Source organism: Archocentrus centrarchus, chromosome 21 (assembly GCF_007364275.1).
Source record: "Archocentrus centrarchus isolate MPI-CPG fArcCen1 chromosome 21, fArcCen1, whole genome shotgun sequence".
Classification (NCBI taxonomy): Eukaryota; Metazoa; Chordata; class Actinopteri; order Cichliformes; family Cichlidae; genus Archocentrus; species Archocentrus centrarchus.
Window position 1 is genome coordinate 25,224,816 of NC_044366.1, and position 144,179 is coordinate 25,368,994.

At 40.2% G+C, this 144,179-nt stretch overlaps 3 protein-coding genes across 6 annotated transcripts in view; 1 reads left to right on the plus strand and 2 right to left on the minus strand.

The window, feature by feature from the left end:
* Window positions 1-2,598: 2,598 nt before the first annotated feature.
* tmtc4 (transmembrane O-mannosyltransferase targeting cadherins 4) lies at window positions 2,599-12,616 on the minus strand. The gene is made up of 18 exons (XM_030758892.1): window positions 12,197-12,616; window positions 11,889-12,090; window positions 11,686-11,801; window positions 9,330-9,546; window positions 8,311-8,398; window positions 8,029-8,129; window positions 7,712-7,804; window positions 7,354-7,515; window positions 6,865-7,067; window positions 6,397-6,571; window positions 5,903-6,034; window positions 5,694-5,773; window positions 5,493-5,600; window positions 5,254-5,395; window positions 4,708-4,822; window positions 3,285-3,397; window positions 3,080-3,149; window positions 2,599-2,856 (listed from the first exon to the last, which is right to left on the minus strand). Exons 2-18 carry the CDS (start codon window positions 12,048-12,050, stop codon window positions 2,708-2,710), a joined length of 2,226 nt encoding a protein of 741 aa, XP_030614752.1. The 5' UTR covers window positions 12,051-12,090; window positions 12,197-12,616; the 3' UTR covers window positions 2,599-2,707.
* Window positions 12,617-40,040: 27,424 nt separating this feature from the next.
* nalcn (sodium leak channel, non-selective) lies at window positions 40,041-117,435 on the minus strand. 3 transcript variants are annotated; one of them, XM_030757974.1, is made up of 46 exons: window positions 117,341-117,435; window positions 109,843-109,954; window positions 109,584-109,645; window positions 108,718-108,858; window positions 108,427-108,609; window positions 106,313-106,396; window positions 106,013-106,152; window positions 105,785-105,910; window positions 103,330-103,481; window positions 102,053-102,195; window positions 101,663-101,767; window positions 89,401-89,487; window positions 77,886-78,017; window positions 76,278-76,445; window positions 72,065-72,256; window positions 70,638-70,775; window positions 70,032-70,106; window positions 55,889-56,025; window positions 54,996-55,137; window positions 54,681-54,754; window positions 52,997-53,098; window positions 52,837-52,906; window positions 52,565-52,656; window positions 52,301-52,423; window positions 52,054-52,110; window positions 51,356-51,476; window positions 51,145-51,276; window positions 50,703-50,870; window positions 49,353-49,457; window positions 48,790-48,896; window positions 48,575-48,695; window positions 48,364-48,462; window positions 47,935-48,028; window positions 45,458-45,564; window positions 45,221-45,298; window positions 44,997-45,116; window positions 44,841-44,909; window positions 44,606-44,754; window positions 44,380-44,473; window positions 43,943-44,075; window positions 43,258-43,373; window positions 42,229-42,386; window positions 41,708-41,858; window positions 41,450-41,599; window positions 41,196-41,313; window positions 40,733-40,875 (listed from the first exon to the last, which is right to left on the minus strand). In XM_030757974.1, the coding sequence occupies exons 3-46, from the start codon at window positions 109,623-109,625 to the stop codon at window positions 40,733-40,735; spliced, it is 5,238 nt and encodes a 1,745-aa protein (XP_030613834.1). In that variant the 5' UTR covers window positions 109,626-109,645; window positions 109,843-109,954; window positions 117,341-117,435. The 3 variants fall into 3 exon arrangements, with proteins under 3 accessions (XP_030613832.1, XP_030613834.1, XP_030613835.1); XM_030757975.1 differs by having other exon boundaries at window positions 109,584-109,954; XM_030757972.1 differs by lacking the exons at window positions 109,584-109,645; window positions 109,843-109,954 and having other exon boundaries at window positions 40,041-40,875; window positions 117,341-117,404.
* Window positions 117,436-120,040: 2,605 nt separating this feature from the next.
* itgbl1 (integrin, beta-like 1) overlaps window positions 120,041-144,179 on the plus strand; it is a 64,313-nt gene continuing 40,174 nt past the window's right edge. For both annotated transcript variants that reach the window (XR_004021658.1, XM_030757593.1), the window contains exons 1-2: window positions 120,041-120,320; window positions 123,496-123,698. Coding sequence is in view for 1 of the 2 variants with exons in the window: in XM_030757593.1 (XP_030613453.1) it covers window positions 120,229-120,320; window positions 123,496-123,698 (295 nt within the window). In the remaining variant the exon portion in view is untranslated. The remainder of the gene's footprint in view (window positions 120,321-123,495; window positions 123,699-144,179) is intronic.

Genomic DNA, 144,179 nt, shown 5'->3' on the forward strand with positions numbered 1-144,179 from the left:
ATGATCTAGATGAAGCGGACAGGGTGGGTCCCTCTCCAGGATGCGGATGGGGTGTCAGACAAGCTGCTCCTCTAATACAGACTGCCATTCTAATGACCACTCAGTCAGCCTAACCTCTGACCCCTACTGTTATAAGAAACAGAGGGAGGGGCCGGCTGGGGTGGTGGGAAGGATGTAGCTCAAATGCGCAGTATTTACATCAATTAGACAGGCAAGTTGGAGGTACCCATCAGAGCCCATTAGGATTGTTGTGGTTAGGGGGAGTGCAAGGGAGGGACAGCGAGGGCCCTACAGAGGCCCAGCGGACACATCGCAGGACTGCCCTTGATCACATCCTGTCACATTGATGAGAACTCTCTCAAAGCCACTCTTACAGCTATAGAGCATGTTTGTGACCGTGTGTGTGTGTGTGTGTGTGTGTGCTGCCTTCCCCACGTACATGTTAGATGAAGTCCAGTATTTCAGATAGTAGAATCAAAGGACCTTCTTTTTTTACAATCAGGATGACCATCACATGTATTCCCATCACTGCTTTATTTAATATCGCAGCATATAATTTTGATAAGCCCTCCCTTTTTTTATTTTGTTGGGGGGGGAAGGGGTCTCATCAGATGCAAAATAGCACACCTGCTGTTCCAAAACACCCTCACTGGGTTCAAATTAGTGCTCCCCTGCTTCCATTTTTTCTTCTTCTGTTGAATATGTTGCTGCAACAAAGGAGCGACAATAAGTTGTTTTGTTTTTTTCATAAGTTTTCTGGCAATCAAAACAAAATGCCTCATCGAATTTGGTATTACAGATTTTTGAGTGGTTTAGGCTCTGAACAATCGGACGTGATTCTGCCTAATCCATTGATTGTAATGATCAAAAGTCATCAGTGTGATTAATGGAACACAATAAAGAACCCCACCTGGGAGATGATTTCATTATATCATTGTGATGGAGCATCCAAGCAGTTAAAAGGTGTACAGTGAAAACCCGCAGAACAAGGAGAAGACTTCATAAGGCTGTAGTATCCCATCTTTTATTAATGTCACTCCCTAGGACAGCAGGTTTTTGTCAGTCAGAATGGATAATGAAGATGTTGGCGGGGCCGGTGAATCCATCCCTTTAATACTCACATATTTTATGATAATGAAAGGTATTCAAAGAATGATTATGATAAAAGTGGGCTCCCCCACTGGTGTGCCAGCACAGCTGTGCAGCTAGACAGTCAGCTGCAGGCACTGAATGAAAGGATCACACACAAAGTAAAGAAAGGGTCCATAAGTACATAAAGCGAACGGCTGATGGTTGTGTGGCCAATTGTACATCGGCGGCACTGCATGTTACATTGCATGATGAAAAATAATACGAGGGAAAAGCTTTCAGTGTTGAATGTCACTATCCAAATGTTTTTTGATCTCCTTGTGTCTGCATTCGCTCCATAGCATGAAGTCTTTTCACTGCACTGACCTTTACGAGTCTCGTTGAAATGCGTTTCATCCAGAACTAAACAATACTTTGAGCGTATGGACTGCTTTTTGTTGCACTTCCAGATATGTCTACCTAAACAAAAACAGAAGTGAGTAACAAAGTCATTTCCTCACGTGACATCGGTTGCATATTTAAGAGCTCATATATACAGAGGATATTGATGGTCCTGTGTGCTGTGGCCTCATCCCCTCATGTTATCAGTAACATCTTCCAAGCATCAAAGCATCAACTGCTGTATTGTACTTTATGTGTAAACAAACTTAGCAGCCCCTAAAGCAAAGCCATACCACCCCACCGCAGCTTCAAAAGTTTCCTGCGAGCTGTAGGAAGCAGGTGAAAAAATAGAAGTGGGTTGAACTCTGACCCTGGGTGCACACTTGTTGACTGATGTTTCACACTGGGGTTGCCTTTTCCCTCTGCAGCACTCTTCAAGAGAAGCAGGCCTATGAGTGAGTATGTGTGTGTGCGTGCACGCATACACCCCCGGGGAGATCATCTCCGTCTCCCTTTGAAGGTTCTGTGCTATAGAGCTGTTTTCATACAGCACCGGCCATGAGTTTCCTGTCTCGGCTGACCCCTCATCTTCTTCTGGATACTTGAGAAAAACGTCCCAGCAGAAACACCTTTCTCCCATTAACTGCAGAGGTGACAGGAGCAGTAGGGAGGCGGGGGGGGGCCTCATAGGGCGATCCCACTCAGAAACAAAGAGATGGGCATTAACAAACACTTACAGTATGGCCACATGCAGACTAGCATTCATGCTCAAAACTAAATCAGCTTTTGAGTGTAGGGATGTTGGGAACTCCTGAAAAAGGGCCAACCCAAATAAATGTAACAACAGATCCTCTGCATGTGCATGGTGCTCTGTCCAGCTGACACAACATAGGGTCAGAGATGAAAAGAGAATGGGGTTCAACATGGATCAGGTCCACATGGCCCTCAAATGGGGCAACAAAACAGCACGGCGTAGGAGACAATGTAGCCAGCACAGGCATGCAACACTCCTAAACAAGCCACAGATGATATATATATATATATATATATATATATATATATATATATATATATATTTTTTTTTTTTTTTTAAAGAACAGAACTAAAGCTTGATAAACAGATTTTGGTCTTTATTTCCAAATGTTTCAAAGCCAAAATTAGAGTGAACTCAAATAATATCAAGTGAAACAATGGAAAAAATTTGTTCTTCAGTAGGCAGGAGTCAAAGTGGGTTCCCTCAGGGTGTGTTGCGTTTAAGTTGGTCCAGTTTGCGTCGCAGCATGTTGTAGTTGTCTCTGGTCCCAGGAGCCTCAGGGTCCAACTTTAGAGAAAGCTCATAGTGTTTCTTTGCCAGATCCAGCTTCCCCCAGCGATGATACAACACAGCTGAGGAAGGAACAAAAAAAATAAATAAATAAAAGCAGAAAAAGAAAGCTGCTTTAAGCTGAGAAGCTGCAGTGATTCTAATTCTATTCATTTAGCTCATTCAATGCAGGTAGACTCCACAATATTACTTCTGCTAGCAAGCATAAATATTCTTTTTGCTTCTGAGTGCTTGGAAGCTCTCGGCAACACTGTAACATATGTGACACAACCAAAATCGTCTTACCTAAATTTCCATGGCAACTAGCAGCATTTGGGTTGATCCGGAGGGCGTGAAGAAAGAAGCCCTCTGACTCCTGAGATAAAACAAAGGGAGGAGGGGAAAAAAAAAAAAAAAAACATTCTGAATTGTCTTTACTAGTCCAAGTCCTATATGAGAGCAGACAGTACTGTAAAGCATAAAATCTTTACAATGCATACTGTTTACTGACCTTATATTTTTGTAATTTCCCCAGGACATTAGCCAATGAAAACATGATGGTGTGGTCGTTGGGGAGGACTCTCAGAGCCTCTCGGCCGATCAGCTCTGCTTGACCCAAGTTACCTCACAGACAGAACAGAAAATTACCACTATAGTCAGACAATAAAATCAAAGTACAACCTATGGCTTTGGGCACATGCTCAAATGTATTTAGTGTAATCTACACAGCAAGGCAGGCAACATTTCTGCAACAAAGCTTGTTAACAGTTCAAATCATGAGGATTCAGTAAAAGATGCTGTCCTACATTAGTGTGTTTCAGACTGTTAAAAACACAAATTCAAAGATACAGCTAATACACAGAGAGTCTGACTGTGTGCGCTTTATTTGTCAGCAGTATCTAGAGCAGAGTTTTTCTCTCTCCACACATGGAGGATTGGTTTAGTCTCCTAATTAAGGATGAACACAAGGCCCACTGGGTTATTGATCTCTGTCACAGATCCGTCTGATGTCTGGCCAGAAATGGAGAGAGACAGACAGACAGAGAAACAGAGGGCAAAACAATGGCAGTCATGTCCTGAGTCATGGCCCGTGCCCTTCAGACAGCTCGGCAACACGCGACTACATGCGCGGCTGTGTGGGTCTGCCTAAATTTACACTGATTCGGTCTTTTGTTTGTGTAATGATCAAAACAAAGAAGGAGGGGCCAAGACCAAAGAGAAAACAATATTCCCAGTTCCTCACTTTTTCAAAATGACACCTATTGTTCTTCTTTTATCTCTCTCTCTCTTTTTTTTTTTTTTTTTTGTTTGGAGTGGAGCTGGGGAGATGGGTAGAATTATTTCTGTCAGATTTGGGGAACAAATGCGGTGGGGGAACCTCTGAGGGGGCGCTGTTCTGGCTGTGCTTGCCCACGTTTGATCAGGAACATACTGGGCCCTGATTGGACAGTTCCAGTACCCTCCTGGGAGACTCCGCCCCCACGGGAGCAGCTTCTGACAAAACGGCTCGAGCGTTTGGAAATCAGAGCATTCTCCACACGGCAGGGAAGACTGCCTTCAAAACTCACAACACAAAGCTTTAATACATAAATTTCAAGCATTGCTGATTCCTGCTCTTCCGGTCTAATCTTGTTGGCCATTTAGATTTCCTGCCTTCCCAAAATAACAACACTTTGTTTCTTGGCTGTGAATCCTGTAACAAAGTGCAGCCACAAAAGAGTTTTTTTTTTTTTTTAAAGTAAAGTGACTCATATTCAGCTAAATTCACAAAAGGGTGAATGTTATTAGTTATTGGTTTTAACAACAACAAACACTTCTTATAAAAGCATCACATAAAACATTAAAATAACTGTACTCTAGTGTTTGGTGAAGTTTGTGTATTAAAACATGGACGTGTGTGTCTGTGTGTGTGAGCATGTGCACTTTTCCACTACCAGTGTTGTCCAGCAGAATGACCATGTTGTTCCAAGCCAGGCTGTGGTCTGGCTTTAACACAGTCGCGTTCCTCCACGCATTTAGGGCATCCAGGTGTCTGTTCTGGTCAGCATACTGTCATGAAATAAGAGGCACAGAAAATTATTTTGAATTCAAGGCATGTTTCTATTTTTTTTTTGGCCTCGGCATGCATGTAACTAGATCTGGATGATGTGCGACACTGGTTTGTGTGGTGTGTCATGTGGGACGCCTCACAACATGTTATAATTTTTTGGGGCTCTTGTCAATAATTTCCTCCCTCAGGCTGACCAATATAAACATGCCAAAGGAACAATCTTGACAATATATAAATGAAACTGAAATGGATGAAGAAGAGAAAGTGTTTGGTTGCAACTGTGCGTTTGCTTTCTGCTTCATGTAGGAGTGTAGTCTGTCTTGTCTCTGTTTTTTGATAATAGCTTACTCTCACTCAGCGACAATGATAATGAGCAAAGATATTGCGCAGTCTGAGCCGGCACACGATTAGTAACATCCTGGACCCTCACCAAGCGTCCCAGATTATAGTAGCAGTCTGGGTATTTTCTCCGGAAGCGGATGGCGTTCCAGTAACTCTTCTCTGCTTCCTCAAACTTCTGCAAGCTGTTCTGAACTATACCCAGATTCATCCAAGCTGCAGCAAAATCAGGTCTGCACAGATTTAAAAAGAAAACAAAGTGCTCAACAGGGAGTTGAAATCTGTTAAAAGACCTGTTGTTGGTTTATACTTTGATGTTAGACAACACACTGAATGGAAACAGCTTTAGACAATAGCTGCTCTGCTTCCACGAGTTCATTTTTCTCCTTCAGGATATTCCCCAGGTTGTTCATTGCATGGACATACGTAGGATGTAGCCTGAAAGCCATAAACAGCATACGACAAACAAGTCAATATCTGGTTCCTGTGTTAGAAATGCATTAGCCTGTCATTGCTTGTAAGGACACATACCTGACTGCCTCTCTGTAATATGTAATAGCAGCAGTAGTGTACCCTCTGTCAGCCAGGTTCTTACCCACATTATAATGCACCTGAGGAAACAATCATCAACACTTAGAGCATTAGGATGTGTGTATGCAAATAATCTATATTCAAAATGTGCACTAGAATAATTTACTGGCACAAACTGAAGAGGGGAAACACAAATAACTGATTTTTACCTTGGCGTTGAGTGGACAGACAGAAAGGGCGCTGGTGAAGAGGCTTTGTTCTGAACGCCACTGGTGGCTGCGGAGAGCACAGCGCACTACATGCACACAGAGCAGCGCAAGCACCATGACGCACAGCAACTTCTGTACAAAGAAAAAAGGAGCCATTAAACAGCCAAGTACTGTAAAACATTACAATATTAAGCTTGAAGTCAAATGATGTGTGACACAGAATTAATAGGCTACAAAATGTATTTCTGTAGCACATGGACACCACCTGCTGTCATCATCCCTTTATAGATAAGTCATTAGACATTTCTCATATCTGTACCTTCCCTCTATCAGGAGTTACTGAATTATCAAAGCTGGTTTTGAAAACAGATTTTGAGTTTAAAAATCAAGACCATGCAACCTGATGACTTTATAAAATGAATCTTTACTGGAAACTGTTCAAGTTGTGGTGTCCTTTGATTTAATGCAATCTTTTTATTATCGTTTAGGCCTACCCTGTATTTGGACCAACGGCAGAAGCAGTGTCCTAAAGAGTATGCCAGCAGCAGGCAGTAGCCGGCTGAAGACAAGTAGAGAACTCTCTCAGCAATGACAAAGCCCACCCTAAAAAAAATGTTGCTCGCAGGCAGAAAAGGGACCACCAGTAGCACCAGACCCAGGGTCAAAGTCCTGGTAAGGAAAACAGAATATACACAAGTACACGACTCTCAATAAAAGGCATTTGACAATGTATGAAGATGAGATTTAGTATTGCACCCAAAAGCCATAACCCCCAGAAAATGTCGGCTGGATGCAGTCTGCACTAAATCAAGCATGAAGTCCGCTAACAGCAATCGAGATGTGGTGCTCTGGTCACGCTGCAGTGGGTACAGTCTTATAGTCACAATCGAGTGTACGTCTTTAGAGGCCAACATGTACTTCGTTTCATCTACAGCAAATCTGAGATGGCTTTCCTCACTTACCTCCTCCTCTGGCTGTCCTGTGAGCATAAGGCTTGGCTTATCAAGCCGACCAGGATGCACCAGAGCAGCAGCAGCCACACCATCCTCCAATCAGTGGCTGACTTAATGAGAGGCACACAGCCCATGGACCAATCAAAACACAGCCACCAGGGACACAGCAGCAGCCAGGCATTAAGGGAGTAGTAGTAATTATAGTTCACTATCTGCCAATCAAAAACGGAAGCGAAGAGAGCAGGGACAAAATCAGCGGAGAAAAAAAAAAAGTATTTAAATTCAAAAGCAAACACAGTGTTTAAAAATCATGAAAATTACTTGGGACAAACATAATATTAGATACTGAATTAAACTAAATTGATGAAAGAATTGAATGTATGCTTCAATAAAGCCAATTCATAATTACATAGATCAATAAGAATCATTTAAAGATGAAATTGTCTGTAATTATAATGCATGAATAAATATTGTGAAATAGACTCAAATCTTTCTTACCCTGAGGATTACATTTTCTGCAAAAGAAGCTGGGTTGTCTACTTCAGTGAAAGCTGGTGGTCCAGTTCCCATGATCCTCCAGCGTGCATAGAGCATCAGGAGTCCTCCAAGACCCATTAGAGCCAGTCGTGTAAGCAATCCCATTCGCAACAACTCACTCACCTGTCAGAAAAATATTACCATTTGTCACTTACAATTAAAAATCTATAGCTCGTTAGTTACTTTCAGGCACTGTGTAATGGCTAATGTACTGAATTTCTTTATATAGACAATGCATGTAATGTGACATAAATCATACAAAGGAGTGTATAATTTATGACAGAAAAGCAGGGGGAGGGTTGTACAAAATCTAACTCACATCAAATGATTTCTTCCTAAGGAGTAGCCTCTGGCTGAGTTCATACACATTAACATTACAGATCAGGAGGACATCAAAGGCAGCATTCACACCCTGAAGGAAAATGCATAGAAAAAGAAGGAGAAATGGCATTTAAATGCATATAGGTCAGCAACAAAATGAATTAACTCATTTCATATACGTAAAAAAATACGAGACTTATTTTTATGCAAGCACATATTACAATAGGATGGCGAGATCGAGCCTATTCCGGTTAGTAATACTGGACAGAATGAAATCATCACTTCTAAAAATGACCTTACAGAAAGACTTCATACCAAGACAGTGATGCCTTGTTCTTTACAGAGCATTGCTGCAGCACACAGCAAGAGGCTGACCACAAACCACTGGAGAGAAAACCTGTCATCTCTGTCACTCCCTGAGAACACACAGCCAAAACCAAGCTGGTTAGAGACAGGAAAGGATTGAAATGTGTGTGTTCAGACAGATGCATCGAATGCGGATCGATAATGTTTTGATGCTAGCGACATATGGAAAGGGCGTTGTACAGTATAGAATTACTGTGTACCTAAAGAGTAATACTCGTGTTAGATACGTACCTTTGTTAAAAGCTTTGCAGTAGGTGAGGAAAGAGAGCTGGAAGAAGAGTGCGCATAAAAGGTCTGCTCGGCCCACTATGCCAGCGACCTTATAGAGATATAGAGAGAAAACGGAGAGAAATTCCAAGACATTAAAAGACGTGATACATAAGACAGGAAGAACCAATTTAACTATGAAATGCACTTTAAGAAACATTATCTTGTAAACCACTTTATAAATGATTTCATTTTGCTACACATGCACCGTAACATATTCAGTTTTGCGCAGTGCATCCAGTTACAAAAGGAAGCTTATTAAAAGAGCTCAAAAGAAACTCTCATTACCAGTGTGGCATGTTGGTGTGTGTGTTCTATACAGTGTGTGTGTGTAAAGTATGATTGGCATCCTGTGGTCGCCTGCTTTGATACATACAGCAGGCCCAAGCAGACAGACTGCCTCCCTCCCTCCCCCCCCAGGTCTTACCAAGTCCTTGCCCTGCATGATTAAAGGGAAATGGACAGGGAATTGCTGCTTTCCAGCAAAAAACACATAAGGGCAGGTCAATAAGCATCCCAACATGGCTAATAGTCAGGTCGTGTTACTGCACACACCTTGACCTGCATTCCCAGCTGAGATGGGCATTTGTTCTTGGCATGGAACTACTGGATGCTCTGGATTCATGTGTCATGATGCCATATTGTTGTAGAGAATTCACGTTTTTGGCAAAGGTTTATTTGTGGCCCAAAATCAAAACTATCTTATTGAGGTGCACAGCTCCATAGCAGTAACAACCCAACCAAGTCCAAATAAAAACCTGGAGCTGACTTAAGAACTTCTACATCAGGATGGAGAAAAAAAACAAAAAACTGATGTAAATCTTACTATGATGATTGTAGCATATGTATGTATATATGTTGGTATGAAGTTAGCTGTAGAACTATACAGGAAATCACTGATGATGTTACTGCTTACCGAAACATTTCACTGACTGTATACTTATAAGATTGTGCATATAAATAAACACTTGAACTCTACTTACACTTTCGGTGTGAACTGGGTGTGCAGCAAAGAAGATGGCGGCAAGCAGAGAGGTCTTGGGAGCATGGTTCAGTATCCTGCCCTTCTCATCATAGGCCAGTCCACCAATAAGTACAGCAAACACATCAATCATAAGTGCAGATATGACAGCATGGAGGATGATGTTCAGCACATGGAAGCCAACAGGGTGAAGGCCTCCCACTACGAGGTAGTTCAACCTACAACAGCGAGACAAGAGAAAAACCTAATGCTGAATGCAGCAGGTGAAGGAAAGTATATCCGTGAGGAGGGGGGAAGCTGTTATAAAGCTGTAATATGTCCCATTGGCGTCATCATGTTACATAATTATTAACTGCAGTGTTATATACAGAGAATACAGCCAAGAATCTTGATATACGAAAGCAAGGGTGAGAGAAAAAGCTGTGACCCCCAATCAGCCTGTTTCCACTGGTTTCACAAGGTGATGTAATCAATTTACAACAGCTACAAACTGCAAGTGATGAACACATCAAAATCAAACTGATATAGCAGCAGTGTTACTGTTTGTTGTGTTTCCCCTGTGGTGAATTTTAAGTAGCTGATGGCAATGTTTGACTAGAGAAGGCTGCTACTTGAGTCTGCTGTTATCCAGCAGCCTCAAGAAGCAGTATTTGCTGTTTTTTTTAAAGAATGGAGTTGTTTTGAGTTTACCAACCATCTCTGAACTGTGCCCTGCAGTTTTTAGGGGCTGAAGTACCTTTTTCCCCACCCTGAAAACATCCTTGAAAGAGATACTACAGAGAGAGTTCCTGCTGTCAGAACATGCACAGAGGTAATGACTGACCTAAAATATTGTGCAAGTTCCTGCAGTAAGAAGTAACCTACAGAAGCAGTATGAAGCAGTCAAGTCCTTACTGTGGAAAAGTGCTGACAGGAACTATGTAGAGGTGTTCAACAATTAACAGAGCAGCAAGTATTTTAAAAGTGAAGTTTTAACATTAGCGGCTGCAATCACATGCACATATTTAGAATTCTGACTGAGCTCATTTGGATTGAAGGTTTCAGGTCATCTGTGCACATGGGATGTGATCTAATGTGGTTTGGTATTTAGATGCACTGCCACATTAAATCAATCCAGTGCAACATGTAAAAATGGTGAATGTCATGCATTTTTCTTTCTCAACAGCCGTGTTAACTTTTTGTCACGTTTAATCAGCTAAATAAATATATACTCACCAGGCACTTTACTAGGTACTGTTCAACATAATAATACAAATATATAATCAGCCAATCACATGACAGTAAGTCAATGCAATGTAGACGTGTTCAAGATGTCCTGCTGAAGTATTTCAGAAACTGCTTATCTACTGGGATTTTCCCACAGAACCACCTCTAGGGTTTACAGAGAATGGTCTAAAGAAAAAGAAAATATCTAGTGCGTGGCACTTCTCTGGCCAAAAAAAGTCTTGTTGATGCCAGGGGAGAATGGCCAGACTGCTTCAATCTGAGAGCAAGGCTGATGAGTCTTGATTTCTACTGCCACATTCGGATGGTAGGGTCAGAATTTGGTGTAAACAACATGAAGGCATGGACCTATCCTGCTTTGCATGAACAGTTCAGGCTGGTAGTGGTGGTGCAATGGTGTGGGTAAGGTATTTTCTTAATCCTTAGCACCAACTGAGCATCATTTAAGCACCACAGTCTACATGAGTATGGCTGCTGACCATGTTCATCCCTTTATGACCACAGTGTACCCAGCTTCTCAAGGCTGCTTCCAGCAGGATAATACACCATGTCAGAAAGCTCAAATCAACTCAAATTGTATTCTTAAACATGAGCATTGTCATTTGAGTACAGTGAATGAGTTCACTGTATTCAAATGGCCTCCACAGTCAACTGATGGTGGGATGTGGGATGCGGTGGAACAGGAGATGAGCATCATGGAATTGCAGGCGACAAATCTGCAACAACTGTGTGATGCTGTCATGTTAATATGGGCCAAAATCTCTGAGGAATGTTTCAAGCACCTTGTTGAATCTGTGTCATGAAGACTTAAGGTAGTTCCAAAGGCAAAAGGTGGCTCAGACTAGGGCTAGCAAAGTGTACCTAATAAAGTGGCAGATGAGAACGTATAGGTATTTTCAGTGCAGTAACGTTTTTAATTCTTTTAGAAGTCACAATTAAAACAAACTTGACGCAGAGAATCAGTTCAGCTTACTGAAAGCATTCTTTGTAAAGAAATTCATAACACTTCATAAGGAGACATGCAGAGAGAGTGGCTTATGCACAAAACTGGCTTATGAAAAGTTTTGAAGCACACCTTCACAACCAAAATGTAAATCATTGTGGACGTCCACACCTTGACAAGGACTCCTTACCTAAATGTAAGGACAGTGAGAGGTCGGTAGGATTTGTGGCTAGAGTTGCTACTCAGGTTGGTTCCCCAGAAGTCATTGGTCCAGATGTTGCTTAGGGATGTTGTTGGTCGCAAGTCCTGCAACCACAAACACAAAGAGAGTGACAGTTTTTGCAAGTGCAAGTCTGCAAGTGGAATGAAGCTGTTGATGAATGAAAAACTTGCCTTGTTGTTAACAATTGCTTCAGAATCATCAAATACAAACTCTCCGTCATAACTGTTAATGAAGCACAGGAGTGCCACCAGGGCAACAGTGACCTTGGCCTGAACTGGAGCAAGCTTTGGTAGGGGTATATGGTGATCCCAGTACACTTCAGTCAATGCCATAGTGCACTGCTGGCTCTTTGGTCAGTCTGTTTCATTATCCCTGAAGAGAAGAGATGGGTGCAGGAAGTCGTATCGCGTCAGGCAGTAAATACTGATAACTGCGTAATTAACACAGCAAAGTCTTTGTACAAAAGTTGGATACACACCTTGTCGTCTTAGTCCATTTTTTGAGAGGTCACGGTGCTTTGTGCTCCCTCCATGCTAGCTTGTCTGCCAGATAGCTAACGGGTAAACGTTGCCTCACTCAGAGACACAACAATCGCACCTGCAAACAAACAGGTACGACAATGTGGAGATACGACAATGACGCTGTTACGGAAACATCACAGTGTAACCGGGAAGGTTGCTTCAGTTTAGCAAGCTAGCTGTGTCTTGTGACATGCTAAAATGTCTACAGCTCCGAAACAAATTACAATCGCAGAGTAGTATGGTATTACTCGTTAAGTATTTTGAATATTACGCTGAACAGTAAAGTTTCTGAACCACACAGCACAGTCCTGGCAGGGTACGGACAGCGAACTCGAGGCTGTAAACAAACGTACACGCCAGGGTAAACTACTTCCTATTTAGCGTCACAGTCACGTGTTCAGTTTCAACCAATACCTGTTGCTAAAAGAATGAGGCGAGCGTGCAGAGTTATGTACCAGAAGTAGAAAGCGCTCTAAAGACATTAAACGTACCTTAACATGTTCCAATAATATCCGACACAGGAGTCTAACAGTGAATGTAGGTCAACGTTTGTAATTAAAGTGCTCCGTCTTACTGGAAAAACTTACATTTTATTTTGAAGTGTCTCACACTGGTGGCTTTGGAGATTTTTTTTTTTTTTTTTTTTTTTGGCTTAAGACGATACTTTATTTCCCCCACAGTTTGTGAATGTAAATTAGCCTTAAAGAAAGAAAGACTGAAGAAAAGTACTCTGCGCAGTTATCCATCATCCATTTTTCCTACGTATCCAATTCAGGGTTGTAGTCTATCTAAGCTGTCACAGGGTTAGAGGCAGGGTACAGCTTGAACAGGTTGCCAATCTGTCGCAGGTCTCTGCCCAGTTATACCAGAATTCAATTCAATTCAATTTTATTTATATAGCACCAAATCACAGCAATAGTTGCATACAATTGTATACAATACAATACAATAACACAGAGAAAACCCCAACAACCAGCCCTAAGCTTTATCAAAAAGTCAAGTTTTAAGCTTAATCTTAAAAAGAGAGGTGTCTGCCTCCCAAATTCAAACTGGAAACTAGTTCCACAGAAGAGGGACCTGAAAGCTGAAGGCTCTGCCTCCCATTCTACTTTTAAATATGTAAGCCAGCAGTCTGAGAGCGAAGTGCTCTACTGGGTTGATATGGTACTATGAGGTCTTTAAGATAAGATGGGACCTGTGTATGCAAGACCTTGTATATAAGAAGGATTTTAAATTAAATTCTGGATTTAACAGGGAGCCAATGAGGAGAAGCCAACATGGGAGAAATCTGCTCTCTCTTTCTAGTCCCCATCAGTACTCTTGCTGCAGCATTTTGAATCATCTGAAGGCTTTTCATGGACTTTTAGGACAGCCCAATAGTAATAAATTACAATAGTCCAGCCTAGAAGTAATAAATGCATGAAATGGCTTTTCAGCAGCACTCTGAGACAAGATGTTTCTAATTTTAGAGATATTGCACAAATGCAAGCAAGCAGTTCTACATATTTGCTTAATATGTGCATTGAAGGACATATCCTGGTCAAAAATGACTCCAAGATTCCTCACAGTGTTACTGGAGGCCAAGGTAATGCCATCCAGAGTAAGTACACGGTTAAATACCACGTTTCTAAGAATTGTAGGGCTGAGTACAGTAACCTCAGTTTTATCTCAATTTAGAAGCAGGAAATTAGAGGTAGTTCAGTAACTAATTGGTGTGTGTCATCTGGTTTCATGGATCAATAAAGATAGGTATCATCTGCATAGCAATAAGAAATATACACTGTGCCTTCTAATAATACTGCCTCAGGGAAGCATGTATTATGTAAATAGAATTGGTCCTAGCACAAAACCCTGTGGAACTTCATAATTAACTTTAGTGTGTGAAGAAGACTCCCCATTTACATGAACAAACTGGAGTCTAGTAGATAGATATGATTCAAACCACTGCAGCACAGTATCTTTAATACCTACGGCATGTTTCAATATCTGTAATAAAATATTTTGGCCAGCATTAATTGGCTTTACTATATTAGGAGCAGCCCATTTGCTGGTGTCTGTGACCCTAAAGGAAGAGCACTTTACAGCTCAAGATTTCCAGAGGTGAAGTTCACAGTTGTACCTTTTTCTCCATTAATAGCTTTTGTTAGAAGTGTTGCAAAAGGCTGCTTTGCAGTTGATAAAGAATTTGAATTTTCTGGTGTGTTTACATATATTTGGGTTCTGAGATACACTGGGACACTTAAAAGGTAGTGGAAAACAATGTTGATGCAATGTCAAATTTCACCATATAAGCTATGATTGCTGTAAAAAATACTGATTCAAAGGAGAATTTTCATATTTTAATTTAGTAACCTGGTAACCTGGTTTAGTAACCATAATCCAAATTCTTTTTCTTTTCTTTTCTTTTTCTGCTGTCCTACAGTTCAGGCTATATTTTGGCCTGTAGACCATAGACTGGCTTGCTTTCTAATGTGGACACTGCATTGAGGAGAACAGACTGGCTCCACACAGTGAAGCATCTCATTAATTGGATTATGAATAAAGTATCCATGATCAGCTCTTCCACTCTAGCTCAGGTGTCATGTAGCCATGAAACCAAACCCTTTCCAGGTTCATACAAAAGGGGCTTTAGCTGGAATTTGTCTTTAATAATGAAGCACTGTCTTGGTAATTGGAGAGACCTGGTTTAATTTAAGTTTTATGTAAAACATTACCAATCACACATGTTACATTAGGATAAGTACATATGAATAATAGAATTTTTGATGCTGGCTTTTTGTTGCAATGACATGTCTGAGAAGAGAACAGCACAATTTTTAATGGTATTAGCAATTCATGTTCTTTTTTTCTGTGACAAGTCAATTTTTTTTTTTGCTCTGCAAAGGTCTGTTAATTTTGTCTTTTTCTTCAACTATGACTATTTTTTCTTTCTTTTTCGAATGTATCTTTGTTCCTCCTTTGACATTCTTATTCAGTTTAGCAACTCCCGCTGGTTCAGCCTTTGACACAATGTAATAATCCAGTCATTGATTGTCAATCCTTGTTTCAGTTTTGCAGAGCAGCTGAAACGTCAGATCAGAGACCAGTGCAAAACAGTGGCAGCATTTCAGTTTTGCATGTAAAAGGCAAAGAAAAGTTACAATCTGTCATGTGTCTGCAATTTAGTAACTTGTTTACTACCTTAAGTTGTGAATTTGTGAAAGCATTAGACTGCAAACTGATACGGAGGTTTGTTACAGTATGACTAAAAGGGAGGGCAATTTGTTTTTGGTTATTTGGTCATGCAAATGATACAGTGGCTTCAATTATAGGAAGGAGGAGTAATCATTCCTGCATGTAATGTGTTTTTTAATCAAAGCATTATGCATGTGTTTGTGGTTTCATGTTGAGATAAGTATTTATTGTAAAGTATAAAGGAAGATAGTCAGGCTTTTTTGTTTTTTACTTAAATTAGTAAAAAACAAAAAATGGCATCATATACACACATCATCTCAAAATAGTGACGTTTTTTAGCAAAGGCAAGGAGACTGCAAAGCATACAAAATCACCTAGTGTCACTTGGAGCTTGCTGGTTGGTTGCTTTCAATATGTTTTTGGGCACAGAAAATGTAATTTCTTTCCCCTTGAATTAGCAAGCTCATATTGAGCAAAGATATATAAGTAACATAATCCATTATATATACTAGCATACACAATATGAAACACAGTATATCATATGTAAGTTTCACCAAGTCACAGTTTTTAATAGGTATAGGTTTTGTATATTTTTCATCTCAAACACCAGTCATAAAATTATACTGTCAATGTTTTCATGTGAAGATAAGTGTATGTAAGAATTTAGAGGTGCTGAGTTTGTGGAGAGGGTGAGCTTTGGGATTTTGTGCTCCATTTCACCCGTCATTGCTTAGAGAAGGCAAAGCATCTCCCTAATGGCTAGAGTCAGGGGCCCACGGAGATGAGAGGGGAGAAAGATTGTCAAGGGCACATTCTTAGACCTTTAAAATGGGTCTCAAGGATAGTTAGAGAATCAGACACTTATTCAGCAAGAAAGGGCACATAATTAAAGCTATGCTTCAAAACATAGCCCCTGGTACCGTCCCAGGCATTTTTATGGGTTGTACCAGTTGGATTAAGCCTCAAGGTTTGAAGGTTACATTAACACCGAGGGAGAAATCACAGCTTACATTAACCATATCTGTTATGTTTTTTGTCAACTTTTTCACATCTATTTTTAATGTTTTAAACTTCAAAATGATTGCTTTCTTGTCTCACCAGGAACGTGGATACTTTGGCAGAAGCATTTAATACCCTCCAAATCCTCTAATTACCTCTACATGCAAAATGCATGAAGTATGGATTTCATCTCCTGGCTCTTCACCCATGTCAATCTGTTGGAATTCATGTTATTAGCATCACTTTCAGAAATGGCAATGGTAGGGGGCGGAGGAGATAATGAGGGGGATGTCCCAGTACCACCAATGGATGATCTAGTGGCCCAAATGCAAGAAGACAGGGCTGCCAGTGGAGCCCCTGTCAGGGAGCGTCTAGTGTTTTTGTGATCACGCAGAAGGGGACAGACATTGATTGTGTGCAGTCTGACACAGAATCACAGCAGAGAGGAAAGGTCAGGGTCAAATGCCGTGAAAGTAAATAAATTGACTAAGCAGCACGCAACGTTCTTAGACGAACAATGTAGCCTGCATGTGTTTTTCATCATTAACTATTAATGTTAGTTGGCACCGTTTTCTTCTCTCTGATCACAGTGGGTGACATACAGTGATAGTCTCTAAAGTCTTGTTTATTAAGGAGATGTTTACTAATGACAGACACAGTTTAGATATGTAAGAAGAACATGCGCTATTATGGTAAAAATAGATGCAACTACTTTTGTTGAAAAATATATGTTCTTGTAGAAAAATACATCTTGAGCTTGTATGTGGTTTTCCCTGTAGACCTCAGACATCAAATATTTATCGGTTTCAGACAATAATAATAATACATAGTTTAAAATTTTTACTTTTATTTGTTGTAATTCACCAAAGAATGCCGCGTTTCAAGTTGGCAATAAGTACCCTAAGGCATGTAGGACAGTTTGTTTGTTCAAGTTTAATCTATAAAAATCTTTTTTTGTTTTTAGACTAATTTTTATGTAGTGTAGTGCAGGCTCCCCTCACAGTAGTAGGTGTGTAAGGTTGATGCTTTTCCTTTAATTTGTCATCCATCTGTAAATGAGAAACATGTCACACTGCAAAACATATGAGGCACAAAGCAAAACACCACGTTGGGTGTAGAAAAATTTGCGTGTCAGTAGTGAAGCACAGTACAAGTAGAATTTTCAGGTATCTGTATGTAACACAGATTCTAGGTCTGACCAACAGTCTCGCCCATGGGCAAGAGATGACATCCAGTGAGAATTTTAAAATATAATTAGACAAATCAAATCAAAGGGAAACAGTTCTGGCTACAGTATTTGGTGCATAAAAGTTAAGGAAGAAAACAGTGCAGTGCACCACTTGCAGAAGGGACAAAATACACAGTCAGTGGCACAGAGGGAGTATACAACCTAGCTACTAGACTGGCAAACCCCCCAGTATCAGCAAGCCAACTCTGCCTTCAGGCTGATACAGTCGGCCATGGCCTACAAAGAGAAATGAGGAAAAATAACAGTAGTGTTTGCGGTGTGGAGTAGAGTCTAAGTAGACTAAATTATAAGCATAATCAAATACACCTACCTTCAATGAACCCAACCCAAGTACAGCCATTGGCTCACAGCAATTATGAAAAACACACAAAACCACTCTGTAATATAAATAAATAAATTCCCACAGTAAATATGGAGGTCAGTTAGTGTGCAGGTGATACCAGTCAAACATGTCACATGTATTTTACTTGAGTATTTATTTTACTGACAACTTTTTACTTTTACGCACTACATTTTAAACCAAACTTCTCTACTTTCTTCTCTTTAGATTTTCAAAACAGGTTTGTTATTTTAGGTTTAAGACATTTTCATTTTTGTTATCATTTTCCATTACTGCACGGTTTAAAACATCAAACTGATTCGAACCTAAAAGGAGAGAATAACAATAACACATTCAAGACAATCCTACTGGTGTATCCATCAACAGATCTTATCACACACAAAGATAATTTGTAGCACTATACTCAGGGGTTAAAGGGTTTTTGGTGTAGATATCCATAAATTGTGGTTACAGTACTTCAGCATCTAACTAGCCCAACAGAAGAGAAGCAAAGATAAAGGGACTTTATTTTAAGTGGCAGGTAATTTGGAATGTTTCTAACAGTTCAACAAATATCAGCAAACACACAAACTGTTTCAGTGCAGTTTGTCTTATAATATTCCTGCTAGCTAAGAGTACAGCTGGTGTAGAGAATGATCAGATAAAGTTTGTATTCCCTTGTATTAATATTATTTTATTATAATATTAATATGACATGAATAAAGACATTGATTCAGTACTTCAACTTTTACCAGAGTGTCTGTACTTAAGTGACGAATGTGTGTACTTTTGCCACCTCTGCTGAACAGGTACTTCACGCCCACGTGGCATACCTCACTCTCCACACTCAACTTCGTGTGTGACTTTAAATGTGACAATTTATTTAAAGGCATTTGAACATAATTACAGCAGTAAACAACTATGTACTATGCAACGGTGGTGTCACACTTCTTCTGTGTGCCTTATTTTGAGCTTGACTTTTCTAGATTATGCCTTGGTAGACGTGCAATTAGTGCATGTTATTCACTGCCTTTGTGTTGGCCCTCCCTGTGTTAATGGAAATGAAATTAACAGTTTCTTTTTTTTTCTCCAAAGATTTATGCCCTGACAAAGCTGGCATGGTCAGAATTTGCCATAAACAGCAATCTGTCTGGTGTAAATGGATGGGCATTACGAAGCCAGTCAGTCATGATTTAAATCCCTGTAGGAGTATTATTGTTGACCACGTGCATCCCTTTATGGTCACATTTTACCCATCTTGTAAAGACTGCTTATAGCATGATAATCTACCGTATCCCAAATAGAAGTTATCTTAAACTGGTTTTGTGTAGTGTACTATAGTGGTCTCCCCCAGGCACCGGATCTGAATCCAATAGAACACCTTTGTGATGTGGTGTGGAAAAGGATTCACAGCATCAATGTGCACCTGACAAGTTTGCAGAAATTACGTGATGCAATCATATCAACATGGAACAGAATAGAGCTTTTTCACAGCAGACTTTTTGACTTGTCGGAGCAAGAAAAGCACAGGTGAAATAAATTTCATTAACAACGGCTCAGTTTCTTTAAGTGCCCCGGTAAGCCATGACAGAGAGCCAGCACGCACAGCTGGAATTCTCATAAGCTGAATGCAGCCATCATTAAGACACCTGTGCTTTTCCTGCTATAACATGTCAAAATGTCTGCTGTGACAAAGGTCTGACTTAAAGGAGTGCTTCCAACGTCTCGTGGAATACATGCTTCAAAGACCTGAGACTGTTTTCAGAGCAAAGGAAGGCCCTATCACATATTAATTCCTGCAGTTCCCGCAGTGAACGTGTAATCCAGAAAGTCCTGAAGCTAATTTTAAATATTCTACAAGGATACAAACAGGTGAGAGGTTAAAAAAAAAAAAAAGGTATGAACAAAGCAAGAAACCCTGCCACAACTTGGGCCATAGTTCTGCTTTGCTCATTTCTTGTTACTTTTAAATATATGCATCTTCCAGAAAACTTAATTCTAATCACCAATGTGTGGAAAAATACATAAAAGGAATATTGCTTTTGCCCACACACAGGCAGCAGGGCCATACAAAGGCAATGTCGACATAACATTAAGTGTGAATGCAACTTGTTAGTTTACTGAAGTAATGATGGGATATAATGACCCTCCTTAAGGAACAAAAGATGTTGTAGCCACTAATGCAGTTTTGCTGTAGCTATTCAAGCAGCAACCTCTTGAATACCCCTTATTATTTCCTCTCCCTACAGCATTAAATAGCATGTCTGATACAAAATACAGATTTGACCTGTATAACCTGAATAACAGCTGTTACTGAAACTGGTTAGGGGCATGGCTGATGGACAGGTGTCCCGACACAGGCAGCTGTCTGCAAGTCTTCACATCTGATCCGTGGAGCCACTGAACTGGAGCTCTTTTGCTCTTTGAGGGCCTTTTGGGGCATTTTCAATCAAATTTTATGACAAATTTAGTATGATGTACAGGCTGTGCAAGGATTTTATGCTTCTGTTCTGGTTAGTGAAATTCTAGCATTTTATTTACTTGATATTTAAAACAGTTAGAAGTTAGGATATGTATTTTTTGTGCATTGCATTATTACAGTTTATAAATAAAGTTTGAAGAAGAGTGGGCCACAATTCCTCCACGGTAATGTGAAAGACATGTAATACAGAAAACAATTACTTCAAGTCGGTTCTGGGTGTGGTGCATTCCAATGTTACGCCTTATTGTAATCACATTATGTTTTTCAGAAACAGAGTAATGCAGCACCTTACTGTACTAAATTCAGTAATCACATTACAGTTACAATTATGTTGTCACTTTCATTAGGAAGGTTCTTCTGTTAGCTGCACAACAGGTGGTCAGAAATAGGAAGAAAAGCATCTGACACAATGAACTGATTTCAGTTTGTTAGCTGGGTGGTAATGCAAATTTTGCACATTTTGAAATCCTATCTTTGAGGAGTGGAGATAAGGGCATCACTGTTATTTTTATTGCATGAAAGTATAAAGGGCACAATGGTGAAGTGCAAACAGTGTCCAGGACAGAAGCAACTGCATCATACTGCAACCACAACTTTGGTTTGTTGCAACCAAACCATCTGCACAGGCAACATGCTAACACCAAGCAAGCGAAGAATCTGGAGTGGTGTTAAAGCTGAGTACAGTATGAGAGAGTGTGAGAGCTGTACTACAAAACTGAACACACCTGTTCCCTATGCACACCTGAGACCTAGTAACACTAACGAGTCACATGACATTTTTGGAGGGGAAATGACAAGCAGTGCTCAATTTGGATTTTTATGGGTGTAGTCTCTTAGGGATGTACTCACTTTTGTAGCCGCTGGTTTAGACATTAATGGCTGTATATTGAGTTATTTTGAGGGAGGAATAAATTTACACTATTATATAAGCTGCACACAGACTACTTTTCATTGTGTCAAAGTGTCATTTTGTCAGTGTTGTCCCATGAAAAGATATACTTAAATATCTGCAGAAATGTGAGGGGTGTACTCACTTTTGTGACACACTGTAAGCTCTACATATTTCTGCAGCAGAATCCCTGTGGGGTGGATTTCAACTTTACATTTTGTTGTTGATTTTGTGTTCATACATAAGCACTAAATATGTATGTCCTCACTTATGTGTTGGTGTGTGGGACTGTACCCTTGGGTTTATATTGTTCACTGATAATTATGTGAAAATGCATTTCATGTCATATGTTACGCAGTCATTAATGTATCAAGTAGTGTAAAAAATACTTTGAGTTACACAAATTTAGTATAATGAATTAAGTAACATACTGCCTTACTTTTAAGAAATTTGCAATACATTGCTTTTTTTTTTGAGCAACAATCCCAACACTGCTTCGCATTAGTTCAACTTGTTGCTGCAGGAAGTGGTTCTACAAGCTACATGCTCAGGTGTACTTAGTTTTTCTAACACTGATTCTGCATTGTGACTTGGTTTTTGTTAAATAAATAAGGATAGCTTGTAATATGTCATGTGTTGCTATTCATCTGAGGTTGTAGTTACATAATGTTAAGACCTGGTAAGGACTGAAAATTATGTCCTGATATGTAAAACAGAGGGTGTACTTTCTTTTTACCATGACTGTATAATAATGAAGTCTGTCCTAGTGACTCCTTGTTGACTTTAAAGGTAAAGAGTGGAGTCATATTTCAAACTAAACTACTTACACGTAGCTTCTTTTAGTTTGAACCAAATCAGTAATAAGAAATGTATTCTTTACTCTGCTGTTAAAGACTTAGTTATCTCTTCGTTTTTAATAGATGCAACAATCATTTATTTTCTACATCCTCCCCCTATTAAAGTCACTGGACTCCAAAGCGTTCTTGAAAAACATTACTATTTTTGTCTAAGTATCAGAGGTGCAGCAGAAATCTACAACAAAGGTGAGTGAGATTTAATTGACTTAAAACTGTGTACTGAGTCATCACTTGTCACACGCCCTGTCTGAACCTCTTTAAAAGGCGCTCCTCACTCATTATTTTGATACAGCTGTAAGCCTCACCTTTTCTGATCAAACGTTTCTTAATATCACAATCCCCAAACTTATCCTTAAAGACAGCGCTGTATCGTTATATGTGTTTCATCTCCTCAAAAAACTTCTTGTAAGCGACTATTGATGCGATGGAGTTGAACTGCCTCCTTTTGAAATGCTCCCCTCAAAGGTGCTGAATCCAAATCTCTACACAATTGAGCTGAGCCACGGGGACTTTGCGTGGAAAATCAAACACTGTTTCAAGCACTTCCAAGCTCTTCATCAGTGGCTGCTGATGTTCAAGGCTCTTCTAAACCTCCCCCTGCCAAACCGCATGTAAGAACTGCTAATTTGTTCACCTTTTGTCACTCACTTAGATATGCAGCACACAAATCCTGCACACACATGCACGTGCAAAATCGCATAAAGCACAGTATTTCAATAGATAGCCAACTTTTTTTTTTTAACCTGCCATTCTTTTACATCCCTGAGTGTTTTTCAGCTCTGACTACTCAGTTTTGCATGTGTTTCGGCACAATTAAGAACCTTAGACAGATAATATATGCTCTCATAATAAAAATGAATAATTGCTAACAAAACCACTTTTTTTTTTCCTCTTAGCGTGCCCCAAGTTTGTAGTGTAGCAACTGGAGTCAAGTGTGGGATGAGTTTATGCAAAAGTATCTGAAACGGGGCGTGATGTTAGTAAGCGTTGCAGGGTGGCAGTTATTGGGTTATGGATGTGCGCTACAGTTGAGTGGAAAACAGCTGGACTCTGTCAGATGCAGCCAGAGAACTCCCTGAGAAAAATTCTCGAAAGCAACACGTACAGCATCTATCTATCGACCGTAAGCGCAGCTACCTCCAGTCAAAGCCCCGTAGAATGACATTAACTCTATTGGAAGAGAACCATCTACACTTTAATTAGGTGCGAAAGCTAACAGTAATTTTATTCTTGTCAAAGTGCTTTGGCCTGCATGAGGAGAGTCCCTTCATAGAGGACGGTGATGGAGAATAGCTTGCATTAATGAGGGGAAACACAGCAGGCGGGAGCAAGAAAGTATCACTTAAAGAGCTAAGATGGCGGCTAATATCCATTGCCTACAGAAAAAAGGATGAGATGACACCTTACAATAATGCATAAGTGCAAAGTAAGCATTTTATAGTTAAAGCAAATTTGTTCATAAAGGAAATATGAGGTAGAACTGGTTCAGAAGTTTTTTGTTTTTTTCTGATGAAAGGTTTACAGTTTTATTAGACTGTCCATGTGTCAGAGATAACTTAGCTTTTTTTTTTCATAGACTGAAGGAGAAATTCAATATTTTTATGTTTCTTTTCAGCAAGATAAGCAAAAAATCTATTTTTTCATATTTGAACGACTCTCAGCACTCCTCATGTTTACGCCTGGACTTTTTTTGGAAAGTATTCTGATCTCATTCATTAAAATCTGATTCCCAAACAAATGTGGAAACATGCCTGTTTTATTTGACTGTTGTATTTATTATTGCTCTGTATGCTGAGGGAAACATGGGTTATATTGGATGTATTACATGAGTGATCATGCACACGCCTAGAAATATTTGAATTTTGATTCCTTTGCTACTCAGGAATTTGTGTGTGTGTCTGTTAGCCCACAAGTAGTGTGTTAGCAGGGATAATTGCATATTATTGTTTTTAACATCAGCACATGCCTCATGTCCCTAAATAATAATTATCTCATGCAGGTCCGATCTGTTACATCTGAGTTAATAAAACAGATTCAGCTTTCTACACGCAGTCGTTAAACATTGTGTGTGCGTGTGTGTGTGTGTGTATTTTCACTAAGTCTGACTCTGTACACTTTTTAGACAGTTAGTGGTGAAGGTGAATTCTTTTGTTCTCTACATGAAGCAAAGGGACGGCTGAGGGGAATGGCGGGCCTCTGTGACAGGGGCACGACATCAAGATGGGAACTCAGGAACACAATCACCATCAAGAACCTCTGTAGGCAGGTTCATACTTAGATTCTGCTGCGATATCATGACCGCATATTTGTGCTGACTGTATTAATACATGTGCTGTGTATGTTGTTGTATGTATGCCACAGATGTCTGAGGCACATAGTCTGGGAACAAACCATGCTGCCTCTATGAGGACTAACAGTGTAACATAGCAATACTCAGAAGGCGTTATTTCAACTAGATCCAATTGTAAAGAAGTAAACATGTCTCCTTACTGGTGTTTTAAAACACACCTTAATACTTGATAACAGCAACTGACACCTGGACAAAATATCTTTTTCCATCACCATCTATCAAAGGCTTATTTCTTCATTGTAAATAATAAATAATGCAGTCCTAATACAATATTAATCAGTGGCGAGTTTGAGAAGGTGTTTGAACCTGTGGTTTAGTCCACATAACAAAGTTGTAGCCCTACAATCAGGCCCTACCTGGATCGTCTGTTATGGAAGACAAGTTCTCACGTTAAAGCAAACTAATGTATACTAATGTACTAATGTGTAAATGCTTAGTTGAGCACCAGAGGTGATAATAATGTATCACTGCAAGTAGTTCTTTTCATCTTTCACAATCATTTAATTCACAGTTAATAGACAAAGCAATAATACACCTAAACAATAACTATAAATGAGAAGAAACGTGTAACAGTGATTTCATTTTATTAATGATATCAAAACCTTCAAAGCAAAGACTGTATATAAAAGATGGACATACTGTAGCCTCAGTGTCTGAAAACTGAAGCCAGTGCAGGTAGTTGAATTATTTCTAATGGCCAGATAACATTAAGTGTTCTGACCGCAAAAGAGAAGTTTGTGCCCGAGATACATCAAAGGGCATATCTGTGCAAAATAGCCTCTATGACATGTCACCAGTTCTTTCTTTATTTTTTGACATATTTGCAGGCATTTTTTTTCTTTTCAAACGTTCCACTAGCGTTTAATTTATGCCCATAACGTCATCACTTTCAACATGTTTTGCCTCCTGTGGTCGCATTAAACGCTCTTTAAAATAAACCAGGTTTCTCTCAAAGGGGATGTTTGGTCTCATCAGGTTACATGGTGCCATATAAGGCCCTCAGCCTAACCTCTCCTGAAGTTAGTTAGTCAAGTTGAGGGCTGTGAACAGCCCCACTCCAGCTGAAATGACAAGGAAAAAGAAAAAAAAGGCAGTCTTTGTAACATTTTCTACTGATGTTTTCTTAAAGTGCTGGGTTTCACTGGTGGTAAGTTGTGGTTTAGTACACACAAAGCATTATCCATTTTTACCTACCAGTTTTGTTGTCTTTCTTGCTATTAGTTACAGCTTTTGATATACCATGTTGGGTAACACTTTATATACGACTAAGGTCTTAGTCCCGGAACTTACTTTACAGGGTACATCCGTGTAAAATACGTGTACTGCACTTACGGCCTTAGTTATAAAGTGTTACCCTATGTTGTAGCAGTTTTTACCATTTGGCAACTACACAAACTTGGACTCTGTTAGTGTATAGAATTTACCACTGTATTGAGATATTATTAACTACAAAGTACTGATACGGCACATTAAAAACTATTTAATCACTTATTTTATGCAGTTATATATTATAATAGTAAACACAAAGTTACAACACATCTGGATTCCCCCCCTCATGGAGTGTCTCAAATCACATCATTTCACCACTGGTAAAGAAGTCTGTGAGAAAACAGCTTGCCCCGTGAGTTTATCACCTTAGTCCCTAGTTTCAAATCTCATTTAATGTTAATAAAATAAGATAGTGTTAAATCTGTTCATTATGGTTCCATTTACAGTAAAATTATAGTAAACTCCAAAAATTCACAACTATCACAATTCTTTATCACCTGCAGTCATCAATATTCTTCTGTGGGCAGAGACAGAGATTAAGTCCTGTCCAACCCCATCAACTTTATCCAGAGCCTCCACAGGTGTCTGTAGCCCTGCCTCATAGAATGACGGAACCATCATAACACATCACGGCTCAGAGTGGAAGAGTGGCAGCACCCAGCTAGTCTACTGTACACTATAGGCCCCTGGGCACGAATATGCGGTGGATCTGATCATTCCCTTGATGCCAAGGATGACTCTCTCAGGGCATGACAAAATGCTTTGTCTGTATGTGACTCCCACCAGGTTCTTTCTTACAGAGGTCAGGATTTAGACCAGGAGAATGACCACATGAACTGAGTGGCCAGAGGGAAATTGTAGGAAAAAAAAAAAAAGGAAGGACGTGTGTGACGTGGCTGTGGTTAACTTGATTTGTTTTGTGCTGCGGTCCCTGCTGTTGCCTCTTTCCTGGTGCTGCTCACAAAAGTGTTCTGCCAAAATCCCTTATGTCGCCCTGGTACCCCAGGCCCTGGCATGATTGACACCCTGTCACATTATCTTATGACAGCGCTGGTGGAGCGAGCGAGAGAGAGAGAGAGAGCGCTAAGAAGTGATACTGGGACACAACATACACGGTTACACATACATGCCTGCACAAATGCATGCACGCATGCACGCACAGATACAGTAAACACAAACACGCCCTGAGGAGCTTCAACACACACCAGCTGGGTAATGAAAATACATCTCGTCCTTGATGTGTCTGCATGTGTACATTCTCATGCTCTAGAGGCAGAATTCACCAAGCGCTTGAGAAGGTTCATACAGGGCCACAGATGTTTTGCACATCATATATTGCGCTCCGGAGATGTGCTATTTTAGGCAGCAGGGTGTACGGAAGAATACGCTGATACCTTTATGAGCATCAGTTTCTATAGCCAGTAGTTCCAGGGTTTTATTTATGTCGTTTTGTACCCAAGAGATGTTGTTTTGTGACAATGTAACACCTCTAGTATTCCATATCAAGGGGTGATAAATCAACAAAGAGACCTAAAATAGATGAAAGTCAAGAAAGGAGAGTTAAAAGTTGGTCTCATCTTTATTCTAAAGTTAGTATGATGCAAGTCTCAGAAAACGCCGAATTGGTAACATTGTACCTTTACGGCGTATTTGACAAGAAACAAAGCTTCCTCTTTAAAAAGCATCTCCCAAATCAGCATTTTCATTACTGCTGTTCCAGTACAGTACAATTACAAATGCGCCAGTATCAACTACAACTTCTGTTCTATTGTGTTTTGAGTAGATGAGGCATTCTCATCCTCAGTGGAGAAAGGGACCCCTTACAATGGGCGAACCATTTCCAAGGACCACCCTCATAATTATACACATGTAGGTTAATTTCATTCAAATTGCATTTGCATTTGACAGCAATAATACCTTTCAAATTACTATTCTGTTCTGCTGTTCTCAGTAAAACACAGCTTGATATAGCTAACTACATATCTTCTAAATTTAGCTCATTCTGGCTTAGCGTCACTCGGTGATGATGCCTGACTTATAAATATTTCTCCATGCTCGCCAGTAAATGTGCCCCATCTAAATATGCACTTACAGTACCAGGAACTTAGAAAAAATTAAAGTAGTTTGCCAGTACTTTGTCGTTGGGCGTCTTGTTCTATTTTTACTTCTTGTTTGCAAAAATCCTGCACCTAAAGTCTAACATAAGAAAAAGAATAACTTTATTGATCCCAGAGGGAAATTCACAGGTCTCACGTTGCTCATCTGCTATTGGTATGAGGATTGAAAAGCCTGATGGCTGTGGGTACGAAAGATTTTCTGTATCGCTCTGTTTTACAACGGAGCGAGATCAATCTTCCAGCAACAGGAGAGAAAAAGAAGAGCACTCTGAGGATGAAGTACAAAAAAAAATCTAAACCTCACTTTGTTTGGGTAATTCTTTTAATTCTGATACATAATATAACTGAACTATATCCAGGAAACATTCAGTGGATTGTGGACTTTACAGTGTATATTCAATTTTCAATCAAATGCTGCACAGTTGACTTCTACATTCTGACAAGCGTCTCAGACAAAACTGTTGGATTTTACAAACAAAAGGACTTTTTTTTTGTCTCTGATTTGGTTCTTAGGGTTGTGTTGTTTCCACCTGGGACAGTTTGGGAAGCATGAAATCCTCAGCCACTGCCCAGGCTTCCCCACACAGCTTCCCAGTTCAACCCTATATGCTATCAACTGCCAATATCCTGCTTACTTGTGCTACTTTTCTCTTTTAACAGACAGCTTTTGTAAGCAGATTTGAACAACTGCCACATAAAGGAACTTATTTTAACACTTATTTGCCATGAAACCTCACAGTGTGAAACTACACTATAATGCACTAAAAATACGACAGGTTAAGAGCTTTGGTATTCGTCAGAAGTTGTTAAGGACAGGCTGATATTCCCAATTCTCTAAGCAGAACAGACAGCGGTAACCCTTTCCGTAAACGGGACTCACAGGGAGCCTTTTCCAACAGTGGGCCACGAATATTTGTGGGCATGAACTTCTCCGAGGGCCAGGTCAGGTCAAGCATGCCGTTAACAGCTGGATGAGGATGATGGATGTCAGACCACAGCACATGTCAAAGATATACATCTGACAGCTGGATGACATTGAACTGAAAGTGAAGAAGAAATTATTATCAGTGAATTATTTTATAAACCATAGCGATATATTATTATTTCAAATAAAGTTCCATCTTGTGCTCATGTGTTGAATTTGTTTAGTTTATTTTGTTCATACACACCACCTGCAAGGTCAGACCAATCTTCAGCACAAAATCTGGGCATTTCCATTAGTTATTACATAGGTTTAGTAAGCAGTCGGGCCAAAATGAAACCCCGATTAGCATCTGAGGCCCACTTTAAGGGTTGATATTCATCTACCTTCATCTCCCACACTAAGAGATGGAGGCTAATCTCTAAGGGTACCCTGTAACCCCCTATTGCCTGTCTTTCCATTCCCTACACTCCCCTTCTTCCCTCCTTCCCCCTCTTGAGGCCTGCATTAAACATAAAGACTCTTCATGGATGAGTGAGTCAACAAATTACCACAGCCAATAAATGGGAAAAAATGATCTGCCCCTCTATATACCACCAGTCTTTTATTTTCTTTCTTTGCCTTTCTCTCATCACTACCCACCCCCCCTTCCCCTTCTGCCCAACCCCTTTACCTTACTGTCCTCCATTAGGTTATTGTCCCAGGCTTTTAAATAAACATGATCGTAGCCCAAGCCTCTCCTTATTGCATTTAGTTAGAGCATCCATCCTCATGCTTGACTGGTTGCGTCCATCAACTCAGGGGAGTCTGACTTGCTGCAAAATCCCAGCTAATACACATGAAACTGCTACAGCTGTTGGTCTAACCTTTGAGTGTCTCCTAAGGAGCACAGTGATATTTGCACTTAATAAAATTATGCCTACCAGGAGAATATGCCGCTGACATTTGCCATTTGTCAAGTTGAGGTGGCAGTGAGGCTTTATGAGTCATTAGTGTTCAGCATACAGCTGAGAGTTGCATCGCCCATCAAGGTCTGTTACTGTACATGGCAGAAATCTTTGTTAAGATCATCAAAAACAGCCATTGGTCTTGGACCTGCACTTTATAAAATCTTTTACACAATGGCGTAAATCACTGCTTCATTCTAACAGAATGAATCGTTTTTTAGTGTTTTGTCATGTTTCTGGACTGATGTGGCATAAATAGACCAAAGATGCTGAAATTTAATTTAAGAGATTAAAAAGTAGGTGTTAATGAGTCCTTAAGTTTTATTTATAAAGGATGAGTGATGGGTAAATGTAAGTTGTAATCAGAGTTACATTCTGATTCATTTTTCTCAGCAATGTCTATCACAAAATTAGCTCGAATTGTAAAGAAGATTTTTTAACATCTTACCACCAGTGAAACCCAGCCAGTACACTAGCGTTAAACATACTGTACCGATACACAGGGAAAGTGACTCACAGAGCATGACTGCTAGTAAGAAAGTATTGAATGCGATCGTACAACACATGTGATTATCCTCATACGACACGATTTTTCCTTGTTAAGTTGCTATTATTCTACTGGAAGCTGTGTTTTGAAAAACATCCTCATCCGGAAACATTTGAAGTCATCTTGAGTAACAGTAACAATGATGTAGTGGGAATACATCAGAGACAATACAATGTAGATAAAAGAACGTAGTGCCTATTTAAAAAATAAGTCTTCACTACTACATTCTCCCTGGACACCCTTTTTTTTATACTTCACAGAAGTTAAAAATTCTATATTTACATATTCTAGCAAAAGCCCAGGCGGGCTACTGGCGGTTTTTTGCCTTTACGCTTTATCACTTCGCTCATGTATTAAAGCACAGACATGTATGTTAATTTAATGTTATTCTTTTTATCTTCACTATATCACTGTATATAGCGAGATGGCAAAAATGGCTGTTCATAAATGCCAAACATATGAATAATAAATACGCAGATTTATTTTTTCTTCTTTGCAAGCTACATATTCATTAAATAAGACAAAGTAATCAATTACAGGCACTATTAGGGTCACTGTTTAATGAACACTTCTTTACAGACATGAATGACAACACAAAGTGCCACTGCACTAAGAATTTTCTTTTTTTTTTTTTACAAAAAACAACGTTGACGTAATGTCGCTGTTCATTTTGAGAGCAGCTACAAAACGTAATATAGTTTGTAAGGATTTAGATTTTTATAAAAATTATTCCCAAAAGCTACGATCAAATATAGCATTATGACCACCTGCCTAATACTGTTTGTCTTCCTTTTGCTGCAAAAACAGCTGTGACCCAAGGAAGCATGGGCTCCACTAGACCCCTGAAGGTGTGCTGTGGTATCTGCACCAAGATGTTAGCAACAGATCCTTTAAGTCCTGTAAACTGTGAGGTGGGGCTTCCATGAATAGGACTTGTTTGTAGAGCACATCCCACAAATGCTCCATTGGCGATCTGGGGAATTTAGAGACCAAGTCAACACCTCAAACTCACTGTTGTGCTCCTCAAACCATTCCTAAACCATTTTTGCTTTGTGGCAGGGAGCATTATCCTGCTGAAAGAGGCCACAGCCGTCAGGGAATACCGTTTGCATGAAAGAGCGTACATGGTCTGCAATAATGCTTAGGAAGGTGGTTTTCCCAGCAGAACATTGCCCAAAACATCACACTGCCTCTACCTGCTTGCCTTCTTTACATAGTGCATCCTGGTGCCAGGTGTCCCGAGGCAAGTGACACACAGACACCTGGGCGTCCACATGACAATAAAGAAAACATGAGTCATCAGACTAGGCCACCTTCTTCCATTGCTCCATGGTTCAGTTCTGATGCTCTCGTGCCCATTGTTGGGCCCCATAACCAACAAACTATGATGCACTGTGTATTCTGACACCTTTTTTTATCAGAATCAGCATTAACCTTTTCAGCAGTTTGAGCTACAGTAGCTCGTCTGTTGGATCACACCACATAGGCCAGCCTTTGCTCCCCATGTGCACCTTCCTTGAACAACCTTTGACCACTGTAGACAGGAAACACCCCACAAGAGCTGCAGTTTTGGAGATGCTCTGACTCAGTCGGTCACAATTCAGCCCTTGTCAAACTTGCTCAAATCCTAATTCCCGCCCATTTTTCCTGCTGCTAACACATCCACTTTGAGGACAAAATGTTCACATGCTCCCTAATACACCCCACCCACTAACAGGTGCCATGATGAAGAGATAATCAGTGTTATCCACTTTACCAGTCAGTGGTCATAATGTTTTGCTTGATAGGTAATATAAACTTGGCACAAAAAAATTAAATAACATCTTTAACTTTAGTCCTCTTAATTATATACCAGTGATAAAGGCAAATATAATTTTATAGTTTAATTACAGACATTTGAATATGTTTGGTAGAAATGGTCTCTGAAATATTCTAATTTCTTTTGTTTGGTTGGATGATTGTCACTTCTTTATTTTTTAAATAATAAGACTTTATGTGTGTCAGTGGTTTGGAACATTGTTGATACAGATTATTTTTAAGTGATGCTGGTTGTTCTGTGTTTGGATCACTCTGTGTGAGAAAGACACTTTTTAGATGCTGGCATTTACTTCCACTGCTGGATTATCTTCAAACCCGTCCTAATGAATCCCTAGCTATCTCAGTGCTCAGACTGCCATTGCACATTATTTTAGCAATCATGTTTTATTCAAAAGCGGCAGAGTCGCACTGAAAAAATGACAAAAGAAAGTATTCTTTGTTGCATGCAGACTAAGATCAGGTGGAATATGTTGGCTGATAATGAATCCATATGTGATGTGATGGTTCAAAGAGGAGAGGATTGAAACACAGGACACTGGCGGCAGGTAAAAGTCCAAAATCCAAAGTTTGATGCACATAAAAGGATCAAACACAGGCAGACAGCCAGCAGTGCAATCAGAGCAGACAGGAAGTAGACAAAAAAGTAAAACTTTAAAAAGAGAAAAGGCAAACACAGGGTTCAGGAACAAGCAGAAGTCACAGACAAGGAATGTAAAAACATTCAAACACGAGGAAAACTAACCAGGAAAAATGACTCTGGCAAATGTGAAGTGACGTCACATCTGGAGAAGTTGAACTGCAGCAAAGCTACCAGAGAGAGAAATCTGTTACGGTAAACTAAAAAGCAGTTTGAACTACTTAGTAACAAAGCAGAAGAGCAATTTAATGGCTTCCTCCTTAAAAACAAACAAAAAACCCAAATACTGTAGGCTTTGCAGTTTTTTTTTGCAAAATCTTGCTGACAGAAAAACAAAGAATCAGCACTTTTCACATATTTCTGCCTTTGGTCTCACCTTTGCAGAGGAAATATAATACAAAAAGGTAGTTCCCAGCAAAAAATATCACTCTACTGAGTTAATCTCAAAAGTGCCCACACATTAGCAAGTCATACATATAAATCAAAATATGAAATCTCCCAATTTTTGCTTCTGTATAGAGTGGCCATCGGACGGACACCTGCCTTCCAGTGATGGTGGGGAAACTGCAACAAGCAGGCTCAAAGTTTTTTGGTAGTTTAACCCTTAACCTCAACCCAAAAAATCCCAAAAGTAATTAATTTACCTAAGTTACTGTGTAAATATGAATCTAGCAGAATTACCAACAAGCTATGGCAACAGCCTGTTTAATTACAAGCAGTTTACTGTACTAACAGTGTACACAGAGTACCCCTATTGAATGTACTTTAGTACATAAGTAATGATTTACAACAGGATCACAACAGTAAACAAATTATTGCCCAATTCATTAATAGTGGTTTGAATTTAAACTCGGTTGTGGACCCATTTATACATGTTGATTTATTCATTCTATTTTACAATATTTCTACCATTATTATTCTATGATTTAAAGTTTTCAAACAATAAAAAGTGTGGCAGCCTGAACCCCAAGATGCTTTCCCCTCTCCCACCCAGATACTGGTACAACAAATGTGTGTGTCTGCGCTCCAGTGAATCTGAATCCCTCGGTCTCCATTACTCCAGCGCTGCTTAATGGTAAGTCCAGTCATTCATATACAGTATGCCCAAAGTCAACAAACTTACACAACATTCTCCTAATCCCCAAATTTTGTTATTTTTTTGCCGACTCACATGAGCAATAATGAGTTGTGTGGAGACTGAAGAGGCCTGTTTCTGGCAGCGTGCAGACTGCTGTAACTTTATCCTCAAGGACTGGGTTAAGCTTAACAAAGCATTTGACGGTACACTCACTGACTCACCCGTTTGCTTTCTTAACTGTTTCTAGTACAAAGGGCACAGCCTCCTCTGGAAGATACACAGATTTTATTTAAGAGCTCGCCAGTTTAAACAGCACAAAAGTTTTATAGCTAAACATTGTGCATTTAAAAAAAAAGAAAAGAAAATCAGAGTCAAGGAGGACAAAATATTCAAATATAGTATTAAAGTATTAAATATGCAAATTAAAATGTGTATTTATCCTTTAAAAAAAACTAAAAAACTTGTAGTCAGCCATTTAGGTATTCTCACTTCCTGGCAGGTCCTGTCCCCAGTGTGAAATTAATTGCTGTGAAGTTGTCATGCCAATTTCAAAATGTTATTTTCAGATCAGATCTACACTGTCTTAAAAATCAGAGCCATGCCAAGCCAAGCAGAAAATAATCTGTAACATCACACAATCCATGAAGGACACTGATTTTCACTTTGATACTGCGTGATGTTTGATTTTGTTTGTTTTGAGCATGTGTCCATGTACCCGTCTGTTTGTATGTAGGCATGTGCATCCGCACGCCCTGCACATGAGATAGGATCCTTTTTTTTTTTTTTTTGAATTCTGAAAAATTGAGTGTGACTGCAGAGCAGCAAAAGGTTACATTTGGAAAACAAACTATATGACAACAGCGCTCTCTTTTGATATCGCAATTGGGAATCTTCAAATGCAACCACACAAAGAGGAAGTAAAAAGAGGGAAAGAAAAAAAGAAAAACAAAGGAACGGCAAAATTGAAGTTGTCAGTTTGTACCTGAGTTGTCCCAAACTATCCCATTCTGCAGCCTGGTGGGGGTTTCAGTCAGTTGGTAGCATATCTGTCACTGCCATCCATTTCTTTTCCTGGGTTTTTATATACTGTATCTCAGAGTCTGTGCTTGAAATGACTGCACAGTGAAATTAGGGGGTACATGATAAATACATTAAAATCCCCAACAATGATATATGCACTCTTTGGTATTTGGACTGATCTCAGTAAGAACCTACATATGGATAGTTAATGGGATGGAACCAGATTTCTTCAGCTTGACCCACTGCAGCATGTGATGTTGCATTGCTATTTGCTTCTTCTTCTTTTTTTTTTTCCCCTTTGAAGACTTTCTCAGGCTGATACAAAACTCCCAGAATACCTGGAGAAGATACTGGGACAGAACTCTGGGATAAGATACCGATCTTAACAAAGAAATGTAGGAACTGTTTGATTTTACACTTTCTTTTAGGACCTTTTTGGGACAGAAAATTCCGTTCTACACAATGACACCTCTCCCATCCCTGCTAATACCTTACAAAAGTAATTTCTCTGTACTTGGTCTATTTCTGGCTATTTTCCACATTGCAGTCTAAAAGCTTTACCTCGTTATAATGCCTCATCCATTTTCTGCATTCTTGCTCACGAGCGCCATATGCACAATTTGACATAATAGCAGAGTAAAAACACGAAATTATAATGTAATGTCTCACTAAGGGTTATAGTCAAATTAAAAAAGAAAAAATGCTTTTCAAGTGATGTCAAAGAGTGCTTGCTGCAGTGAAATTTAATAGTTTGAGCATAGCACCCCCTGCAGGTGGGCATTATTTCTTGCTAATAATACCTTCACTACTCAGACTGAAGCAGAGGCTCTCATTGTTTCCCTGCAATTACAGGCCTTTCTACTTTGATTGGTGGGTAATTGACTTGGTTTTAGCCTGTATGATTTTCTTTCCGAATTTGCCACTCATATTCTAATCTTGGCTGCAGATCAGACAAAGCCTCTCTTCTAGTAATTAAAGACGGTAAAGCCAGGTGTAAGTCTGGGGAACTAGGGAACCATAGCTGGATGAATGGGACTGATTAGGTGTTTAGTGAAAATGAGATTTTCTGGCTCAAAGACAAAGTAAAGCCTCTCGCTTGGTGCTCACTGTTCAGTGGGGTGGCAATTGACTGCTGTTGATGAGGCGCATGAGGTAAAAGCCTGAAAATGACTTTGTGCATTCATCATATTTGGAGCAAAGGAGTCGTGGTCTCAGAGTCTGTATATCTAAAAGACACACCTCAAGCATTTTTAATTTGAACTTTTTTGATGATATAGAAGGTCTTTATTCTAATTAGGCAGCAATCAGACTCTCAGATCAGCTGGGAAGAGTAGAAAGACACAAGAAAAAATTGATAAAAACTATAGCTTTAAAATTTATGTGGGAAGACGAGACCAAACTTGAATTTGGGTTTCAACAGAGAACAGTATCCTCTTTACATTAATGATTTCATAATAAAGAACATGCAAGGCAATATATTTAACAAGATAAGCTTTCTCTTATTCCAGTTATACCAGTGGCGATGGATGAGCTCAAATAATCATATTTTGGTTCTACGGTAAGTGAACAACAGCTGTGATCAGGTCAAGGTCAGCATACTTTGAGTGGTGGATGGACGCCAAGTGACTGAATAAAAAAAGTTTTGTTTTGTTTTGTTTTTTTCCGTCATTGAGACTGGATTGGATTTTAATCAACACATTATGCCAGTTGTTAATTGCTTTTGCCGCCTGCTGCTAAAATAATTTGCTACTTTTTTATTGTAGTAGTAGCCATCTGTTTCAAAACACAAGGACAGGATCAGGCCTAGACCTGGGGTGGATGTTGACATGAGATACAGGCAGCTAATTTGCACTGCCACCACCTTATTTATGAGGCTAAGAATGTGTCGAATGCAGTAAAGCATCACGGCAATAACCTAAAATGAAGAGTTAGTGTTTGTGTGAGAAGATAGATAGATAGATAGATAGATAGATAGATAGATAGATAGATAGATAGATAGATAGATAGATAGATAGATAGATAGATAGATAGATAGATAGATAGATAGATATGCATGCATGTGTATACACACACTTCATTGTGTAGTTTTGTACAAAAATTACAAATGACCAGTCACTAATGTACAAAACACACGAGCCAGATTATCCTGTGTATTTTTTTTAAAGACACATTTTGCCTTGAGCAACAATGGTGTCCTTATGAGGCTCAAACTGCTTTAGCCCATCTATGTCCCTTTAATTGCTGAAAACTGCAGTCAGACACTTTCACTAATGCCTAAAAGGGACACGAGGAGCCCAGTGAGAGAAAGCTTTTACCGAGCTTCACCTCATTTTTAATCAGTCTCACCAGTTGAAGCTCAAGTCACTGGCTGTGTGGACTGCTCTTCTCTTCGGTGCAGTCTCACCTCTTTGCTCAGTGTATGGCGTCTCTTTCTATATTAGTGAACTGTGATGATTTGGTTTTTCCTTAATGTGTTGATATTTGTCAGCCAGTGAGAAATCAGGTAAAAGGTTTATGAAGAATCTAATCACTTGCATGCTTGTTGTTTGAAAACATTAAGCACATTTGAGAGCAACCTCACACCTCATTTCTGGTTAATAATAATAATAATGTCATACTTTCTAGGCAAGTATGTCCTAAGTGTTATCTTCTTTCTAACATTACCTTCCCCAAACCACCTTTTAATCAGTTGCGTCATACAGTTGTCTGTTTTAGTGACTGTCATGCATGCAGCATTTGCATCTTTTGTCTGTAATACGAAAGACTGTAGTGCAGACAGAGGAGGCATTTTCTTAGTCTATGCGTTGCTAGTGCCGGGGTTTGAATGCAACGTCTCTACAGGAGGGAACCAACCTATCAAAGCCATCGTGTACTTTAATTACAGGTAATCTCAACTCTCAGACACTCGTCCACTCCCTCAGCTCTTAAGAACTTCCTCCTCAATTACCAAAGTGCCTCAATTAGGCCCTAAATAAGCAGTGGACATGCACAAGGGAGAGGTGGGCAAATTACAACAGAGAGGGTAAAAACAACAGGGCCTATAAGAGCCAGTGTGATGCAGAGGCAATTAAAAGACAAAAAAAGAGTTCTACCACGCAGGGCGAAAATGAGAAAAAAAGTGGAGGGAAAAAAAAAAACCTTTGATGAACTAGCTCTCAGCTAAGTGGAGCTTAAGAGGTGATGGTTGAAGAGAAGAAAGAGTGAGAAAAGATAAAGACAGTTGATTGGCAAGAAGGTTGATGTCACACTGTTTCCCTACAGGACCATATGTCGGGGAGAGCACTCAGTCACTGAGAGAGTGGAATGTGTGAGTAAGTCATGCTTTCTATAGAGCAAGAAGGCGTCCCACAGGCAGCTGATTCTCTGCACTCTCTCTCTCTCTGCTTTCCCTTGCATTCATTATCCAGCCAACCCCATACACACTCCATCAACTGTGAAACTTACCAGGCTTTTGAATGGACAAATGAAAACCCTGTCTCTTTTAATAGGCTAATTCTGTGTCTAACGAGGGCCCTTGTTAAGGGAAAATGCTTTAGTATGAATTTCAGTACATTAGTCAATTAGCTCCAATATGACCCAGAGTGATTATACATCATCAGGGGACACAAGAAATAAATTAGAGGCCTATCCACGCACTTCTGTTTATCTGTTTGTTTGTGTGAATGGCAGAGTTCCGTGTACTCACAGTGGACCAGCTACATTTCACTTTGTGGAGACACACTGACCTGGATGGTTGATTTGAAACTGAGCTCATCAAGATCCACAGCAAGCTGCTCATAGCAGAAGACGGGGCTGTCATCATCGGTCATCGCTGTGAAATGGAGAAAGTGCGGGGCACCAGGATAAGCAATAACTCAACAGGGATGTATGCAAAGGAGGAAGTGAGGAAAAGCGGAAGGAGAAAATGCTCTATTCATTTCCTCGCATGCATGACTCACCAGAATGACCGAAATTCCACATCATAAATAAATTTTAAACAGAAAGAAAGAGAAAATGGTGAAAAGGCTTATCAGGGCAGCATGTGTCCAGGAGAGGGCAGTGTAATCCAGAGACAGTGTGTAGACAATTTAATTTGAGATGATCCATATGAAGAAAATCATTAAACAGCATCTGTCCACTCAATTACTCTCTTTGCTAGTATAATCCCATGTTAAATAGAAGGCTAATTAATTTTCCCTGTAAAGTGAACTACTCTGGAATTACCGTGTTAAAACAAGTCATGATTTTTTTTTCCTTTGTGGGGGGGCATGCTTTCCTGCATTAACTAAATGTTCAGAATACAAATTCAAGATTTGTTTCAGTGGCGAGTTTGAGACACCCGAGTAGTGTAGACAATAAACCTGCATTAAAAAAAAAGGATCTTTTAAAAGATCATATTTTTAATTTATTGTGCTAAACTTTTAAAACCTGCAAAATTTGGGAGCACAAATTGAAATTTTAAGTACTGTTTAGTATCACACTGTACAGCATCTGTTGAAAGCTTAAGTTGCTCAGAGGTTCTACTGTAGACATCAGTGACCTAAAAGGACACTTCATTATAGGATGGCGGCTGCAGATGGCAGTGAGTGTAAATGCCTGAAATAGCCTAAAATAAATAAATTAAAAAATTCCCAACAGCATGCTCTTCTTTTTGAGTAAGGTTGTCATATATTTTAGCTTGTGTTCATTTTTCCTGACATTCCCTTAACTGCTTATCATGGTTGCTAGGCTCATTCAGGGTCGCTAGGCCCTACAGCCTGTCCCAGCTGACATTGGCGAGACACACGGTGCGCTCTTGTCAGGTCGCCAGTGCATCACAGGACCAATACAGAAAGTCGTTCACAGTTTAGAATCACCAGTTAACCTAACATGCCTGTCTTTGGACTGCGGGGTGAAGCCACCACCAGTATGACAAAAAAGACATCAGCAGTTAAACAACAGAATGAGCTACTGTATGCATTATAGCGCCCAACTGTTAAAAGATTATTGTAAAGGAAATTCATCTCCATACTTACCTTAAAAGGCTGAAAAAGATATCCTATCATTTCACTTTGTAAAAAGCATCTTGCAAAAGTGTGCATACTTGAATGTAAAGGAAAGTAAAACGATTCTTTTGCTCATAAATGCCCAACAAGTTTAGGCCTTTAATAGAAGAATTGAATACTCGATAAAGCTTAGGATTTATAATATTTTACAAAATAGATAATGTTTTAATGCCACACAAATACAGAAAGATGTAACTTTTAATTACATTCACAGTCATAAATTGAAAAGTATCATTTATGTAGCTTGTTCCTCCAACAAGAACAAGAGGTCTGGTTTAAGTATAAAGTGACTACGAGGAAAATCAACATTTTCATGATTAATACTGAAGACCACCAGAGACATCATGAGAAAACACTGGCTAAAACAGAAGAACAGAGACAAAGCATCAACATGAAAGGACGTCAGAAACTGTAGCTGCAACTGCACAATGGCCAGTTTCAAATATTGACATGAAACAGTAGAAAACACATACAGCAGCAGCTCCTTGGTTTGTCATACACCATGGCCTCGGTCACTGAAAAATCTTTAACACCATATGTGCCTGCATAGAAAAAGTCCTCATTATAATGAGTGGAAAACGTGGAGAAACAGTCATACCTGATGCCCCATCGACAGCCTCCACACGCAGCCTGCCAAACCTTTTGGATAACAGTAATAAGATCAGGAAAAAAAAGAACTAAACTTTTTTTTCTTCATTGGTCAGGTTAGGGCAAGAGGAAATGAAACATCTTGAGCCAACCAGCAAGATTCCAAGCTCATCTATAAATCACCGCAGGACGCGCCGCAGCTCATCTCTAAATGTCAATGAGGTCGTCGCCGCTCTCGTCGCTCTCAACGGTCAGCTGACGGGTCCACCACTTCTTCACCTCTGACCCCGAAGAAGCCTCGTCGTTGACAGGGTTCATCTTGCAAACAATAGACTTGACACTTGTGCGACCTAAGACAACATGTGCACACACACGTGCAAAAGAAATTCACACACAGTTCACACCATGAGTCTTGTGATGTCTGCATGTAATTTTTGTTGTTAAATTACCAATTTCACCACAAAGGGACATTCACTGCTTGCTACAATAAGTAAGAGTGTTTTTCAGAATGAGTCAACAACTTTTCTACAATATCAGGGCTCACAAACTGACTGCCTGGTTTTCCACGGCAGAAAGAAACTTTGTTCCAACATTAGTTCACTTTTACAGAATGCCCCCTAAAGAAATATGCCACTTGCAGTATGCAGAAAATATACCACAACAGACACACCTGCGGGCAGCCGCCACTGTCCCAGCTTCCTCTGTGGTCTCCCCAGGTCTGAAGAGTCTTGCCTGTACCCTCCTCTGTCTGACAACGTGGGGCTCCGAAGCTGCTGGAGACCACTCATCTAAACAAAGAGGAGATATCCTTTGTTTCACCACTGCAAGTGCACACCTGCAGATTATATGATGTGCTTGCTATAAACCACGCTGTGAGCATGTGTTGGTTGTGTATGCAGTGGTGGTGCAGATGCGGGGCTTTACCTCAGGCTGTGAGGGGTTGTCTGGGTTGTTAGCATTGCGGTCTTCACTTGGCACTGTGGTCTCGATGCTGGGAGGGTTGAGGAAGCGGTTCAGCTCCTGCTGCTGGCTCTCTCTCAGGCTATGAATGATGCTGCACGACTGCTGCTGCTTCTGTAAGCGCAGGCATACATTTGTGGCCGGTGTCATACATGTTTACAACACTGTGAGCAGTACAGGAAAAGCAAAGCGTGGCTATGTGTTTTCTGTTAGGAGACTAACCGCCCGGATGCGTTTGAGGCATTTCTTGAGCCACATGCGTATGGTCTGCTTGGCAACCTCTTCCTCAATGGTGTACTCCAGCTGTTCCCTTGCCAACAGCTCCTCCAGCTGGAGAGACTTTCTAATGTCCACTGAGCGATATGACAACATGCTGCATGATTGCACACACACACACACACACACACACACACACACACACACACACACACACACACACACACACACACACACACAGACAAGGACATACAAACAAGAGATATACTTAGTTATATATTCAGTAGAATTAAAAGTGACACACAAATGTGATGTTGCCTGATTAAAAGACCGATCTCGCTCTCTCTCTCTCTCTCTCTCTCTCTCTCGTCTTACTGACCAGTTTACATTATGATATGAGTCATGCAATAAAACATGACTCATATCATGCTATATTATTTCAGGCCACTAACGATGCAAACTACAGCATGCATTTCAGGGTTAGTACTCTGCATCTATGTGTGACCTACTTGATGCTCCACACTCACCTGAGCACATCGTGGAAAGTCACATCTCCTCCGCTGTGTAGTCGCTCCATCTCATAGCACATGTGTTTAAACAGCAACTTGTCTTTGTCCAGGTCCACCTCCAGCCTGCCTCTGAGCAGACGAAGCAGAAACTTCACCCTGGATGTGGGGATTACACCCTGGAGAGAGACAACAACACAAGTCACAGGGTAAATCAAGAAATTATAACATGAACTCAAAAAGAAAATTAAAAAAATCCCCATATTTTTAAGCAATACATTGCATAATAATGCCAGATGTAGCAAAACTGATATAAATTCAAAAATATATATGCAAATTGATATTTCTTTTTTTTTTTTGGAATTGTCAGAGTTCAATAAACACTCCAGTTTCAAGAAAATTGAATTTTCTGGCAATTGTTTCATGGTCCAGGCTTTACATGGTTAAAATAAAAATACAAACCTTACATCTAGCTGTAAATAAACATATATATATATATATATATATATATATATATATATATATATATATATATATATATATATATATATATTGATGAAAGGGCGTTGTCTACATTTTTAACCCAGCATCCACTTTAATTGTTACTCAGTGAAGTACTCCATTTTCTTCAGATGCCCTCATTAACTCATTAACGCACGCCACTATTGAATCCCAAATTCAACCAAGATTGTTAGTGATGATCTTCAAGAAGCCCAAGTAAAACTTATTTTATGAAGTTTTTATTTGCAGGCCACACGTCGTTCCCAGCAAACTCAAAGGAGCTGTGACGCTGCCAAATAGAAAGTGACATAAAATCTCAGCACCACTTTGACCTATCAAAACCAAACTGGACTGGAGATCACATTTTGAGCAAGCGTATTTGACCGCTACTATGTTGCAATAAGCCAAAAAAAAAAAAGAAGAAAAGCATTTTGCTTCATAAGTCAATGTGCCACCAACTATAATGGTTTTAACATAACTAGAGAAGTTGCCATGGTGACTGTGTCCTCTGTAGGCTCCTTATAATCTGTCCTCTTGCTAATTTCTCACCTCCCGTTTGTCATCCACCATATTCCAGATGATCTGAAAGTGCCTCAGGTCGTTATAACTCAGGAGCTGGTCCTCCTCAGTGGAGTAGAATAGAGAAAAGTTCTCCACAATGATGGCTGCAGACACAGATATTAATACACATGCAGATATTCCATAATACTAGTGGCTACATCTATGAGGTTTCACTGATGGCCATCATAAATCTTAATTTTCATCACAAAGAATGCCAGTTATCTTCTGCAGTTTAGAGCTTTTGGTCCAAATGTGTGTGCTGAAGTACTCTTGGATATCCTGAAAAGCAGCAACTTGTGCTACAAGGTTTATATTCAAGCACAGGATATGCAGCAGAAGATGGATGGATGTTTCATTTTTGAGTGATTTTAAGATATGCTGATGTTTTTCTACTTTGTACTGAGGCTCCAGCCCCCCCCCCCGCGACCCTGAACAGGATAAGTGGAAGAAAATGAATGAATGAATGAATGAATGAATGAATGGATGGATGGATGGAAGGACTGATATCATTGTCCCTTTGCCTAAACTAAACTCTTATGCAGGCACATAAAATTGCACTTTAAATAACAAGTTATAGCTCTTTTGGCCCCCACATTGAAGATGGGTCAATAATATGACATTATAAGGTTATTTAAAAAAAAAAACAAAAAAAACAAAAAAACAAAGCACTGACCTACAAGAAGGTTGAGCATAATGTAGGCTATAATGACATAGAAAGAGCAGAAGTATATAAGTGCTCCAGCGTAGTTTCCACAGTCAGTCTCCCAGTAGCGAAGTTTATCTGGGGTGCAAAATGGTGGCTGGACCTGAGGATGGTGAAAAACAAAATTTGCATCAACTAATAGATATTAAAACACACAAAATGGTCTAAGAAATGATGTTAAACATGTTTTCTTATTAATTTATAGGAATAATCATGATAGAAGTAGAACTGCATCACTGAGTGAGATAAATGAGGTATGCAAAGTAATAAAAATATAAGGAAGTAACCATCGTATTATGCTGTGAGCACTAAAGGCAACAATCAAATCATCCTACTGCACTGGAATGGCCCCAGAAATCATTTCATTTGTCTACGGGAAAGCGCACCGGACCTGCAGCCCATCTTACCATGCAGTCATGCATGATTTTATTCCAATCTTCTCCTGTGACAATACGGAAGAGAACAGTGATGGCCTTGCCTGCTGTGGAGAAGTTGGCATGCCTGCGATTGAAGGAGATAGACCCAATGATACAACTGAATAAAGAACTCTTTTACTGTACCTGCTGCTTACATCGCATATTGCTCATTGAAAAAAACTCCAATAATAATAAAGATCAGGAATGCAATGATTACCGGTTTATGTTCTCTCCATATTTGACCGTTCCAAAAAGAACAACCCCAGCAAATGCATAGCAGAGGAGAAGCAGAAACATGCCCACGATGATGAAGAAGCTCTTGTACATGCTTACGACTACAGTCAGCAGCAGCATCTTTAAGGTCACCTTTAAGATCATACACAAAAGGTGCAGAGCTAGAATTTCATTTCCACAACAGAAATTATGCTTGGATAATTGACTAATATACTTACATGTTTCCCACATATTGTGAAGAACCTGAAGACAATCACACATGTGCCCATCATGTAGGTATATGCATTCTGTAGTGGAAAATTATACAGTCATTTATGCTGATTAAAATCGATAATATTGTCGTAATTTGAATTTCTTCAAAAAAATTTTCTAACCAGTAACGAAAAGTGCAGAACAATCCAGATGACACCCAGCGATGTGACCAGGAGGTCATATCGATTTCGTCGGCTCTGCCAGTAACCAGCTGGGGACATGGCTATCAGCTTCATCGTCACCTATGAAACAGCAACAGCAGTTTATGATTAAGAGGAAGTAAAGTAAAACCACTCAGGTATATTACACATAAAATAATAAACAAACAACAAACAAACAGGCTCACCTCCAGCACAAATATGAAGGTAAAGACTACAGACATAGTGGCAAGAGGAAATGTCACGCCATTATCTTCTACATCCCACTGAAGAAAAACATTAAAGAGTCAAAGTCGGTTCGTACATATGAAATTGATTTTACACTCATGATAATTAAAAAGTCAGTTAAGAGTTGAAACTGATTAAATACAATAAGGATCATAAACGGGTCACATAGCATAATATACTGCTAAATGAGGTGTTACCTTGACTGAGAGGAGCACAGACTGTGCCAGTACCAGCACAGCAATGCCCCGTTTGAAGAAGGGGTGCTGAGTAATGTCATACATCTTGGCCCGGAAACCTCCATTCTCTGCCGAGTACAGAAGAAGGCAAGAGATTCACTGAAACCTGCGCAATGATTCTGCAGAATTTTGGCATTTCTGCTCACGGTTTTGATCGTTGGTGATCAGTTATAAATGTCTGTAATGGCTTTTGTAGCGTAAATGCCAGATGTTGCTTTAACTTGTGGTAGTACCCCTCACCGTCCAACAGATGGCACTCATAGACTGCTCAATTGTTACATGTAGTCATGTAGATATGCTGCTATTGAGTAAGGGGGGAAAACAATGCTGACATGCTTTAGATTGTGTGAATTTGGCAAATTTTATAGACAGGCTTAAAATCTGTCTCAGACATCAACTTCTGTCATTGGTCCTCTTATAATCTGTATGTATTTAAGGCAGGACAAATACATATTTGGGATGCAGTGTCTTTGTGACTTTCATTTTCAAGCAGGGAAGATCTCTTTCTCCAAGATACAAAAGAAGGTTATACAGTGCAGTGAAAATGTATTTTCCCTCTTCTTAATGTCTTTGTTTTTTGCACATTTGTCACACTTAAATGTTTCAGATCATCAAACAACTTTTACTATTAGCCAAGAAAACCCAAGTAAATTCAAAATGCAGTTTTTAAATGATGATTTCATTTATTAAGTTTTTTAAAAAAAGCTATCTAAACCTACCTGTCCCTGTGTGAAAAAGTAATTCTGCCTAAACAAGGGTGGTTGTGCCACCTTTGTGTTCTTTTTTGGTCAGCAGTGGTTTTCTGCTTGGAACTCTCCCATGGAGGCCATTTTTGCCCAGTCTCTTTCTTATTGTTAAGATCATGAACACTGATCTTAAATGAGGCAAGTGAGGCCTGCAGTTCTTTAGATGTTGTTCTGGGTTCTTTTGTGACTTCCTGGATGAGTTGTCGATGCGCTCTTTGGAGTTCTCTCTCTGTGACCCTCTCCAGAGTCATAGATGTCCGTGACTTTGTTTCTCAGCTGTTTCTTTAGATCGTGGCATGATGTGTTGCTTTTTGAGATCTTGTAGCCTGCTTCACTTTGTCTGACAGGTTCCATTTAAGTGATTTTTTGATTTAACAGGTCTGGCAGTAACCAGGCCTGGGTGTGGCTAGTGAAACTGAACTCCAAAAAACTTGATTAATCACAGTTAATTCATAATTTTACAAGGGGGTAATTCATTTTCAAACATGGCCAGGTAAGTCTGGATAACTGCACTTTCTATTTACTCGGGTTATCTTTGTCTAATATTAAAATGTTTGATCATCTGAAACGTTTAAGTGTGACAAATATGCAAAAAAAGAAACAAACTAAGAAATCATGAAAGGGTAAATACTTTTGCACAGCACTGTCTACTGCTCTATAAAAAAGATAAGAGTAAGTGATGTAATTAGCTACTACTGAGCATTTCAGCATTTTATTTCAGAAATATAATCTTCCTAAACATTATATTGCAAATTCTTGTTACAACAGTCTCTCATGCCCACTTCTAAGGATCATTTAATATCAAATAAATCTACAGCAGAAATCAAACAGCAGTGCATCAGTTTGCAGGCTGTGAGTATATACTGTATGACTGCTGGCCACAAAGATAGTTTTTGTAAGTAGTTTTTACAAGTGGATGTGATTGTATGAGCAAAGGCCAGCTCACTGCTATAATGATCCACAAGTAGTGAGTGAGTGAGTGAGTGGTTCCTGCACCGAAGACCTTTGGATGAGGCTCAAAGTCAGGTTGATCGTGCTGGAGTAAGCGGCGGTGATGACTAAAACTTAAGCCATTGATTTTCTCTTAGCTCTCAGCCTCAACTGTACTAACAGGCAATTTCCCACACTGCCTCTGAGACACTTCTACTGTTCTCATGACTCTAATCACTGAAGGGAGAACAGCTGAATTTAGTTTGGATAAAGCTGGTAGTTTTCTTCAACCGAGGCAAGAAAATTTGATAAAGTCTGAACAAATATTTCCCCTGGCAGGCAGCAACAGAATGCAGTGATATGCGATTCAGTGCCTGAGCATTTCAGTACTGCTGCCAGTCCCATACAAATAACATTTCAGACTGTTCTACTGAGGCACTTAATGACATCCTATATGTGCTAGTCTGTTTTTTTTTAACTGAATTTAGTAAGCCATTTTAACTGTTTTTGTTTTGTTGATTTTGAAATAATTTACTTGTTTTATATTATTATTTAATCATTATTGTTATGTCTTGATATCTGTATTTAAATTTATATTTATTTTACACTATTCGATTTAATTTGATTAGTAACACAGGCTGGAGTCTATCCCTATTTTTCCCCCTCATGTGTGATTGACTATTCCCTTTCCTCGTCCCCTGACTGCAGCTATATTTTGCAAAGCATAAGTAAAATGTGTTATTTTAGTACGCGTGGTCACACCTGGGCGAGGGGGTAGGTGGAGAGGTTGGGCTATTTTCAGTCGACTCTTCAGATCCTCCCATCGTCTCTGGTCCACTGTTAGCAGAGCAGTGCCCTGTTGAGAGGAGACACAACCTTAACTCCTTAGTGGAATACCACATAACTGCACCATCACCAGTCTGAATCTATCTCTTTGTATGTGCTGCACTATTCTCTCTGATGCCAAAGAATGGATAAACAAACCCTTCAAACATCTAAAACAGGAGCCATTTGAACTGCTTTATTTCTCATAGTGATCTTGATTACAGAAGGGAGTGCTGTGCAACTGATCAGAGTGACACAGACACCAACGTGACAACGTAATACCCCACATACCATGGCACTACAGTAGCAGGAAATAAAACGTAAAGAGGTGTGTCTATTGTAATGTATGTCCTGTATGGCTCTCACCTTGTTCTCATTGAAGTTTGCAATGACAACTCCCACAAACAGAGTGAGTCCAATCATGCATCCCAGAAACACAAAGACATGAATGTAGATGCCATGAATCTGCAGACACAAAGGTGTAGAAAATGTATAGAGTAGCTGTCAGACTGCAAGCATAATAAAAAAAGTAGTGGGAAAATTCATTTTCCAAAAAAAAAAAGTTAAGTATCAGTACCGGTCCAACACGGTGAATAATGACATCTCGGACCTCCACCCACCCTTTTAGTGACAGCACTTCAAACAGAGCCAACATGGCATTTCCCACATTGTCAAAATTAAAATTTCGTGGATTGGCCCTAGAAGAGGACATAATGCATGCATTAATGACTAGCTGTACAAAAACAAACAAACACACACACACATACACACAAATGAAAAAAAAAGCCTTACCAGACCCGTGGTACCCAGAAACCTGGTTTCTTTTCTCCAGGCTTAAGTTTCAGGTTCAGATTTTTGGAAACACTGACATTTATTCGGAATATGCCATGACAATCCTCCTGTGACAGTCCACGCAGGTTAACCACAAAGCACAAAAAGAAACGACAATCAGAACAATTACTAAACTGTACAATAAAGGCTATTTTTGGATATTACAATAATATCACAATAGTGAATTCCAGTGTAATGCAAGAACACACATAAAGAATAACAATAGATAAGAAGTCCTTACATTTAAAAAGTCAATAAGAGACACTTTTCCAGATGTCATCAATTAACTTGGTCTGATAATGTTAGGATTAGGAACAACTATCTAAAAAATAAAAGCTTTGCTACAGTACAGCACAAGCTGAAAGAAGTGTAAGGACTGTTGTTATGAAAGTAGAACAAAAGGAAACACTGGCTTATTGATTTGAGTGGGGAGGCCCCTTCTACTTGTTCAGTCTGTAGTTCTCTGCAGGAAGTGTAGAACAGAAAGAGGTGGGTCAGTGAGGAGATTATGCTTCTTGCTTTACCCGTTTAAGGATACTGGGGTCGTTGCACTTGGCAAGCTTTCCGGCAAACAGTTGAACTCCAAAGCTTGCGAACACCAGCATCAGTGTGAGGAGCAGAATGGAAACCTGCAGGAAAATCAATCAAGACTTTAAGACACAAGTAGAATATAATCCAAGTACGAGAGCTAGGGATGTCCAACAACAGTGGATGCAGAAACCTCAGTCAGGGAACTCAATCAGACTCAGTAAAAATCAATAACTATTGCACATTTCTTAAAAGTATAACATTATAGCAATCATAACAATACTCAGTTTCCAGAAAAGTTGGTACACGGTGAAAAATGTAAATGTAAGTTCTGATTTTTGGAAATTTTATTTTTAGTTTGTAATAAAATTGGTTCATTGGCTTCATAATGGTGTCTAAAAAGCATAAAAGAAGTAAAATGGAAAAGGATTCATCATTCTGTCAAAGACCACACAAGCAGCAATTAATGAATAATCTTTCTCAACATAAAAATTGCAAAGAATTTGGAGATTTGACCATCTATGGTATATAAAACCCTTAAAAGATTCAGAAAACTGGACAAATCTATGCCCACATGGGATAAAGGCAAAAATCAGTATCGAACTTTAGGCTTTCAGAGGGTGCTGCATTAAAAACATTTTGTAGTGGAAATCAGGGCATAGGCTCAGGAACACTCACAAAAAAACAAAAAAAAAACATTGCTGGTGAAACTGCTGAGTGTTTGTTACTGCAGGCACTAATGCAAGTTTACCATTTACTAAGCTCATCTGAGATGGACTAAGGTGAAATGATTCATCGCTGGCCAGATGAATCAAAATAGGAAATTTTGTTTTGGACATTAATGACACTGTATGCCCCACAATAAAAAAAGAAGATGTGACCAATGAGGGGAGGGAGGGGGAGGGAGAGAGAGAGAGAGAGAGAGAGAGAGAGAGAGAGAAAGAAAGAGAGAGAGAGAGAGCGAGAGAGAGAGAGAGACACTTTTTCTCTGTTGAAGCACATAAAATGTTTTTCACATGTTTCTATCACAACAGTCTTGTTGAATTCAAGTCTAATCATAGCCAGTATAAGGTAAAGAAAAAATGTTTTAAATAAAGTTTTTACCTAATTAAATAGCGAGAGAGTGAGCTATATTTACAGACATTTACATGTCAATGAGGGGTAACAAAAGGTTTTTTTTTTCCTTTCTTTCATTAATATAAAACCATTAATCTGCAGCGAGGTAAAATAATCAGTTCATCTTATTATCTGCTGTCAAAAAAAACAAAAAACCTTAATACTAGTAGAATGTGCAACAGTTACACTGCTCTACCACACACAAGCGTAAAATGCACTTAGTTGCTAACCAGAAAAATCTCCTTGAATCCTTTAAGAACCTCCCGCACCACCTTCCTCATCTGGGGTACCAGCTTGAAGATCCTGAGCGGACGTAGGCAGCGCAGCATCATCAGCAGCTGAGCCCCAGACTCAGGAGGAACGTCAGGAGGTAGCCAACACAGAAAGATCAGACTCACCTACAGCAAACACAGCATATGGTCATTGAGTAACATTTGCAGTAAAAACAAATCTGTGAGGTTGTTATCAGATGTAAAACTTTCATGAAAGTCATATGAATGTTATATGAAGCCTCTCCTGCTTCTATTCAAGTTCTCCTTGAGGCTCCTGAAAAGCTCAAAATATTCCTGTAATGCTTATGAGCAAATAAAAAGGTATAATCTCTTTGATTGTTCTGTCCCCTCACTAAACTAAATGATGATGATGAGGCAACATTTATATTAGATTGCTCACAAGATAGATAAAGATGTCCATGACCCCTCCAAAGTCTCTGATAACAGCTGTCGGGGTGAAGAACAGACCATCAGCCATGATCTTCAGGTTGAGCTCAATGCTCATGAAGATCACAAACACATACTCTCCAATCTGTAACAGACATCATTGATTAAGTGTATTTATGCATATACTTGACTGCTCATGCAACCATCGGTCATCTTTTTAATACCTGAAGTGTGGGGACATGCATAACTCTGGTGAAGGGCGATTCAAACATCATGGAGATGCAGGAGCAGATGGTCACTACAATCATAACCCAGTCCAGATAGGTGACCAAGCCCAGGAGATCACTGCGAGGAAACACAGATTAATATAGACACACAAACACAGGAGGTTTTGCACAGGTTCAGTTTACAGTAAGTAGGTCAAGAAAGCAATTTGGTTTGCAAACCAGAAAAACACTAATTCTATACCAAGAGAAAAGGGAAGACAAAGAGAGAGCGAGGACAAATGGGGAAAGGTATCAGAAAGTGAGAGTGAATAAATCTTTGTGTGTGTGTGTGTGTGTGTGTGTGTGTGTGTGTGTGTGTGTGTGTGAGAGAGAGAGAGAGAGAGAGAGAGAGAGAGAGAGAGAGCAGGCCGATCTGTTTTACAGCACGATGTCCCCAGGCACCAACAGTATCTGATACAAAGGACTGCTCTGCTTCTCACTTCAATAATCAGTTTCTCTGCTCGGCTGAATTACTATCAGGCTGCATAATGGATGAAATATATTTCACAGCTCTTCACTTCACAATTTTCATTCCTTACCACAGTTTGGGAAAGCACAACAGACAAATAATAAGCCACAGAATTAATGAATATTCCACTGTTGCAAAATGAACAGATCGATGGAGAGTTAGGCAATCAATAATTCATCACACTTACTACAGCTGGTGGTATTTGGTGTTTTTCACTGCTCCAGTTACTGGATCTGTTTTTGATCTGGAGATGAAGTCATACAAAAAAAAAAAAAAAAAAAAAATGCATACACACAGAAAAGACAGAACTGTAAACATTTTTCTTACTACAAAGATTTTTTTTTAAGTGCAGAAAACAACGTTATAAAATATGTGTGTGCGTGTGTGTGTGTGTGTGTGTGTGCGCATTAGTTTAGATTTGGGACCGATCTTACACATTGAAGCGAGCTCGAACAATCATCCTGCAAAAGTTCCTGAAACGGTGCTCACGACCCACAATGAAAAGAGGCTTATCAAAATAAGGATGGTTCTCCCTCAGCTCCTCTTCCTGAACCTTTCTGCTCACGAGCAAAGACGTGGGGAAAATACAAGTTACTGCATATCAATCATGTCAAAAAATAAACCATAGTTTAACCATACTTAGCTGGATCACTTTTTGTGAAAAACTTGATTTAACTAATAATATTGTGTGCATAAACCTTTTCATTTCAGCTTGTTCTTTCTTTTCTTGGATCATCTTGATCTCACTGTCCTCTCTCTGTGCATTACGGTAACGTACTGTGCTAGAATGCTGGGAAAAAAAGAGAAAATAGACAAATTATATGAGATTTTTCCGTTTAAAATTAAACTTAATGTTGCATTTGTCACATATATTGAGATATATTTTAAGGAATATATGAACTGAAGAGCATTTTGTAGGAACAAACAAGCCCGATATGAAATATTTGTTGGTATGTGACTTTGTACTGACATCCTGAGTGAGGGTCTCCAGCGACTTCCCTCGGCTGATCCTCTGACTAGTAGAACCATGTCTCAGAGATCTGCAGACACAAAAGGCAGACTATAAGATAAAAGGCCTCGAGGTCGCACACAGTACAGCACAGGTGTGTATGTAGAAGTGTACGTCAGACCTGCGCTCTTGCCGTACGTGATGCTGGACGCTGAGTATGGAGCGCTCTTTGGCTGGTTGGCCTTCAAAGGATCCACTTAGCACGCGCTGTGTTGTGCAAGCGCTTGGAAACACAGACACAATACACTTCTTACACAACACAGTCTGTTGATCACAATGTAATATTAACAGACCAATATACTGCTTTGCTTCCTCTTGCCAAAATTTTTATAAAGACGTGCAGCTGCTCTAAACACAGTCCTCCACCAGATCAAATGAATGAGGGTAAAGTTAATTGAAGTTAATCAGTTTGCAGTGAAGAAGAAGAAACTCACAAGGGAGGAAAATTGCAGATATTACAGACAGTGAGGAGAATCATATCAGAGAACTAACTGAATTGGCACATTATTAAAAATGTAATGTTAATTACAAAACAGACACACACTGACAGCACAGTGCCACTGATAGATACATTATTGCCTTTTATGGGTATTTTTTTTTTCTTTTTCAGTTACTCATACATAACTGTCTTGCAATGCATCAAGTATCTCAGAATCACTGTATCGTGATAACTACAGTTATCAGGGATAACATTTCATGATAGTAATATATCATAAGTTACACTGTAATTCCCACCCCTACTGTGAGAGCAGCAGTAGGCAATGACAACACAGTTGGCTCTTGTCCATCTTTCAGTCTAACAAGCCATCTTTGGCTTCTGTCAGTCTGGAACCATAAGAGTACTGTAGTAACCCAGTCTATCATCGTGAAACCGGTTTGAATCATTCCATTAGTCAGTGTTTGCGTGTGTGTGTGAGAGAGAGAGAGACTCTGATCATTACTGTCTGTTCTGACTAACAGCAGAGCCATGTACCAGAACAGAGCTAATGACACTGTGGCACCAGCAGTGTGTGTACTTTAATCATTTATGGAGACTCTGAGCGATTGCTTGTTTACTGGCAATAAGTACGCATGAATTCCTACGTATGGTGGACTGTGTGTGTGTTTGCCTATGCTGGTATGTGAGCCTAATTGTGTGCTTGTGTGGAGGATGGCTGGCCAGACAGATCGTGTTATGACTACTGATAAGCTGTCTATCTTTCAGACTGACAGAATACTGGGGGGTGGGGGTGGATTGGACACGGTGCTGGCAAGCTAATCTGCACTTAGTGCCAGCTCTGCCATGCTGAACAGCAAATTATCCATTTACTTCATCGCGACAGTAAATGAGTCTGAAGTGGGTCTGTGTGTGAGTGTGTGTGTGTGTGTGTGTGTGTATACAAAAAAAGAGAGAGAAGCATTAACAATACAAGAGCGCTGGTGCAGCTCAGCTACATCTAATATCTACACGCATTATTAGTTTCACCCACACAGAGCCCAGGATGTATTTTTATGACTATGGATAACACATTCTAAACACATTTAATTCAAGTCTTCAAGGACGGTGTAAAACAAAACAAAACAGAAAAAAAGACAACTCATGGCTTAAAGTGGGGAGCTGATAGTCAAAAGATCAGTCTGTATGAGCAGGTTAAATTTAGAGCAGACCTGGCTGAAACGTGAATGTCTTACAGACATGTAAGTTTCATTTTAGCATTGTTTCTGCTGCATTTCAAGAACTTCATTTCATTGTGACATACATTACACAGAGTCAACAAATTTAGCTCAGTTTGCCACACTTACTAGGAGGTGTAGCTGTGTCTTACCGTAGGATTTTATTGATTGTAGTTTCTTTTTCCAGGAGGTTACGAGCTCGGATGCTAAATATTGACCTTCGAAGCTAAAAGAGCACATGGAGAAATCCTTTAGTTTATACTTAGTTAATTTCAGCGTCATCTAAAAAAAAGCAGACCATATACAGCTGTAAATCTTAGGTACAGCCTGGCAATGCACTTCATATGGGTGTATATTTACAGCCATAGAGACAAACCTATCACCTTTGTATCCACTGTTTGTATGTGAGAGAGATAAAGAAAGACATACTAGTGTGTAAGAAAGTAGGAAAAGAAGTCTGAAAGTACCTTTTGGTCAATATACTTGTTGTCTTCAATTGCTGAGCGTTTGGAGTGGTCACAGGAGGAGGATGAAGCGGAGGGGAGACGCCGGAACAAACAGCTGGCATCCTGTTGCTGACGATCAATGAACTGCTTCATAAAACTCTCCCTAAAGTAAATGACAAACAGCACGCACAAAACATCATGAATTTTAATATATGGTGTCCCCCTGAAGAAATCCATATTCAAAAGTAGGCAAACAATCACAATAAAGCTTTTGTGAGACACATCATTATCTCAGTGCAAATTGAGCTGCAGTGGAAGCTCTTAGTGCAGCAACCCAGCAGATGGGCTGCAGAGGGAGATTTCTTTTGAGCAGAGGACCTGGCTCTGCTCTGCTCTGATCAGCAACTAAACAATAAAGTTGATTATCAGGTCCTTTGTGTCGCACACTGTTCAGCTTTCCTGCTAAAGGCTGCAAAACATTAAAAAAAAGAAATTTTTGCAAATGATCAAATAGAAACTAGGAGCAGATATGAAAAAGTTTCTCTCTTCTTACTTTGTATAATGTCTGGAAACTACTGGTGACATTCAAAGGCTTTACTTCTTTAGTGGTTTCTGTAGTCATGTTTTAGCCACAAACCCACACTGAGAATTACTACTTAACAAAATATTTTCCCCATATTTTACCTAAATCAGTTTAAACATCTATATATTTATTTAGCCCTGATAGATTTTGTTGCTCATTTTCCTTTTATGAAAAAAATTAACCCAAAGTAATGCTCAAAGTAAAAAAAAAGAAAAAAAAGAAAATCACTTAAAATAAAATGGCCTATATTTAGCACAACCATCTAACAATTTTCATAAAATGGATGTGATTTGTTATAAATATTTGCATGTGTGTCTGTGTGTGTGTATACCTGATCCTGGGCACAGTGAAATCTGATGGAAGCTTGGAAATCTTCACCATCTGAGGTCTATTGGGGAACTTTTCAAAGATCCTGAGTCGTAGAGGGAGCTTCTCTTTGGTGTCAGCATTGGCCTCGCTTTGCTTGAGCTAACACAGGGAGGATGAGAGGCAGTTTAGGCAGAGAACAGAACTGCAAGCCACTCTTAAAGAATGAAGTCAGCCTTGACAGCATGATGAGAATGAAGAAGAGAGGGATTCAAGTTAGATACCAAGGGGGAGAAGGGTGGAGTTAAACTGAGTTTGGGTTGTAGGAAGGTTTGGGATCTTGAGATCTGCAGGTTACCCTCGCACTTCATTAGCAAAAAGCGTGAGATTATGTGTGGTGTTTCGTGAGATAACGGCTTTGAAGGTGCAGCTTTATGTTTCTGCCAGATGATGGCAGCAACACACTTACCTACAGCACACACAACACATACAGTACAGACAACCACATTTAGGATGAGATCCCACTTACTTTTCATAAAAGAAGGGAGAAGGCAACAAAAGAAAAAAAAAAGAAAGATTACGTTGGAGTGGTTAATGGAGAAAAGAAAAGGTAATGACAGAATAAGTGCATGTGTGCAGGCTTAAGCAATACAGCACAGGCTGGTGAAATCAAAAGATGACAGAGAGAATGAAACCAATTATTTCCATTAATTACATGGGGGGGGGGTGCTGATTGAAATTCCCTTGCAGGCATTCTCTTTACGGGTGCCTGGAGATAACCCCTGATGCATTGCAGATTAGGCCTGGAAGGGGAACTGCATTTCGAGCAATGGTGAATGGTAGCTTATCATTCAAAGAAGGTAACTGCTGTGAAATATATTGACTGGGCTCAGTGAATGTTTCTCTGTCAGTCACCACGTGTGACTGTCTGTCTGCCGATAAAAACGTCCTTCTATTCTGTTCTGTGTATAGGTATTTCTGTCTGCTGCTGTCTGACTGTGAGCGACCAAATGGGCCAAACGGAACAGCCTGTCAGATCTGAGGGATAACAGCCAGAGAAAGGAGAAACCTGAAAAAGGAAGGAATGAAAATATGCCTATCCACTTCCCTTTTTTTTTAGCAGACTAAAATGTTGGAGCTTCTTCTTTACCCTGAGTGGGTGTGTGGCATACTGTGAAGATGGAATTATGCACCAGCAATCGCTTGCCTAGGCATTCTGTCTATACTCTGACTCCCAAGATAGACACGGGGTAGAAGGAGAAACGGACTAAAAAAGGTAAAAGAGACAAGTCAACAGATGGAAGTGGGTAACAACGATACGAAACTTAATTGATGATCACAAAAACAAAGACACATGGATTTCAAGAAGTAAAGCACCTTCAGTAAAAAAAAAAAGAAAAAAGTCATTATTAGAAAAATTTGTGTGCTGTATTTGCTGCAGCAGTACAGAACAGGAAAAAAATATGTTGAGCGCGATCGTGAGCTTCTTTTTAGTGCTGCAGTCCTCTCGCTGAAACTTGAAGAAAATGCTGCAGTCATCTTAAATACTACCCGTATATTTGGATGCTAAAGCAAAAAAAAAAAAAAAAAAAAAAAAAAAAGGACACACACACAAAAAACAAAACTTCAACACATACACACACATACAGTGCAGCATTAATATGGACCCCACTGCTTCCCAAGGGTACTAATCAATTGGGCCAACTCAAAGAGATGTACAGTTTAACCAAGGCCCTATACCCTTATCTGCTACAGTATCCCAATACTGCAAACATTTCCCTCTATCCCTTGTAGAATTTGTTCTTTTCTATCAAACTGAGAGTCTATCTGTGTTTCTTTATAGAAGACTGTCCGAATTTCAGGATCACAGTTTCTACTCATTGCTTCTCTCACTGATCTCTAATTCTTTCTTCCTCTGCTTAAAAAAAAAAAAAAAAGAACCACTGTAGTGTGAGTGAAACACATTTATTCCTATACTTCAAGTTGTGTGTTTATTTATACTGCATCTGGGGACCCACATGCATTGAATTTACACTGGGAATATAGATCAGAAGTCCACTGTGGCATAGACCAACTAGATTCCTTTATTTGAGGAGGCCGGTGTAAGAGCGGTCGTCAGCTACAGTGTGTAATGCATAGTTTCCTCAACTACTGACACCATGTAAAGCTGCTCTGTGAAGAGTGCCTTATGTGTAGTTAGACTCATAAGCCGCCATAGATCACTAATTAATGCTAACACAGCAGGTCTTCTGTCTGTTGGGTCAATAACGCAAACAAGAATGAGCACAAAGAGATCGCTATTCTCTGCTGATTCACTGATTTCATGTGCACCTGAACATGTATCCTGGATCAAAGTGTGCATCGGGCTGTGTCTTTATCAGATTTTCACCATACAGCTATCATGACCAAAAGACTTACCAATTAAAACCATCCTAAACTGTATTTATTTTATGTACTTAACCGTAAGAGCTCACTACTGTCGCTATCAAGGCAAAGATTAAAAAAGCCTTGGCTAAACCAGCAGGAGAAAGCAAGCAATCTGTAATTATATCAACAGTTTTAACTGCACCCGTGTGTGTGAATCGGTCTAACTTAGTGGGCCTGTTGTGGAAAGTTGCCACAGTTACAGAAAAGTGAGCAGTAATAATCCTATTTTGATCAGTCATCAGGTGTGTATATAACCCAAGGCTGCAGTACAGTAGTTACTGAAAGTCCATTAGTGAAGGAAAAGTCTGTAACCCTAACTGCGCTGTTCTTGGATTGCTTAACATGCATATCCTTACCAGTTTTCCCCTTTTAAATATCACAGTTATTATTAACGCAGTGGCACTCCTGGTGGACATGTAACAACAGGATGCATTTTGCAAACACACGTATTTTCTGTGTTAGTGTACCTAAAGGCACTATAATAAATATTTTAGTCTTAAAAATGGATCTCAATGAGCAGCACAGAGAGATATAACCCAACTCTACAATCTTCTCTGGTTTGCAATCAGTAAACTCTGTTTTGCTTTGATATCTTGCAACTTTTGCCCATTGTTAAGTCTCGTGCTCGGATCAACCAAGGAAGCTCTAAAAAAAATCCACTGCATGGCAATGACACATGACATTAGTTAACTCCACTGGGCACAGTGAAAATGGTGGAGCATCTAATGGCTAAAGGGACAAATATTTCCCTGAAGACCAAAACAGAGCTAGAAGTGAAAAGTGAGTGATGGACGTCCATTATTCAGATGAGAAAACATAGTGCTACTGTTGCTCTAGATATACACAACCAGCTAGCTAAATCACAAAAGTCATATTTACCTTTATAAGCTTATAACATATCAGTGGCATGTTAACAGCTTGCATTCACTGCCCTATGTGATTTGTTATATAAGCCTTAAGGAATAAGCACCGTTTCTAAATGTATGTGTGTGCATGTGACAGAGGTGGGATATTTATAGTCCACTTGTATGTCTATGTGCATATATGCGAGTGGGGAAAAAGGAACTTCTTTTTGTGTCATAGTTAATGGCTGATAAATCAAAACTACTGCTTTCCCTGCCACTGATGTGATTTAATGCATGGTGCTGTTACAATGGAGGCAAGACTAATGTGCTTTGCCTTGAGACCCATTCAGGTGACCTGCCACTGCTTCCCCCTCCATTCAAGCCAATTTCAGGCTCCGCTGAGCTAGGGAACTTTCCATCTGGGATTTCCACAGCTCTCTTGACCATGGCTGAGAAGGGTGAGGGGAAAAAAAATCCTAACACTGACCATTAGCATTAAGAGAGACTGGAAGTAGTCAGTATTGAAATGGCCACAGATGTGGGACTGAAGAGTGAAAGAGTATGTAGGAAAAATCAGCTGGTATTCTTTCTTTACTGGTAGAAAGAAGCAAAACCCTGTATGAGGATGCAATTTACTATTTTATGTGACAGTAATACTTTTTATCCATTTGTATGTCAATGTGACAACAGCTGCGAGAGCAGCTCCCTTCAGAAACAACCAGATTTGGCTGAAGGACAAATGCACATGCAAGTTATCAGAACTATTTAATGACTCAGACAGGTATGTGTCTACAGTATTCATTTTCACACTGGACAATCCCTTTGAACTCTCAGCCCTGTAAAGTGAATCTAATACACACAAACACTGGTAATATTTGTGAGTGGCTGAACAATGAGGAACTGATGAACAGCCGCCTACAAAACTGCGGCCCACACACATCCGCCGAATGCCTGTGGGAGTACATAAAATCATCTGCATTTTACCATCAGCCTGCCTTTCACAAGCACCACCAGACAACAGCAGTGTATGTTTGAGGATGTGTGTATGTGTGACCATAGACGGGACATTTTAGTAATAATAACACAGCTTTGCTTGCTGTGTCATCCATCATTTGGCACATCTGCAGTGTGTGTATATCTGTGTTTTTATGCTGTACTGCCAAGAAATTCAGAACATGCGTGGTCATTGTAATAGGAGACAACCTATTTGCACTCCACATTCCTCAAAGTCTTCCCCAGGCCTGTGGGCCTATAGCTGCAATGCCCAGTGGAAGGAGATCTGAGAGAGTTAGCAGGGTCACCCTCTTTCTTCACATTAGTTGGGTAATGAGCCATACTGTGGAGTTGCTGTAAAGCCACACAGCCCATAAACCTCTAATAGCTACCCCTGATACTCAAAACAACTGTAGGTGCCATTGTCTCAATGTCCAAAACTATATCACGTTCAGCTTTATGGTTTTGGGTTCTGGGGGGTGTAATATGAAGCAAGATTAATGGGTTAAGGAAGTATGCTGAGCCTAATAGAACAGACGAACAAATTAAGTGATGAATTAACAAAGTTAAGTTTTTTTTCTCTTTTTGTTAAGGCTCAGCATCCTGTTGGAAACATTTGTTGTATTTTATCCTGCCTGCCTTTTCTTGACATCATACTTAGGTTTTTTTCTGTTGTAGTCACCTTCTTTTTCCTTTTTTGATCATAAAAGTATAAAAACTGCTACATGTAGATATTCCTTAGTATGCCTGCATCTTGGAATTGCTTGCCATGAATGTGTATTTACAGCCCAGAGAAACATGGTAAATCATAACCAAAATACTGAAAACAATAATACCTAAAATCACATATTGATAAAGACTTTTCATTTTTTTTATTGTGTTTTTATTGTGTGTGTTTTTGTTACTGTGTGTTGACACTAGTTTTAGAAAATGACAGGGGCACAATGCCTGAAGTGTTCATAATAGAAAACTGAAAGTGACATTGAAAAGATAAGAAACCATTGTTATGGGATTCTCCAAGAGGTAGGCTCTTTTCTCCTCTGCTCCCTCTGGTTTCCTTGCCTTTCTCCCCCTCTGCTAAATCCCCAAATAAGTCCTTGGTCCATTAAATCAAGTAGACAAAGGACAGGCTTTTAGTTTAATTCATAAATATTGAAACCCTTAGTGGGAGGCAATAAAACAGACACTTTAACACATTTGATCATGCTAAATTCAACTGAACAAAATTTTTATGATGTTAAATATATTATCAAATATGGAGGTTGCAGCACAGATCAAAGAAAATACAGAATTCATGTCCAAACGAGCTACAGCATATTTACACATATGTAGAGTCGCATTTACATAAATTCTGAGATAAAAAAAGAAAGAGCTTTTAGATAAAACTACTTAATGATCACATCGTCACAATGATACAGGATGCTCCTGTCACTGCTGTATGATAGTGACTAATCATACAACATCAAATTTTCAAGTCACAAATATTGTGGGCAAAGTGATTATGATATTTTTACATCAATAGAAATTAAAAAAGAAAATACTGTTGCAGGTCAATTTCATTTTGTAATTTGCCTGTAGTTTTCTCTCTTTTCTGTTAACATACCAGTTTCTTCTGATGTTGCTCTTTAAGATCTGTACTATGTGAGACATACAGTAGGGAAAATAATTATTTGATTCCCAGCTGAATTTGTAAGTTTGCCCGCTTACAAAGAAATGAACAGTCTGTAATTTTTATGGTTGTTTCATTTTAATGGAGAGAGAGAAAATATCAACCCAAAATCCAGAACAAAACAAAAGAAAACAATTATCTAAAAGTTATAAATTGATTTGCATGGCATTGCAATGAAATAAGTATTTGAACCCCTACAACCCAGCCAAAATTCATGGAGGAGCTTGTTAGTGATCTGAAGTCAGTTGGGACCACAGTCACCAAGAACACCATTGATAACACACTACACCATAATGGATGGAAATCTTGCAGCACCTGCAAGGTCCCCCTGCTCAAGAAGGCACGTGTACAGGCCCATCTTAAGTTTGCTAGTGAACATCTAAATCAGGGGTGGCCAACTCCAGGCCTCAAGAGGCGGTGTCCTGCAGGTTCTAGATGCGTCTCTGCTTCAACACACCTGAGTCAAATATACAAGTCATTAGCAGGACTCTGGAGGAGGTAATTCAGCCATTTGATTCAGGTGTGTTGGATCAGGGACACATCTAAAATTTGCAGGACACCGGCTCTCGAGGCCTGGAGTTGGCCACCCCTGATCTAAATGATTCAGAGAAGGCTTGGGAGAAAGTGCTTGACCTGCCATGTGTGGAGAAAAAGAAATGCTGAGTATGACCCAAAGAACACCGTCCCCACAGTCAAACACAGAGGTGGAAACATTATGCTTTAGGTATGTTTTTATGCTTAGGGTTCAGGATGACTTCATCACATTGAGGGGCCAAAGGATGGGGCCATGTACTGTAAAAGTTTGGACAAGAACCTCCTTCCCTCAGCCAGAACACTGAAGATGGGTCATGAATGGATCTTCCAGCATGACAATGATCCAAAACATACCGTCACAGCAACAGAATGGCTAGGGGTGGCCTAGCCAGTATTCAGACCTCAAGCCTACAAAAAAATCTGTGGCGGGAGCTGAAAGGTTTGATTTGCCAAGCAGCAGCCAAGAAACCTAAAGGATTTAAAGAGTTTTTGTAAGGAGGAGTGGACCAAAATCCCTCCTGAGATGTGAGCAAACCTGGTGACCAACTACAAGCAGCGTCTTACCGCTATGCTCACCAGCAAGGGTTTCTCCACCAACACGCTTTGCTTGGGGATCAAATACTTATTTTACTCAATGGCATGCAAATCAGTTTATAACTGTTTTTTCTGGATTTTTGGTTGATAGTCTGTCTCTCTCCATTAAAATGAAACTACCACAAAAATTACAGACTGTTCATTTATCTACAAGTGAACAAACAATTTCAGCAGGAGACAAATCATTTTTTCATTATTTCCTCCACTGTATTTCACACAGTAAATAAGCTTACTGTTCACCGATGGACAAAAAGGACCATACTTTACTCAAAAATATTCTGAAAAATAAATCGATCACAATGCCTTTACCTGTCTACAGCACACAGCTACACTTCATTCAAATGTCAGTTTGTTTGTATTTGTTAACTTTGTGTAAATGAAGGTAAGGCAGCTGTGCTTTTAGTTTTACTAACTTTCTTCCCCTTTTAAGTATTTTCCAAATGTGTTCCTCATGACTCATCTACCTGGCCTGAGGACCTGTTTGATTGGTAGAATACTCAGCATTACCCAAACACACAGATATGCAAAAATCAGTGTGTGTGTGCAAAAAGAAACAAATTTTTCACTACTGACAATTCATATCTTGCACTAACAAAATATGCATTATCATCATCATCATCGCCCTTAGGGGTAAACACCTTTTTCTATCTCCCGGCACTCTATAAACATTTTCCCCTTTTCCTACTCCTCCTGCCTGGTCCTGCACTGTTGTGCGAGCAGGAACAATTTGTTGGGTGAAGACGGGCCATCAGTCTCTCTCACCACAAAGCCCACCAACCTATGACAGCACAGACGGAGGCAGGGCAATAACAGGCAGCAACAACATACAACAAACCGACTTTTATTTCAAAGCACATTAACCCATTCTAGGTTTTGTCCTCGTTATGAAAAAGATGTTAACAGCTTGTCACTTTACAACCACAACTAACAATTTTAATTTGACATCAGAAGTAAAAAAGAAACAAATGTAATATTATTATTATTAAAAATTAACATATTATGATGATTAAGATATTAATAAAAAATAGAGTGACATAGGAGAGTGAAAACATTTCCCTCCTTAATAATTGTTGTCTTCCATGCATGATTTCACTTGACCTACTTCTCACTCCTGGTCAGTCACTTGGTCAAAAACTTAGGGTGATTTCACTAAGAACATTTGACAGCACCACTGATGTGATTAGTGGACAGCTTGCCCCACCACCTGAGCCGCAGCCACCCCAAGAGGGAGCTTCCTATTAGTTGTATATGAAAACACACCTGGGAGGCTCTGTGTGTGTGTGTGTGTGTGTGCGCGCGCGCGTGCGTGCGTGCGTTCGCGCATGACTGTGTGCGGCAGGGATCTCCTTCCTCCTTTCTTTTTTGTTTATCTATCCATCTCCTGTTCCAGTCTTCATTTCAATATGAATTTCAAACCATAATATCATCAACATTGATTAGAATTATGCAATAAATCCATAATCCTTATCAACGTTGATAAGTGGAAAATGCACATCCGTGTTCATGCACCATTAAGAGCTCCCTGTTACTTTTGTACTCGTGGCTCTTAAGTATGGATGAATAAGCCAGTCTGTTCATTATCTGCAGCCCCGCTTCCCGTCCCTTCTGTGATTATTTTGTGTACATATAGTACATGCATGTTTGAATGTGCCTGTGTGTACTCAGGTGTCACAGCATTGAAAGGTTTATTTCCTTGATCACAGTGCAACCTCCATGGTCCTGCTCACTTTTCACTTACTGTCACTAAAACGAAAAATCAAGACAAATGGCTTGTTGATCAGTCACTAATTTTAAATCAAAGTAAAAGTTGTTAAGTCGAGATCCTCTTGGATCTTCTGAAAATAGGTGTCTAAGATGCAGTCTGTAAGAGTTCCTATATGTTTTTTGTAGTCAGTAATTCTCAGTATTGAGTCATAAGATGATTCACATACCCACTGTGAAACAGTGTTTGGCCTCTTGTGTGTGTATTTCCTTATGCCTCAAAGGTAAATCTCTGTCTATATTCATCTATTGATGCTGCAGTACAATAACATACTCCCAGAACTGTTTTAAACTGGATACTGCTGACCTAATACACCTGGAAGGAAAATGAATTAGTTCTGCTATTTTTCCTCTGTTAGCTGCTGTTAGCCACTGCTGGCGTTGCTGGCGTTAGTGAAACTTTTTCTGAAGTGGATGTAACATTGTTGGAATCTGATACTTACTGAATAAACTCTCAGACGATGTGAAAATATAATCAAGCTGTTTATCAGAGGGAAAGTGTGATTTTTAGCACACTCCAGCCTAACATTAGCTGGCATAATGTTAGCTTATAACCAGCTGCTGTTGTTTAGCAAGTTCGCAAGCTGTCCGGAGATGGGAGGGTCACATGTCTAATCTGCTGACAATAAGAAATTGTGACAATCTTGGGAACAAACATGCACGTTTATGCACGTGTGTTAGGAGCCCTGACTTCAGATCATGAGATGATGCTTGAGATATTTTATTAAGATGTCGGCGGCGTTGTCTCTGTCCTTCGTTGGTGAAGGGGACCCCTTCTCAGATGATAAAACATAGGTATGATCCTTCATCTTGAGTCTGAAGGTGCAGACATAAATTGAAATATCCCTCCACGGCATGCAAACGCCTACGACTCCTTTTCTCCTTCACCTGTAGCTATGCTACAGGTGGCCAGACTCTAGTCGTAAGGGGGTGTCCCTCCCAGCCACTATATTCAAATATGGTGGGGGAATATGGCAGCTACAACCACAAACCAATGCACGCCCCAGTGTATTTTTAATGGATTACTGTAATTATAAATTTATGAGAATGGATAAATTTGTTGGTACAGTACTTACACACTAAGCAATATATATTTAAGAGTACAATGTTCTTTTTTTCTATTAAATAAAGTAAAAAAATTACTGACTGTACCTTTAACGACATTGTTAACATCAACACGGAACGGTTCAAGAGAAGAATGTAAACTGGTACTGCTTCCTGGAGCTAATATTGTGTATGGATATGTAAGACATCTTTTTAAAATGATTTAAATCCATCGATTTTCTTAACCACAGGAGGGCTAAAGCTCATCCCAGCTGTCACAGAGTGGGGTACACCCTTGACAGGTCGCCAATTCATGACAGGCCTAACAAAGAGACAGGCAACTGTGTTTTCTCACACCAATTTAGAATCACCAGCAACTATGTCTTTGGACTGTGGGAGAAAGCTGGAGTTCCTAGCGGAAACCCTGCAGTTACAAGAGAATCGTACAAAGTTGAACCTAGAACTTTCTTGTTGTGAGGCAACAACACTAATCACTACACCCCAGTGCACTAAATCAAACTAAATAAATAAGGCCAGTATAAGTTCATTAGGAGTCATTTTTCATGTTAATGTCAGAGAGTAGTGTATAACAAGAGTATGATTGATCTCACATAGAAAGCATTCTGAGAACCCATCCCGCTGGTCTGCTGACTTAGCGTCTATGGACAACAGCCAATTTTTCAGGGCTTCTGTTGTAGCCCATGGATTTCAAAGCTGAGACTTCCTATTCCAGCCACTAATCATTGTTTACAAGTGCAGATACATTTTAAAAAGCTAGCAAAAAGCTCACTTGTCTTCAGACAACAGCTGATGGTTTTCAGATTTGAACTTCACTCTTACCTTCATGCAAATAAAGCCTGCTCAAATGTGACTGGTCAGTAGCACTCAGACTACAATTAGCAGTCTTCTGATACCAAAAATACATAGTAAGTAAGTAAGTAAGTAAAATTTATTTATATAGCACCTTTCTAGATAAAATCATAAAGTGCTTTATAGCAAATAAAAGAAAACAGTGATACACAATAAAACACAAACCACTAGTTAAAAGCAAGCCTGTACAAGTGAGTCTTGAGCTGTTCTTTAAATGATTCAATAGAGTCCACAGATCTCAGGTGTGATGGTAGTGCATTCCACAATTTAGGAGCTGCAACCTCAAAAGCACAGTCTCCCTTAGTTTTTAGCCTAGAGCGTGGAACCACCAACAGATTTTGGTCAGAAGACCTCAGCAGTCTGTGCGTTATGTATGGGTGTAAGAGCTCACTAATTTATTCAGGCATTTGACCATGCAGAGCTCTGAAAGTGATCACCAAGATCTTAAATTGGGATCTGAACTTTATGGGGAGCCAGTGCAGAGATGACAAGATAGGTGTCACATGAGACCACTTAGGGGATCCTTTAAGTAGCCTGGCAGCAGCATTTTGGACTAACTGGAGGCGATCCAAAGACGATTTGCTGAGACCAACGTATAACGAATTACAGTAGTCCAACTGAGAGGAGACAAAAGCATGAACAATAATTTCCAATTCTGGCTTGGACACCATTCGACTGAGGCGGGCAACATTTCGCAAATGAAAAAAGCAGGACCGCACAAGGCTATTAACATGTTTCTCAAGGCTAAGAGCTTGGTCAAATGTAACTCCTACGTTTCGGACATTTGACTGAACCATTGATGACAAAAAACCAAGATTGTTTATCACAGTGGGAACAAAGCTATCCAATGCACAGACAAGAACTTCAGTTTTCCTGGTATTGAGTGAAAGGTAGTTAGCAGCCATCTAGTTCTTTACAGCCTCAACACAATTCTGAAGAATAGATAGTTTTTTAACATTCTGTGGAGAAAAGGAAATATACAGCTGAATATCATCAGCGTAACAATGATAGAACATAATGCGAGGTAATGACATAACATGCGCACACCTTCCAAAGGCTTGATGGCACAAGTCAGTAAAATCGACACACCACATGCACACATAAAGATACTGCAAGCCCACCTGCAACCACACAGGTCCAGTATGCTTGATATTTGTCATGGATGGAGGTTAAACACAATAGCGTTTAATGGTGCTGACATGTTTGACAGGTTTTCCAACTGATATTACGGACACACAAAGAGTATGAGCCAGAAATGACAAACAATGTTACCAGCTGCGTTCAGAAGCATAATTTCCCCCTCAGTATTTTCATACCCCTTGTTTAGTAGTACCGTAAATGTATTGCTTACTGTACGTTGAGCTAATAAATGCCACTAATTATGCCACAAACACATTAACTGTATACAGTGTTCTCTGTACTGTGCACCCTTCTGTCTAAAGCAGAGACACACTATACACACTGATATAAAAATATGAAAATTCAAATAATATACAAGGCAGCATTCTATGATTTGCATGAATTCACTCTTTGAATAGTTTATTCTGCTTCAATTTGTTGTTCCATTATTTCCAATTAATTTGAACACAGCATCTGTCACTGTGCTCAACCAACTGTGAAGAAGAAAGGATTAAAAATGTCTCAGGGAAGAGAACGCACACATGGGTTTTGTGTCACACTCTCACTCTAAATATTGATTGATATCCATTCTGTAATCACAATACTTGTAAGAACAAAACAATTTTTGTGCTCAAAAGAAATGCAATTTTTTTTTTTTTTTAAATTTCCTTGCGTGGTCATTTGTTTCTTTTTTAAGAACTTGACATGAATACAACTCACATCAGTGATAAATAACAAGCATTGCTAAGTCAGTGAAGCCATTCATCAAGCACCAGGCAAAAATTACCCATCACATACAGCGTAATTGGTTTCTCATCCCTCATGGCCTATATGTGTATTTCTTATATATGTTGGACATGTTGTTGGGCTTTTGCCAAATGTTTGCAGAAGCCTTCTCATGAAGGGAGGGTGATTACCATCTATCATTTATTTATAGTCAGCCCTGTATCCATGATTGAAGCAACTGTAAAATAGGCAATTTTACAGTCACTGCACCTAATCACTCAACTGTGGGAAATAACCTGTCCAAGGAAGCTGAGACCTGCCAGCCATCTATTGGTACACAGCACGCAGAGTTTATACTGTATGAGCATGCCTGTACACAATACTGTTCAAGTTGATTAAATAATCATGTAAAGGTTTTGTATGGATACAAACAAAATCTGAAAATGATCAGGGACTTAAATCTTTAGCATGTCTGTGGTCAGCTTTTTTAGTAAGTTTTCCAACTGTTTTCTTTTTAGAGTACTACTGTTCTAGAAGTCAATGTCACTACTTTCATGAAATATGACCAAGTTCTGAGTGCATGTATCAAGTTTGGTTTCAGTGGAGGATTACTGCAGACATAAGACCTCACTTTCTGTTTGTCAGGTTGGCTGCTAACACTTTCAAAAACTAAAATTCATATGATAACTTTCAAAAGGCTTCATCTGAAACTCAAATCTGCTAATTTTGTTGCAAAAATGTGGCCTGTGATGTCCTATATTATGGAAAATCCAGTATAGCAAAAGGGTTATCAAAAGAAAACCAGGGGTACCTACTAAAAGAGCCTTCAACTTAAAACCACTGGTGGTGCTACAATGCTTGGCATACAGAGAATCAGTGGATTGCCCGAATCAGTATGACAATTTCTAATAGCAGAAGAACAGATAATCAGAAAGAAAATGAACAAGAGAAGGTAGGCACACTATGGATGACTCGATAGCTTTCCAAATAAGCCCATATAAAAACAGCTTCCCTGAGCTCCAGTGAAACACTGCAACAAATAAAATCAGAAAATACCACAAAAAGCTGTTGGTGGGTCACTGACATACAATACTGTACTTTGCCATAGTAAACACGAGACCACCATGACAGAAACGGGGTGGATCATACACATTTTGATCACTAAGTCACACTAGCTTAGCTAGGTGATGTCATGACACTATGTCAGCTTTGTTCACATCAGCCTGGAAAGCCCATGGATGGTTTGGCTTTGAATTTCAAACAGGGTTATTGGCAGTCATCTTCTCCTTACCATAGCAGTCAAACTGATCTAGACTTATCACAAAGAATAGAGCTGCTATAGCTGTCAAATATCCAATTATTATTATATGTGAAATCAAAAAAACCTTGTGAAATTGCTCCTAAACCTTAACAGTAAAGTTAACATAGTTTTAGTTGTTGCTAGCAAGGCTTGTGGTTAATGAGGCAACATTAATTCTTGGATGCAAACACTGTACACCCAACATTTTATTTAAATAATGAACCGACTGCTCTCATGAATCTGAACATGAAATTATTAGTCTCTGTATCTAATATGAACTTCTTACCTGTTTTAGCTTCTTCAAATCTTCATCCAACTCCAGATTGTCCAAAATAACAGCCACAAAAAGACTGAGCAGTATCTAAAATGCAATGAGAGGATGTGCAAATGAACATTTGCTGTGTGTGAGCACATTTCAATATGTTCGTGTCATTAATATCATTAATATCATTAATATAAAAATAAGATGTTTTCAAGTATGAAGTCAGCTCAGTAATTGTATTTGCTGCTTGTTCTCTCATGGGAGACATCCTATCTGTCTAGAGTGAGCTGTGAGTCATCTAGAGAGGGTCTGTGCTGTCTGATGGCTCCCTGTATCAGAAGGCCAAACGCTGAAATGTCAGCACTTCTTACGCCTGCAAGTCTGATTAACTGTGATTAGATGTGCCAGTTGAGAGAACAATGAAGGGGCACGGCACTAACTGAAAGCAGAAAGAAAGAAATCCATGTAACTTTTTGCCACATCTAACTAGCTTTGAACTGACCAAAATGATAGAATATGAGTTTTAATATAGATTACTGCTGTAAATTTACAATGTACTAAAAGCACAAATTCAATAGTCTATTCAACTAATTCAACTCTACATGTCATGCAGCACAGTGTGTTCCTCACCAGGGTAGCAAACAGATGGTAGAGGATGAAGTAAATGGCTACTACTGGAGCCCACATATGACCTACAGCCACCAGAGTCTGGTCCATGACATCTATCCAGCCCTCCTGGGTTAAGATCTGGAACATGGACATGAATGCCTACAGGGAGGGAAGCACAGGGTAAGAGTAAGTGAGTGAGACTAAAGGCTACTAAAGTGAAAAGAGCATGGAGAGAGAGAGAAAGACAAAAAAGGGTGGAAATTACACAAAAACACCTGACATTTGAAAGACTCCTTTTCACTAGAGAGCAAAACACACAGCTAATGCCCATATCCCCTTCTGACCATCTTTCACAAGTCTGTGACTAAGATTTTTAAACATAAGCAAAGAGGGGAAAAACAAGGAGACAGCTTTTTTCTCTCTTTGTTTTTAAACTCTGGTCTCCTGGCCTTGAGAGAGGTCAGATAAAGGTGTAGGGAACAGCCAGCTGTGACACGATGGCCCCTGGAGTCAAATGGCACGCCTGCACTTTCTTCTTAGCATCTCTCCTTCAGACAGCAGCCACCCAGCCAGCCCCACCTCCCCGCGTCTGCCCCTCCCACCTGCTACCATGTCCCAGTCACTGCACATAAAGACAAAGCCCAACAACAGGTCTGCCCATGGGGAAGACAGCCAAACATCATTAAGTATGATGTGACTGGGTGCATCTATGTGCATGTGTGAAACAGAAGAGAGAAAGTAGGGAAGGCGAAGAGGGAAAGGAAACACAACATACAAGTGGCATCTGTTTATGAGCAGCCCTTCATATCCCGCTGTGCCTAGGATCAGAGAAATGTTGGAAGGGAGAGAAAAAAAAAACAGAGGATGGAAAGATGTCGCTAATGAGAGAGCGAATCTTGTGAGCACTTAAAAATCAAAGGAGATACCACATCTGTCGACCTGTCATGCAACCCATTATCAGCATCTGCGGGTATCCCCATTGGATGCATGAGATTTCCTTATTGGAGCTGCTCACAAAAAAAAATTCTTTAATTCCAGTCAGTGTAGCTGAACAGTTCAATTTGAATTACACTGCATGTTTTCCCGAGAAGAAACTATTCCTTTCCACCCTAGAGGTCCATGTACTGGGGACAAGATGTATGTTATTAAAACACAACCTTGGGCAATTTTGAAAAGCTTGCTGAGCGTGGCCCACACAATAGAGAGGGGGGCCTAGTAGTATAATGGAAATGTGAGCAGCATTGCGTTTCTTATTTCCTTAAGAACTTAAGAACATCATGCTTAACTAAAGTTGACATAAGAAAAACTTCATTTTAACTCTTGATGGTGGCAGTATGACCAAATAAATCACGGTTGCTGAAGACACCTATGAAATTAAGAATGACCACAGGCCCATAGACAAGACAATCTTTGTTCCATAAATATACATAAGCCTCAAGGTAGCTTACCCTGGGGAAGGTGGTGAAACGGTCCAGCTCCTCCACAAAGCAGAACATTTGCAAGCTGATGGCAGACATTACGATGAGAAGGCTGGCTGTGAACACCACCAGGCTGCCTAGTTTTTTACCTGGGCCAAATATCTTATACACAAAGTCTTCCAGAGCTGGGGAAATCTTAATCAAACGCACCACACGTAGCACCTAAGGGGAAAAAAAAACAAAACACTAATATCGGGTCTCTGCTTGTGTCACCCTTTTCTTAAAGTTCATAATTTAGTCTTTAGGAAGAATTTAAAATACATATCATGGTTATAAAAAGCAAACACAGCAGCACTCTGATTGCATATTGATTTTAAAAGTGAGAGCATTAAATTTGATCCAGTGCTATAAGTGAGGTGATACTGTGATCTGTCAATGGGCTTAGTCCCTAAATTGCTTGTGGTGACAACAATCCCAAAAAGGTAATGCATCTTTGTCGGGCTTGGATTGGGTATCCAGAGAGTAGCTATTGATCGAACTCCTCTCTGCAAAGCCTTTGGCCAAAGGTTTTTTTCTTTAGAATCCCATACTATGCCAAATAAATGGCTCTCTCTCCTACTGCCTAGATATACAACAAAATAAAGAAGACAAACACAGGACACTGGTCTAAAAGGGAACCAATGGTAAAAAGAAAAAAAATGAACAGTCACAGCACAATGACAGAGGCAGTACAAAGAATACCTTCCACTGCTCACATACCATGATAGCAACATTCTGTTTTAAAATAGATGAACAATTTGAGGCTAAGGACAAAGCAAACAAGGGTAAACCCACAGAGGATACAAGGCAATTACCAGCAAAATTAGTTACTATGCTGTTGGCGGAATCAAAACCTTGTTTTTGTATGCCAAATAATATAGTGTGTCTGATACCAATAATTAACAATAAACAACATCCAGAGAATCATTTTCCAGCAGGGTTGGTTGTGTGAGCGTCCTGTTCCAGCCTCTTGCAAGACAATGCAATTCTTAAGATAAAGCTGAAGGGTGTAATGGGTCGTCCTGTCACTGTCAAAGATATCCAAGCAAGCATTTAAAGCCGTATTAATTAAATGCCAGTGATGGGAATTTGATCAGGGCACAAGAAACACTGAACAATTATACCATGTTCTGCCTTTATGAATAATAATTTAATCTGCTGATATGTTATGTTAAATTATGCTGTTACCTTGTTATTGCAATTCTGAACACACAAAGAGGAAGTGTCAGGGTCTTCTGGCCGATGAAAAATAATTCAGCCAATTGTATGTTTGTGTCAAAGCTGTAAGCAGGAAGCCAAAGCATATGTTTTTTTAATGCCCCACAAAAGAAAAAAAAAGAAAAAAAATTCCTTTAGCTAGTTTTTTCTAGTTTCTGGCCACGACACAAACCTGATTTGAGCACAGAAATTTAGATTTATCCAAATGTCATCTTCTTAAAGTGCAACCTGTTTGGAAATTTTTTCAAAAGTAAGAGTGATCAATGAGCAAGGCATAAGTAATGCATGTAAATCATAGATTCTATATAAACAAATACTTAATAGTCAAAAGGATGAACTAAATGCAAAAAACTGACATCACTGTGTACCACTGTATGAGCAGGGAATTGTTACAACTCAATATACTGGCATTACAAAAAGACAAGGCAATCATTTTTTTGGTACTGTTGGGTTAAAAAAAATTTACACAATAATTTTTCACAATATTGTAAGTAAAGTGATCTGCCAACAACAGATTTAAAGCTGGAAGGTTTGTATTAAAATATCTGTGCCTGCTTATATTCATTTAAACAGAGAAAATAGTGTAAATACAATCAAAGGAGGTCTTGTGTCTTTTGTCCTCTTTGTGTTTTTTGTCCTGTTTTGTTTCTTTTGTCCTGTCTCCCTCCCCTCAGCCCCAACTGGCCACGGCAGATGACTCGCCCTCCCTGAGCCTGGTTCTGCTGGAGGTTTCTTCCTGTTAAAATGGAGTTTTTACTTCCTACTGTCGCCAAATGCTTGCTCATAGGGGGTCGTCTGAATGTTGGGTTTTCTCTGTACTATTGTAGTGTCTTTACCTTACAATACAAAGCGCCTTGAGGCAACTGTTCTTGTGAATTAGTGTGATATAAATAAAACTGAATTAAATGGAATTAATTTTTATTTTTTGCTTTTTAATATGTAGGTATTACTTGTATATATATTGTAATTCAATTATGCTACCTATTAGGTAAATTGCAAAAATACATGCAAGAAAGTGTCAAGTTAAGCTGCCCTATTACAATATCCATGTTTGTCATTTCCGCTTTCATTTCTTGTATGCTTTATTCATTTCTACAAAAATATGTTTTTTACAATCTTGCTGTTGGGCTGAAAAGTAAATTTTTTTACTAAAATACAAGTCTGAATCTGTTCAGCTACATTTTATATCACAAATACAAATTAACTCATAAGTTTCTGACTGTAGTGAGAAGGTAGGAAATCCCACTTAACGGAATAAAAAAAATATTGTTCATTTTAGAAAATGTCATATAATAACAAATAAAAAGCAAACTGTACTTTTCAGGTAATACAGCTACAGTGAATCTCTGTATTTCCAGCGTGTGAATGAAAGCCTGGCACATGTGGGGATGGCAGCTATTGTGAGAGTCAGTGGGGATCGGGGCAGATTGTTTGGTCAAGGCTCATTAAAAACCCATTGAGGAGCCTATTCCCGTTAGATCATCCTCACAGCTTTACATCAGCTTTGTCATACTTACTAGATCAAGGTCACTGGGTTCAAATTTGGTCAGAATATAATACTTAAAGGCTCTCTTAGAGCAACAAGGCACCCGTTTATTTTTCTGGAATTTAAAAAAAACAAAAATTCTGCAAACCATTTTGGAAGATGTCAGATCACACCCACACAAACATTTAAGGACAACACAAAATTTATAGTGAAAAAAAGCATGGAGCAGCACAGCTAGATATACCTCTACAAAAGTGAGGCCAAAGACATAATACACTCTTGCTGCCACCTACAAAATAATTACCCAGCTACAAAATACCAATAAACAGCCAAACTGTAACTTCTCACTGAAAACATCAGGAACAAATATCCACTTCAAATAGTTCCAGGATGGAAAAAAGGGAACATAAACACTGATGATTTGATTTTAGTCATCAGGTAATATGGATTGTGTCAGTGGATTCAGGGCTCCAGTCACATCACAATTGCGAATGGTAATTTTGCCTCTTTGCGTTTTCCCCCCTCCTCTATTCTCTGTGCCAATGGGAAAGAGCAAAGATGTGGCTTACAGCTACATCAAATGTATTTTTTAAAAAAATGTATAGTTGAGTAAAATGACATCAGATGATGAAACTGACATTTTTGTTTTTCTACTAAAAATACTGGGATACAGGCCTGTTTACCACTGTGTTGCATCACCTACTCTTTTAACAGCACTCTGAAAGTAATGGGGAACTGAAGAGGCAAATTACTTACCATTTTTGGGGTCTTGTTTTTTAATTTTTTTTAAAATTTCTTTGCACAGAAGAGTTTTAACTTTAACATTCTGTGGATGCAGAAACACCTGATTCCTGAGCCTGCACAGTGATTTCACGTCTGCTTTTACTGAAATCCACCATTAGGGCCCAAAGATCCCAAGACGGCCATTCAGTACTGGCTTTCAGCCCCTGGCCCTTGGTGCAGATTTCTTCTCCTGACACTTTTTCTGGCTTCAAATTCAGAATGAACATATGTTTTTCAAAAAAAAAAAAAAAAATTCTCTCATTTTCACTATTTGATATTTTCTCTTCATGCTATTTGCAATTAAAAATTATGTTTAAATCATTTGAAAATGTTTGCACTCTGATTTTATTTACATTTTACACAACATCACATGCTTTCTTAAGTAGAGAGTCGACACATTGATGGAGAATGTAAACCTGAAATGTGATGTCTTTAAGAGTTCCTCCCACAGTGATGAAGACACTCTTATGATATCACTGGTATTATTTATGGTGACAGTAAAACATACAATTATTTTAAATATATGAACTATATGGAGGAACAGAGACTAGTGATAGGATTTATAGGCATGATCACAGGAAGGAAATTTTACCAAATGATTCACAGCATCTGTTCATCCCATGCTGATGATTCAGTTTCACATTCAGCATGGGATTGATAAATGTCTATGTAAGAATGCTTTTTGTTCAAATCTGTAATTTATTTGTGCATCCATACCTGAAAGTAGGTAAACTGGGAATGGTAGAGGTCAGGGTAGATGTGCAGTGTGGTGCCCACCACCAGCAGAGATTCAAACTTGTGCAAAGAGGAGCTAATGTAGCCAGTGAAGCCCAGACACCAGATCTTCAGAAGAGCTTCTAGGTCAAACAGCACCGTAAAGGCAACCTAGGATGGAAGGGAGAAAATCACTTTTGGCATTTACATCTGTCAGGAGAGCATATACTGTAACAGTCTATGGATTAGGCTCTATTTATGGATGCAAATTACAGGTCCTCAAACTTTACTCAAACACTTTCTGCTTTTAATCTGTTAATGTACCACATATATTTGAAAGATTCAGATTATAATTTTATATATGAAACATGATGATGTTTGCAAAATACAATGCACTGCTGGACGTTACCAGACCTGTTAATCAATCAGCAATAAATACATTTTTTTTTTACATCTTGATGATTAAATAGTATAAAATAATACAAAAACAACTACTAAGAAGTTGAGAATCTGTGTAAAACATCCAACAGAAACATAACTCAAAAAATTTAGGACAATGAGATGTTTATTACTGTGTTGCATCAACAAAAACTAAGGAGACTGACTGTTGCGGGGTTTTTTTGTTTTGTATTGTTTTGGTTTTAAGCAAAATGTTTTCCCATTGTTGCTGGATTTAGGCCTGCAGCTACTTAATGGTTCAGGGTATCTTTTTTTTTAATGTTTCTCTTTATGCTTTCAGTGGATGACAGGTCAAGACCACAGACAGGTACCCAGACTCCTCTACTTCAGAGCCATGCTGTATTACCTAATCAGAATAGGGTTTGACATTGTTTTACTGAAATAAGTATGGCCCTGAATGTAAACATCACCTTGATGGGAGCACATTTGCCTCAAAACATAGAAATGCTGTTCCGAATTCATGGTGACCTCACAGATGTGCAAGTTAACCATTCTGTGCGCACTAACGTCTCCAAAACATTGCAGATATGGCTATTAGCCTCAGCACTGATAACAAGCAGGATGACCCCTCACCTCTTTAACTCAGAGGATGCAGGGTCCATGAATTCCATAAAAAATTTCACATTTTGAATTTTCAGACCACAGGATACTGAATCTTAAAGGAGCTTGGGCTCAGAGAAGCCTCTGCCTTTTTTGAATGGTTGAGCTACTACTTGGATTTGGTGGAAGCACCGACGGCATGCGTTTTCCCAGGATTTTGCCCTTCCTGTTTTAAATGTGTCTCTTCTACTCCAAGGCAAAGGATCTGAGACATTCTGTAAAACATGCATTTCTCTAAACCCAGTGCCTCGTTCTTATTTACCCTTCAAATCCTTCACACAGATTAGAACAAATCTGCAGATGGGTGTCTGCATGATAGGGATGGAGAGAGTGACAGAAGGCAATATTTTGTGTGTGTTTTCCCTTTTCTTATCTCCTCCATCCAGCTGTATAAGAGAGAGAGGTGTGAAGGGGCTGGGGTAGTGGGCAGACTCGTTATCGTCTTTGTTGGTGTGATGCCACCTGCATACAGATGACATCAAACCAACCGACATGACACACAGTATTGCACTTGTATATATTCTAAAACAATGAACTAAAAAGAAATCTCACCTCTGCCAGGTAAAACTCATCATAGTGTCTGCGGTGATTCTCGCCTTTGTAATAGTTGCTGGCAGCAACAATGACATCCACGGCAACCATGCTTAAGATGAACATGTGGAACACAGATGAGCGCATCAGTTGCTGTGGGAAAAGCAGAAAGGTAACTGAAGTAGAATAGTAGAAATGTATTTTGTTTGTTTGTTTTACTCAAATGGACACAGGAGACAATTAGTATTTAGACCACTAGCTGGCTGTGAGTCAGCCTGCCTCAATTCAGCATGTTGGACAGTAGATGACTGTGTCGGTCCAGTCAGTCCACACTTTGACAGATTGTCCAAATTATCAGTCAATTTCCGTCGGTGGATACAAAACACTACAAAAAAGGATGGATTTAATGAACTAAAACAGATGAAAGATTACACAAAACCACACTGTCAGTTGTAACAGCTGCATATACTGTATATCCACAATTACAGTAAAAAAAAAAAAAGTCAAAGATAACTCAAGTAAATACAAAATGCAGTTTTTGATCAAGGATTTAATTTATTAAAAGAAAAAGTTATCCATACATACCTGGCCCTATGTGAAGTAATATTAAGTAAAAGTAAAAGCAATTGCTAGCTAAACCTAATAACTGTGCCACCCTTGGCAAATGAAACATTTGTGATAACTGGTAATGGCAATTTCACATAACAGTGGAGGAATTTTGGTCCACTCTTCTTTGCAGAATTGTTTTATTAAGCCACATTGAAGGGTTTTCAAGCAGGAACACCCTGTCTGAGGTCCTGCCAAAGCACTCCAAAACCCTTCATTTTGTTTTATTTTTTGAGCCATTCTGAGGTGGACTTGCTGGTGTGTTTGGGAAAATTGTCCTGCTCCATAACCCAAGTGCTCTTGAGCTTCACGGATTCTCTGGTAGAGAGCAGAATTCATAGTTCCATCAATTATGGCAAGTCGTCCTGAAGCAGCAAAGCAGCCCCAGACCGTCACACTACCACCACCATGTTTGACTGTTGGTATGATGTTCTTTTATGAAATGCTGTGTTAGTTTTACAGCAGATGTAATGAAATGCAAAAATTCCAAAAAGTTCAACTTTTGTCATGTCAATCCAAAGAATATTTTCCCCAAAGTCTTGGGCATCATGAAGATGTTTTTTGCATCTTTGTCAGATGCAGTGATTTTCCAAGGCAAAAACTACTGCATCTCCCATGGATGTTATTTTTGACCAGTCTATTTCTTGATTTTAAAAGACCTCTACTGTGGTTAACCATAGTTAATTCAAGATTTAACAAGAGGAGCAATTACTTTTTGAAACAGGGCCAGATACGTTTGGATAACGTTTTTCTTTTATTATACAGTGCTTTTTTACGACACTGTATAATGAGCATCAGATTTTTTAAATTAGAAGAAGAGTACAAATGGCAATTTAGTAGCTGACCTGAAAGAGAAGATCGTGGCTAAACTGGAAACCTGGACCTCTGTGGCTGATTACCAAGACTGTGTGACACACCCTCTGAAAGTCTATTAGACGCTGTGAATGCAGACGATCATCACTGAAACCAACCAGCTGATCTATACCACAGCAACAGTGATCCTTGAGATACTTGGCTATAAGATAAACGACAGCCAAGAAGACTAGAGGCCAAGATCTAGACAGCATGAAGGGAGGTTAGCCAACTATCAGCGCTGCAGAAAGGTGTGATGGAAAAAGAGGTGCCTAAAAGTACAATAAGCTGCTCATCCCTGAGACCTTAGAAACTGCCAAGCAAAAACTCACAGCCTTAACTAACCACTTGACAAGGTATACCAGAGAGACAGAAGCCAGGAGAATAAACCAGATTTTCTCCACTGCACTATCCAAAGTGTACTCTCAGTGGCAGGGGAACACCACAAGACCACCATATCAAGGGCTGAGAGACGAGCTGGAGAGGATATGGAAGGTGAAGATAACAGTGGTCCCCTGTGGTAATTGGAACACTTGGAGCAGTGACCCCCAAACTGGGACAGTAGCTCCAGTAGATTCCAGAAACGACATCCAAGGTCTCTGTCCAGAAGAGTGCAGTCCTGGGAACAGCTAAGATCCTGTGCAGGATCCTGAAGATCCCAGGCCTCTGGCAGAGAACCTGAGCTTCAAGGACAAAGCAAAGAACACCAGAGGGGCGAGTGGGGAAATTCTTTTCATACAGTACAGAAATAAGCAAAGAAGTCCTACACAAATCAACCTTTCATTATGTAATATAAGAAAAATCCTTCCAGAAATCAAAATGAGTGTTTATTCAGATAGCCAAAAACAAGAAAAAGAGAGCAATAAGTGTCTGTGACATCACATGATGAAAATAATCACAACATACAAGAATGTGAAGAAAATGACCCACAGTGATACAACACACAGACTCCTCTTTGACAAAAATGTGGTAACGATGCATTCTTTTGGAAACAATGTGACAGATGTGATCACAGCCCTAAACTGCACATATTGTATATGGCAGGATGAACAGCATGTGAGTGGGTAGAATCACTCACCCTAAAAAAAGACATGCATGTGAGATTAGCAATAGGAAGGACTGAAAAAGTGAAAAGTGAGAGGAAGACTTTAAGACAGATGAAGAGCGTTTGCAACATTGCTGAAAGATCAAATTCGCCCCAGGAAAACGGGCTCCCTGCCATTCACCCTCCCACACACAAGGACACTTACAGTACAAACTTAAAAGTCTAGAAATCTAGATCTGCAGTTGGTTTTTGCTTTGAAAACAAGTGATGAGAAATTATTAGATAAACATCTGAGCTACACACTGACAGGTAAATGCCATGACATATTGTTAGCTGTTTTACCGCACTTATGTTTACCTGACAAGGATCTCATAGTACAAAGACGGACTTCTGTCAGGATCAGCACCATCGGAAACATTACTTTGATATGTGAGATCGTTGTCGGCATCTTGTCTCCTATTCTGTTTATCTATGTTGGGTTTTTTTTAATTCTGACTTTCTCTAAGCTTAACCAAGTAATTTTAGCTCCCTGAAAAATGAACGAGAAAACAGCAGTGTTAACCATCATTGCTTTCTGAGTCTCATTTCTCCTTCAATTATTTAGACACAATTAAAAATATCCTCAAGTTAATGAGAGCTTGAAAACCAGTGTTCGGCTACCCTCTCTGGCTGAATGTTTTCTAGTCCCTTTTATGCAGGTGCTGGGTTGGATGTGATCAAAAGTGCACTCTACTGGTCCAGCAACACCACCCACCTGGATATCAAACAGTTCTGACACACCCCAGTCCAAACTTCTACATCAATTCAGGAAGACGAAAAATTAGACCACTGGATGTCAGCAAAAACAAGATTTTCAGCAGGTGTTAAGGGCTCTTTAAGATGATGTAATGTGCATAATACCCAGTCATATACAAAGCTATGAAATTGCTAGAATAGGCAGCCAAACCTTTCGCATCTTTTATTATTTCACTTCTTGTTTGTCATAAGCTTGAATTCTTTCTGCTTTTTAAAACTCAACTTACTAGCTAGGCTAACTGAGCTGGTAGCCTTGGGGATGGGTGCTTTTCGCCAAACTTACACATGCCCACTCTGAACACACAGTGCTTAAGCTCCCTGACTGAGATTGGACGTGACAAAGCAGTTTGACATTTCCAGCAACCAGACGTTCTCCCCCATGGGTGTTTTGGCTGAATGGATCTGTGTGTGTGTGTGTGTGTGTGTGTGTGTGTGTGTGTGTGTGTGTGTGTGTGTGTGTGTGTGTGTGTGTGTGTGTGTGTGTGTGTGTGTGTGTGTGAAGAAGTAAAACAGACAGAGGCATACTGACAGAGAACAGAAACTACATGCTTGTGTGTATGAAGAAGTCAATTTTCTCAAGGTCCTGACTTTGCCCATATTCTCTGTCAGCTTTTGGGAATCACATTGCTAAGAAACGCTGGAGAGCAGTGTGTACTTGTAACATCTGTCATACGGAGATACGGTCCTGTAACCATTCACAACTGCCACAAAACAACCTTTTAATCTTCCCCTCACACTGCCATTTTTTTCCAGATTGCCTAAATATGTGGTGCACTTCACCATATAACACTTTCCATGTTGTACCAAAGGCACAATGGCTGAGTTTGCCTAATGCAGCTGATGACACTGGCACACCCTGTATGGCCTCAAGATGTCAGACTCAATTTAAGAGCATCAACTGCAGGACAAGATGGCTCTCCCCTGCTGTTTGATGTTCCTCAGCTTGTATGTCTCTGAAATCCTTTCCCACTTGTGTGATGGATGCTATTTATTTGAGTTGCCTCTGGCTGATTCTTTGAAATACCAGGTGCTCATTGCACACAGGCATAACCATGTGTGCGCACGCACACACACACACACACACACACACACACACACACACACACACACACACACACACACACACACACACACACACACACACACACACACACACACACACACAAACACAGCTACATGTGGTGAATTGAAGTGTTGCAAGCAGTTACACATTAAGTTGCAAGTTTGGCCTTTTTCCAGGGAATAATGGCATGATTTTGCCTGCGAGTGAAGCAAAGCTTCATGTCTAATATATGATACAGTATACCACCAACATGCAGCATGTACTCAGCTATGATTTTCTAGACTGCAACAGATTGTTCATGATAGAAATTATGTATGCAAATAGTGTTGTGGAGAAAAGATCATTTCAAGTGGCATGCAAATTGGTATCTAGGGAAAAGTGCACTCAGCGTGTGTTTTCTAAGGTAAAATGAAAATTACAATTTAAAAATATGAAGAAACCGGTAATAAACATCGACTTCTCTTTCATCAACACTTCTTTCTTCTTGACCTGAGCACTTTCTTTCTTAATCACTGAATTTATGCTAAGTCAATTTGAACAGTGAAGCAAATTCTAACCCTCTAAAGGCTCTGGTCAGTGAGGCATAAACTGTAATCTCACAAAAGAGCTGAGACAACACTGAGTGGCCCTCATATAAGAGATGTGCCCACATGTACGTAAAAAGACAGATCCTCAGAATGACAGGAATACATCCATAATACCTGGAAATTTTCCAGGGCCTGCAACTGTAACACAATCAACAAAGAGACGCAGACTGGCTGCTTCCGCGTGTTCTGTCTGTTCCCTCAGACTGCCAAGAAGGACAAATGCTCTTTCCACTGGTACATGAGAGGAGTGTAGCACATGTGCACATAGCTGGCAGGGGAAAGCAGCAGTCACACAGGAATTGTCACCAACAGACTGGGCCATGTTCTGGCACCTATTACTGCCACAGTTTTCTCTCTCCTGTTTACTGAGATTAAGACGAACTTGAGTGGGATTACAGGCCGCTTTGCTTTAGTTATCTCTTCAGTCTCTACTTGACAACAAAGACTTCTTTCAAGTCTTTTTTTTTATTCCACAGTGTACAATTGAATAAAAAGAATGAACAAACCAGGCATCGTAATTCAGAAGCCTATTGTCAAATTAAGTTACAGTTATTTTAATTGAAAGCTTTTGGCTAAAGAAGTGGGTAAGTAAAGTCTTGCTGGGCTGGGGATCAAGTTAAGTGGGAGCCCCTTGACTTATTAGGGCCTTGACTACAGCAGGCTGACTCATGTCTCTGGCTGGAAAACAGGTCTTAATAAAACATCATGGCCTGCCTTTCTGTACCCTCCTACTCTTAATATCTGCTGCGCTTTGCCACCTCTGCATCCCTTTCATGTCTTATTCCTAAAATAAGACTTTGTGGTTTATCTAATTTCAGCATATATATCACTGTGCACCTGTCTAGATCTCACAGGAATGGTCATATGTTGTTCATTTTCTTCCTGTAGATGATCCATTTCACATTACATGCACTACCCACCTTGCAATACCTCTATGCTGTCTCACTCTTTCTTTTCCTCATCTTATGTTCTCCCCAGCCAGTTTCCCTTCTTTGTACCCTCTTTTGCCTTCCACACAGAGTCAAACTGACTTTAACCTTCACACATTGTGTAGCTCTTTTTGTTTGTGCGGGTGCCTAAGAGGATATGAGTGGTGTCACTGAGAAGATCCAGAAGACAAAGATCAGTGGCAGGGGCAAACAGGGGCTCAAGAGAATCAATAACCTCTGGCTTTAGAGAGAGGTCAAAAAGATCTCCCTTTCACTCCATAAGCTACTGGTTTATCCATCACACTACACTTAGCTCTGCAGATAGGGAGTGAGCAACATCAGCTGCTCACTGCCAAAGAGACAATGCAAAATCAATCACATGATTCTGCTGGATTACTAGAGGAAGTTAGCATTTATTATGGTTTTTCCATTCTCCCTCAGCGGTCATTTAAAGCTATTTTAATTACTGAATCCAATAGTATATATCTGCAGTGAGTATTTCTCCTTATTTTGCCTATAGCAGCCAAAGCACCAATCTGCGGTGTAATTATGGCACGGTGGAGCATCGGGGGCTAATTAGTAGACCAAATCTGTGGGGAAAGGAACAGAATGCTTCATTAACCTCCACTGGTCTTCGACTGAAAAACCTTAAACAAATATTATCCAAGCAGTGTGTGTGGTTAAAATATAGTAAAGACAGACCTTATGAATACAAGATGGCATTTACAGGCCACTACTAAAACTCACAGAAACATACATGCATGCCTAACATTGCCATAACCCTTAATTCTAAACTCTACTGCTTATTGCAATTTCTAAAGATAAAAAAAATATGTTTTTAAAGCTACAGCAGCGAGAAACATGCAAGCATGTATGCATTTATTTCTTCTGTTGGCAGCAGTTAGAAAATTACTGTTGGTAGATTTCCTGAGCACAAATAGACAACACGCCTGCAAATAAAATGACATGTTTTTTTGTAATGTATAAAATTAGCTGTAACTCCCAAACAATTCATAACGTTAGAAAAACAGTTGTTCGAGTGAACAAGGAAAGTGAAGGTGCTCCCTGCTCAGAGGGCTATTTTTGTTTGTAGCCCCTCAGGAGAGGAAGCTGCCATTTCCTCTCTGTCTCCAAAAAGAGCAGGTGGTTAATCAATTATGTGCTATCTCCAACTGCTGCAGCCAGATTGGACCAAGACAGACCCAGACTGACACACACACACACACACACACACGAACAAATGCGCAGACGTCAACAGGCAGATCGACAGGCTGCCAGTCGATGAGACAGAGGCATGACCGGACACGTGCACGTGGTTTAAAAGACATTCCGACGGGTATAGGTGAGCCAGCAGCAGACAAACAAGGATACACATAGGCCTCCTATCTGCAGAAAGCACCCACCTGCCAGCCCTGAAACATTTTAATCATTTGACGGCCAATTACTCTGGAGCCAGGCAGAGCAGAACAGAAACTCACACTTCACTTCCCCAGCACTCACAGATGGCCCTGCAGGCTGGATCTCCACTACCTATCTTCACTCTACCTGTCTAGTCAGCTAACACTGTTCCCTTCTGATATGGGTGAAAAAGCAAAGAAATACAGTGTTTGGCAAGGCTTTAAAGAAAGCGTGTAAGGGGTATCCATCAGTAATCTGATACTGGTGTAATATGGCATGCCTCCTCACACATCCATTATATCAGAGAACAGAAATGTCTTAAAAAAAAAAAAGCAGCACAGATCAGATTTGGTTTACCTGTAAGCATATACATACAGTAAGTATATTACTGTGTACCACTGCCCACAATAACATGGATGCACAGATACAAAGGTGCACCTATAATCAAGATGTCAAAGCAATCAATCCCATGTCCTTTTACTTTAAAGTGATTTTACAGTGAATTTCCAGTATTTTTTATTTAAATATAAAAATATCTAGAATTTGCAAATCACTACGGAAATTCCAATTTTGAAGTACCATTTGAAGTGACAGATCTCATGATTTAAACTTTGTGTGTAAAATCTTTACTGCTAGATTGTGGCAAAAAAATTGAAAAAAAATTTGATCTACTGTAGTCAGTAGATTGCAGATTACAGTCAATGAGATCTGTTTCCTTACCCTTTACACTTCAAGTGAATAATCCTACTTACAGGCTGCTGTGTTTTACAGGGTTTAATCAGCCAAAAGAGATCAAAAACATTCAATTTAGACTGTACCCCATTACGGCCATGGCCAGCCGACTGGCATGTTTCTAATGTCTGGACCAAATCTGAGGTTTTCTGTGGAAGGCTGTCAGTCCACTGTTTACCTCGGCTGTTAATGCCAGGTAAGAAGTATCCACCTTTATTTACTCTGGAGGATGCTGTAATGGGTTCAATATGGTCAATGAGTCAGATAAGCTCACTTCTGACCAATGACAGCCATACTGATGTGAGTTGTTGAGAATATGCTGAACTGTCAGTAGCACTGCTGTTTTTGCTGCTGTTAGCTACTGTTAGGTGCTGTTCGCCAGCGTTAGTGAAACTTTCTTTGCAACTTTGTTGGACTCTGAGGCTGAATGAATAAACTCTCATGCGATGTGAGAATGTAATCAAATTTTAGGACATGGTGGGTTCCACCAACCGGTGCCTGCTCCTGTGTATTTTTAATACATTAATTATAAGTTTATGTGAATGCATCAGTTTGTTTGATGATGTAATTACACACTATTCGATGTATATTTATGAGTACAGTTTCCTTTTTTTCTATTAAATAACCTAAAAAAATTACTGACTGTAGCTTTAATGGGCTGAAATTATGGACAGTCTGTTGCTTTATCTTTATTATGCCTACTCATTAGAAGTCAAAACATATTATGAGCTTGAGTATTATGGGAAGACAGTTTAAATTAAAGTCCTGTAAGTCAGTACCGGTGAACATTTTGTGTAACGTGCATTTGAGACAAGATTAACCTCTTTCGACAAATAATCTCTAAAAGATTTTAAAAATTTTCTTATTTAGAATCCTTCTTTGTGATCTTTCTGGTTTGGGTTAAAGAGCTGGGTTAGATCGTGCTGTGTTTTTGACAACATGAAAACATCAAAACATTTTCAGAGGGGTTTGATGGCTTTACATGCCACAAACTGCTGTCACTGTCTGACTGGCATCAGAAAACAATGGAAGACTTTTGAAATTAGCACTGTACAATGCATGTCAAAAAAATCAGTCAGGAGTATTCAGCTAATAGTTAATCATTATTTGCATCACATTTGACACACTGAATGCTAAAGCGGGCAAAAAAATTTACATACCAACTTAAGCAAAAGAATGTCACAACCTAACAAATAAACCAAAAATGTTTCAATAGGTTATTCAAAAAAATATTATTTTCCTTGCTAGCATTGTAATACTACTTGCAAACCCCCTTTTTCCAGGTTTCATCAGTTGGTATTTTTGGTAAGGAGGTGTCACTGAGTGGTTCCATGGAAACATGGAAATCACAAACATCTAAGCTAGCCTGAAGGTGAGGGTGTGAAATTCCATAGTATTATATACTGTAAACGAAGTATTTAGACATATGTGTAAATAAACTGTAGCAAATTCACAAAGCTACACTGCCAGTTGTTGAGCTGTTGATGCTGCATCTCAGCTGCCTTGAATACCATCCAGCAACATCTGTTACATGCATAACTACTGCAATGCATTGATAGATCTTTACCAATAATCAATAGACATACTAAAAACATCTCCCAAACTATTTTAGCATACTAAAGATTACATTAGCATGAAATTTAACCTTATACATGCCTTAGACTCTAAATAAAGGATGGATGGCACTTCCATGTCTGGAAAGTGAATGCCATGAGGAAGTGCCCTAAACCTGCATTCTTTAGAAGTCTATGGGGAAAAAAAGCAAACCCTTTCCTGATGAGTTTATGGTCTCAGTTGCTAATTTCAAGTCTTATTTAATTTATCATTATGCTCATTTTGAAAATTATGGCTTTCTGTAGGGATAAATAGAAGATAAAGCAAGGTATGCCTGAGTGTAAATATACCAAGAAAGTTGGCAACCAAGTTCCTCATTAATACGTAGTATCAAATGTATATTCTCATAATTATCAATATTGCTCAATAAACACAAAATGTGACAATAGCAATATTACCAAGTGTAAAGAAAAGTTGAATCATACACTCAATCCCCACAGGCCTGCTATTTCACCTGATAAATCCTTTAAAAGCTCTATTTTGATGCACATTGTTATAATACATGTATTGTCTAACACTGAATTTACTATAAAATAAATTCTGCTGAAATTAAGAAGGCGACATCAGGATGATTCCTGTCCTATGTTTCTGTGTTTGGATGATCAAAGACAGATGTTAGGCTCACTTTGGCAGGGGGGGGGGGCATCTATCACAATTTCAAGCCCATTTGCAACAGTCCATGTGATGGAGGTGTGAGTTGCCCTGCATCCAAAAATTACACTGTGCAGCTTGGTCTTTCTCACACAGAGCCAGCCCCACAGAGTCTGCATCCTCAGGTGTATGACTTTAAAAAAATCTTTTAGTTTCTGGTATCCCTAGGATTTAATAATATTAAAGTAAAATGCAGAATTATGTACAGTACCAAGCAATGCAAAGCAACCAACCAAGAAGGCATAGCCTTCTGAAGTAAACGTTTCTGCTTCTTTCTGCGACATCTGCTCATGGTTTTACTGGAGGCGAATGCAATCAAACCCGCACTTCATCTACACAGCAGTTTGACTAAAAGAGAAGCTGTCTTTTTTGACCCAGTGCTAAAAATGTGACCTAATGCTGCTGTCTTTCAGTTCATTAACCTCCCTACTGTTAGAGATGGTCTTCTTGTTAGCACATAATGACAATAATAGCTATTTGTTATGAGTGAATAAGGCAAATGAAGAAGTCTTTGATTGTTCCTTGTGATGCAGCACAGGGCTCAGAGGGAAGTCAGCCGTGTTTATCCCTCTGGTTATCCCTCTATCTAAATCTTTCCTTCAACTGATGATGAGGCTCTGGGGGACATGCTGCTTTAATGGGAATACTGCATATTTCACATTTTCCTCTTTTCTTCCCTTCTTCAAATTTCTCTGTTATTATTTGCACTCGCTTCCTTGCTCTGTGCATGCCTCCTTAAAACTTTGCTCCAGAGCAGCTTTAACTCCATTTAGGGTGTGCTGACAGCCATCCACCTTCACATAGCTGTAGACTCCACTGGCAGTCTTTCACAGCAAGGGCCCAGCATTTTATGCCGCAACACACCACTATCAACAGTGGGCCAGCTGCAAACAACACCCGCTGCTTTCAGCTTATCTTTAAAGCCCGACCATTTGGATCACACCAACCACGAGGCACCAGTGGTGTCCATCATGTAGAAGTCATTTAAAACTCATCTATCACTGGAGCGACATCATTAGCGCAGCCTTACGCATCAAACACGAGCCTCCCCTCATTTTAAATCCCATCACTTAGCCGTTTGACACAGCCACTGAAGAAAGAAACAAATGTGAAAATGATGTGATACTGCACCCGTCTGTAGCAGCTGTTAAGAGAATGAGGTTATCTGCTTTTTTGTTAATAGAATAAGAATTATACAGGTGCATATGAGAGAGAAAAAGAAACAGTTTACACCAGCCGCATATTAATTATGTTGTGTGTTTACCTGGAGGCAGGCAGGCGCTCGGCCATGTGGTTTGTTGACGTCCACGGCAACAAGCTGCCATCCCCCAGCAGCATCTTCATGGAACATCTGAGGCACAAGGACAGCATATAAGTGGCAGAACACACAAAAAACAAAAATCTCCATACCATTCAAAGCACTGGACACAACACACATTTCAACCCTTAGGCTATATCTTCATAAGACATCTGTGGCCACAAAAAAGCTGAAGGCATACACACAGAACCAACCCACACAAACAGTGTGAAAGCTACTAAATACAGTATGCAGGCCTAAGGACCGAACACCAGAAATAAAAACAGGCCAATATCACAACGGAGACTTTCAAATTCACAAGACAGCTGGTTCACTAACAGCTCGACCAAATCCTGAATGCAACAAATTAGACATAATATCAATGAAGAGTTAACTTGATATGAGAATCAGCCTAAAGTGTCTATTTCAGTTAGCTGCCAAACATTACCATAACCCGTATACAGCAAACATCGCCATGTGTCAATATCATAATAAGATCAAGTGTTCACAGCCACTGAGACAGATGCTAATCCCTTGATGATACACAGTTCCATTTATGTCACATTATAGAAAAACAAAATCTAAATGAAAAACACACAAAACAGTTTTACCACGATTTTATTTAAAACTCTACATAAATACTTACTGTTTAGGCTGTAAAAAGTATGTAAACCAAAAGCAAACATACAGATAAAAATGAGGGTTAAGGGTCTCTCAGTCAAGTTAAAGGAGCAGCGTTACTAAATTCAAAAGGTCACTTTTTTCCTGGCAGACCTGGGAATGATTACTCATTGTGTCAAATTACTTTATGATAGCTGTATATGGGCAACAGTACAATAATATTAGTGTACTGACAGACTTAAGTTGACAGTGTGACCATGCAAAATATTTTGCATATATAACATTTTCCATCTTATCTGCCTTACTTTAGTAACTCAGCATACTGGTATAAAACAGAAAGTACAGGTGAGATTATTAATTTTATGGGCATTTCTGCATAAGCTAAAACATGGCATAAATTAAAATTTGGCCTGGTGGTTGGGAAACTTTAGGCAATCATTTGTGTGGAGGCGGGTGGGAACTTCAAAAGGCAAAAGTTTACCAAATGTAGTATTCGGCCTCTGGTGACCAAAATGTCTGTACGGAATACACAACAATCTAGCCAACATCTACTGTGACATTTTGGTCTGGTCCAAAGCAGAGAAGTGACCAACACAGATGCCAACAATGTACTAAAATGCTGTTAGGATTGCAAAAAAATAAAAAAATAAATAAAATCTAAAAACAGAAGAACGCTGCCAATGAACTCTATGCGAGCCAGATGTGACTTAATCCGGAATATTAATGTTCTATTTAGCAAATGGGCTGATAAAAGCTACAAGCCACAGTGTTGTTGCCATGACTGTCCTTGACATCATTCCATGCAGTAGGTGGTGGATTTAAATCCTTTTGAATCATGAATTTTCTCTGAAGTGATGTGAGTGGCATATAACACAAATGTGAGGGCTGAGTTGCAGCTGTTCGAAGAGCTGCTGCTGACTTTACTCACAAAACATCTTTTTAACATGCCTGCATCATTTGTTATCCTATTCTCTCTGACCCACCATCCCACCCGCTGCACACTGCTTCAGCTTTGATGTCTATCACATCATTTTTATCGCATCCTTACAGGACTCTGATGTCCAAACCATAGCTGTCATTATCTTTTTTTTAAACATGCAAAAACAATACTATCTACAACCTTGATATCAAATATCTAAAGCTGATCTGAAGCTATTCTGCTTCAAACAAACCAAAATAAAATTATACTATAATTCAGCTTCATGTTCAGCACTTAATAACTTTTCATCAGAATATGGAAGTTAAAGTCTGGTCTTGTCAAACAAAGGCTGATTTATCCTTTGTCATTTTTAATCAACATAGTTAAGCTTCCCATCCTAATCACTATTAAAAACCTCAATAATCTGCAGACAATATAGCAAGACAAGAAATATGGAGTATGGAATGGGTTGTATCTCCCAGGGCCACCTTATACCAACCTTCCTCTCTGGGGAACATGAAGGATGGATCATATTCTTTTCAGCATCTGTGATTGACACTTAAGTGTTACACCACAGCTAATTAGTTTTTCCCCCCTCTAAGATAAAGACTGGGGCATGACGATGTGATTATGATTAATTTTGATAATGGCAAGAAAGGCTAATTGTTTTCAAGGTCACAGGAGTATGCCAGTGGCACTAGCCTGTTTTCCATCATGAGCAAAGTAGCAGAGGTTTTACTTTCATGACTTTACAAGAAGAACCATTTTCAGGAGTGAGGGAGAATAACGGCACCGAAATCAGTTCACTGCTCGTCAGGCCAACATCGTTCTGATTATGTCAAACATTTCAACTCGAAACCAAACACCGGTCAATTATAGCTTTACATCAACAAAACTGCTAACTGCAAATTTGCTAATGGATTCATAAAATATTTGTTATACACTGTTGTACGATATTCATTAGAGTTTGGCTACACACACACACACACACACACACACACACACACACACACACACACACACACACACACACACACACACACACACACACACACACACACACAGCAATAAGAAACCATTTATAGCGTGAACCTAAAATTATTTTTTGTCACATAAATCACTTTTATATGTGACTGAATGGCTCTTGGGGCCTTAACATCTGTGAATATTCCTTATAATCCCCCTCTTGTTTATGTTTCTCTTTAGTTTCAAAACTATTCATAAGCAGTGAAAGCAAAACTGTAGGGGTAAATATGAGGTCAAAGTACCTTTTAAGGTTAAACTGTATCTGCTTTCACAAATCTAATCAGTAAAATGCAAGTTGCTGCTTTAAAAGTATTATTTAAATATTGTTTAAAGTACAAATTTGTTTTTGTTGATATTTGTCTATTTAAACCTTCCTTAGTGTCCCATGATTAGTTATTAGAGCCATAACATAATGCAACTTAAGTTATCTTGCTGTACACATTATTTCTGCAAATTATTAGACTGCGAAGGTGGTGTGAGGAGAAATGAGAGAAATTAATCAAAATATATTAAAGAGTAACCCATGTAAACAACCCGCACACTATATTTCTTTTAAGGGTCTAATGTGTAATGTAGACAAACTCAAGTCTCCTTTACAGTGACTGTACTGTTCTCTCTATGTGTTGTACTCACTGAGCATGAACATAAATAAACAGCCAGCCAAACTCCTTTTCTGGAGCCAGGAAAGTGAGCGTACTTGCTCCTTTAATGACTTCGTATACAGCCATCACATTGAACTGACGTCCATGAACTGGAGTGAAACTACAAAAACACATAGAAAACACTCTCAATAGATTGTCATATAATCTACAGGTAAGCACAGTTAAACACTAACGCAAGAGACATCAAAGTAACCATCCTATAGATATATAATGTGAGATTAACACAAAGTGCAGGTAACAGGTAAGCACACATGTATCATTGACTCAGAGGTCACAACCATCATATTCACAAAGGGCGAGAGAAAATGCCATAAAACATACTATTATAAATCTCCATACATGTAAAGAACAGATAGAACTCACAGCCATTGCTTTCTGAAGGATCCAGTCGAAGGATTGCTTTGGATGTAACATAAATGACTTCAGTGTGCAGCCATGCTTTCCCCCACAATTCTCAGCACTTCCTGTCTATACAAATGTCAAAATAAAAGCTCCAAAAATTTCTGATGAATATAACAGAAATACAATTCCTCTGTTCTTATTGCAACATATAAACACTCAAGACAGAACACTCCCCGTCTGGCATCTATACATGCCATTTCAAGTTTAACTGTCTTTGTCTGACCTTTGACTCTCTACTGATAGGAGCAAAACAACCTCATTTACAGGCCTTAAGAAAGTCTTTACTTTGCCTTCCAATGTTGTTCTGACTTCAACTTTTCGTACTTTTCCATCTCCACTCGGGAAGGAAGCAGTGACCAGCCCCATTGGCCATTCATTACGAGGTGATTGCGTCTGCTTAAGCAACACGACGTCACCCACTTGCACATTGCGACATGCTACATGCCACTTGCGCCTCGGTTGCAGAGTGTGGAGATATTCATTTCTCCATCGGGTCCAGAATTCGTCAGCGAGTGCCTGTACTCGTTTCCACTGGCACTTGAAAAGTTCTTTTCCAACAAAACTACCAGCTGGTGGCGATACACCTGGTTTCTGTGTTACTATCATAGCAGGGGTCAGCAGCAATGGCGAAGAAGGATCAGAAGAAACTGGAACCAGTGGTCTTGCATTAATTATGGCAGACACCTCCGCCATCAAGGTACAGAGTACTTCATGAGTCAGGTGAGTATGTTTACTTTGAAGTAACATGGAGTCCAGTATGTTCCTGGTTACACCTATCATGCGCTCCCACGCGCCCCCCATATGAGAAGCATGGGGGGGGTTGAACTCCCATGTACACCCATGCTCATAGAGGTGTCTCAGGATCTTGTTTTGCCCAGGATTGTCTTGTTTTATTCTCAGTTCGGAACAAGCTCCAATGAAGTTTGTACCGCGATCTGACCTCAGCTGCTTCACAGGTCCTCTTAAGGCAAAGAGTCTACGTAGTGCATTGATGCAGCTAGCTGAATCCATGGACTCTATGACTTCTATGTGCACAGCCCTGGTACTCATGCATGTAAACAGTATCGCCCACCGCTTGCTCTGAGCTGCCCCACCCCGGGTACGTCGGGTGGTCCCCTCCCATGGACCAAAAACCTCTAACCCCACATATGTAAAAGGAGGTGACATGCTCAGACGTTCTGGGGGAAGGTCGGCCATCTTCTGGACTTCTAGTTTCCCTCTCAGCTTTCGGCAGACAACACAGGAATGGATCATAGAGTTAATCAAATTTTTGCCAGCAACTATCCACAGGCCTGCAGCTCTAACTGCACCTTCCGTAAGTTGTCGTCCTTGATGATTTACCTTTTCATGGTAATGGTTCACCAGCAATTTGGTGACATGATTCCGTTTCGGGAGAACGACTGGATTTTTTATCTCAAGATTCACAGTGGAGTGTTTCAGACGTCCCCCAACCCGTAACAGGCCGTTGCACATAACAGGATCCAGCTTTAGGATTGCACTTGTACTTGAAATTGCTCTTTTCTCTTGTAGTGCAGCATATTCTTCTGGATAAGCATCTCTTTGCACCAACCTTAGTATGGTTAGCTTTGCTGCCTCCAGTTCTTCTGGAGTACGAGGTCTGTTACAGATATGCCATCGCCTACATGTATCCGGGGAGTTGGTCTTGAATGAGTGAGTCTGGTGTATTAAGAAGGCAACCGCTCTCAGCAAAGACCTCCAGGTGGAGAAACGTTGAAACCTATCGGATGCAAATTTACCCTTAGCCACATGGGTGGCACGGGACATCACCTGTGGTCGCACCTCCACATCGGTTTCTGGTTCCACCAGCTCAAATGGTTCATGTGTTTCAGCCACAGGAGGCTTATAAAGAAACTCTGGACCGGTAAACCAGGTAGTTTCTGCAAGCTGTGATGGTGAGACAGATCGGGTGGCTAGATCAGCTGGGTTTTGATCTGTTGGTACATAGTGCCACTGTTGAGGAGAAGTTGTCTGTCGGATTCTGTGAACACGATTATGCACGTACACATAGAATCGTTTGGTGTCATTGTGGATGTATCCAAGAACTACTTTACTGTCACAGAAGAACTTCACACTATTGGGTTTGAGATCAAGCTCCCCAAGAATTAACTCTGCCATTTCAACAGCTAGCACCGCCCCACAAAGTTCAAGGCGAGGGATCGTGGGCTCTGGTTTGGGCGCTAGCTTTGCTTTCCCGAGTACAAAGCCAACTTGACACTGTCCATCTGTAGTGATGACTTTCAGGTAAGCTACTGCTCCTATGGCCCAGTTTGAGGCATCAGAAAATAGACACAGCTCAGCATATGCAGTGCTGGAAAGGGGCTGCTGTGTATAGGTACGAGGAAGCTGGAGGTCACTCAAATCCTGCAGTGATTTCTTCCATGTTTCCCATTCATTCAACTTGTCTGCGGGAAGTTCAGCATCCCAGTCACAAATGTCGGCCGAAAATTCTCTTAGCAGTGCTCGTCCTCGGATGGTCACTGGAGCAACGAAGCCCAATGGGTCAAAGAGACTGTTAACCGTTGATAGCACTCCTCGTCGAGTAAACGGTTTGTCATCAGCCGCAACTTTAAATGTGAAGGTGTCAGAATCTATACTCCAGCACAGCCCAAGGCTTCTTTGCATTGGCAGAATTTCTTCATTCAGCGCTAAGTCTTTTAGACCTGTGGCCAGATCTTCAGAAGCGAAAGCTTGCATGACTGCAATGCTGTTAGAGGCAATCTTATGCAGTTTAAGATTGGATTCTGCCAGTGATGCTTGAGTGCGTTTGAGGAGGTCAATGGCCTCTGCTACAGTTGGGAGAGAGATTAGTCCATCATCCACATAAAAGTGTCTCTCGACGAAGTGGCGTGAATCGGGTCCATACATGTGTTCACCCTTTTGGGCAGCTCTTCGAAGTCCATATATAGCAACTGCAGGTGAAGGGCTATTCCCGAACACATGCACCCGCATGCGGTATTCCAATACTTCCTTGGTCAGGTCGTGGTCTTTGTGCCAGAGAAATCTTAAGTAGTTTCTGTGATCTTCTCTCACCATGAAACCATAGAACATCTGTTGGATGTCGGCTGTCACAGCAACAAGTTCCTTCCTGAACCTAAGCAGTACTCCAAGAAGGGAGTTGTTTAGGTCTGGGCCTGAGAGCAGGACACTGTTAAGAGAAATTCCATTTTCTTGTGCGCTCGAGTCAAATACCACACGTATTTGATCTGGTTTCTGGGGGTGGTAGACACCAAAAATAGGTAAATACCAACATTCCTCATTTTCTTGGAGAGGAGGTGCCTCCTCAGCATGTCTGTTTTCGAGAAGCTTTCTCATGAAAGCAATAAACTGTTCTTTCATTTCAGGATTTTTGCCCAATGTGCGATGCAAGGAGTGGAGACGAGAGAGGGCTTGAGCTCGGTTGTTTGGCAGGCGTGGTCTGGGTGACCTAAATGGTAGAGGAGCAACCCAGCTGTTTTGCTCATTCTGGCAGAACTCTTTCTGCATGATGTTCAGAAAGATCTCGTCATCAAAGGACAAGGCAAGTTTGTTGTCATTCGTTTGTCTTGTGAATACAGTCAACCCGAGATTTTCCTCAACTGGCACTCTGATGGACCCATAGCTAAACAGGCACGGGTATATATCGGGTCTATGCTCCCCGCCATAGCCCAAATTTTCTTTCACGGAGATGTTATTCTGGCATGGCACCATGAAAGATGGACGACCATTCTGCAGGACGTTAGTTTTGTAGGCAGTTACAATGGGCTTGTGAGCACTGTTGATGCAAACTTCCCCAACTATCACCCATCCCAAATCCAAACGCTGGGCGAAGGGCGCATTATGGGGTCCATTAATTTGCTGTCTCACTTTGTGAACACGTATGAGATCTCTCCCCAATAAGATCAGAATCTGTGCTTCAGGATCTATCTCAGGGATGTAAGGTGCCACAGGTAACAAGTGGGCATGGGAAAGTGCCACCTCTGGTGAAGGGATTTCAGACCTGTTGCTCATGATCTCATTACATTCAATAAGTGGAGGTAGGTCTAAGCACAGCTCACCATTTAAATCTTCAATCTGGAAACCAACTGCTTTCCTCCCCATCATCTCAGTGGTTCCAGCGCAGGTCTTCAGTGAATAAGGTGCAAGGTCACTATAAATGCTAAAAAGCTGGAAAAACTCAGATTTGACTAGTGAGCGATTACTCTGGTCGTCAAGGATAGCATACATCTTGACTGAGTGTTCCTTTTGTCCTTTTGGAAAAACCCGCACCAGGCATATCTTAGCACAGGATCGTGCAGGGAGACCATCTCCACAGACCTCAGTGCACTTTGAAGTTACCTCTGGAGGGGAGTTGTTTAGCTGGTCTGTATCTGGCACTGATTCAGGTGGCAACACTTCTAGGAGTGTAGTTTCTGGATGTAGCGCGGTGCAGTGTTTGTCACTCCCACACTCACTGCATTGTAGGTCCAGCAGACATTCCCTGGCAACATGAGTGCCTGAGCAGCACCTGAAGCACCGTTTGTGGTCCTTTAATAACTTCTTGCGTTCCACGAGTGGCTTTGTTTTAAAGGCTCTACATTTTTCCAGAGGATGGGGCTTGTTGTGAAGTGGACAGTACTTAGCTAGATCACTTGTACCCTTCCTATTCACTTCTTCTCTATGACTTAAGTTTGGATCAGCTGCTGCTGACACATTTGTCTTTCGAACAGCTATGGCAAATTTCCCACCATCATGCCTTACCAAGGGTTTTTCGTTACGATTATAAAAACGACTGCTGTTTGTCAAAACAAAACTGGGATCGTTTCTGGACTTTGCCTCACTGTTAACAAAGTCAACAAAAAAGTCAAATGGGGGAAAGCATACCCTATACTGTTCTTTATACCTTGAACCAACAGAGAGCCATTTCTCTTGTAGGTTCACCGGCAGCTTCTCAGCAATAGGGTTAATGCCCCGCGGAGTATCCAAGTAACTAAGACCTGGTAAATATCCATCCTCCTTGGCAGCCAACAGCTCCATTAGTAGGTCACTCAGTTCTCTTAGTTTTACGTTTTCTTTTGAAGTGAGGCGAGGGAAGCTGTCTAGCCTCTTAAAAAGAGCACACTCTATCACTTCAGGTGTTGCATAACATTCCTGAAGTCTCAACCAAGACAACTGAAGTGCAGCCTTAGGGTTAGTGGCATGGGCAGCGCGAATCCTTTTTACGTGTTCTGATGATTCCCTGCCAAGCCATTTTGCTAGTAAATCTAGCTCTTCACTGGCCGTCAGTTCCAAGTCCTGAATGACATTAAGGAAGGATGACTGCCAAGCTCTGAAGCTCTCTGGCTGATCATCAAATTTTGTGAGACCTGTGGTTACTAATTCCCTGCGCGCCAGATACTTTGCAAAATCCAACATATGTGTAGATGAAGTCTGAGAGTTTTGCTGTTTGCTGATCCTTTGAGTGGCATCTGAATGCTTCATGGGTGGACCCTGTTCTGAAGAAGCCTTAAAAGGGTAGTGAGAGTGTGACCTAGTGTACTGAGGTAAGAGTGGCTGCCGTCCCATAGCTGGTTGAAACTCACTTAGCTGCGAGTAGTCTGGCTTTGTGGGTAAGGCATGGTAATACTCTATGCCAGATTCTGAGGGTTCTTGTTTTGTTGATAGCGATGGCTTCCTAACCTGGAGGGGACTTGGCGTGTCTAGAGGCTCTGTGGTGGGTTTGAGACTGACCTGAGCTTGATCTTCAAGGTACGCCTCAGTTTGCTGTCTGATGGTCAAGGGCGAGATGCCACTCCTGATACTGTGTTTGTCATCACATTCTATGGCTGCTGCTGCCTCCAAAATCTCAGCCTCTGCGACAGCAGCTGCTGCTGCTTTTTCGAGTTCCAGTGCTTCTAGATCTGCTTCTAGTGTGGCCCTTTCCAAATCCAATTTGGCTCTTTGTTTTTTTAATTCAAGCTCCTTTTGTGCAAATGTGACCCTCGTGCGCGCAGCTTCAGCCACAGCTCTGGCTTTAGCAGCAGCACTAGCTACTGACTGCCGTGAGTAAGAGGTCTGCTTGGAGCTGGAGACCGTTGACACCTTTTCATCCTGGTCTGCAGTTTCGGGATCCATAACTCTGCTGAAGAATCCCTCTGATGTTGTGGCTTTTCACTGTACTGTTCTCTCTATGTGTTGTACTCACTGAGCATGAACATAAATAAACAGCCAGCCAAACTCCTTTTCTGGAGCCAGGAAAGTGAGCGTACTTGCTCCTTTAATGACTTCGTATACAGCCATCACATTGAACTGACGTCCATGAACTGGAGTGAAAAGCCAAAAACACATAAAAAACACTCTCAATAGATTGTCATATAATCTACAGGTAAGCACAGTTAAACACTAACGCAAGAGACATCAAAGTAACCATCCTATAGATATATAATGTGAGATTAACACAAAGTGCAGGTAACAGGTAAGCACACATGTATCATTGACTCAGAGGTCACAACCATCATATTCACAAAGGGCGAGAGAAAATGCCATAAAACATACTATTATAAATCTCCATACATGTAAAGAACAGATAGAACTCACAGCCATTGCTTTCTGAAGGATCCAGTCGAAGGATTGCTTTGGATGTAACATAAATGACTTCAGTGTGCAGCCATGCTTTCCCCCACAATTCTCAGCACTTCCTGTCTATACAAATGTCAAAATAAAAGCTCCAAAAATTTCTGATGAATATAACAGAAATACAATTCCTCTGTTCTTATTGCAACATATAAACACTCAAGACATTACAGTGACGTTTAAATGATGTAAAATAACTAAAATAGCATCCCTACACACAGACAGAGAGACAGAGTGTTTTCAGGACCAGTGTCATCTGTGTCCTCCTATACAGCCAAAAGACCGTTTTTATTCTCAAATGAAGATTGGATGCGTTCAAGATCTTTCATTCAAACAACTCAAGGAACGATCTGCAGAGCAGGACAGACAGAGTGTACCCATAAAAATAGCTGCGTTATGCCTCTTATTACTGATCTTGGTTTTAAGGTGAACAGTGATTTTAAATTGGACAGCCAAATCAGAGCTGTGGTTAATCCAGTTTTTATCATGTAAGGCGACTGGCAACAGTGAAATCTTTTCTTTCTGGGCAGCACTTAAACAGTGATCCATGCTTTTATTTCATCTCGCCTGGATTACTGTAACTCACTTTATGTGGGAGTTAGTCAGTCGCTCTTCTCGCATCTGCAGCTGGTTCAAAATGCAGCTGAGTGATTTGTGAACTCCATGGCTGACCTAAAGAATTCTGGCATAAAACAGTCAAGAAAGAACTGTAAAGCAAAGAAGTGACATCTTAAACAGCTCCCTGAGGGGCAGCAGACAAATTCAGGCAGAGATCCCTGGCCATCGCCTCAAGTACCCAATAGCACACAGGGGATGAGTGAGTTAGACACAGCCAAACAAATCTAAGCAAGGTAGTTTAGAAGATCCTCTCTCCAGCCATGTTGTTCAACTCTTCTGGTAAATCCCAAGGGGATAATCCCTCAGTATGCTCTGGATCAAAGGGATACACCCAAGACATGCTGATGAAATGCCCAAACCATCTTCCTTTCATGGCAAAAGAAAATAAATTCTCTTCCAAACTCTTTCTCAAGGACTGACCACAGACATTCATGGCATAAAACAGTTTCAGCCACTTCTATATTTGGACCTTGGATGTGTAGGAATAACAAATCCAATCACATTAGTCACCCTGGTATGATGCAGAGTAAAAATACTGGCTTGCAAAGGGGGGACACACACATATGACAACAGCCACTTTTTTTTTAAGTATGTATGTTGTGTCACCACAACCCTAACATTTACTAGAAACAGCTGATGTCACCACTGGTGACTGTGAATACAATGATCTGCACTAGCTCAAAATGTTAAGTTGCTAGCTGAATGTTTTGTCAGTTTTTGCTATCAAGAGCAGTGAGGTAACAGATTTGCTACAGCATGCAGTGTTTAGCTGTACCATTGGATTTTTTTCCCCTGATAAAACAAACACAATCTGTGAAAATGCATAATCTTGGAAAAGCCAAACGCCCACCAAGAACCTGCCCAACTTGATGCCACCAATTCGGACACAGCTTTCACTATGTCCCCTGAATGATTCAGTAAAGGCCCAACACAGGCAAAGAACATTTCACACAGTCGACAACCAAGTGCATAGAGCAAACCTTTCCTGCCACTGAGAGCCAATTTGTCAATTGGCCAAATAAATGTCTCGTCTGCTTTATTAGAATGTTTTTTATCTGCTTTATTTTTAACACAGCAAGCATGAGCTTACATGCACCAATGTCTATTAAAAACTGACTACATATGAGCTGTTAGGCAGTCATTTCTTAATCACAGTGTACTGTTAAAAAGCTACTTACTGTCAGAATGTGTTTGTGTTGTAGCCATTTGACTTTTCAGGCAACAGTGATGAACTCAACTTTGATGAATGAACACATTTTTTGCACTCAATTAAAAAAATGTACAGTGAAAAAAAGGATTAAATGTAGTCAAGTTAAAACACACAAGCCATACAGTGTACTAGCGTTATATTTTGTGACGCTACACTGTGAGCTTGTGTCTGTAACAGCTGTACCTGTGTCGTAGCAGTAGAGGTGGTACTGCTTCTTGACCCCCACATCTGCTGAAACTGGACTCTAATCTCAGCAAATGTCTCGATGATGACTGCAATAAACACATTCTGTGAAAGAAAAAGAGGAGAGGGTGTGACACAGAAATGAGAGAGTTAGAGTGCTGTGACTATTAGAAGTCAGTGACCAAGTGCAAGTCCATCACCTGACTTCCTTTCACTGTCTGAGACGTGACATTAATTCTCTCATTAGCCAGAGGACATTCTACTAAAAAGGGTAAAACATCATGTTTGTAGGTGAAATATTAGGTTATGTCAATTAACCTTAACCGTTTGGTGTTCAACGATCTCCAGAAATTATTATGAAAAGTGCAGCAGAGAGAGACAAGCTCTAACCTTGACAAGCCATGCCAAGAAGAAAATGAGAGTTATAAAGTAGAAGTAGGAGCGCCAGCGAGGGAAACTGTCAATGGCTCTGTACATGAGGAACACCCAGCCTTCCTGTGATGCAGCCTCATACACAGTAAAGATACTGGTACCTGAGCAGAAACACACAAGAGTCAGAAAGAAGTAGTCAGATGAGAAGCAGATTTCTGATAAATCAAATGTCAGCATCCGTCTTTGCTTAACACATCGGTGTCTGTGAACCGCACAATAATTGCTATGTCTCCCTTTTAAAAATACAACACTTTGAGTTTCTCGTTTTACCTATAATGAATGTTTATTCAGACAGCTCATAGGGTCCACATAGTTCCCTTTGTTATAACGACAAGACTTAAAATTCAGTTTGCCAGACTCATAAATCCAATCACCTGATCTTTGATGCATCTAATTAACATAAATTATGTGTGCAGCCCAAACTACAAAATTAAACTCTTGGCTGTTTTTCCGGTTAGTGTGCTCTTTGAAAATGAACTGTCTGTTCTATTACATCTTAGCCAAAGATGATTTCATTGGGAAAGAAACACCACTTTGTATTATTGTAATGCTTGGAAAAGGAGAGCGGGCTGTCTCCTTTTGCTATTCTAAAAATGAGTGATTGAGCCTCAAACACAATCTCCCTCTAATCAGTGTTAGACAGGTAACCAGTAGCTGAAAGAAGGCGTCAAATGTAACTCCCAAACAGATGGCAAAACAGCAAAAGAGTTGAGTTTCCCAACTATTACCATAGAAACATATTTGCTCTTGGCCTGTCATTTTAACAGTTCTGAGTCAACACTACTTTGTGATGAGCTTTTTTTTTTGTGCATGGATGTGAAAGGAAACGCTAGAGGGGGCTCAGAATTTATATACAATGCACAGAATAGAACATCACAATGCTACGTGGATACTTTTTAAATTTGCTGAGAGAACAGACCACACAAGGGAATTTTTCCACAGGTCTTGACAGAATATACAGAATCTGTATATTCTGTGAAGTTGTGTCTGAAGCATTGTGAAGTTGTATTTTGTGCATTATATATAAACTTACAGGTGAAATTCGCTGGTTAAATATTTAGCACCAGGTGAAGGAGTTTAGTCAGTCGGAAATAATAATTTCGTTACAGTGTGTCTGTTTTGTGGCCTCAATAAGAAATGTAAATTGCATACATTTTTTTTAACAAATCCAGATATATGATAAAAAATACTTATCTTTATACATCTGAAGACATCACTGAATGTTCAGCACATACCTAGCTCATTGAATCCACTATAACCGAGCTCCTGTCGACTAAGACCCAGTTCTTCCAAGTCCATACATTTGAAGCCATAAGGACACTGGTAGCCTTCTCCATCAGGGGAGCAATGAGTGTCTGGGATGGTCAAGTTGTTCAATGACACATTACTAAGCAATTAAAAAAAAAAAATGACATTACTAGCTCATATGGATAAGTGGTGGTCTAAGAAAAAAGAGAAAAACAGAGTTTAATGTGTGAATACAATTCTCTTCCTCTTTTCTTTGTCTTTCAGCCACAGGTGTTACCAGGAGCAGCTTGATTTGACTAATGAAAATTAATGCTTTTAAATTGCCTGCCCAGACATTCATCCAAATTGTTTATTAAGGGGTAGAGAATTAGAGGGAATAATTTATTGCACTATCACAACGAGCAATCAGAGGCATAGTGGCGAATCCCGATAAAGCTCATTATACTGGGCTGAATACTATTCATGTGACTTATCAATGATATCCCTTTCCCTGATGACAAAGGGGAGATAAATGAAGCCTGAAATAAGAGAGAAAATATCCAGTGTAAAGGCAGTAATATTACACTTTGTTAATCCAATAAAAATAAATAAATAAATTTGTTATAAGAAATTATTCATGACTGGCTTTCTTGTTCTGTCATTTCATAAAGCAAAAATTATTTTGCGAAGTTTGGCATAATTAAAACAACAACAGCTTCTATTAAATGACAACAGGCACACATAAACAAACAGATAAATGATATTTATGGTATTACAATGTTACTGTTGCACTAATCCTTTATGACCTATAATAGAACAAGTCTGCCAGACAATATCTGTACATTTATACATGCTGTAGTACCATTTTGTGGAATATTTCAACTCAATATACATCAATAGAATCTTCAGAACCCTAATTTTAATAATATGTATGAAAAAAATCCGTAGTAACTACAGAAAGTAGCTAAAAAGTGCACTAACCCACAAAGAAATTGAAAATCATTTTTTGTATTTACATATTTTGCTACATACAGAAACGCCATAGCTGTAAATGCTAATGACAACGATAAAGCACATGGAGTATGTTTTATTGTTTGTGCTTTTTACGCGATTTCTGCAAACCCGTTAGAGGAAGGATACAGCACTCTGGGACACGTTGAATGCATGATATGTAATTGTAAATTCTCTGGTTTTACATGCTAAAAGAATTATTGCTATATCGTATGTGGTTGCAATTTGACTGGCATTTAAAGACAGTTATGCAATTGGGAGCACTGGCACTCCAGTCGGTCACAAAATATCCAGTAACTTTAAAATTATAACAGTGTGTCGACTTGACTGCACTGTTGCAGTAAGAATGTTATATATATAGTTTAAGAAGACTCTTTTTTTTTTTTTTTTTTTTTTTACCTTAGAATATTCATCAAACCTGGAAACTATAATACAGTTGTAAAAAAAAAACAAAAAAAAAAACACAAAAATAGCAAAATCTTCAAGCATTATATCTCATTCACCCAACACAAATCTTGTGATTCATGTCAGGGAGTTCAACAATGACGAGGTTAATTGCAGGACTCCTGACATTCATAAAAGGGGACCCTATTCTATTTACTTATCCAAAACCAATTAATATCCATATCAGAACCCCCCCGCTATTTTCCCCTAGTTTTCATCAAATCCTGTGTGTGTGTGAAAAGCTAGAGAGCCTGACTTTGTGCCAAGGGCATATGGCAAACAGGCATTAGACACTTCTGCCCATGTGTGACATTTTTCTAAAATACCCCATTAGAAGCTTTATATATATATATATATATATATATATAGAGAGAGAGAGAGAGAGAGAGAGAGAGAGAGAGAGAGGATTTGGGAAAAGGAGCACAGTAGCAAACAAATTAAATGCCCAATTGCCACACCACTTTTTGACTGATGTACAGATGAATGCCAGAGCTATACATGAATATCACAATGACCGTACTATCTTTCCTCCTACTAATGGCTAATATATTCTGTGTCCCTAGGGTGCTTGGGAACCCATCAGGAAGGAAATGGAGAAGCTTAATGCAAAGGCTGGACAATGTGGGAAATTTTAATTATTATAATTATAGTTAGCTCTGGCAGCAACCTGGTGGTTTAACTATTACAGTCACTACCACAAGTTCTGTCTCCAAACACACTCATTGCTTCATATTATCACTCTCAACTGACTAATTAGACAGACATACAGTACAGATAGATTATGGTATATACAACTTCTGTGTACTGTAAGTGTGACTGACTGGGAGTATATTTATAATTTATCTGCTTTGACAGTTTACACTCTGTGTTTATTGGCTCTTTAACAAAAACACTCCATAAACATTAAAATTCATTCATACTGGGAGAGATGGTAGCAAGGTTTATGTCAGACATCCTAATCTGAAAGAAAGCATCTAAAGTTGCATTTCTTTAATCCTTCATTCTTACCCTGATGTATCGTTAGTAACGCAGTGATAGTTGAATGTTCCAAACATTTGAACACCCAGAATTCCATAGAGCAGGAGAAAAAACAGTAGGAATATTGACACACTCCAGATCTGTTCTCCGGATCGCCTGCAATGCAAAATAGTAAAGAAAGATATATATATATATATGGGTCATATTTCACATGTACAAAGACCATATGTAATAGAAATGATCGTGACAGTATTTTACTTAAGAATGTTAGTGATGCGGGAGCGGGGAAGCTCAAAGCGAAAGTAGATCCTGAAGGCCCTTATCATGATAAGCGCTCGGGGGATTCTCAGCATTCCCCATGGAGACATCTGATCTACAAGCTCTGCTATTTCAAAGACCTAAAACAAAAATAAATTGATTATTAATAAGTCTAATCCAATCTAACAAATAACCTTATGACAAGGTCCACAAGCATCTGCAGTAGAGAAGATTGCAATAAATGCAAAAAAAAAAAAAGAAAAGAAAAGAAAAAAGTGTAAAGTAAAAGTCGCAATACACCTGCAGAACCAGGGAGACCCAGATGAAAAATACCATGAATCCATCGAACATACACCAGCGGTCTTTCACGTAGGAGTTATCCCCCTATACAGAGACAGAGACAAAGGAGCAACAGCAAAAAGACAAAAGACTTAAAAAGCAGAAAATACTAACATGAATGAATAAATGAAGAGCCGAATATAAACAGCATCATTCTTCGAGGGCATGTATTTTTCAAGAAATTACATGTATTCTAACAATTACATCCTAAGATCTTTCAAGATAATCTTTATGGTTGTCAAAAAAATTCAAGCATTCCCCTCACCTTGGAAGAGTCTGCTGCAGAAAGCTTTTATTGTGCTAAGTGTCAGTGTGAAATAAAAGCAATGGCATAACAATATTCAAGGAATACAGAGGGTGGAATTATTGTTCCCATTTTGACAGACTGACCACAATTTTGAAACCTATTTTCAATTATTAAACCCCTGAGGTGTGAACAAACTGAAATGCCAAGAGGGCCAGCAAAATGGGTATACTTAATTACCACTTACAGACAGAGAGAGAGTCTGTAAGGAGCTCTTAGGGGGTCAGTTTTCCACAGGAAGAAAGACTGCAAATGGGAGGGTGTGTTCGGAAACACTTCACAGATAAGGACCATCTTTGATTAAACACACTGCTGACAGGAACAAAAGCATGCAATTACTTTACCACACTAAGCAGATTGTGTGCTTTGGGCAGTAACTTTCCACAACTAGCTTAAAACTATAGATAATTCCAATTATATCCACAATACCATACTTTAAAATAGAAATTACTTCAGACTTAGGCATCACATGTGCCTAAATTATAAATGTTTATTTCAGACCAGATCAAAAAACTGGGAAATACCATCCCAATATAAAAACAAATATGGCTTTCAGCTATCTATAAGAACTAAAAGAAACATTACAAGCAACAGAAGAACTATGAAGAGACGTACTACAGAGCACAGACTGACTTGGACTGATTGCAACGTGTTGGTAATATGTCTGCTTTTAGAAATAAGACAGCAATTATTTGCACCAATTTCTCTGAGAGCAACTGCGGTTGGTCATTGATTATATGGAAAGAGATTGCCTCCCACTAGGTGGCCTGTGCAATCGCCTTGCATTGGAAAGTGGTCACCCAGAGGTTGAGAGTATTGCACTCTCAGCCTCTGGGTGGCCAGCTCGTTGCCACAACTAATTGCAATCGGTCATCAAATGCAAAAAAATTCAATGCAATCACCAGGCAACTAGTAGGTTGCCATCCTATTTTTACTGTAGTGTAACTGAGCCATAACATAACATAACATAACATTTGATGAAAATTTAAAAGTTACAGTGTATAAAATATCACCGCTAGATGTCAGTAGATTGCAGACTGCAACATGTTTTCATGTGTTAGAGCCCTGACTTCAGATCAGGAGACGAGGCTTGAGGTGGGGAAGAAGAGGATGACATTTTATCCAGATACCGCTCATGTTGTCTCTTTCCTTTGCATTTTCACTTCATTGGTGAAGGTTTGAACCTTTATAGCTTGAGTTTGAAGTTGCAGACACGAATTGCCTCCACAGCATGCGAACACCTACAAGTTCTCTTCTCCTCCACCTTTGATATACGATGTATGTGGCCCGTCTCTAGCCACTCCTACCCCTATGTATTTTTAACAGATTAATTCTAAGTTTAGGAGAACGCATCAATTTGTTGGAAGACATAATTACACACTAATCAAAGTAAATTTATGATTACAACATTCTTTTTTCTATTAAATAAACTCAAAAAAAAGACTGACTGTTCCTTTCAACTACAGTTTACCTTGAACCTTCAATAATATGCTTACAGACAGATTTGAAACCAACAGCCAAACATAAAATAAGATCTCATTTGTTGTTGCTTCAGTCTCTTGCTTCAAGGTTGAGAGTAGTTTGAAAAAATAAATAAACACCGTTAGTCATAATTTACTTGGCAGAGATGGCCTGAGATGAAAAGGAAAAAAAAAAACAAAAAAAGAAAAAACACCCGCCACTTTTCTATGGTTACTAGCCTGTCATTGCTATTGCTTGCTGAATTTCATTGACAGTCTACAATCTCTCGTGGCCACATTGCAGCAGCTACCTTGATGATTCCTCTGATGTGCATCTTGGCGATCATCTCAGCAGTGTAGAGAAACATGAGCAGTGTATCCAGCGTGAATGTCACATACTGCAGTGGAGGGTAATGCTCAAACGTCTTTGGGGTGTTCATACACACAGAGATGACACTGATGATGGCACAGGCCCGCAGCAGAGAGTGAACCCACTGATGGGTGAAAACAACAAAAGAAATAATTACAAAATGTGGCTAATATTTTTCTATCTCTTTAATGTAGTCATTAACTGGCACAGACACAAATATAAGTACACTCACCGGTTTATTGATCCAGAAAATATCAGCACTGTCCGCGAGGGTCTCATCTGGTCCAAAGTCAGTCATGGGCTGGGCCTCAACCCGTGAGCTCTGTTTCCTCTTCAGCATGCTGGGGCTTGCTGTGCTATACAAAGAGTGGATCTGTAACAGAGAGGGAGGCAGACCACATAATGACCAAAGGTAAACAAGGAACAGGGGAATACTCTGGCTGCATCCAAGTCTGGGCAGTGGCACTACAACTTTTTTAAACTTCAATCATGTGGCTTATAATCTGAATAAATCAATTTATACATACTTAATGCAACTCAGATGCAAGGCCCTTGGTTTGCCATATGGCCACATATAACGATTATTATACCTCTTAAAAATTGTACAAAGTTAACCAATACAGAAATCTAGTGTTAAAATATTAAATAAGATGTGTATCAGGAGTGGCTTCTGGGTGTAATTATATGTAGCCTCAAGCTTTACTGCGATGTCAAGTCCGCAGAGTAAACTTCCCTGACTTGAATTGCCAGAGCAGAGGTGTGTACTTTAAAACTGAATCTGTTGCATTGTTGAATGGTCATTGTGATACACAACGCAGCACACATGGAACACAGAACAAGTGTATTCATGTTGGAACAGCTCCAGTAACTTACCATTTGAAAAGATCACAGGTGACCTTCATCATATTGAACACCGAGTTGCCAGTAAAATATGTTGTACATTGTCCAGAGGTGTGACCAAGTGTTACCTGTGCATGTCAGCGTTTGTATGTATCTTTGTGTGAATGTATGTATGCAGAAAAAGAAAACTTTACAGGCCATATTAACCTAAGAACACAAGAAGAAATGACACTCTGAATGGAGACAAAGCGCACATACCAAAGGGAAAAGTAAAGCTGAAATTGCTCCAGCACTGCACATAACATGCGATCAGGCATACCCTGTAAATAACACACAACAGTTAGTCAACATTATGGCTTATATGGTGTACAGTACACTACCCACATCTACAGTACGCTCATAGAGACAGGAATGCCCACCACGTCTGACATCAAGGCATATATGCGACACACTCTGTGAGTGAGTGAGGTGTTGTGGAAGAAGAAGATGGGGTGGAAGAGGACCAGGGGGGACTCACTGTGAGGCTCCTCATTGGTGCGTTCATCCCCAGGTCACAGAGGGGTGGAGAAACCAACCAGAGAGACAGACTAGAGATGCAAAAAGGAGACTGTCCTAAAGGCCTCGAGGTCCTGCGGCAGCAATCAGTGAATGGTAGCAATCATAAGAGCAGTGAAAAGGGATAAGAGAACATTTTCATGTGTGAGTTTCGGTGCAGCTTTGACACAAATCTATACAATTCACTCAGTTCACCACATAAAAACATATTTGAAACAACATATACAAACATATTTTCTCTATACAGGTATCTAACCATGCTGAAAGTTGAGATTTTATAGACAATTTGCAATGCCATTCCAAAATAATAGTAGTATTGTTATTCTTCAAAAAAACATTGCCAAGATTAAATTCAGACTGATACATTAGTATAGGAGTATATGTTGTTGTATATTCAGTTTTAGAGAATGTAGCGCTGGAAGAAAGGCCAGAGTTTAGAAGTGGTATTATGATTATGATTATCTTTGGATAATTTCATTGAAATTTTTATGGAATTATGAAGATTTTAACAAACAAAAAAAAAAAAGGCATTTCTCCTGAAAAATCAAGTAATGCCTGGCCTCTGCTAGTCAAATATTTGGTAGAAAGCCTCAAATTTTTAAGACTAAAAGAGACTTTGTCTCAGGAAAGAATAGTCGCTGCTAAAAAGAAACAGCACCATAATCCAAATTGCACTCACCTTCATAATACTATGAGAGAGGGCAAAATTTCAACGATATTCCCAAAACCAGATTTTTTTTTTTTTTTTGCATGACAAGTTATTATAGATATGTGAGAAAATGTTTGCTTGACACAAGACACAGCAAGACACAGCAAGACACAGCATTAAATTCATATTAATTGAATAATGTGACACAGCATGTACTGTGTAGTGCTGGAAAACTGAATCCAAACAACACATTACATATTTATCTCCTCATCTTAGTATCATAACTGAGCAGAAAAAGAACAAACCAGTAGTGTCACCACATCGGTGAAATGTGATAATATATCAAAAGTGAAATCCATTAAAAGGGAAAAAAATGTTTTACAGTTGAGCTGATTGAGATGGAAAATAAAATTATGTCTTGCAAATTTTTTGTGCGCAAAACTGTTAAAAGCATATGGAAATGCAACAATAGCTGCTGTCCCAAATGAACATGTTTAAAATAATAAATGACTTGATTAAATTACATTTTGACTTGCTATTCCAGAAGTGACTGACGTATGGTGCAGAAAACATGTACATACCTTCAAGGTAAATAAAGATACTAAAAATCTCATCTTTGAAACAAAACTCTAAGTTACGATAGGAATGAAGACCAGAACAATGCAACGGTATCACATCCTTGTTTCCTTTTATGCTCCAACCAAGAAAAGAAATTGTCCATCCATCCTACAAACCCCATGTAGTTAGAAGCAATTTCCCAGTGTAATTGCTACACTTAACATATGCAGATGGAGACGTGAGGAAGAGTGAAAACAAAATTACAGGGTCTAAGTGCTATTATGTGGGAGTATAGGTGGCAAAGACTGCAATTACTTTCCCATTTGGAGAAAGGACATGTTCCTAACAGGAAAAAAAATGTGATCTCTGGGCACATTAATTGTAACTGTGAGTATTTGTTTGAGTATGCAAACTTTCTTTGTTGAAGTTCTATTTTTGAGTGCATTTTGAGGACAGTATCTTCTTTCAAGAGACAAGAAAAACTTTTGTAGATGTGGGCATGCAGCACATTTGTTCACTTCTTTATTTCTTAACCATAAACTACAATGGTATTGAATTCAGGTATTCATAGCTGTTCTAACACAGATTCCCTTTGTGGTTGTTTATGAAAAGTTGTTCAAAGGCAGTGGCACACTTCATACAGCATCTAAGGATGGGAGCATAAGGTGGCTTCATTAGCATTAACCTCCCCTTTCATTTTAGAGTTCTATCCAAAAGTTTTATGTACCATTTAATTTGGTTCATTTGACCAAAATATCCAAAAAGGGTTTGTTTGTTTTTTTGGTAATTTTGCCTCTCTACATCACTGTAGTGGATTTTAAAATCAAACAATCAGATGTGATTGACAACAGACTGACAAACAGTTTCATGTCCAGGTGATGTGTAATTATTCTAAAAAACTAAGCAGATAAAGCATGTAGAGCTGATTTCAAGTACTGAACCTACATTTGGTATACTTTCACTGAACTCCCAATATGAGGTTACTGATGAATGTGAAAGAGGCAATCAATGGGCTGAAAAACCCAGCTAAACCTATCAGAGATATGCAGCAAAAACTTTGGGAATGGCTAAATCAAAAAAAAAGTGATACATTCTCAAAAAGAAGAAAAAACCCTTGCAACATCTAACAAAGACAAAAACACTCTTTATGAGGTATACATATCATTGTCAAAGTCTACAATAGTACAATAAGGGTGGGCAATATAGCCACAAAATTGCTTCCAAGCTTGGAGGTAACAGCATTTCTAAGCGTAAGTAAATGAAGGACATTTTCTATCCTTGTTTTCCAAAGAGCTACTTTCATTGATGGCACACTTCCTAACTTCAAGTGTGAATCTTGTAAAACAAGGTGCCAGCAGCAGCAGCAGCAGTATCAGCATTATATAGTAATAACAATGACACAGCATTATAACAAGTGACACAGCATGAGTCAAATGTAAGCACAAAAGTAGCCTGGGCAGTATTTTTCCTGGAAATTGTAAGTAAAAGTATAAAATATCTACTTAACACTTTACTCTTCAGAAGCTGCACAATATTGTCACACAATAAAACTGAAAAATATTTTCCACCCGGGATGAGCTTTTGAATCAGCTGCTTAAAGCCCTGCTTTTCCAGCATGTAAGCACATCAGTGACTTCCATCCACTGCTCTTCCTGTCATATGGAATGCAACTAGCAAGTTCTCCAGCAATGCTCAGTGGAGTCATATGTTTACATATGGATCGCACATCACCAGCTAGTAGTATCTCCTTCTTTGTAGCTTGTTGTAATTGATAGTGTGTTTTTTCCTTGCGTTGTAACACATGTTGTTGCCACCTTCAGCGCGAACAGTTTTCTCCATATTTTGCAAAGCATTGTGTTTTGTTAGAGGTTGCTGAAGTAGCTTCCTATTTAGGCACTAAATCATCATCGGAGGCTAACACTCTCGCTCTCAGACATGCCTGGGCTTGTCTCACTGTTGTGTGCACTAGGGACAAGCCCAGGCAATGATATCACGATATGACATTTTTATGTACCATAAAATTTAATACTGGTATTATCGCAGGCAACATGATATGACACAGGCCCAGTCTACAATCAAGAGTCGCCTACATGAAAGTAAATACAGAGGGCTACAACAAGATGCAAACCACCAGTTACACTTGTTTACACTAAACAAGGAGGCCGGATTAGACTTTGCTAGAAAAAAAATCTAAAAGAGTCTGCCCGATTCTGGAAAAAATGCTTTAGAGGGATAAGATTAACTTGCACCAGAATGATGGGAAGAGAAACATATGGAGGAGGAGAGCTTACAGCTTATGATCTGAAGGATACCACATCATCTGTCAAACATGGTGGAGGCAACATGGTGTTAAGGCATGGGCATGTATAGTGAAACTGGGTCACTCATGCTTATTGATAATGTTACTACTGATAGAAGTAGCAGGATGAACTGTGAAGTGTACAGAGCCTAACTCTCTGTTCAGATGCTGCCAAATGCTCCAAAACAGACTGAATAATGCTTCACACTGTAAATGGATAATGACCCAAAGAATCCTGAAAAAGCAACCCAAGAGTTTCTCAAAGCAAAGAAATGAGATCATCTACAATTTCCAAGTCAGTCACCTGATTTCAGCCTAATAGAGCATACCTTTCAGTTACTGAAGACAAAACTGAAACCAGAGAGACCCACAAACAATCAAACAACTCAAGGCAGCTGCAGTAAAGGCCAAAGTGCAGCATCTCAAGGGAGGAAACAGAATTTGTGATGTCCATAGATTCCAGACTTCAGGCAGTCATTGGCTGCAAAAGATTTTCACTGAAGTATTAAGAACAGTGCTTATATTTAAAATGATGTTAGTCTGTCCAATTATTTTTTAAAGCTGCATTTCAGACATATCTCGATTGTTGGATTTAAAATCCGCTGTGTGTACAGAGGCAAAATTCCAAAAAAATGTGTCTACAAAAACCTTTGCACCTAACTGTATACTTAAAACCTACAATGAGCTAAAACACAGAATAGGTTTTATGCAAGGCTGTAACAATATTTAAACCTTTTGTTCACTCATTTCACCAGTGTGTATTTCTGCAAATTTTTCTATTTTAATCTTGATACAAAGCTCTTGCAAAACAAGACAGAGTGATCAGAAAAGCAGCTTCAAATGCATGCTGACAATGTATGCAATAGCTTAGGATCAGTGGTGTTTAGAGTAAACTCTGCTATTTGATGCTGGGAAAGAAGTGTGAGTATATTTAAATTGAAGCTGACAAAAGCTCAAAACAGTGACAATGAAGACTGAAGTGTTAAGCCATTAAAGCAAAAACAAAGACCTAAAATCCACTCCAATGCTCCACAGAGCTGAAACAGCTGGCTCTGCAGGATGGGAAATGTCTTACTGCTAGTATAAGTGACCATTTCACATTTCACTCACGGCCAGTATAAAATTTCTATTAGAGCAGCTTTAAAATAAAATCAAGTAGAAATTTCTGACTTGAACTCGGCTTATTTAGAAATACCTTATATTGATACTGAAGTCAAATATTGTGATTTTCATAGTGTCAGTATTAATCAGCACTTACTGTGTGCTAGAAAGGAAATATATCACTCTCATTCACTTTCATTATCAGTTAAAGTAATTTTGTTGTTTTAGTCCTATTCCCATCCTGTTTACAAGCTACAACTACAAGCCAACTACAAGCCTAAAACCCCCCACTCCACAGACGACCTACAAACTGCAAATAGACTGAACGAGTTCTATTGTCGTTTTGATGGTCAGTTCAGCAGCCTTCACACCTCCACCAGTCCCAACTACAATACAGCCAACACAAATATTCACCCCCCAACCTCCCCCACTCCCCACACCTCAGAGAAGCCCACATCATCAAGGACTCCCACCCCAGAGTCCCCCTCCTCCCCCACCCCCACAGTCTTTTGTATTCAGGAGGACCAGGTGCTAAAGCAGTTCAGGAGTGTCAAAGCTCGCAAAGCTCCAGGTCCAGATGGTGTCTCACCTGCCACACTGAGACACTGTGCTAACGAGCTTGCCCCATTGTTCACGAACATCTTCAACTCCTCACTGGAGGCTTGCCACGTGCCTGTCTGCTTTAAAAACCGCTACCATTGTTCCTGTCCCCAAGAAGCCAAGGATCACTGGACTAAATGACTACAGACCTGTGGCACTGACTTCTGTGGTCATGAAGTCATTTGAGCGTCTGGTGCTGTCCCACCTCAAGTCCCTCACAGCCCCCCTTCTGGACCCCCTGCAGTTTGCCTACAGAGCCAACAGGTCTGTGGACGACGCCATCAACCTGACTCTGCACTTCATCCTACAGCATCTGGACTCCCAGGGAACCTACGCCAGGATCCTGTTTGTGGACTTCAGCTCTGCCTTCAACACCATCATCCCTGATCTCCTCCAAGACAAGCTGTCCCAGATGAACGTGCCAGATCCCATCTGCAGGTGGATCATTGACTTCCTGATGAACAGGAAGCAGCACGTGAGGCTGGGGAAGAATGTCTCGGACTCCCGGACCATCAGCACTGGCACTCCTCAGGGCTGTGTCCTCTCTCCTCTGCTCTTCTCCCTGTATACCAACTGCTGCACCTCTGACCACCAGTCTGTCAAGCTTATTAAGTTTGCAGACGACATGACTCTCATCGGACTCATCTCAGACGGGGACGAGTCGGCCTACAGGATGGAGGTCAAACGTCTGGTGTCCTGGTGCAGCCACAATAACCTGGTACTGAATGCCCAGAAGACAGTGGAGATTATAGTGGACTTTAGGAAGCACACAGCCCCTCTACCCTCCATCATCCTGACTGACACCCCCATCACCACAGTGGACTCTTTTCGCTTCCTGGGAACTACCATCACCCAGGACCTCAAGTGGGAGCCCACCATCACCTCTGTCGTCAAAAAGGCCCAGCAGAGGATGTACTTCCTGCGGCAGTTGAAGAAATTCAACTTGCCAGCAAGGACCATGGTGCAGTTCTATACTGCCATCATTGAGTCCATCCTTACCTCCTCCATCACTGTGTGGTATGCTGGAGCCACCACTAGGGACAAACAGAGACTACAGCGCGTTGTGCACTCTGCTGAGAAGGTGATTGGCTGTAACCTCCCATCTCTCCAGGACCTGTACACCTCCAGGACACTGGGGCGTGCAGGTCGGATCACAGCCGACCACTCTCACCCTGGGCACAGACTTTTTGACCCTCTCCCCTCAGGCAGGAGGCTACGGTCCATACGGACCAGAACCTCCCGCCATAAGAACAGTTTCTTCCCCTCTGCTGTTGGACTCATGAACAATTACCCTAAGACTGTTACCACCACCCTCCACAAACGCTGATGACCCTATGTCTATGCACCTGTCTGATTGCACTGATGTACATATTAGTGGAATATAGTCTACATTCTTCTATCTTTTAATTAGTCTCTGCACCATATATTTTGTAATTTTGTAATATTGTGTTATAGTTATAGCTCTAATATCTCTGTATATTTGCAATTTGTATACTTGTATATTGTCTTATAGTTTTTATACTTATTTGTTTTTTCTGTAAGCACGAAGTACCGCAGCAATTTCCTAATGCTGTGAACCTGTTCACCCATATGGCAATAAAAACCTTCTGATTCTGATTCTGATTTATAGACCTTCAAAAAAATGGTTTCCTACTTCAAAACATAACCGCACAAACTGGTAATGATGTGCTCATATAAACTTGAAAATATTCAGCTTGATCTTCGTAATTATGTCAAAGAAAGAACACCTGGACCAGGCTTCCTGTTCCTGAACCACGAGGGACTCACGAACAACCGTGAAATCCTAAAACCATTTCAGGAAACTGCAGCCACTGACGAGCTGTAGCATATGACCGATCCCACGTCGTGTAAAATGGCTGTCACACCGCTGGATATCCACACTGAACCTGAAAACTGAATGAATGACGTCGGAAGAGCCAAGGTTACTATGGAAACAAATAGGAGCAGCTCCTATAAGGGCAAAAAAAAGAGCTAAATGCAAATAATACACAAGAATATATGCCAGTATAGGTCCTGCATAAAGCCAATATATGTAGCAACCTGACCACGTGACAGTGCAGCAAATACATGGCAATATTTCACGAAGGCCTACTCCGGAGGATGAGATTTTCCTCACTTCCTGGAGGACCAATAAGCTAGCGCGCAGCAGCACCGAGCCTCAGACACATCCTAAAAACAAGTCACTCCCGACGGGTGGAGAAGCAGAGAAAAGAAACATATTGAATCACTTACGAGAGGAGGGTTTCTTTTATTTGCCGTGTCTGGCACTGTCCATGACATCAGCTGTTTCCCGGCTGTGTTGGGATCTTACGGAGAATGCGGGAGCGCGCAGGTAGCAATCACATCAACAGCACCAGCGCGTGCCGCGGAGGCGCGCAGCCGTTTCCGTGGTAACAGTTTAAGCTTGCCATGCTGCTCTATCACACCATACAAGTATTTCTTTGCGCTGATGCTAATCACTTGGCGTGCAGTTATTTTCACAGGCTTCATAATAATAATAATAATAATAATAATAATAATAATAATAATAATAATATTATTATTATTATTATTATTATTATTATTATTATTATTATTGTTATTATGTCAACAAAGAGCAGTGTAGAATTCTAATGAGATGAACCTTATTTCAGTTGCTGTGCCAAACTGACTGTTGCTCATAGACAGAGTACAACATGTAAAAACAGTTGTCTGAAAATAGGTCTATGTGTAATTACCTCAGTTTATTAATCCAAATTGCCACATTTCAATAATTCAATTTTGGGTCAAGAGACCAATCATTTACAGCGAATCATATATGTTCAGTTATTATTTGCTAGATGAAGAAACTCTGAATGCTGTGAGCAGAAACAACGCTTATGTCTAATTAACAAATTTAAACAGTATATATTCGCAGAGAGGAGAGTGCTTGAAAGAACACAACCACTGGAGATGAGCTAAATCACAACAGTGAGCATCTACAGCCATCTGTAAAACATGGCTCTGTCATGATTTGGGGCTACATTTCAGCCAGTGGTTTTGGGGGTTCTTGCCAAAATTGATGTAATAAATTTTTCATCCACTGTACAGTACTATCTGAAAAGGAGCTGATTGGCAACGGGTTCATTTTTCAACATGGCAACGATCCCAAACACACTGCCAGTGCAGTGAAAGCATACCTTGACAGAAAACACACAATGGAACACTATGAGTCATGGATGGTCCAGAGCCTGGACCTCAACATTATTGAAGCAATGTGGGATCAACTTGACAGAGAACAGAACAAAAGGCAGCCAAAATCCAAAGAAGAGCTTTAAATGTTCTTCAAGAACCCTTTAGAATTATTCCTGAAGACTACTTAAAGAGATGACCAAAACACTTGCCTAAGAGAGTTCAGTTTGCTGTGTTGAAGAATAAAGGTGGTCCTACCAAATATTGACTCATTAGAACTGTACAAACCCTGTTTTTGTCTCATATACTGTATTTGTGTTTATGTTTGCATGTTTCAGTTAATCACTGCTCCTAATTCTCTTTTTCTTAGCAAAATATAAAGAAATGGGGGCTAGCTCAAGACTTTTGCACAGCACTGTAAGCACTTCCATGTTATGCTTCTTTCTCATTCTACTGTACTGTTATTTTGTATGCAACATTGCACTTCACACAACCATATCATTTATTTTTAAGCTTTAGTTCCCTGTTATTTTGGAGGTTTTGCATTCTTGCATTATTATAGATAAAGTTACCTGGCAGTGTGTAAGTAATTAAAATTTGCTGCAACAGTTACCAAATTAAAGTGATATACACATCAACGAATCAATAATTATGATCCTTTAATGTAATTTTTATGATTCTGAAAAGTGCAATTCTACATCATGAACATTTTACGCTACATATTTTAAATAGTTTAATATTTTGCTTATACAACTTGTGCACTATTAAGTTACTTAAGAATGAATCCAATTTTTATTTATTTATTTCCACTTTGCAAAACAATTATCCAACATAAAGTTTTGTTTAAAATCTTTGTTCTTGTGTTTATCTGGTCCCAGGGACCAGACATGTGAGTCAGAGTGCAATGATTGACAGTTCTGTCTAATATCAGGCTACTTTTGTGTCTTTTTTGGGGATGGAAGTATCCTGTTTTTATTTGCATGTGCCATCTGTTCACATCAATAATAAATTCATTATTGTAATTAGACCCTGAATTTTAAGGCTTAGATGCATTTGAGAACCATTTCTGCTCATGTTCTGGGATCACATTGCTGGCACAGACTGGAAACAAGGACAGGCAACATTACCTACAGTTTAGTTAGCAAACTAACAACAACACATCTAAACCTGAAAATGTGGCTCACAGCTAGCTGGTTTCAAGACATCAAAAAAGTTTTAATATTGGACCTTCTGCCCCTTTTCGCTTCCAGTTCCTCCAACCTCATCTATGAACATGATGCCAGAGGAGAAGCTGTGCAGCTATTAATTGAGAGCACAACATTTTGTGTGTGTGCATGTGTGTGTTTGTGTGTGAATAAAGACGTTTACCACAAAAGACTCATTGGTTTTGTGAACTAATAATTTAAATTATATAATAAAATAGGGGCATTCATCTTCAAGTAATGTTCTAGCAGTTTCTCTAAATAATTCCCCGGCTCTGTCTATGACAAATGCATGTGTTATAAATATTGATGGGGTGGGCGGGGCTTGCATCCTTTGATTTTGGATCTTATTTATTATTAAAACATCAGAAGAAAAGTTAGAAATAAAATACTGCAAAGTAGTAAGATCATCTGGAAAAGGAAGGCGGAAAAATTGAAACAACAACAAAAAAAAAAAAATTAGAGAAGCCGTCTGCTTCTAATTACTTCCCAAACTGGTGACTTAGCTTTTCATTTTGGCAGGTTTCCCCACTCTAGCTCCTGCCCAGGACTGTGTCTGAGAGTCAAGACTAATCAAAGGCACTTGTATGTAGAGGACTGTTGGCCTCTGAAGGAACTGAGCCAGTTCAGGCCAGCCTGCTGCGCTTTCTCTCCTTTACTCCTTTTCTTTCCCCTCTCGCTCTCTCTTCCCTTCCTGTCTGTTTCAGGAGTGAAGGATTGGGACATTCCTTCAAGCTACTTTACTTCAACTTTCTGTGGGATTTAAACATGCACACTGAGGTTTTGGTACAGTCCATGTTAGTGCCGTTGTTTCTGATCCTTCTCTCTTTCATTGAGGACACTTTGTTGCAGTCGGTGAGGTGAGTCTCCACAGAGTTTTTTTTTTCCTTGTTTATTTTAGGATAGTTTGGAGAGCAAGAAGGAAAAGGGAGGTACAGAGTTTTGCTGACAAAGGCAACACTTAGAGAGTGCAATGTGGGAAAGTTTAGGAAAGTTTATTCATATAGTTTACACTTGCTTCCCGTGCAGTTTCTTTATGCTGCTTTACTTGCTATCATAATTCTGCATGCCAAGTTGTATAAGTATGCGTCTCGGTTTCTGTTATCTAATATTGCAGGCAAACTCACAACTCTGCTTACATTCTTTTGTGATTGAGTTTATGGTGAAAATTTTAAAAAAGCATTTCAAAAGGATTTCCTATTTAGCACTGAACAAAATCTAAATGAGGAGGAAAACCCCCAACTGTTTAACAAAGCATTAAGGAATATATAATTAAAACCTCCAATTTAAGGTTTAAAAATGAAAAAAAGAGACATGAAGGCAGTCACTGAAACTGGCAAAAGTAATTAATATAAAAGCATAATTTCTGTTTAGCTTGCTCTTCCAAAGTCGAGCCCTGGCTAGCAGAACTGTAAATATTTAACTATGACTTAAAGTTGTGGGTGTTTACTCTTTAGCAGGTGCACCATGCCTATGTAGTTATTGCATTGCATATGCACTGTACACATTTATTGAACAGCTGCAGCTAACCCACACACGCTTTCCAGAAAGCAACAGCTACTGGGAATCCAGGTAATTTCAGTGTTTTCTTCCATTTTTGCAAAATACATTCAAATAATTTGTGCTTTATTTGTTATTATAATGACCTGGCAATGTTAAAAAAAAATGTACAAACACTAAGTAACAAAGGTATGCCTTGTAACCTTCATTCTGTAAGCACAGACAAGGAGTGCTATGAAATATCTATATAATGCTCTGCCCACACAACATCCATAGAGGACATGGATTAAGGTTGTAGAGCTCCACCTGTACTTATAAAACTATGGTAACACTGTATCAGCCTTATTTTTTAATCCACACTTCTCCCTCTAAAAGGCCTTTAAGAGGAACCCCTGGGGAAGCCAACAGGTTGTTTTTAAAAAAGGGGCAGTAATTGTAAGTCACACGATGCACTTGGGGCTCAGAGACTTTTTCCCAAACAAAATGATACAAAAAAAGTTTCCTAATATGACTCAGATGTAATAAAACTAAGCCACAGGACTAAAAATACACCTCTGAAGATAATAAATTGAGCACATAGTCTGGATACAAAAATCATTGTGATGTGGAAGACTGGCTCTATGATCGGAATACATCCACAGTGCTTGACTGAGTCTGATATTGAAAACTCATAATTGTATGTTTGCTTTCACTTGCTGCAAATTCACTGATGATGAGAAAGACGAATTACAGTATATTACAGTAAATTACAGTATAGAAATGATCTCCAGGTTTCACAATGTTTTTGTCTGATACTGATTAAACTCTACAGTGTGGCATCAACATTAAGAACATCTGCTTGATGATTCTCGCAGACATTGTCTATGTTGCAGGGTTATTTGTTCTTTTGCAAGTGACAGAAAGAGTGACAGAAAGACAAAAAGCATGGCTGTAGAATAATAATTGCTTTTAGATGTTGATTTGAATTCAGTATATTAATGTTTTAATGGCTTTGAATAAGAGTGAAATTTAACCAACAGGGAGCAAACTGCTCATATCTATTGCCAAGATTTTGGTAGACAGGGCCACCAATAAAAGCCATCCTAACAGACAGCAGTTTGAAGAAATAACCACAGTGGATTCAAATAGTTTTTTTTTTTTAACACAACCCATGATACCTGCATAGAAAACTTCAGTAAGTTAAGTAATGGGTGCACATTTGAACTCTTGGTGTCTTGTTGAAACACAATTTAAAGAAAGGTAGAACAGTCTAAATCTGGTTTAGAGTCCACTGGTCAGTTTGTTTAAACAAGTGGTACAAAGTGATGACCAGTCCAGTGTCTTCCCTAAGTCATACAATACATTAAATTCAGTTCACACTGCACAGTTTGTAATTTTATACTTCTTGGATAGCCAAGAAGTTGGGTGCATTTAGTTTTCCCTGTTTCATGGGAACAGTAGTAACTTGGGGGTGAAAAAGCAGCAGTTAAAGTGCCAAAATCACAGGAAACTCCACGATTCTAATGTGGAGCAAATGAGACTGCCACACTCTCGGCACCAAGTCTGGGGCATTAACTTTATGAAATGGAAAGATCCTGACCATCAGTATCTTCTTAGCCATTTTGTGGAATTCTGGCTGTATCAAGGGAGGTACCCCACATACCAAAAAGCAGGAATTAACCAGATGTGGCAATGATGAAGATTAGCTGAGGCTGGAGCAGAATTGGGCAGAGTATAACACAATGGAAAAAGGTCATTTGAATGTCATGTTGCCATGGTAAAATAAACAAGATCAAATACATTTGAAATTCATTGCATTGTGCGACTGCAGTGTGATCAGTCCTAAAATGGCCATTCCTGATTGAAGTCCGTGTGAAATGGGGCTTGCATAACCTCCCCATGACACTTGGAACAAGCACATTCTGTATTTAATTTTAATAGGAGTGTCAGGAACACTTGAGCTGTTGATTTTTTTTGAACCGTGTCCAGTTTTCAAAAGTGGACATCTGGCCAATATCAAGAGAGGGCAGGGATTTAAAAAAAAGAATGCCAGACGGTATCCAAACGAAACAAGTCTCACTCAGAAACCCTTTAGGCTAAAACTCAAAAAACAGCTGCTGGAGTGGGCTAAATGAAAGGTGCATTTGTGTCTGTACAATTGGATTTATTTGAATTTATTAACTGTGCGTGTGGTAGTGTGTGTGTGTGTTTCCAAGGTGTTTGTTATTGCTCGACAGAGACCTAAACAGACAGGCTGTGTGTTACATTCTTCCTGCTTTTCTTTTCTTAGACTTCCTTCTGTTGAGATTGCACTGAAACACTTTCAAACTAAAGGGACAGAAAGCTAAATTTGCTGAATGTGTTAATTACTTCCATAAATACTATACCACACATACCAAATATATGGAACAGGCCCTTTTTGATGTTTAATGCATGGCTGAGGAAAGACATTTTTTCAATTTGGATTTAGAACAGAAACAGGTGTGAACACACTTAACCTTTGACCTTAGAAATTTCCAAAGCTGTGGAAAGTCTGATCTTTGTTCTTCTTCCCAGCCAGGTGGGTGGTGTGTGCAAGCTGTCCACAGAGTCATCCTTGCGTCGCTGCCGGACGCCTGATGGCAAGATCTGCAGTGGAAGGGGAAAATGTAACTGCGGCATTTGCATATGCGGGGCCACAGAACCTGGGAAGTTCTATGGTCCACGCTGCGAATGCCAGGACTGGGTCTGTGCTACATATAATGGGAAAACCTGCAATGGTGCGTATGAGCCTATCCTCATTCCAAAGGTTTTAAATACTGCTCTTTTGCCAAAGACACATGATGTCCCTTGGCAAATGTATGAATTCCCCACTTGCTGCAGCAGCAGTGAAACTTGTCTCAGTTCTAGCTTGTCTCTAATACACACTTAGACAGGAAGATTTGGAGTCACATTTTAGGGACAGGCCCAAGGACAGTGTCTCTGTGATGCTGGGAGTTTCTGAACAAATATTAATACTATATTTGATGTCCTGGGATGAGAATGAGTCATATGGCTTTGTATTACAGTAAAAACAAAATAAGTTTTTTCCCCACGTGATCTGAAATTATGTATAGGCACATGGCTCCATATATTTTGCTGCTCAGGCAGGGTTTTTAGTGATGGTTCAGCAAGTGACACAACAGAACTGTGGGCTAACATCAGCAGAGCTTGCCAAATGGACTCCCCACCTGAAGTGTACTGTTTGCTCCAGCCAGGTGCAGGAAGAATGGAAACCTTAATCATCAAAAAGCCTAGACTAGGTTTGGCCTTAACAGGCATTGATATTCATTCAATATAAGTTTTCAGAATTCAGTAATTCAGACTTGGAATGGTTTTAGGGTATTTTTCTTTCACCTGTATTTCAGAGTAGAAGGGTGCAGTATTGTGTAAGTGACAGTCCACATTGTCTTGGCAGCATTTCAAAGGGTTTCGCTGGTAATAGGCAGCTGGTTGGTTCTCAAACATTACCAAGGCATTAGCTTTTGTTGAAAGGAGCAGCTTTGAACTTACCCTGCTGCTTGAAATTTTATAAGTTCATAGAAAGAACACCTCAGAGTGCACCCACACTCAAGAAGAAGCTGAATCATGGTTGGTGGGTAGTTTAAGTCATAAAACCTAATGAGCAGGTTTGAGTCATTACATAAGCTAATTTATCAGAAAATAGAAAACTGGTATGATTTTACATAGTTGTCTATTAGCTAAACATAACTAAAACTGATCTAGTCTGATGTAACATCCCTGCAAAAAATGCCATCTCTCCATCATGATTACAGTGATCAGAGTTACTGTTTTTTTTAGGGGGCGTTTAATGGCGTGATCAGTTTGTATTCTCATTACAGCTTCTACAATCAGTGGCAACAATGAATTAAATACATGTAATAATAGATTGTTCCTATTAAATGTTTTGGGATACTTTGTTTCCTTTTCACCGCTCAGATCAGTGTTGTGTCCAGATGCAGGGCAGCATTTTCTAACAACATATTTGTATTAAACCTGTGTTGTGTTTAAAGTAGTGTTGTACTCTGCCAAAGTGTTCAAAATATATTAATGTAGGCTTATAACACCCGGTTTCGACAAAACCAAGTTGATTTGATTCCCACAACTGTAGAATATATCACAGTCCTAATGTACTTGCCTGCATTAGTTGTAAATAAATGTGCCAAACATACAGGCAGACATTTTAGAGTACAAGTTTGTGTAAAGGAAGACTGATGGCAACCTGTTGCCAAGCCTTAATATGCATTTATCATATGAGATACTTTGGAGTGTGTGAGAAATGTTGGCTCCTCTCTGGCAATGCAGGGAAAAATAGTTCTCATCTTTTCTGTACATTGTCCTCTTTGGCCACTGTTCTATGAATGTCAAGGTTTAATGGAGATATGTGTGCATGTAGTAGACCAGTCCTAAAAGAGATATATATCTGTGTGTGTGTGTGTGTGTGTGTGTGTGTGTGTGTGTGTGTGTGTGTGTGTGTGTGTGTGTGTGTGTGTGTGTGTGTGCGCGCATGCGTGCTTGCGTGCGTGCCTGTGTGTGTGTGTGTGTGAGAGGTAGAGTGATTTATTTGTGTAGACAAGTTGGCTGCTGTGAGGAGCTCATTATGGTTCAGCAGTCTGGAGCAGGGCCCTGCTTCAGTCTGATAATGGGGTTTCACTCACTAGTACACAGACTGCCAATGGAACCTAAACGCATCAAGAGAAGGATGGATTTTCACACCAAAAAGCGCACACATGCACGACCGCAGACACACACACACACACACACACACACACACACACACACACACACACACACACACACACACACACACACACACAGAGCATCAGGTTTAGTTTCATGTTGTAAAGCTCATCTACACATAATACACACACCTAGCCATATGCTTACACAAATCATTTGCCCATGTGGGGAGGACATTTAAAGCACACTGAGAAGATGATTCCCCTCAAAACACCCACCAACCTCTCCACCTGCAATAGCCCCTCCAGCATGCATGGTCTGCGGTCTAAGATTGGCCACCAAGTTCTAGCTGCAGCTCTGTTATCTCTGCTTTTCACAACCACCCATTGATAAGATCCAAATAGATTTTTTTTTTTCCAAAGGGATAAAGTGTGTGTATTTTCTTTACCATGAGCTTTGCTGGCACTGAGATGTTATTTTACCTTGGACCTGATTCAGTTCCTCTCAATCAGAGCAACAAGTCAAGCTGGATAAAAAAGTTGGGAATGGGGACACATTTAGGCATATAGCGATATAATGATATATTTAAATTTTAGATTGCAATATTGCATGCTGACTTGTTATCACATGTCTAGGTGTTATAATATCATGTTTATTTTTTGTAGCCTTATTTGGAATTAGATCCCAATCACTTTTGGAGGGAGTTTTCATTACCTTTGTTGTATTATTTGTTGTATTGGCATATAACTCAACTAAATATGAAGCTCAGTAATATGCCTGTCTGTGTTGCCTATTCATAATAAATTGTCAAGGCTGGTTTCACCCAATGCATATGGAATGGAAGCATTAGTTATACTTACAAACTAAAATGTCCTAATTGATTTTACATAGAGGGCAGTGAACTCACTGAACTCAGTAGCACTTTATTAGTATAAAGGTATAATTATTCTTAAATATTCAATTTTTCACCCTAGAAAAGCAACTAGAGCCATGCATGCTCCCAAGATAAAGATTTTGTCATGGTTCTGAGTTTTGAATCCAGGATTTTGAGGTTTTTTTAGATTCTTGTTTTCTATTCTTTTGATTCAATTTTCTATTGTTTTGATTCAAGGTGGAGATTTATTTGTTACTTTTGAAGCCCAGTTTCTGTTAGTTTGTGCTGAGTTTGTTATTAGTATTTGGCTTCTTGTATTCTAGCCTTCCCACTCCCATGTCACGACACCAGTGGTTATTTCACTGAAGTCACCAAATGCAATTCACTTTCTGTGGTGTCTGGTCAGCATTTTGCTGTGAATCTCTTCCATTGTGGACGCAGCTTAAGTTTTGTTTCTGTATTTCCTGCTTTTTTTTGCTAGTCATTGCTGCCCATGTCTTGTCTTGAGTTTTACTTCCTGTTTGTTGATTCCTTGTGTTCAGCCATGTCTAAATAACCTCTTGTTACCACTTCCCTTATTACCCTCAAATGCATAAATGTGTATATATATTTTTTTTTTACTCCCCCCATGTGCTCCCTGCTGGATTTTTGTTACAGGCTTCATCTGAATATGAGCACTATGTTTGGGCCCTTTTTTGCTATGCAAATACAATAGGCAGGTTCATAAAATTGCCACTGTCACTGAATGTAAAACTTTAGTGAAGATTCAAAAGGCGTGCATGTTTTTGAGTCATGGCAATTCAGGATCTCATGCTTTTAGATGAAAGTCATCACTGCTAAATGATACTTGTGAAACCAGCTCCTTCCATGTCAGGATTATATTGTGTGCAAGATGCAAAATTTTTTGATTGTAGACAGCAAAACGTATTGAGGTTTTTAACTGTTAGAGTAAAGGTTCATTTTTTACAGTGTGATATAAATGAGCCAAATTGATGGTATGCCATCAGTTGCATATTACTATGGTATATTGAATCTTATCCTATGCGCAAATATCATCCATTCTACCAAAATATAACAGCTGTTATTTTTTTCATTGGTGCTTTTTCTGAATAACTGTTGAATTTCTAGCTTCAAGTCCCATAAAACATTGATGCTGTCATGTGTTTTTCCTCTCACACACATCCAGTCCTATTTTATAGTAAAGCAAGGATGATGATCTGGAATAACATCTGTTCACCAACTGTTCAAAAATGTGTTCTTTCTCTCAGCTGTTTGTTTTTTTGACTGTGCTTAAATTTTCCTGTCCTGATTCCATGGCCCCATTTAAAAAAAAAAAAAAAGCTGCAGTACATGAAAACATAACCTATGATAAGTTCCAGAAGTGTTAACCATGTTTTGGCTGGTTCAAGCTTTTGTGTTCATTTCCAGGTTATGTAATAATGCTCTTGTTATAAGAAACAAAGGTCAACGTGGCAAAGTTTCCATAATCTTTTTCACATGCGTCTTTCTTTTTCCCCCTCTATTGATGACTCATCTGAAAACTTTCTGTCCCTAGCTCTCTCTCTCTCTCTGTGTGTCTCTCTCCATGTCTGTACTGATCTGAGCAGTACAGATGTGGAGCTGGATTTTGAATTTGATTTCAGCATTAAGTCTTATAAACAGTTTTAGTAGTTTGGTCTGCCCTGGGGTCTTCTTCCAATAGGACATGCCCAAAACACCTCACACCTAAGAGGCGTCCAGAAAGCGTCCTAGTCAGATGCCCAAACCACCTCATCTGGCTCCTTTTGATGTGGAGGAGTAATGGACACACTCTGACCCCCTCCCAAATGACCAAGCTCCTCACCCTATTTCTTTTCTTTTTTTTTTTAACACAGTTTTATTAGTTTTGTGTTTTCACTAACAAACAAAAGAACATAGAATTGTACAACATACTGTTATGTCACATTACAGAGGTGAAGGAAAAAAAAAAAGGAAAATAAAAAAAGTGCCACTGTACTGTCACACGATCATGTCATATCGTGTCTTCATTGGGTTTATGCCTTATCTATTGTCATAGTAGTCGCCAGGCATTTACATACACATTTAATTCCTATCCTCACCCTATTTCTGATGGAGAGCCGAGCCACCATTCAGAGGAAGCTCGTTTCCATCACTTGTATCTGTGATCTCATTCTTTTGGTCACTACCCATAACTTGTGGGTGAGAGTAGGACTGTAGATCAATCAGTAAATCAACAGCTTTGCTTTCACAATTAGTTCTCTCTTTGCCACAACGGACTGATACAATGTCCACATCACTGCAGACGCTGCAACAATGTGTCTATCAATCTTCTGCTCCACTCTGACCTCACTTTTGAAAAAGACCCTGAGATATTTAAACTCCTCATTTACAGCGGCAAATCATCCCTGACCAGAGTGAGCATGCTGCCCTTTTCTGTCTGAGGATCACGGTCTAAGACTTGGAGGTGCTGATTCTGATTCCCAGCCACCTCACTCTGCAAACCAGTCTAGTGCACACTGCAGGTCACCACAAGAAGAACCACATCATCTGTGAAAAGCACAGATGTCATCCTAAGGCCACCAAGGTGGAAGCCCTCTACCACTTACCCCTAGTCAAACCCCACCAGGTCACATGTGAGCATTGAAGTTGAAGCCCCGAAGTCCAGCGCGCACCATGGCACAAGGGTGAGGCCTTGGCAACTCTATTTCTCGCTTTCTCCTTCACAGTTTTTTTCTGGATTGCTTTAAATCTGACCCCTCATCCAGGACCAGGTTGCCTGGATAAACCCTACCTGATGACATAGTTCCTGTGATCGTGTGGGTGTGCAAACCCCTTCACCACGATAAAGTGGTGATCCATGAAGCGGTTCATGGGGACATTGCCCTTAAAAATAAAAGTAATCCACTAGGTTTTCAGTTCCTTGGATAGAGCAAATAAAGCATTTGGCATGCTTGGTCATAGCTGAGAAATTTTAGTGTGAAACGAAGAGGCTGTAGTGAGGAAATAATGGCAAATTGAGAGACAGCTGCTCATTCTTTGTTTTAAGGTGTGACAAATTTGCTGGTAGATGTGCACAAGTGTTAAACTGTGACAGCTGTGTAATGTAAGAAAAACCTGGACTTCCAACAAGGCTTTTCTGTTAGGAGAAGGAGTGTTTTCTGTGGAACAGAAGAACTTTTCAATTTGAGCTTTAAAACTTTGCAGAAGAAATTATAACACATAAAAGGGACATATAATTAACACATAAACTCTTTAATGAAGTGATACTTAAGCAGAGTAAACAGTCTAGAACTGAGAACTAGAACAACCAATTGATGAAAATTTCTCTTCAATTTTGTAATTTATTAATATTTATTTTATTATTTTTATTGCTTTGTCAAACACGTAGGGTGGACAATGGTGGTGACGTGCAGAGGAAGGATAGGAAGACCTCAGTGGAGGTTCATGAATGAAGTGAAGGCGGACATGCTAGGGATAGGGTGAGATGGAGGTAGATGATCTGCTGTGGCAACCTCTAAAGAGAGCAGTCAAAAGACGAAGAAGCTGAAATCTTAAATAGCATAGACCTTACATTAGCACTGAACCAACTGTATCTTAATTAAAGCATAATGACTCATTCATTTAAATTCGTCCTTATCAAATATCCATCATTCAACAGAACTTACTGTAACAGCAGACAAGATGATTACTCAAACACCTCTGGCAACAACTACCAGACACTAATGTGGACGAAGGCAGAGAGCCAAATATATCTGCAGTCAGATCAATTGGTAACTTTGTGACTAGCAGACTTTATCATATGCGTGTCATTCTCACCCTGTTTCAAAGGGAGAGGTGTAAGCATAAGATTAAAAGCTTGTTTCCTCTAGTGAATGTCAAAACACATTTTGGCTCCCCACCCTTCTTCTTTCTTCCTCTCACTGTCTCTCAGGCTTTGGACCTTAAAAGCCTCTGTTCTTTCACTCTGCACCGAGCCCTTGTGCCCTCTATCAGAGTCAGAGAATATCCCACCCAAGGAGTTTTTATGTCAGCAGCACATATGGTATCAGTTTAGCAAGTGCTGTTCCAAATCACACACCTTTAGACAAAGTTTCTCTGTCAGTATCACATAAACTCATTACTGCATGTGTCTTCCAATACAGGCACATCACAGGCAGTATAAGTAAATCGTGATAATTAGTTACTTAAGTCCTGTAACAAAACAATCAGATCAGTTATTTGCCTGTCGTTTGAAGCTGTTTTGTTTTTGTTTTTGTTGGTTGGGTTTAATCACAAAACCTGGCTAGAGTTGAATTAAAAACAGTGAAGTGAAAAAAAAAAAACACCCTTTTACAACTTAAATCTACTGTCACTCGTCACTTCAGTAGATATACCTATTCAGTGGCTCTGATCACAATCACAATCAAATAGCAGCAACACAGTGCATTTAGGCATTTCCAAGATGGCGCTGGTGAGGTCAGCAGCCGTTGTACCTGCTCCTACGCTTTGTTTGTATATATTAGGTTTAGCTCTAATTTTTGACTTTATAATTCCGCCTGCTCTGTGTCATATCACGTATGACAGACAGACTCTTTTTAATATCAGAATACAGCACTCTGGCTGTATTCTGACACCTTTTTCTCCCGACCCGACTTGGCCTCAGGACATACTGCGTTTCCAGTGGGCCAGCTCAAACAAAGGACGGACCAGGTCACGGACAAGGCCCCGAGGGAAAAGAGCCGGCGTAAGAGAGAGGCTGAGGCGTAGAGCGCACCAAACGCCACTGCCGAGCATCCTGTTGGCTAATGTCCAGTCACTGGATAACAAGCTGGACGAACTCAGGGCCAGGATACAGTTTCAGAGGGACATAAGGGACTGCAACATCATCTGTCTCACGGAGACATGGCTGACTCCCCTCATACCGGACCACGCCGTACAGCCGTCGGAGTTCTTCAGTGTTCATCGCACGGACAGAACGAGTGAGTCTGGAAAATCAAGAGGAGGAGGTGTGTGCCTAATGATTAATAACAACTGGTGTGACAGTAGGAATGTTGTCCTTCTGAAACAATCATGTTCACCTAACCTGGAGCTCCTAACCCTGAAATGCCGTCCCCACTACCTGCCCCGCGAGTTTACGTCGGTCATCTTCAGCGCCGTCTATATTCCACCTCAGGCGGACACAAACACTGCACTATCCGAGCTACATGAGGCTATTTCCACCTATCAGGCTAACCAGCGTGATGCGGCTCTCATCGTAGCCGGGGACTTTAACAGTGCAAACTTGAAAAAGGTGATACCGGAATTGATTCAACACATCGACTGCCCCACCAGAGGAGAGAGGACCCTAGACCACTGCTACTCTCCATTCAAAGATGGCTACAAAGCAAAGCCTCTTCCGCCTTTTGGGAAGTCTGACCACACCTCTGTCCTTCTCATGCCGAAATACAAACAACGGCTCAGGCAGGAACCCCCTGCTGTGAGAGAAGTGACACGGTGGTCTGATCAAACAGAGGCCGCTCTGCAGGGTGCGTTGGATTCAACCGACTGGGACATGTTTCGCAGCAGCGCGGGCGGAGACATCGAGGAGTTTACGGAAACTGTTGTGGGATTTATTGGGAAAGTTGTTGAAGACACTTCACTTAGGAGGACCATCAGGACTTTTCCCAACCAGAAGCCGTGGGTGGATAAATCTGTCCGCGACGCCCTGAGGTCCCGCACCGTTGCCTACAACTCCGGCCTCGCCTCTGGGAACATGGAGGACTACAAGGTTGCATCATACAACGTCTGCAGAGCGGTGAAAGAGGCAAAACATCGCTACGGCCGCAGACTGGAACAGCAACTACAACAGTCTGACCCCAGGGGACTGTGGCAGGGACTACGCACCATCACGGACTACAAAGCACCACACACACACCCGGTGAGTGCCGACGCTTCTCTGGCTGATGAACTCAACATCTTCTTTGCGCGCTTTGAGTCGGGAAGCCGACAGCCCGCTGCGCTCCCGGCCGGAGGGGCGGAGACACTCACTGTGACAGAGCGCGACGTGAGGAGGGCGTTTAGACGTGTAAACACCAGGAAAGCGGCTGGACCAGACGGTATTAGTGGACGTGTCCTTAAGACCTGCGCTGACCAGCTGGCACCTGTGTTTACAGTGATATTCAACCTCTCACTGAAACTGTGTGTGATTCCCACCTGCTTTAAAAAGTCCATCATAGTCCCTGTCCCAAAGAAACCACACCCCAGCAGCCCCAATGACTTCAGGCCCATAGCACTCACCTCTGTGGTGATGAAGTGTTTTGAGAGACTCATCAAGACATTCATCACCTCCTCACTGCCCACCACCCTCGACCCACTACAGTTTGCATACCGGCCAGACAGATCCACAGACGACGCCATATCCTTCCTCCTCCACAAGACCCTTTCACACATAGACACTGGTAAGGGGAACTATGTGAGAGTGCTGTTTGTAGATTACAGCTCAGCATTCAACACCATAGTTCCCTCCAGGCTGGTCTCTAAGCTGCTGGACCTGGGCCTGGGCCCATCCCTGTGCAGGTGGGTTCACAGCTTCCTGACCAGCAGACCACAGGTGGTACGAGTGGGTCACCTCACCTCATCCTCCCTCACCCTCAACACTGGATCCCCCCAAGGCTGTGTGCTCAGCCCTCTGCTGTACTCACTGTACACCCATGACTGCGAGGCCACGTCAGAGTCCAACGTCATCATCAAGTTTGCTGACGACACTGCTGTTGTGGGACTAATCTCTCACAATGAGGAGACAGCCTACAGGAGAGAGGTCTCCCGCCTGGAGAACTGGTGCCAGGAGAACCACCTCCTGCTCAACGTCAGCAAAACAAAGGAACTGATCGTGGACTTCAGCAGGAAGCAGCAGAGGGACTACCATCCACTTGTCATCAGTGGTGCTGAGGTGGAAAGAGTGGACACCTTCAAATACCTGGGAGTGACCATCTCACAGGACCTGTCCTGGACTCATCACATAAACATCACTGTGAAGAAGGCCAGAAAGCGTCTCTACCTCCTCAGGCGGCTGAGAGACTTCAAGCTCCCACTCAAGGTGCTCAGGAACTTTTACACCTGCACCATCGAGAGCATCATGCGTGGGAGCATCACCACCTGGATGGGAAACTGCACCAAGCAGGACTTCATGGCCCTAAAAAGGGTGGTTCGTTCAGCTGAACGGACCATCAGAACCAGCCTCCCCAACCTGCAGGACATTTACACCAAGCAGTGCAGGCTGAGGGCCATGAAGATCCTAAAACAGCCCAGCCACCCCGGACACTCTCTCTTCTCCCTGCTCCCATCAGGCCGGCGTTACCGCTGCCTGAGGATTAAGACTGAAAGGTTGAAGAAGAGTTTTTACCCACAAGCCATCCGTCTGCTCAACTCTGAGCCCTAACTGGACCATTATTGCACAGTGTAAATATTATAATTTAAAAAGTGTGTATAGTGTATAGTATATAGAGTATAGTGTATAGTGTGAATTACTTTTTTTTATTTTTATTCTTCTTATTTATATGTGTGTGTTTATTAGGTTGCAGGTACAAAATACATTTCACTGTGCATTGTACTGTGTATAACTGTGCATGTGACAAATAAACACTATCTTATCTTATCTATCTACAAACAAAAGTAGACATGGTCAAGACCACCTGCTGAAGTTCAAACAGAGAGTCTGAATGGGGAAGAAAAGTGATTTTGAGTGAGGCATGGTTGTTGGTGCCAGACAGGCTGGTCTGAGTATTTCAGAAACTGCTTTTCTGCATAACCATCGCTACAGTTTACCGAGAATTGTCAGAAAAAGAGAAAATATCCAGTGGGCTGCAGTTCTCTGGGTGAAAATGTCTTGCTGATGTCAGAGGCCAGATGAGAATGGCCAGACTGCTTTGAGCTGATAGGAAGGCAACATTAAGTCAAATAACCACTTGCTACAACCAAGGTACTGTATGCAGAAGAGCATCTCTGAATGGACTTCACATCGAACCTTGAAGCAGAGCAGATCGGCTACAGCAGCAGAAGACCACACTGGGTGCCAGTCCTGTCAGCTAAGAACAGAAAACAGAGGTTACTGTTTGCATGGGCTCAGCAAAACTGCACACTTGGAAAAATGTTGCCTGGTCTGATGAATCTCAGTTTCTGCTGTGACATTTATCAACAGTTCAGGCTGCTGGTGGTGTGATGGTTTGGCAGATATTTTCTTGGCACACTTTGGTCCCCTTAATACCAAATAAATGCTACGGCTAATCTGAACATTGGTGCTGACCATGGCAATCCCTTTACGACCACAGTGTATCTTCTGATGGCTCTTTCTAGAAGGATAATGCACAAAGTGACAAAAATGATCTCAAACTGGTTTATCGAACACTACAATGAGTTCACTGCACTCAAATGGGCTCTACAGTACAGTCATCGTATCTCAATCCAACAGAGCAGCTTGGGATGTAGTGGAATGGGAGAGTTGCAACATAACTGTGTGATGCTGTCATGTCAGTAGAGACTAAAATGTCTGAGGAATGTTTCCTGCAACTTGTTCAGAAGGTTAAAGGGAGTCCAAAGTAGTCTTAGCAAGGTGTACCTAACAGTTATTAGGTTTAATGTAATATTTCTGTTGATTTCCCAAAGAAAGAGAAAACAAAGCAAAACAAGAGGCCACAGTGGAATACAGTCCTTACAGTCCATTAAATTGTTCATCAGTATTTTTTTCTAGTACATATTTTGATGTGTTCTCACTTAGATATTCTAAGCTTTGCTGGGCAGTGTGCCTGTGTTGTGAGTCACCTAATGATTCCAGCGTGGGCAGCAGGAAGAAAAAGCCACTTAAGTCTGTTCAAGTCTCCTAGTAAAAGTCAGTTTTGATTGGGACCCATTAAGGCTCCCAGGATTTCATGCTGTAAGAACAAGTGTCTCCTTTGCTGTGATCCTGCCTGTATTGGGGCTTCAAAAATTCTTCTACAAAGGCATTATGAAGTTGGAAATATTTACGAGTGATAAGGTGGGGTATTGCAAAAGGATAAAAGCAGCAGTTCCTTGTTCTGAGGACAGCACATAATGAGTTATTACCTGAGACAGGTGTCTCCTAGAATTTTTCCGCTAAACACAAGCTGACGTGCTGTTGTTTCATGCTCCACCGCCCACAGGGAGCGGAAAGCAAGGAGGAATAATTACTCGCTGAAATCACTATCATGTTATGGAGGACACAAAATAAACAAAGGAAGTGGGAAGATGCCATTTGGAGAAAAAGCATGCATGTAATAAATGAAAACAGGAAATCTCAGGACGTTTTTAGATTTGTAGCATAAATCGTACACTTTAAATTACAGTTTTGCAAATAATTGAAACTTCATGAAATCTCAGAAATGCCTCAGGATTGTCTGAAGTACAGAAAGGATCTTGAAATACTCTTAATATTAGACTTTATCATTACGCATGAACAAGTTAAATCCTAAATCTGAAATTAGCCTGCTGCATGAGTCACCGTCCTGTCCTCATCAGCAGTTAATTGTGGCAGCGCTATATCACCTGTTATTACTGCCACTGATGGTGGAAGAGGTGCACCCACTCTTTTCAGGCCTCATTGGATGTATCCGTGCACTGGTCAGGACCTGATTGGCTGAATGTGTGTGCCTGTCTGTGGCGCGTAGGAAGGACCCTGACACCCTCATACCACAGAGAATTACTGCTCAGGAAGCACTAGAAAAGATAAACTGTCGACAGACAGGCACCTTCCCACCCACATAAATTTTGGCCTACCAGACAAAGAGGGACGTTTTATATGTCAGAGTGATTGTCACGGGGGAGATTAACGGGGGCTAGTGGGTGGCATTAACTTTGTAATAGTCTACAGAATTAAGCTGGAAGGTGTTTAATCTAATTCTGTCTTATACTATTGCATTCCAGTTCCCGCATGCAAAACTGACATGATAAATCCAAAAAGACCTGTCCACAATTATAAGATTTTTAGATTTCTTCATGAATTTGTGCTAAATGTGCATAAATTAGTGAGATGGAAATGAAGTCGATTTTTTTAATGCAACAATGACTCAAGAAGTCTCTGGAGCTTGAAAAAGGCGACTGGACTTCTTTTTGTTTCTTGAAGACGTTTCACCTCTCATCCGAAAGGCTTCTTCAGTTCTCAACCAAATGGTGGAGAGACCCAGGTATTTAAACCCCTGTGGGCGTAGTCCCCTGGAGGTGGTTATGACCCTCTATTGATCATGTGCTTGAACACATGTGCCCAGGTGTGAAGGGGGCGTGGGTCATATTTAATCAGTGGTTTCAGTTGAAACCAATTTAGGACTCCGCTCCATTGTTTCCTGTGGCCTATTGAGGTCACTGGAACAAAGGTGTGAATGGGGGTTGAGACGTCTGGGAAGGGAGCTCAGGACAGCACTGTAAGCGGGGGAAAGTTGGTGACGTAATCCACCTCCTCTGTTCAATGATGGTTTTTCACAGTGGACATAGATGGCTTCTTTCACTCCTCTTTCAAACCATCTGTTTTCCCTGTCCAAAATGTGGACATTGGCATCCTCAAAAGAGTGCCCTTTTTCCTTCAGATGCAGATGTACTGCTGAATCTTGTCCTGTCGAGGTGGCTCTTCTATGTTGTGCCATTCGTTTGTGAAGAGGCTGTTTGGTTTCACCAATGTAGAGGTCCGAGCACTCTTCACTGCACTGAACAGCATACACTACATCGCTGATCTTGTGTTTGGCGGGTTTGTCCTTGGGATGAACCAGTTTTTGTCTTAGGGTGTGACTTGGTTTGAAGTATACTGAGATGTCATGCTTGGAGAAAATTCTTCTGAGTTTCTCTGACAAGCCTGACACATATGGGATGACAATGTTGTTCCTCTTGTCCTTCCCATTCTCTGTAGTTTGTGTTTGGCCTTCATTCCTTTGCATCTTAGCTGATTTGATGAAGGCCCAGTTGGGGTAACCGCATGTTTTGAGGGCTTTCTTAATGTGTGTGTGTTCCTTATGCTTCCCTTCTGCCTTAGAGGGAACACTTTCCGCATGGTGTTGTAGGGTCCTGATCACCCCAAGTTTGTGTTCCAGAGGGTGGTGGGAGTCAAAGAGGAGATACTGGTCTGTGTGTGTGGGCTTCCGGTAAACTTCAATGTTGAGGCTTCCATCTTCCTCGATAAGCACCGCACAGTCCAGGAATGGTAACTTGTTATCTCTGGTGTCCTCCCTGGTAAAACGTATGTATTTATCCACTGAGTTAATGTGACGAGTGAAGGCTTCTACTTCTTGGGTTTTGATTTTGACCCAGGTGTCATCTACATATCTGTACCAGTGGCTAGGTGCCTTCCCTTTGAAAGAACCAAGAGCTTTACTTTCCACTTCCTCCATGTAAAGGTTGGCTACAATGGGAGACACTGGGGAGCCCATGGCACATCCATGCTTCTGTCTGTAGAATCCATCATTGTATTTAAAATATGTTGTGGTAAGGCAGAGATCTAAAAGTGCACAAATCTGATCTGGGGTGAAGCTGGTTCTGTTCAGTAAGGAATCGTCTTCCTGTAGTCGTCTTCTGACGGTCTCCACTGCCTCAGTTGTAGGTATGCAAGTGAAAAGTGAAACCACATCAAAGGACACCATGGTTTCATCTGGATCCAGTACAAGATTCTGGACCTTGTTAGTAAAATCTGTAGAGTTTTCAATGTGGTGGGGTGTGATGCCAACAAGCGGTGATAAGATGGTGGCGAGGTGTTTGGAAATGTTGTAGGTGACCGAGTTTATACTGCTGATAATGGGTCGAAGTGGGACTCCTTCTTTGTGGATCTTTGGGAGTCCATAAATGCATGGAGTGGCTTCTCCAGGGTACAGGCGGTAGTAAGTGGGGCGGTCAATGGCTTTTTCCTTTTCAAGTTGTTGCAGGCAGCAAACAACTTTTTTCTTGTAGTTGCTTGTGGGATCACGTCTCAAGACCTCATAAGTATTGTTGTCACTGAGGAGTGTAGTAATTTTGTTGTGGTAATCCGATGAATTCAGCACAACCGTGCACCTCCCCTTGTCGGCTGGCAGTATGGTGATGTTTTGATCCTTGCTTAGGGCTGTGATGGCCTTCTTCTCCTGAATGGTGAGGTTGGATGGAGGAAGTCTTGCACTGGAGAGAGTGGCTGAAACTTTCATCCTGATCTGTTCTGCTACAGGATGAGAAAGTTTGTTATTTCTTATAGCGGTTTCTGTTGCTGTGATGAGGTCTACTATAGGAAGCTGTTGTGGGGCTATGGCAAAGTTGAGTCCTTTGGCTAGCACATTTTCTTCTGGTTTGGTGAGGACCCTGTCTGATAGGTTCTTCACCCACTTTCCTTGGTTTCCATTGCTTATCGTGTCGTCCTGTTTGTTAACAGATGAATGGTATGCCTTGGTTTGCAGAGTTTGAAATTTACGTAGTTGTCTTTCCTTGCCTTTGATGTGTTGTGCGAGCTGGGCTTTGTCCACAAATGTAGAAACTTCTTCTGCGATGGTGTGAGGTAAGAGTGATGAGAGTTTCTGCTGAGTCTGGTGGATTTTGTTCTGGAGTGCATCTATGGTGAAATGGACCTGTCTTATCCTTTCACTTAAAAGGTGGTTCTGTGCTCTCCATAGAATTTGGTCAGCTCTATGTCCTTTTACTGTGGACCCAAGGTGCAAACTCTTGGGAACCAGTCTGGACTGTCTGCATCTCAAGTTGAAACGAAGGTGGTTCCTGTAGTCCGCTAGCTTTCTTGAGTCCCTTTCATACTCCCGCACCAATTGAAGGGTGTTCCTCCCAAAGTGCAAGGCAATATGTCTGTGTAGATTCTCAGTTATCCAGGTCATAGTAGTCTCTGGAGCTTGAAAAAGGCGACTGGACTTCTTTTTGTTTCTTGAAGACGTTTCACCTCTCATCCGAAAGGCTTCTTCAGTTCTCAACCAAATGGTGGAGAGACCCAGGTATTTAAACCCCTGTGGGCGTAGTCCCCTGGAGGTGGTTATGACCCTCTATTGATCATGTGCTTGAACACATGTGCCCAGGTGTGAAGGGGGCGTGGGTCATATTTAATCAGTGGTTTCAGTTGAAACCAATTTAGGACTCCGCTCCATTGTTTCCTGTGGCCTATTGAGGTCACTGGAACAAAGGTGTGAATGGGGGTTGAGACGTCTGGGAAGGGAGCTCAGGACAGCACTGTAAGCGGGGGAAAGTTGGTGACGTAATCCACCTCCTCTGTTCAATGATGGTTTTTCACAGTGGACATAGATGGCTTCTTTCACTCCTCTTTCAAACCATCTGTTTTCCCTGTCCAAAATGTGGACATTGGCATCCTCAAAAGAGTGCCCTTTTTCCTTCAGATGCAGATGTACTGCTGAATCTTGTCCTGTCGAGGTGGCTCTTCTATGTTGTGCCATTCGTTTGTGAAGAGGCTGTTTGGTTTCACCAATGTAGAGGTCCGAGCACTCTTCACTGCACTGAACAGCATACACTACATCGCTGATCTTGTGTTTGGCGGGTTTGTCCTTGGGATGAACCAGTTTTTGTCTTAGGGTGTGACTTGGTTTGAAGTATACTGAGATGTCATGCTTGGAGAAAATTCTTCTGAGTTTCTCTGACAAGCCTGACACATATGGGATGACAATGTTGTTCCTCTTGTCCTTCCCATTCTCTGTAGTTTGTGTTTGGCCTTCATTCCTTTGCATCTTAGCTGATTTGATGAAGGCCCAGTTGGGGTAACCGCATGTTTTGAGGGCTTTCTTAATGTGTGTGTGTTCCTTATGCTTCCCTTCTGCCTTAGAGGGAACACTTTCCGCACGGTGTTGTAGGGTCCTGATCACCCCAAGTTTGTGTTCCAGAGGGTGGTGGGAGTCAAAGAGGAGATACTGGTCTGTGTGTGTGGGCTTCCGGTAAACTTCAATGTTGAGGCTTCCATCTTCCTCGATAAGCACCGCACAGTCCAGGAATGGTAACTTGTTATCTCTGGTGTCCTCCCTGGTAAAACGTATGTATTTATCCACTGAGTTAATGTGACGAGTGAAGGCTTCTACTTCTTGGGTTTTGATTTTGACCCAGGTGTCATCTACATATCTGTACCAGTGGCTAGGTGCCTTCCCTTTGAAAGAACCAAGAGCTTTACTTTCCACTTCCTCCATGTAAAGGTTGGCTACAATGGGAGACACTGGGGAGCCCATGGCACATCCATGCTTCTGTCTGTAGAATCCATCATTGTATTTAAAATATGTTGTGGTAAGGCAGAGATCTAAAAGTGCACAAATCTGATCTGGGGTGAAGCTGGTTCTGTTCAGTAAGGAATCGTCTTCCTGTAGTCGTCTTCTGACGGTCTCCACTGCCTCAGTTGTAGGTATGCAAGTGAAAAGTGAAACCACATCAAAGGACACCATGGTTTCATCTGGATCCAGTACAAGATTCTGGACCTTGTTAGTAAAATCTGTAGAGTTTTCAATGTGGTGGGGTGTGATGCCAACAAGCGGTGATAAGATGGTGGCGAGGTGTTTGGAAATGTTGTAGGTGACCGAGTTTATACTGCTGATAATGGGTCGAAATGGGACTCCTTCTTTGTGGATCTTTGGGAGTCCATAAATGCATGGAGTGGCTTCTCCAGGGTACAGGCGGTAGTAAGTGGGGCGGTCAATGGCTTTTTCCTTTTCAAGTTGTTGCAGGCAGCAAACAACTTTTTTCTTGTAGTTGCTTGTGGGATCACGTCTCAAGACCTCATAAGTATTGTTGTCACTGAGGAGTGTAGTAATTTTGTTGTGGTAATCCGATGAATTCAGCACAACCGTGCACCTCCCCTTGTCGGCTGGCAGTATGGTGATGTTTTGATCCTTGCTTAGGGCTGTGATGGCCTTCTTCTCCTGAATGGTGAGGTTGGATGGAGGAAGTCTTGCACTGGAGAGAGTGGCTGAAACTTTCATCCTGATCTGTTCTGCTACAGGATGAGAAAGTTTGTTATTTCTTATAGCGGTTTCTGTTGCTGTGATGAGGTCTACTATAGGAAGCTGTTGTGGGGCTATGGCAAAGTTGAGTCCTTTGGCTAGCACATTTTCTTCTGGTTTGGTGAGGACCCTGTCTGATAGGTTCTTCACCCACTTTCCTTGGTTTCCATTGCTTATCGTGTCGTCCTGTTTGTTAACAGATGAATGGTATGCCTTGGTTTGCAGAGTTTGAAATTTACGTAGTTGTCTTTCCTTGCCTTTGATGTGTTGTGCGAGCTGGGCTTTGTCCACAAATGTAGAAACTTCTTCTGCGATGGTGTGAGGTAAGAGTGATGAGAGTTTCTGCTGAGTCTGGTGGATTTTGTTCTGGAGTGCATCTATGATGAAATGGACCTGTCTTATCCTTTCACTTAAAAGGTGGTTCTGTGCTCTCCATAGAATTTGGTCAGCTCTATGTCCTTTTACTGTGGAGCCACTGGTACAGATATGTAGATGACACCTGGGTCAAAATCAAAACCCAAGAAGTAGAAGCCTTCACTCGTCACATTAACTCAGTGGATAAATACATACGTTTTACCAGGGAGGACACCAGAGATAACAAGTTACCATTCCTGGACTGTGCGGTGCTTATCGAGGAAGATGGAAGCCTCAACATTGAAGTTTACCGGAAGCCCACACACACAGACCAGTATCTCCTCTTTGACTCCCACCACCCTCTGGAACACAAACTTGGGGTGATCAGGACCCTACAACACCGTGCGGAAAGTGTTCCCTCTAAGGCAGAAGGGAAGCATAAGGAACACACACACATTAAGAAAGCCCTCAAAACATGCGGTTACCCCAACTGGGCCTTCATCAAATCAGCTAAGATGCAAAGGAATGAAGGCCAAACACAAACTACAGAGAATGGGAAGGACAAGAGGAACAACATTGTCATCCCATATGTGTCAGGCTTGTCAGAGAAACTCAGAAGAATTTTCTCCAAGCATGACATCTCAGTATACTTCAAACCAAGTCACACCCTAAGACAAAAACTGGTTCATCCCAAGGACAAACCCGCCAAACACAAGATCAGCGATGTAGTGTATGCTGTTCAGTGCAGTGAAGAGTGCTCGGACCTCTACATTGGTGAAACCAAACAGCCTCTTCACAAACGAATGGCACAACATAGAAGAGCCACCTCGACAGGACAAGATTCAGCAGTACATCTGCATCTGAAGGAAAAAGGGCACTCTTTTGAGGATGCCAATGTCCACATTTTGGACAGGGAAAACAGATGGTTTGAAAGAGGAGTGAAAGAAGCCATCTATGTCCACTGTGAAAAACCATCATTGAACAGAGGAGGTGGATTACGTCACCAACTTTCCCCCGCTTACAGTGCTGTCCTGAGCTCCCTTCCCAGACGTCTCAACCCCCATTCACACCTTTGTTCCAGTGACCTCAATAGGCCACAGGAAACAATGGAGCGGAGTCCTAAATTGGTTTCAACTGAAACCACTGATTAAATATGACCCACGCCCCCTTCACACCTGGGCACATGTGTTCAAGCACATGATCAATAGAGGGTCATAACCACCTCCAGGGGACTACGCCCACAGGGGTTTAAATACCTGGGTCTCTCCACCATTTGGTTGAGAACTGAAGAAGCCTTTCGGATGAGAGGTGAAACGTCTTCAAGAAACAAAAAGAAGTCCAGTCGCCTTTTTCAAGCTCCAGAGACTACTATGACCTGGATAACTGAGAATCTACACAGACACAATGACTCAAGAATCACTAATAACTGGAGATAACACTTTATATTAACTATCACTAATGACTTGTGATTGTGAATTGTGACAACTGAGTTACTGTGGACAGTTCACAAAATGTTTTTACTAATTGGTTAATGTTTGATTTGTTGAGCATTATTTGAATTGTTGCTGTAAAACTGTGTTTTGTATAAGAACACTGTGTGGAGCATCAATAAACATTATTCAGATGGCCATTATACATTTGTAATTGATGCATATAATGCTTATTTTAATGAGTGTATAAGTAGGCAGGTGTGATGCATACATCACTGGACTGTGAGCCTGGAGACACCAGTTTGTGTTCTCTTTCCATTCACATGTAGTTTTATCCTCACTGGTTTAGGTACCAAAACCAATTTGTTACTTTTGGATGAAGATCATTGTTTGGACTAAAACATGGTGACTTGGGGAATGAAAGTTGTTGCATAATTGCTGCCATGCAACAGGATCAATGCTAAAGGAGACCTTTGTCACGCAACATATCTTTTCAGGTGCGACACCATTCATAAAACTATAGATAATTCACAAAATAATTATTTATTCAATAAATTACAGAAATTTACAAAATTTATGACATTGTACTGTAAGCATCATGGATTAAAATGAAGTGAAGTGTTAACCAGACAAAAAGCAAAAACGTAAGTTTACTCACAGCTTTTAGTGATTAATATAGGGGGAAATTGCGATTCATGAAGCTTTATGCCTCTTTATATTTGCACACCAATGAATGTCAGTACACAGTACACACAGTACAGATATTATAGTCCAGTTTGTTACAGTTATATAAAAGTTTGTCTTTCCTTGAAATTCTACTGTCTCTGTGGTTCTCTTTGATGCACACGTTACATATTTTCTCTTCCTCCAACCTGTTGCCAAGTGTCCCCTGAGATGTATCGATAATGTGGAGAGACAGGGGTCTTGCGGGTTGCTAATGACTGATGGATAGCCCTTGAAAAGGACACCACATTT

Bases quoted from the DNA above. Each gene is read 5' to 3' on its own strand.
- nalcn (XM_030757972.1), bottom strand. From the start codon at position 117,388: ATGTCATGGACAGTGCCAGACACGGCAAATAAAAGAAACCCTCCTCTC. The intron at 89,488-101,662 runs GTACAGCTGTTA...CTTGTGCCTCAG, and splicing joins CCTCTACTGCTACGACACAG to ATGTTCCATGAAGATGCTGC. The intron at 52,111-52,300 runs GTAAGATCGGTC...CTTCATCTCCAG, and splicing joins GTTCGAGCTCGCTTCAATGT to ATCAAAAACAGATCCAGTAA.
- tmtc4 (XM_030758892.1), bottom strand. From the start codon at position 12,050: ATGGCATTGACTGAAGTGTACTGGGATCACCATATACCCCTACCAAAG. The intron at 4,823-5,253 runs GTGAGGGTCCAG...ATTTCATGACAG, and splicing joins ACTATAATCTGGGACGCTTG to TATGCTGACCAGAACAGACA. The intron at 3,398-4,707 runs GTAGTGGAAAAG...TCTGTCTGTGAG, and splicing joins CATTCTGCTGGACAACACTG to GTAACTTGGGTCAAGCAGAG.